The sequence below is a fragment of the Arachis ipaensis genome, chromosome B4 (genome assembly GCF_059453495.1).
Source record: "Arachis ipaensis isolate K30076 ecotype BB chromosome B4, ASM5945349v1, whole genome shotgun sequence".
NCBI classification, from domain to species: Eukaryota; Viridiplantae; Streptophyta; class Magnoliopsida; order Fabales; family Fabaceae; genus Arachis; species Arachis ipaensis.
The window spans coordinates 111,489,557-111,633,735 of NC_142439.1; the positions used below are offsets into that span (position 1 = coordinate 111,489,557).

At 37.4% G+C, this 144,179-nt stretch overlaps 6 protein-coding genes and 2 non-coding genes across 8 annotated transcripts; 4 read left to right on the forward strand and 4 right to left on the reverse strand.

Moving 5' to 3' along the window:
- Positions 1–7,776: 7,776 nt before the first annotated feature.
- Positions 7,777–8,262, forward strand: LOC107636754 (uncharacterized). The gene has a single exon (XM_016340243.1). The coding sequence runs from the start codon at positions 7,777–7,779 to the stop codon at positions 8,260–8,262; it is 486 nt and encodes a 161-aa protein (XP_016195729.1).
- Positions 8,263–51,047: 42,785 nt separating this feature from the next.
- On the reverse strand, positions 51,048–94,512 carry LOC107636756 (uncharacterized). Its single transcript, XM_088484779.1, has 7 exons — positions 94,350–94,512; positions 94,241–94,244; positions 93,314–94,117; positions 76,561–76,712; positions 74,149–75,720; positions 73,172–73,644; positions 51,048–51,335 (listed from the first exon to the last, which is right to left on the reverse strand). The coding sequence occupies exons 1-7, from the start codon at positions 94,510–94,512 to the stop codon at positions 51,048–51,050; spliced, it is 3,456 nt and encodes a 1,151-aa protein (XP_088340905.1).
- LOC148568783 (small nucleolar RNA R71) lies at positions 77,757–77,860 on the forward strand. The gene has a single exon (XR_015881547.1). It is a non-coding gene; the product is annotated as a small nucleolar RNA R71 (small nucleolar RNA).
- A 2,767-nt stretch (positions 94,513–97,279) lies between the features above and the next one.
- LOC107639546 (shikimate kinase, chloroplastic) lies at positions 97,280–103,470 on the forward strand. The gene is made up of 12 exons (XM_016343079.3): positions 97,280–97,456; positions 97,615–97,677; positions 97,809–98,115; positions 99,088–99,146; positions 99,318–99,372; positions 99,464–99,536; positions 100,109–100,193; positions 100,657–100,739; positions 102,244–102,373; positions 102,512–102,590; positions 102,871–102,935; positions 103,073–103,470. Exons 3-12 carry the CDS (start codon positions 97,893–97,895, stop codon positions 103,130–103,132), a joined length of 912 nt encoding a protein of 303 aa, XP_016198565.1. The 5' UTR covers positions 97,280–97,456; positions 97,615–97,677; positions 97,809–97,892; the 3' UTR covers positions 103,133–103,470.
- A 2,531-nt stretch (positions 103,471–106,001) lies between these two features.
- LOC107636757 (F-box protein At5g07610-like) lies at positions 106,002–107,960 on the reverse strand. The gene is made up of 2 exons (XM_016340247.1): positions 107,892–107,960; positions 106,002–107,072 (listed from the first exon to the last, which is right to left on the reverse strand). Exons 1-2 carry the CDS (start codon positions 107,958–107,960, stop codon positions 106,002–106,004), a joined length of 1,140 nt encoding a protein of 379 aa, XP_016195733.1.
- A 21,118-nt stretch (positions 107,961–129,078) lies between these two features.
- On the reverse strand, positions 129,079–129,185 carry LOC148568784 (small nucleolar RNA R71). Its single transcript, XR_015882494.1, has one exon. It is a non-coding gene; the product is annotated as a small nucleolar RNA R71 (small nucleolar RNA).
- Positions 129,186–138,780: 9,595 nt separating this feature from the next.
- On the reverse strand, positions 138,781–141,236 carry LOC107639547 (GDSL esterase/lipase WDL1). The gene is made up of 6 exons (XM_016343080.3): positions 141,017–141,236; positions 140,567–140,644; positions 140,067–140,207; positions 139,913–139,986; positions 139,495–139,644; positions 138,781–139,398 (listed from the first exon to the last, which is right to left on the reverse strand). The coding sequence occupies exons 1-6, from the start codon at positions 141,176–141,178 to the stop codon at positions 139,185–139,187; spliced, it is 819 nt and encodes a 272-aa protein (XP_016198566.1). The 5' UTR covers positions 141,179–141,236; the 3' UTR covers positions 138,781–139,184.
- A 1,125-nt stretch (positions 141,237–142,361) lies between these two features.
- LOC148568785 (uncharacterized) lies at positions 142,362–144,115 on the forward strand. Its single transcript, XM_088484781.1, has 3 exons — positions 142,362–143,064; positions 143,353–143,525; positions 143,771–144,115. The coding sequence occupies exons 1-3, from the start codon at positions 142,362–142,364 to the stop codon at positions 144,113–144,115; spliced, it is 1,221 nt and encodes a 406-aa protein (XP_088340907.1).
- Positions 144,116–144,179: the final 64 nt, after the last annotated feature.

The following is a 144,179-nucleotide window of genomic DNA, read 5'->3' on the forward strand; positions in this document are numbered from 1 at the left end:
CCAGCCATGAAAGAAGTAGTGCAGAAAGAGGTCACCAAACTACTAGAGGCTAGGATTATTTATCCTATTTCTGATAGCCCCTGGGTAAGCCCTGTCCAAGTCGTCCCAAAAAAGGGAGGCATGACAGTGATTCATAATGAAAAAATGAATTGGTTCCTACAAGAACAGTTACAGGGTGGCGCATGTGTATTGACTATAGAAGGCTCAATACAGCCACCAGAAAGGATCATTTTCCTTTACCATTCATAGACCAGATGCTAGAAAGACTAGCAGGTCATGATTATTACTGCTTTTTGGATGGCTACTCAGGCTATAACCAGATTGCAGTAGATCCCCAGGATCAAGAGAAAACAGCATTCACATGTCCATCCGGAGTGTTTGCTTATAGAAGGATGCCATTTGGGCTATGTAATGCGCCTGCAACCTTCCAGAGATGCATGCTCTCTATTTTCTCTGATATGGTGGAAAAATTTCTGGAAGTCTTCATGGATGACTTCTCAGTATATGGAGACTCATTCAGCTCCTGTCTTGATCACCTGAAACTTGTTCTGAAAAGATGCCAAGAGACCAACCTAGTTTTAAACTGGGAAAAGTGTCACTTCATGGTGACTGAAGGAATTGTTCTTGGGCATAAAATCTCAAACAAGGGAATAGAGGTGGATCAAGCAAAAATAGAGGTAATTGAAAAATTACCACCACCTGCCAATGTTAAGGCAATCAGAAGCTTTCTGGGGCATGCAGGATTCTATAGGAGGTTTATAAAGGATTTTTCAAAGATCGCAAAACCTCTAAGCAATCTGCTAGCTGCTGACACGCCATTTGTGTTTGACACAGAGTGCCTGCAGGCGTTTGAAACGCTGAAAGCTAAGCTGGTCGCAGCACCAGTCATTTCTGCACTAGACTGGACGTTACCATTTGAGCTAATGTGTGATGCCAGTGATCATGCCATTGGTGCAGTATTGGGACAGAGGCATGACAAGCTTCTGCATGTCATTTATTATGCCAGTCGCGTTCTAAATGATACCCAAAAAAATTACACAACCACAGAAAAAGAATTACTTGCAGTGGTTTACGCCATTGACAAGTTCAGATCATACTTAGTAGGATCAAAAGTGATTGTGTATACTGACCATACTGCTCTTAAATATCTACTCACAAAGCAGGATTCAAAACCCAGGCTCATCAGGTGGTTATTACTTCTGCAAGAGTTTGATATAGAAATAAGAGACAGAAAAGAGACAGAGAACTAAGTGGCTGATCATCTGTCCCGGATAGAGCCAGTGGAAGGGACGTCCCTCCCCTTTCTTGAGATCTCTGAAACGTTTCCTGATGAACATTTATTTGCCATTCAGGAAGCACCATGGTTTGCCGATATTACAAACTATAAAGCTGCAAGGTTCATACCCAAGGAGTACAACAGGATACAAAAGAAGAAATTAATTACTGATGCAAAGTACTACTTGTGGGATGAACCTTATCTCTTTAAGAGATGTGCAAACGGAATTATCCGTAGGTGTGTGCCTAGAGAAGAAGCACAGAGGATCCTGTGGCATTGCCACGGATCTCAATATGGAGGCCATTTCGGAGGTGAGCGAACAGCCACCAAGGTCCTCCAATGTGGCTTCTATTGGCCCACACTCTATAAAGATTCCCGAGAGTTTGTACGTAACTGTGACAGTTGCCAAAGAGCTGGTAATCTGCCTCATGGTTACGCCATGCCTTAACAAGGAATCTTGGAAATTGACTTGTTTGACGTATGGGGAATTGACTTCATAGGACCTTTCCCACCATCATACTCAAACACTTATATTCTGGTGGTAGTTGACTATGTATCAAAATGGGTTGAGGCTATTGCCACACCCACCAATGATACCAAAATAGTGCTGAAGTTCCTCCAGAAACATATCTTTAGTAGGTTTGGTGTCCCTAGAGTACTAATCAGTGATGGGGGCACTCACTTCTGCAATAAACAGCTTTACTCTGCCATGGTTCGGTATAGAATTCGCCACAAGGTGGCCACTCCATATCATCCACAAACCAATGGGCAAGCTGAAGTCTCTAACAGAGAATTAAAGAGAATCCTGGAACGGACAGTAAATACCCGTAGAAAAGATTGGGCACGGAGCTTGGATGATGCTCTGTGGGCTTACAGGACATCATTCAAGACCCCTATAGGGACATCTCCATACCAACTCGTGTATGGTAAGGCATGTCACCTGCCCGTGGAACTGGAACATAAGGCCTACTGGACAACCAGATTCCTAAACTTTGATGCCAAATTAGCAGGAGAAAAACGATTGCTCCAACTAAATGAGCTAGAGGAATTTAGATTCACAGCTTCCGAGAATGCCAAGCTTTATAAAGAAAAATCAAAAAAGTGGCATGACAGAAAGCTGCCATCTAGAATCTTTGAACCAGGACAGAAGGTTCTGTTATTTAACTCTAGACTCAGGCTATTCCCCGGGAAACTGAAATCCCGGTGGAGGGGACCATACGTGATTACAAGTGTATCACCATATGGTTATGTGGAGCTTCAAGATATTGATTCTGATAAGAAGTTCATTGTCAATGGACAGAGAATCAAGCATTATCTTGAAGGCAACATTGAGCAAGAATGCTCAAGGCTGAAGCTAGATTAAAAGCTCAGCAAGGTCCAGCTAAAGACAATAAAGAAGCGCTTGCTGGGAGGCAACCCAGCCATAGGGCAACAATCCTCTAAGCATTCTGCCCTATTTTTATTTTTATTTTTATTTTTATTTTTATTTTTATTTTTATTTGTTTATATAAAGTTCACTGACACTAAGGTGAGAAATCATCTACAGAAGACCTCGGCACACAAAACAGAGAAAAAGAGCTCACTGGCAAGAAAACGCCAGTAAAAGTGTATTTTGGGCGTTCAACGCCCAAAATGGGCATCCACTGGGCGTTGAACGCCAGTAATGGTAGCAATCTGGGCGTTCAATGCCAGAAATGGGCACCCACTGGGCGTTGAACGCCAGTAATGGCAGCAGCTGGGCGTTGAACGCCCAGGAGAGCAGCAATTGGGCGCTGAACGCCCAAAACAGGCAGTGTTTGGGCGTTCAAACGCCAGGATGGCAGGGAGGAGACAAAACTCATTTTTATTCAAAATTTTTCATTCCAACCTTAATTTTCTTACTTCAATTCATGATTTCTTACATGAACATGTTAAGAACCTTGATTTCTAAATTCCATAATTTCTAAAAACCCTACCACTAAAAATATCAAATGTATTTTAATCCATAAGCACCAGGCATCTTTGCAAATTCAATCCAACTCTTTTCAAATTTTTTTTTTACAAATCTATCTTTTTCAACTCATCAATATCTTTTTCAAAACCTCCACTTTATCTTTTTCAAAAATTAAATCTATCTTTCTCAAAAATCTTTCATATCATCTCAATTTTAAACTATATCTTCTCTTATCATATCTTCTATCTTATCTTTTCCAAATAAATATTTTTATCATATCTTTATCTTTTTTTTTGAAAACCCACCCTCCCCCCCCCCCTTATAAATTTGCATTCGGCCTCCCTCCTCTCCCATCAACAATTGCACCTAGCTCTCCTTCTATCCCTCTCCTTTCTTTTCTTTTGCTTGAGTACAAGCAAACCTCTAAGTTTGGTGTGTTTATCCGCAATCACTAAGATCATGGCCCCCAAAGGAAAACAACCCACTCCAAGAGGCAAGAAAGAAAGCGTTCCAAAACCACTTTGGAATCAAGGGAAGTTCTTGTCTAAAGAACATTCGGACCATTATAACAAAATAATGGGTCTAAGATCAGTGATCCCGGAAGTTAGATTCGATCTGAAAGAAGATGAATACCCGGAGATCCAGGAGCAAATTCGAATCAGGAGCTGGGAAGTCCTAGCTAATCCTGAAACGAACGTGGGAAGGAACATGGTCCAGGAGTTCTATGCTAATATGTGGCAAACTGACAAGCAGAAACTATCTGGGACTGCTCTCTATGACTATCGGACCGTGGTCAGAGGAAAGATTGTTCATACCCACCCTGATAGGATCAGGGAGATCTTAAAGCTACCTCAGCTGAAGGATGATCCAGACTCCTTCAACAGGAGGATGATGAGAGCAGACAAGGGCCTGGATAAGATTCTAGAGGACATATGTATCCCTGGAGCCAGGTGGACCACCAACACAAAGGGTGTCCCAAATCAACTCAAGAGAGAGGATCTCAAACCAGTCGCCAGAGGATGGCTAGACTTCATTGGGCATTCTCTGTTGCCTACTAGCAACCGTTCTGAAGTCACAGTTAAAAGAGCAGTGATGATCCATTGCATCATGATGGGAAAGGAAGTGGAGGTTCATCAGCTGATTTCAGCTGAACTCTACAAATTGCTAACAAAAATTCTAAAGAGGCCAGGTTGGCTTATCCAAGCGTGATTTCTCTGCTCTGCAAGGACGCTGGAGTAAGGATGGGAATAACTGAGTATATCTCAGTTGAGAAGCCAATCACCAAAGCATCAATAGAAAAACAACAAGCACAGGATGATCCCATCAAGAAGAAAGCACAGGAATTCCTCCCAGAGATCCCTCAATCTAAATACTGGGAGTATCTTGAGACGTCTGTTACCAAGATACGGGAAGCTATGGAGCAAATAATAAAAGAACAGAAGGAACACAGTCAAATGCTGACCTATATGTTTAAAGAACAAGAGGAGCAAGGGCGTGACTTAAGGGAATTGAAGCGCCAAAAGTCTTCTCTTGCAGGACCAAGCACCCCAAGGATCAGAGGAACCCCCGTTCCCCCAGAATAAAGGTTGTTAATTTCCAATTTCTGCCTTAACTCTGTGACAGTGTCCTTATAGAAGTTTACCTTAGGAGTCATATAGTAGTAATTAGTATTTATTTTGATTTTATCTCCAATTAAGCTATAGTTTATTTTTCTCATCATCAGCAAACATGAATAAAATAGTAGATCTTTTGAATAAGAGGCAATAAAATTTCGAATTTTTAATAAGAAAAATTCTAATTAGTAACATGTGGTGGCAATGCTTTCTGTCTTCTGAATGAATGCTTGAACAGTGCATATGTCTTTTGAATTTGTTGTTTAAGACTGTTAAATATGTTGGCTCTTGAAAGAATGATGAACATGAGACATGTTATTGATAATCTGAAAAAAATCATAAAAATGACTCTTGAAGCAAGAAAAAGCAGCAAAGAACAAATCTTGCAGAAAAAAAAATATATATATATATAATAAAATAGGCGAAAAAAAATAGAAAGAAAAAGAAAAAGCAAGCAGAAAAAGCCAAAAGCTCTTAAAACCAAGAGGCAAGAGCAAAAAGCCAATAACCCTTAAAACCAAAAGGCAAGGGCAAACAAAAAGGATCCCAAGGCTTTGAGCATCAGTGGATAGGAGGGCCTAAAGGAATAAAATCCTGGTCTAAGCGGCTAAACCAAGCTGTCCCTAACCATGTGCTTGTGGCGTGAAGGTGTCAAGTGAAAACTTGAGACTGAGCGGTTAAAGTCAAGGTCCAAGGCAAAAAGAAGAGTGTGCTTAAGAACTCTGGACACCTCTAATTGGGGACTTTAGCAAAGCTGAGTCACAATCTAAAAGGTTCACCCAATTATGTGTCTGTGGCATTTATGTATCCGGTGGTAATACTGGAAAACAAAGTGCTTAGGGCCACGGCCAAGACTCATAAAATAGCTGTGTTCAAGAATCATCACACTGAAATAGGAGAATCAATAACACTATCTGAATTCTAAGTTCCTATAGATGCCAATCACTCTGAGCTTCAATGGATAAAGTGAGATGCCAAAACTGTTCAGAAGCAAAAAGCTACTAGTCCCGCTCATCTAATTAGAATCTGAGCTTCACTCAAAAACTCTGAGATATTATTGCTTCTCAACCTATTAGTCTTCTATTTTATTTGTCTAGTTACTTGAGGACAAGCAACAGTTTAAGTTTGGTGTTGTGATGAGCGGATATTTTATACGCTTTTTGGGGTTAATTTCATATAGTTTTGAGTATGTTCTAGTTAGTTTTTAGTCTATTTTCATTAGTTTTTAGGAAAAATTCATATTTCTGGACTTTACTATGAGTTGTGTGTTTTTCTGTAATTTCAGGTATTTTTCTGGCTGAAATTGAAGGAGCTGAGCAAAAATCTGATTCAGGCTGAAAAAGGACTGCTGATGCTGTTGGATTCTGACCTCCCTGCACTCAAAGTGAATTTTCTGGAGCTACAGAACTCGAAATGGCATGCTTCCAATTGCTTTGGAAAGTAGACATCCAGGGCTTTCCAGAAATATATAATAGTTCATACTTTGCACAATGATAGATGACGTAAACTGGCGTTCAACGCCAGTTCTCTGCCTAATTCTGGCGTCCAGCGCCAGAAAAGGATCAAAAGCTGGAGTTGAACGCCCAAACTGGCACAAAAACTGGCGTTCAACTCCACAAATGGCCTCTGCACGTGAATTGCTTAACTCTCAGCCCCAGCACACACCAAGTGGGCCCCAGAAGTGGATCTCTGCATCATCCATCATAGTTTACTCATTTTTTGTAAACCTAGGGTACTAGTTTAGTATTTAAACAACTTTTAGAGACTTATTTTGTATCTCATGATATTTAGATCTGAACTTTGTACTCTTTGACGGCATGAATCTCTAAACTCCATTGTTGGGGGTGAGGAGCTCTGCTGTGCCTCGATGAATTAATGCAAGTATTTCTGTTTTCCATTCAAACACGCTTGTTCCTATCTAAGATGTTCATTCGCGCTTAACTGTGATGAAGGTGATGATCCGTGACACTCATCACCTTCCTCAAACCATGAACGTGTGCCTGACAACCACCTCCGTTCTATATCCGATTGGATGAGTATCTCTTAGATCTCTTAATTAGAATCTTCGTGGTATAAGCTAGAACTGATGGCGGCATTCATGAGAATCCAGAAAGTCTAAACCTTGTCTGTGGTATTCCGAGTAGGATTCAATGATCGAATGACTGTGACGAGCTTCAAACTCGCGAGTGCTAGGCGTTAGTGACAGACGCAAAAGGAAGAAGGATCCTATTCCAATATGATCGAGAACCGACAGGTGATTAGCCGCGCTGTGACAGAGCATGTGAGCATATTCTTCACTGAGAGGATGGGATGTAGCCATTGACGATGGTGAACCCCTACATACAGCTTGCCATAGGAGGACGTGCGTGCGTGAACAAGAAGACAGAGGAAAGCAGAGATTCAGAAGACAAATCATCTCCAAAACTCCAACATATTCTCCATTACTGCATAACAAGTAACCTTTAATTCATGCTCTCTTGTTTATTCGCAATTCAACTGATAAACATAATTGACTTCCTGACTAAGATTTACAAGATAACCATAGATTGCTTCAAACCAACAATCTCCGTGGGATTCGACCCTTACTCACGTGAGGTATTACTTGGACGACCCAGTGCACTTGCTGGTCAGTGGTACGAGTTGTGAAAAGTGTGATTCACAATTTGTGCACCAAGCCACCACCACATGTGATGCTAATGTGGTATTGCAATTTCTAAGGAGAAACATCTTCACTAGATTTGGGGTACCAAAGGGACTTATAAGCGATGGGGGAAGCCACTTCTGCAACAAACAATTGAACTCCCTCCTCCATAGATATGGAGTAACCCACAAGGTAGCCACACCCTATCACCCACAGACAAATGGACAAGTTGAACTTACAAACAGAGAGCTAAAGAGAATTTTGGAGAAAACTGTGGGAGCAACAAGAAAAGATTGGGCAAGAAAGATGGATGATGCACTCTGGGCATATCATAGGAAGATCTCCATTTCAGCTGGTATATGGAAAAGTATGCCATTTACCTGTAGAGCTAGAACACAAAGCTTTTTGGGCCACAAAACTTCTAAATCTTGATGCCCAAGTAGCAGGAGAGAAGAGACTGTTGCAACTCAATGAGTTAGAAGAATTCAGACTTGAAGCATATGAGAATGCCAGAATATACAAGGAAAAAGCAAAGAGGTGGCATAACAAGAAGATCTCTCCAAGGACATTTGAACCAGGCCAACAAGTGCTGCTCTTCAACTCTAGGCTAAAGATTTTTCCTGGAAAGCTTAAATCCAAATGGACTGGTCCATACACCATCGCAAGAGTTTCCCCTCATGGCTATGTGGAATTACTTGATGAAGCCTCAAAGGAGACATTCACAGTCAATGGTCACAGGGTAAAGCTCTATCTTGGTGGCCCCTGGAGCAAGGAAGAAAGTGTGCACTTGTTAACATAAGCAAGGGAGCTACAATGTCAAGCTAAGGACAATAAACAAGCGCTTCATGGGAGGCAACCCATGCACAGGAGTCTTTTATTTTCATGCTTTAGTGATCAATAATGAGAGGTTGCATCATATACATCTAAGAGAATAAAGATTGAACTAGCACATAGTGTATGCAAGGCACTAAGTTTGGTGTGGTCAATCTTGAAGCAATTGCAAAAGTTTTTTTTACAACACTTAGTCACAAACTAAGTTTGGTGTCCATACATACACGAAAATGCTAGACCATGGAGCAACAGTGTAGTTATCTCTTTTAGTTATATGAAAGCAACCATTAGATTTAAAATTTTTTTTTTCATTATGATCTCGTTGAATTTCCTTAGTATGAGTCCAAGCATTACAAGAAATTCTAAAGCCTTTGTATTCTTGCTGCAGGGAAGTGAAAGAAAAAAGTGATGGGAGAATCTTGAAGGGAGGATCACGGACACACACACAAGAAAGGAGAAGTCACATGTGCCTTGGGTTTTGTACATCCACATGTACCTTGGATTGTGTGCATTGAGGAAAACACCTTAGCATGCATTAGGCAAAGAAGATTCATGTTTCCCATGCCTTGACCGAACCATCAAGACCATTCTCCCATCATAAATATTACTTTAACCACTCCAACCACAATCATCAAACCTCACTTTGTCCTCACGTATATATATACCACTCTCCATCACCACATTTCATCAATTCACCTCAGCCGAAATCACACTCAACCCTTTAAGCATCCTTGCTTCACAGATTTTGGCCTTGATCCTAAGAATTGCTTAGCAAAATTCAGGATGCACTATTTCCCCTAGCCTACCCGAACCACCCCACTTCTTCATTCCCTCTCACAATCACTTTCAAGCTTACATTCCTTACCTTGTGGCCATATCCATCTAAACTCCCTTCATAAACATTTTCTTTATGCTTGAGGATAAGCATTCCTCTAAGTTTGGTGTTGGAAGATTTAACCCTTGCAATTGAATTTCAATGGCCTCATCATTAAGAGCTAGGAAGGGAAAGGACAAGCAACCCGTAGAAGAAGAAGAACAAAACACCTTTGATCGAAGAAGATTCAAATCCAAACGCAATGAGCGCGTCTTTAGTTGGATGATAGGCAAAGACGTTGTCCCGGAGTTACCTTTCAAGCTAAGAAAGGAGGAATACTCTGAGATACAAAAAATAATTAGAAAAAGGGGATGGGAGCTTCTCTGTAGTCAACCTCAAGAAGTGAGCATGGTTCTCATCCATGAGTTTTACACCAATCTGATAAGAGAATTTGACGATGAAGAGCCATACAAGAGCTATGTAAGAGGGGTGACTGTTGACTTTAGTCCAAACACCATCAACAGGGTACTAAAGATCAAGCCAAAACAGTTCAAACAAACTCGCTATAAGGAAAGAGTTTAGCGTGAAGCAAGATGTGAGGATGTGCTAAGTGACTTGTGCAAAGTAGGCACGGACCGGGTGTTGGATTCACATGGGCTACCACTCAAACTTAGAAGAGGTAATCTCACACCTCAAGCAAAGGGATGGCATGACATAGTGAGGAGATCACTAATTCCTACTTCAAACAACTCCGAGGTGACAGTGAACAGAGCGATAATGATCCACTGCATAATGAAAGGAGGGGAAATTAATGTGGGAGAAGTTATAGCAAATAACATCATTGACATAGCTGAAAAGGTCAAACAAGACAGTTGGCTAGGATATCCTAGTACTATTCTGCGCTTATGTGAAGAAGCTAGAGTGCCTCTCGAAGAATTTAAAGAGACTGACGTGGTGTCCATTGGAAAGCCTCTCACCAAGGAAAGATTGGAATTTGTCACCACGACCCAATTGGAAAGGCAACCTCTAGCAAGAAGAAAGAAAAGTAAAGAAGCAAGACAAGAGGAAAAGCGCCAAGAAATGGAAGAACCAAGTACCTTGAACATGAATCAACTCTAAGCCGCTTTGGAAGGAATCTCTGGGCAATATTCACAAATTCAAAGAAGCCAAGAGGAATAAGCTCAACAACAAAGAGACCTTTGGCAAGTAATGAATCAGCAAAGAGAAGATCAAGTTCAATGGATGGGTCAGCAAAGTGAATATCAAACACACATGATGGAACTACAACAAGAACAACATGCCAAGATGTATGAAGTCATCAACAACTCTACTGCTGAATATGAAAGATCCATGGAGAAGGTAATACAAGAACAAGTTCAACTAAGGAAAGAGCAAGCTCAGCAAAGGGAGCTTCTCCATAGGATGGATGCTAGACAAGACACATTTCACAGAGAATTCAATGAAAGCAGAATGTTCAAGGAGGCCAGACATAGAGACAGAATTGATTATGATATATGCACCCAAGAAAAACTCAGCTACCTTTGTGGAACACTCTCAGTGCTCAACCCACAAATCCAAAAATTTAATGAAGCGCACAAGATATTAGAAGAGCAGGAAATTGCAAGGGTGAAATTTAATGCTGAGAGGCTAAAGGAGAGGATGATAAGCTCAGGAATATGGAAAAGAGAAGAGGAGGACTCAACAACAAAACAACAAGGAGAAGTAAGAAAGAAGAAGAAAGAAGATCCAAAGGACAAAGGAAAGCAAGGAGAATCAAGCAAAGGAAAGGGACATAAAGACTAAAGATGGTGAAGTTCTTTTTTTAGTGCTTTATGAAATAAAGAAGATGTATGTCTGAAACATGGTATACCTTCTAGGTTGTTTTCTTTTATGCATTTTCATTTATGTTGCTTATTCCATGTATCACTCATATGCTTGGAATGTTTGCTTGTCTTAAGTACTTTTACTTGCCAATGGAATAAAAGATGTAGTTTGAACAAAAACAAAGAGGAATCTAGCTTAGGAAGAATAAGGTTGTCTGATAAAAAGTGTTAGTACATATATGCTTTCATTGTGAACGAATCAGGGCTCAAGAAATTAAAAGGAGTTAAGATGCTTGCTTACACAAAACTTGTTGGTTAAGGGTTATAAGACTCAAGAAGTTAGAAGCACAAAGATCCTTGACAATGGAGTAATACAAAAAATTTGAAGAGCAGAAAAAGAGAAATAAAGAAAACAAAGAACAAAGAATGAAAAGCTAGGCATCAATGACAAAATTTGGATAAGTGTCTGTGGTGATTGATGTTAGGAGATATACTTGGGCTAGTAAATCCGAGGGGTGCTTCATCACCCGGTAAGTTGAGTTAACTAACTTGGGATTATCGATTGAAAACTCACATTCAAGAGTAGCTCTATAACAGAACATTTAGCAACCCAAAGAGGTGCTGGACACCACTATCCAAATAAAATCCCAATGTTATATGCCTGTGATTGAATGTGTGATGCGCATAAACTTGTTATGCTACGATTTAGGAAATTGCACGATCGGCAAAATTCCTTCCGGCAAGTGCACCGGTTATCGTCAAGTAAAAACTCACAATAAAGTGAGGTCGAATCCCACAAGGATTGGTTGAGTGAGCAATTCGGATTAGAAGTATGTTCTAGTTGAGCGGAATCAAGATTTAGATGAGAATTGCGGAATGTAAAATTGCATGAATTAAAGAGCGAGAAGCTAAATTGCTGAAATTAAAAGGGATGGGGGTGATTGCATGAATTTAATTGCAGAATGTAAAGAGAAAGTGGTAAATCAGAAATGGGGAATTCATTGGGTGTTAGGAGATATTGAGATCTCCGAATCAAAACAACTTTTATCTCTTCCTCAACCAATGCATTCATTGAATTTTGCTTAGCAATCTTATATGATTGGATCCCAATCCCTTGGCTCACCAATTCTCTCTAAAAACAAACAAATTCCCAATCCCTTGGTTTAAATGTTCATAAGAAGAGATGATGCTCGATCACTGATTATACCACACAGTTTCATGAACCACAATTTGGTAGGATTACATGTCACAATATCCATCCAAACCCCAATTCAATTCACTGTGAGAAAGCTTCTCTAGCATGAATCCTCCATTCCTTTCCCAAGGTTCCGAAGGATTCCAATTATGGGTAGTTTCTTTCCCAAGACAACTACCCAATGGAATTAGATCGAGAAGCTTTCTAACAAAATTCAAGAGAAAAGATTGAAGAAGAAGATAAAACTATTATTGATTCATTGAATTACAATAGAGCTCCCTAACCCAATGAAAGGGGTTTAGTGAGTCATAGCTCTGAATTCAATTACAAAACTAAAGGAAAATGATCCAAAGTTCTCTGTGTGTAAAAACTTCCCCCTCAGGGGCTGGATTCCCCTTCAATCCCCCCCGTCTCAAATGCAGAAACTAAGGCCTTTAAATAGGCTCCCTAAATTACAAAATGAAAATGAAATTCAAAGCAAATTACAATCAAATGAAAATAAACTATTCTAGATGATTCTTGTGGCCTTGATTTGGTGTTGTTGATGGGCCTTGCTTGCTTGAAGGGTAGAGTGACATAATTGATCCAAAAAGGATAATGATCCATTAAACTACACTCAAACGTTGCACTCCCCTTTCTTGAGTCGTCACTTTGTTCTCTTGTCAACCTTGCCAATTTGATGCCAAATATAGACTATTATACCTCGTTGGAAAGCTATGGATGTCAGCTTTCTAACGCAACTGGAAGCACCTCAATTGGATCTCTATAGCTCAAGTTATACTCCATGGAAGGTGAAGAGGTCAGCTGGCCTGATTGCATGTTGGTACTATGCTCTTCTATGCACATTACGGGGCTGTTTTCTCCCTCAATTTTTAGTATCCACCATGCATGCCATATATGCTTGGAAAGCTCTAGATGTCTTCTTTCCAATGCATTTTGAATCACCTCATTTGGAGTTTTGTAGCTCAAGTTATTTATGTTTGAAGAAGGCATGGTCAAGCTGTTCCATATAACACGTTTAAGCTCCAGTTTAAGCTTAAACTGGAGCTTAAACGCTGGCACTCCCTGGAGGCACAAGCTCGAGCACGTTTAAGCTTCAGTTTAAGGTTAAACTGAAGCTTAAACGTGGAAATGAGAAAGCAACCCTGGAGGAGAAAAATAGTCGAACACGTTTAAGCTCCAGTTTAAGGTTAAACTGGAGCTTAAACGTGGAATGCTCCTGGTGCCTTTCTTACTTCTGGCGTTTAACCTCCAGTTTAAGGTTAAACTGGAGGTTAAACGTGGAAATGCTCCCCTGGTGAGATTCTCACTTCTGGCGTTTAACCTCCAGTTTAAGGTTAAACTGGAGGTTAAACTTCAATTCCAGCATTATATGGCTTGGTAGTTTAAGTTCCAGTTTAAGCTTAAACTGGAACTTAAACTCCACATGTGATATTCAAGCTTCCTTTATTGATTTTGTTGCTTCCTTGCCTAGCCTCTTCTTCCCTGAAATCATCCAAACAATTGCATCAAAGTCTTGCAAAATTTCATGAGAAATCTTCCATTCATAGCATTCAAGTAATATAACTAAAAACTCATGGAATTTGCATCAAAATCTTCATGTTGAATGATTTAAGACAAGCATGACTATTTGGCCCAAATGATTACTTAAGGCTCAAAAAAATGCATAAAACAACTAAAAATAAAAGAAAAAGGCTAGTGAAACTAGCCTAAGATGCCTTGGCATCACAACACCAAACTTAATCCTTGCTTGTCCCCAAGCAAGTTCTGAATTATTGAGAAGAAAGAATGAAACAAAAAGTAAATTCATTAGCCATATCAGTAAGTAATTGACATTGATTAATGGTGTGTTCATGCAGAAAGTTGTTGCAGCATCACTTTATTGTTTCTTAGGTAAGAATGTCACTTTTTATGTTTCCACTAAAACACTGCTATGGCCTCTTGTTATTCACATATCCTTGGCAAGTTTCTTTCCTTTGTTTTTCTTTTTCTTTGAGCTTATTTGCTCCTTGTTGCTCAGTGTCATGTGTTGCACAAGCCTTTGGCATTTTCTTTTTCTTATCAGTGCACTACACATATCCACTACAGGCATTTTAGTTCACATTTCTTCTTGAGACATTGGTACCCAGCACCTCTTTGTGTACTAAATGTTTTGTATTTAGGTTGCTCTTGATAATGGACTTTTGGTTGATAATCCCGGGTTAGTTAACCCAAGTTACCAAGTGTTGAAACACTCCTCAGAACCTATTCATCCAAGCATATCCTTAATACATAAACACCACAGGCATTTGTCTCAGAAGTTCAAACCATTGGTGCCTAGCTTATTTTCTCAATTTTTTTGCTTTTTGGTTGCCCTTTTTCAGTGGCTTTTTCTTCTTCTTCTTCTTTCTTTTTCATGGCCAAAGACATTTATTCATCAAGATCCATAGACATCATCCTAAATTCCACTAAAAGTGACAATTCTAACTTTATTTCTTAGTGAGCTGACTATTCAATCAAACATGCATACCACCACTTAATCTTATTTGATTTCTTACTAAATGGAATTGAGTTACTTTTGTTCAAACTTTTCTTTTATTTTTGGAAACAGAACAAGCATGGCAAGCATACATTTAAGCAAGTGAAGTTTATCCAGACACTTAGACTATCACTTATTTGGAAATTAAACAAACAGACAAACAAAAACTGCAATGACTCAAACTTAAAGCAGGGGTGCATGCAAACTTCCAATATCAGCAATTCAAAGTACAAGCAATTAAGTGACAATACAACCTTTTAGCATCTTCTTTGTTGTTCATCATCCTTCCTAGCCTTGGTGTTCTCTTTGATGATGATGTATATTCCTTCCATGAGATTGATTGTCTTCCTGCAAAGCTATTAGAAGTTGCTTGTTCCCCAAGCACTTTGAGAATTGGTTAGCATGCATGTATGTTTGTAGGCCTCTGAACTTAGATTGGTGTGTGAACACCAAACTTAGTTCCTTGCCATATGCAGCAATTGGGATCATATGCAGAAAACCTCATGTGCTTTTATTAAGAAAATAACTATGAACTAGAAAAAGAAACTATGAACTAGAAATTAAACTATTGTTTAAGTAGTTTCCCTGATTGGTTGGAGCTAGTGACTAGTCATGCTGAGGTAGAAATGTGCTTTTAATGAAGTTTTTTGGTGGAACACCAAACTTAGAATCTCACATTCACCCTTGAATTATTTTTGGTGTGCAACACCAAACTTAGCTCCTTGCAATACAGATAAATCTACTTAACTCTTTTATTGAAATAACTAGAAAAGAAAAACTACCTTTGGTTGGGTTGCCTCCCAACAAGCGCTTCTTTAACGTCATTAGCTTGACATGCTGTTCCTGACTTTCTTCCTCTTCTTCCAGTTTGTTAAGAGGAATGACTTCAAGTGGATAAAGGAGCTAGTTAGTGCCCCTTGTTGTGAATGCTTCTTTCCAGCAAGCTTTCCCTTGTGATTGGCTTGAGTGAACTTGCTTGTTGGCTCAGGAGTTGGATTGTTCTTCGACCTTCTCTTCTTCATGGATATGATTCTTTGTTTCTCGGTCACAATCCTCATTTTGGTGCTTGTTTCTACTGCCTTCACATCCTTGATCTCAGAACTTGGTTGTTGTTGGATAGTTGGAGTATCCTGTTCATCAAAAGCTTCCTGAATTTGTGGTTCAATGAACCCTTCCTCTTTGCAACTCTCTGTGTCATTGGAGTGTGATCTCCCTTGATTGACTTTCTCCCTTTCTTGTTCTTCTGATTCCTCCCTTGGGTTTGCGATGGTATCACTAGAAGAATTGTGGGTAGGGATTTGCTTTGATAGATATCCAATTTGTGCTTCTAGCTTTTGAATGGCAGCACCTTGATTTTGTAAGTTGGATATCACTTCTTCCTTAAAGCCTTTCAAATCGGCCACATCTCTGCCCATGGTTGCAATCATTCCTTCTATCCTGTTTAATTGATCTTGAAATTGTTGGCTCGGATTAGGTTGGTGGGGTTGATTATCTTGGCTGTGATATGGTGGCTGGGAGTATGTGTTTTGTGTGGGCTGATAGAGTCTTTGGTTGGAGTGTTGGTAGTGGTATGACTCTTGTGTGTAGTGGAATGAATTGTATGAATTTGAAAAGGAATTTTGTGCTGAGAAATGCTCAAGTGATGAAGAATTTGGATATGTAAAACTAGGAGGTGAGGTTGGATAATTCAGAGGTGATGGCGCTTGATGAATGGGGTGTGAATAAGTGAAATCTCTTTGGTTTTGATCTTCCCAGCCACAACTTGAGTAGTGATCAAATTCACCAAAACATGGACCATTTTGTGGCTCTGGAAAGTATCCCGTTTCCTGTTCCTGATACTCCCACCCACCATGAGCATAATAACATGAATCATTCTGTGGTGGTGGAGAGTTTCTCATGAATTTTGATTGACCAAAAGATGATGGATACTCCTTTCTTTTTTGCAATGTGCTCAGTCTCAAACAATACTCATCCAAAGATAGTGGAAATTCCATAGTGAGGCAATATCACAAACAGCTAGTGGTTAGTATCCTAACAAGTGAATAAGCAAAGAAAACAAATTAAAATTTGCAGAAATTAGCAGTAATAAACTGAAACAAAAACTATTAACAAAAGAAAAGAAAAATTGCTCAATCTAGTTAACCTCCAATTGGAGAATTGTCAATCGAAAACCAATCCCCGGCAACGGCGCCATAAACTTGATGCGCATAAACTTGTTATGCTACGATTTAGGAAATTGCACGATCGGCAAAATTCCTTCCGGCAAGTGCACCGGTTATCGTCAAGTAAAAACTCACAATAGAGTGAGGTCGAATCCCACAAGGATTGGTTGAGTGAGCAATTCGGATTAGAAGTATGTTCTAGTTGAGCGGAATCAAGATTTAGATGAGAATTGCGGAATGTAAAATTGCATGAATTAAAGAGCGAGAAGCTAAATTGCTGAAATTAAAAGGGATGGGGGTGATTGCATGAATTTAATTGCAGAATGTAAAGAGAAAGTGGTAAATCAGAAATGGGGAATTCATTGGGTGTTAGGAGATATTGAGATCTCCGAATCAAAACAACTTTTATCTCTTCCTCAACCAATGCATTCATTGAATTTTGCTTGGCAATCTTATATGATTGGATCCCAATCCCTTGGCTCACCAATTCTCTCTAAAAACAAACAAATTCCCAATCCCTTGGTTTAAATGTTCATAAGAAGAGATGATGCTCGATCACTGATTATACCACACAGTTTCATGAACCACAATTTGGTAGGATTACATGTCACAATATCCATCCAAACCCAAATTCAATTCACTGTGAGAAAGCTTCTCTAGCATGAATCCTCCATTCCTTTCCCAAGGTTCCGAAGGATTCCAATTATGGGTAGTTTCTTTCCCAAGACAACTACCCAATGGAATTAGATCGAGAAGCTTTCTAACAAAATTCAAGAGAAAAGATTGAAGAAGAAAATAAAACTATTATTGATTCATTGAATTACAATAGAGCTCCCTAACCCAATGAAAGGGGTTTAGTGAGTCATAGCTCTGAATTCAATTACAAAACTAAAGGAAAATGATCCAAAGTTCTCTGTGTGTAAAAACTTCCCCCTCAGGGGCTGGATTCCCCTTCAATCCCCCCCGTCTCAAATGCAGAAACTAAGGCCTTTAAATAGGCTCCCTAAATTACAAAATGAAAATGAAATTCAAAGCAAATTACAATCAAATGAAAATAAACTATTCTAGATGATTCTTGTGGCCTTGATTTGGTGTTGTTGATGGGCCTTGCTTGCTTGAAGGGTAGAGTGACATAATTGATCCAAAAAGGATAATGATCCATTAAACTACACTCAAACGTTGCACTCCCCTTTCTTGAGTCGTCACTTTGTTCTCTTGTCAACCTTGCCAATTTGATGCCAAATATAGACTATTATACTTCGTTGGAAAGCTATGGATGTCAGCTTTCTAACGCAACTGGAAGCACCTCAATTGAATCTCTATAGCTCAAGTTATACTCCATGGAAGATGAAGAGGTCAGCTGGCCTGATTGCATGTTGGTACTATGCTCTTCTATGCACATTACGGGGCTGTTTTCTCCCTCAATTTTTAGTATCCACCATGCATGCCATATATGCTTGGAAAGCTCTAGATGTCTTCTTTCCAATGCATTTTGAATCACCTCATTTGGAGTTTTGTAGCTCAAGTTATTTATGTTTGAAGAAGGCATGGTCAAGCTGTTCCATATAACACGTTTAAGCTCCAGTTTAAGCTTAAACTGGAGCTTAAACGCTGGCACTCCCTGGAGGCACAAGCTCGAGCACGTTTAAGCTTCAGTTTAAGGTTAAACTGAAGCTTAAACGTGGAAATGAGAAAGCAACCCTGGAGGAGAAAAATAGTCGAACACGTTTAAGCTCCAGTTTAAGGTTAAACTGGAGCTTAAACGTGGAATGCTCCTGGTGCCTTTCTTACTTCTGGCGTTTAACCTCCAGTTTAAGGTTAAACTGGAGGTTAAACGTGGAAATGCTCCCCTGGTGAGATTCTCACTTCTGGCGTTTAACCTCCAGTTTAAGGTTAAACTGGAGGTTAAACTTCAATTCCAGCATTATATGGCTTGGTAGTTTAAGTTCCAGTTTAAGCTTAAACTGGAACTTAAACTCCACATGTGATATTCAAGCTTCCTTTATTGATTTTGTTGCTTCCTTGCCTAGCCTCTTCTTCCCTGAAATCATCCAAACAATTGCATCAAAGTCTTGCAAAATTTCATGAGAAATCTTCCATTCATAGCATTCAAGTAATATAACTAAAAACTCATGGAATTTGCATCAAAATCTTCATGTTGAATGATTTAAGACAAGCATGACTATTTGGCCCAAATGATTACTTAAGGCTCAAGAAAATGCATAAAACAACTAAAAATAAAAGAAAAAGGCTAGTGAAACTAGCCTAAGATGCCTTGGCATCAATGTGTTAAGGAGAGAGGCTTGAGTTAGTAAATCTTTAAGAGTGTTTCAACACTTAACAACTTAAACCAACTGGTTTGGGATTGTTGATGGAAAGCTTATGCTAAAGAGCCGCCTTAAGACAAGATTTTTAGCTCAATTGAAATAAAGGAAACTTGAAAAAAAAGAGAAAAGAGAAGTAGAGAAAAGAATAGTTTAAGGATTATGTGCTAAGGTATAGAAAAAGAGTCTAGAAAAGTTAACCAACCTAGTATTGAAGCAAGAATTTTAACTAGAGAATTTGGATTAGCCTTGATCATTTGCACTAAACAAGTGACTACACAAATAAGGATGACACGTTCCATGAAAGAAACGTCTCTCTGTTAAGACATTCAATTCTTGCATCTTAAATTCTTTTGTCAATTTCTTCTATCTTTTGCTTGAGGACAAGCAATATTTTAAGTTTGGTATTGTGATGCATTCGCATATTTGCTATATTAGCTAGTTAGTTTAGTTAGTTCTAGCTTAGTTTCATTCATTATCATTAAAATAAATAAGCATTTGTGTGAGTTTTCTCTCCATGCATTCATGAACCAAGAACTAGGTGAAATTTAGCATAATCCATGCAATTGGCTTAAGGAGTTTACAAATGAATTAGTATGAATGAATCTCTTGAAATTTATTGCATAAGATGGCAGGACTTTGAGGAAGTTTCTTTGGTTAATGATAGGTGATGGAGTAGCAAGGTCAAGCCAGCAAGAATTAGAGCAAGAAGGCTTGAAGATACATCAAGCTTGGCAAGGAAGCAGAGGATCGCACGTTACCAACTTGGGCTACCACTGGCGTGTTTGATGATAACGCCAGCAGCCCTAGAGAGTGATCCTAAAGGAGTTTGCACGTTGCCAACTTGCACTACTACTTGAGTGCTTGGCAATAACGTCAAGAGGCAAGACTTGGCAAGAGGGGAGAGGGCTCGAGCACGTTCCCAACGCCACCAACAAGGCCGTGTTTGGAGACAACGCCAGCAGCAAGAAGGCTTGGATAGGAATGATGTGGAGCACGTTGCCAACGCCAAGTTCTGAGGGCGTGTTCCTTGGCAACGCACCAAGCAACCTTGGAGGGCAACTTCTAACCTCGAGCACGTTGCCAGCCAAGAGATGCAGGGGCGTGTTTGATGGCAATGTAGGCAAGCAACGCATCAAGAAAGCTTGCCCAGGAAAGGAAAAAGCACATTGCCAACGCCAGTCTATATGGGCGTGTTTGATGGAAATGCAGCAACAAGGTTTTGGGCCAACTAAGAGCTCGAGCACGTTGCCAACGCCAGCTTTCATTGGCGTGTTTCAAGGCAACGCTGGGCACTCACTCAAGGCAACCCTGGCTTCCACTCGAGCACGTTGCCAATGCCAGCCTCCATTGGCGTGTTTCAAGGAAACGCTGAGCTAGAAGACTTGGTCCAGGAAGGGGCATGTTGCCAACGCCAAGTTCTATGGGCATTTTCTAAGGCAACGTAGCAAGCAAAGTTCGACACCATAAGAAAGAATCGAGCACGTTGTTGACATTGGGTGAACAAAGGCGTGTTTGAGACTAACGCCGGCAAACAACACCAAGCTAGAAAGCCTGGCCATGCAATGTAGTTAGCGTTGCCAACGCTGGCAACATGGGCGTGCTTGGTAATAACGCCAAGAAGCAAAAATGAGCAAGGATTGGCTGGGAGGATGAAGGCTGCTACGTTGCCAACTCCAGGATACATTGGCGTGTCCAATGATAACGCCAGGCAACCATGGAGAGTAGTTCTAAGCCCTCGAGCACGTTACCAGCCTAGAGATACATGGGAGTGCTCTATGATAACGTGCAAGCAAAGCTGGCAAAGATCATTCACTCGAGCACGTTGCTAACGCCAAGTTCCATTGGCGTGTTCCAAGGCAACGTAGCAAGCAAAGTTGAAGACTAGAAGGCAGCCCTGGAGGGAAGCATCGAGCACGTTGCCAACGTGCTAACAAGGGGTGTGTTCATCAACAACGCCAGCTCCATGTCTCGGCCCTGGGAGGTTTGGCACGTTGCCAACTTGGAAGGAATGAAGGCGTGTCCAGCAACAACTCCAACGAACTTGGCAGCCTGACCTTACCCTCTTTAAGGAAACATAACTTGAGATAGGAAGATCCAATTGAGATGATCCTAAGTGCATTAGAAAGAAGACATTCTGAGCTTTCCAATGATGTATGATAGTCTATATTGAAGCAGAGGATTAAAGCTCAAATTCTGGGCAACATTAGGCATAAAAAGTGGAGCCAAGAAGAAGAAAAGCCAAGTTGTTAGCAAGAACTTGGGCTAACAACGCTCAGCACAAAGCTCCCAGCCCAGGAAACCCATGAGCACGTTGCCAACGTGCCTTTACACTGGCGTGTTTGCCAGTAACGCCAGGCCATTGGACCAGAAGCAATGAGAATGAGCTCTGCTCCCTCTGTTTAGCAACACTTCTTCCATTGAGCCAAGAATTCAACAAGGATAAAGCCCACATTGCTAGCCCAATTGAGGATCTCTAAAGGGGTTTAGGAGTAGTATAAATAGAGAGGAGCTTTGTACTTATGTGGGGAGACTTTTTTTACACACTTTTATTTTTTTACATTACACTTTTCTTGCACTTTTACTCTTTACTTTTTACTGCATTTTGAGAGGCATACCGGTGAACTATTTTTCTTTTCTTGGAGCTTTGAATTTCAGTTTTAAGGATTTCTTCTTCTTCTTCTTCATTCTTCCCTACACTTAGTTTAATTTTGATCTTTACAATTGTTGTTGAAATTGGAGCTATGATTCACTAAACCCCATTTTCATTAGGGGGAGGAGCTCTGTTTATTTGAATGAGTTGATAACTCTTCTTTTCCTTCTCAATTCAAGTGGTTCATCCAAGAGGAAACTCTTGTTCTTCAAAGATTCAATCACCATCGAGAGAGGGGTTGAATCTATATGAATTGTGTGGTGAACTTGAGAAAGGAGCCATATAATTCAGTTTAGAGTTCATCTTTTCATAATTTCCTTGATTAATACACTTTGGGTTGGTATGTGAGATGTAACCACCCTTGGTTGAGATCCTAGAAATTGTGTGGCTTGAAGGATTAGTTAATGAGCTTCATCTCTTCTCATGAACAATTAGATCACGAGAGTGGCAATTGGTTGTGTTGAGAGAAATTGAGTTACCAAGAGATTGGAACTCAATTACCTACAATCTGCCATGGATCTATACCCATGATTGAGAAGGAATTGATCAACATCAATTCATGAGAATTTGCATCTCTGATCCCTAATGATCTCTCCCATCATTAGTTCTCATTTCTTTTGTTCTTTAGTTATTTTGAATACCCATTACCCAATTCCCTTTTTCATTCAAGCAATTTAACATTCCTGCTATTTAGATTCAGTTTTAATTACTTACAATTTACTTCTCTGCTCTCTACAATTCAGCACTCTACTTTCTTGCAATTTACTATTTATGTCATTTAAGTTTCTTGCAATCTAAGTATCCGTTATTTACTTTCAGTCATTTAATTTGCCTTCATTACTTCAGTTCTTTAAATTTCTTGTCATTTAATTCCTTGCAATTTCTTTCAAATGTTCAAATCTCATGAATCAAAACAATGTCTGCTTAACCAGAATACCATTTAACTAAAGTTTCTTAATCCACCAATCTCCATGGGATCGACCTCACTCCGGTGAGTTTTACTACTTGATACGATCCGGTATACTTGCCGGTAATTACGTGAAATTTTAATTTTCGCGTATCATGATGATAAAAGCATCATCTGAAACTCTAGAATTCATTCTTAAAAATTCTGAAGAACATAGAATAATTTATTTTTTTGAAAATTTTTTTGAAAATAAAAAGCTTAAAAATAAAATAAAATTACCTAATCTGAGCAACAGGATGAACCGTCAGTTGTCCAAACTCGAACAGTCTCCGACAACGGCACCAAAAACTTGGTGCACGAAATTGTGATTTCAAAACATGGTATAGCGAAATAGTGACTTCAACACTTCTTCACAACTCCGATGCAACTAACCAGCAAGTACACTGGGTCGTCCAAGTAATACCTTACGTGAGTAAGGGTCGATCCCACGGAGATTGTCGGCTTGAAGCAAACTATGGTTATCTTGTAAATCTCAGTCAGGTGGATTAAATGGTTATGGAATTTTGATACTTAAATTATAAATAAAACACAAAATAAGATAGAAATACTTATGTAATTCATTGGTGGGAATTCTAGATAAGCGTATGGAGATGTTTTGTTGCTTCTGAACCTCTGCTTTCCTATTGCCTTCTTCCAACCATGCGTTACCTCCTTCCATGGCAAGCTGTATGATCCTCTCGGATGAAAACAAATCCATATGCGCTGTCACCGCACGGCTAATCATCTTTCAGTTCCCGCTAGCGTCAGAATAGGACCATTGTCCTTTTGCGCACTGTCACTTGTGCCCCACATTCGCAGGTTTGAAGCTCGTCACAATCATCCCTTCCCAGATCCTACTCGGAATACCACAGATAAGGTTTAGACTTTCTGGATCCCAGGAATGCTGCCAATGGTTCTAGCCTATACCACGAAGACTCTGATCTCACGGAATGGAATGCTCTGTTGTCAAGAGAGGCAACCATGCGTCGTGAAATAGGAGGCCAAGAGATACACACTCAAGCTATTGCAGATAGAACGAAAGTGGTTGTCAGGCACGCGTTCATAAGTGAGAATGATGATGAGTGTCACAGGTTATCACATTCATCAGGTTGAAGTGCGAGTGAATATCTTAGAGAAGAAGTAGGCGTGAATTGAATAGAAAAACAATAGTACTTGTATTAATTCATGAAGAACAGCAGAGCTCCACACCTTAATCTATGGGGTGTAGAAACTCCACTATAGAAAATACATAAGTGAAAGGTCTAGGCATGGCCGTGAGGCCAGCCCCCAAACGTGAACATACAAGTTCCAAAGATCAAAGAGGAAAATAGAATAGTAAAAGGTCCTATTTATAATGAACTAATGGCCTAGGGTTTACAGAAATAAGTAAATGATGCAGAAATCCACTTTCGGGGCCCACTTGGTGTGTGCTTGGGCTGAGCATTGAAGCTTTCACGTGCATAGGCTCTTCTTGGAGTTAAACGCCAGCTTTGGTGCCAGTTTGGGCGTTTAACTCCAATTCTGGTGCCAGTTTGGGCGTTTTACGCCAGAATTCTTTGGGCTGACTTTGAATGCCAGTTTGGGCCATCAAATCTCGGAAAAAGTATGAACTATTATATATTGCTGGAAAGCCCAAGATGTCTACTTTCCAAGGCAATTGAGCGAGCACCGATTGGGCCTCTGTAGCTCCAGAAAATCCATTTTGAGTGCAGGAAGGTTAGAATCCAACAGCATCTGCAGTCCTTTTTTAGCCTCTGAATCATATTTTTGCTCAGGTCCCTCAATTTCAGCTAGAAAATACCTGAAATTACATAAAAATACACAAACTCATAGTAAAGTCCAGAAATATAATTTTTGAATAAAAACTAATAAAAATATAATAAAAAGTAATAAAAACATACTAAAAACTATGTAAAAATAATGCCAAAAAGGGTATAAATTATCCGCTCATCAAAACCATGTCTCCAAAATACTCACATGCGGCCCTGCTTCTTGCGTCGGCCCAGAATGCATGTTTAATGCAATGATCGCCTTCGAGGTTGAGCTCAAAAAAGAAATTTTGGTTCTTCTCTTTCATTCTTAGTAGGTACTTCCCAAATTCTTTAGCATCGTCTTGTTCGAAAATATTCCGTACTTACCTTGTGATGTAATTCCTCACGTCTTTTTTTGGTGATTCAATCTTTGCTTACGGTTGTAGGGATTTAGTAGTATTTTGTGATGACCAATATTTACTCTTTTGTTCAAACAATTTGGTTTATGTTGTTTGACTATGTTTATCTGATGTAACAGGATCTGTGGTTTAGGATGAGTTATTTTAGTGTCAAAGTTTACCACCAAGGTAGGTTTGGACTTCAAGGAGGGCATTTGAAGTATTTGGGTGGAGAGACAAATGTGATAGACTACTGCAATGAGGATATGTGGGGCCTGATTGACGTTTATGACCTAGTGAGCAAACAAGGATATTTGAAGAAAGATATTGCAGCAATATGGTACAAATCATAGGATGAGAGTACAGAAGAAGGCTTAAGGATGTTGTGAAGGGACAAAGATGCAATGGATATGGCCAATATTGGGGTTAGGGATGATATAGTGTGTAACAACCCTGATTTTCGAGTACATGAGATCTTTTCTAAAAGTACGGATTTCTCCGGAAGATCAGTAAAGGGAACACCTCTGATGTATCATCAAGCATCTCAATCCTCATTGTCATTATATTATCTTTTACTCAGGACCTTAGTTGAGACAAGCCCGACATCGCAATCGCGAAGAACCTAGTTTTTGAACCGTATCGGTTAGGAGTTCTGATTCTAGTTTTTGTAAATAGTCTCAGTTTGACGAACCGGACTCGACTCATGAGAGAAGAGAGATAATAGTATAATAATATCATTATATTAGTATTAGAAGATTCTTGAATGATATTATAAGGTTACCTGGTCTGTTTTAGTTAAAAATAGAAAATCGGTTTAATCGGGTTCACAATTTACTGGCGCAGCTTAGCACCAGCACTCTCTGATGACTTTAGCAATGCTAAGGCCTCATTATACATGTTTTGTTCTCATAATAAATATTTTACTAGTGTCATTTATGCTAGTAGCTCAGAAAATAATTTTTAGAGATGTTTTTACAAGTGTTTCGATACATCTAGTTTCAGTAGTTATACACCTGAGATATTTTAATATTATTTTAACCCACCACCAAGCCAACCAATCACAACTTACCTTACACCCCCAAGACACTCCAAGGCTGGTCATTTACTCCCTTTGGCCGAAATTGAAAGAAGAGAAAAGAGAGAAAACTTCATGAACACTTAATCTTCAAAGCTTGATTTCTTCTGAACCAAAACTCAAATCAAAACTCCGATTTCACCAAAATGATCCTCTCTTCTTCCTCTACATAACCATGTAACTTATCAAGGCTGGAAATAAGGTGAGATGGCTGTCTCCTTCCCTCTTCAATTCGGTTTTCAAGGAAAAATGCTTAAACATGTGTTTTCTTGATGTTCTTCCTTAGGAATCGTGCTTAACTTGACTTGAGGGCCAAGAAACGTTAATTTCCAGCAAGTCTAAGGTGAGATATCCCTTCCTAACGTGCTAAGCAAGATTTGGTCAGTTGATGGTTTTTGGATTTAAAGTTGTTCTTGATGTGATTTAGGGGGAAAAAGTGCTTAAGGACCACCTGAAAGTATAACCGAATTAGGAGCAGCAAAACCAGGTAGGGTGTGACGAATTTAATCTTGATTGATTGTGTTTGAGATGTGTGACTATGATATGGTTTGGTTATGCTTGAAATTGATTGCTTTTATGAGTTATTCTTGGTGAAAGTTTGTTGAAAGTTTGATGAAATTTGATGATATTTAAGCTATGAATGTTGTTCTTGAGGGCTGCTGGAAAAATGAACCCTAGAGCTTAAATTGGGGTTCAATTTTTGTTTAAATCATCTGAAAAAGATGGGGTTTTAGTGGCTGCTAATTTATTATGAATTATGGTAAAAATCGGTTGCTGAAAAGACTGAAAAACGGGTAAAAACAGAGAAAGAATCTGAAAAATATACGAAGAACACTTTGAGTGTGGTGAAGAACATTGAAAAACACCTTTTAGATCTTAGAAAGGGCAATGAAGTAAATATTTTGGTGTTTGAGGGGTTATTTTGTAATTTCTGAAAGTTAGGGTGGTTAAAGTAGAAATATTAAAAGTTACGGGTGGTAAAAAGTGAATTTTAAAGGTTAAAAGTAAAAGTAAGTTAATTTTCGAAAATTTAATGATAAAATAATAAATAATAATAAAATATTAAATAATAATATTTAATTAAAAATAATATTTTAATAAAAATAATAAAATAATGCGAAAAATGCAATTTTCTGTAAAAGCTTTAGAAAGACAACTTTAAGTGCAGAATCTCATAATTACCTTCATAAAACACTTAAGGAGTGATAATAACATATTAGTGAGGCAAAGATAAAGGAAAGATAAGAAGTTAAAGAAGAGATAAAAATCAAAGAAAAAGTCTGTAAGGTTTTAATGACAGAAAAACAGACAGAAATTAGTGAACGAACTAGGGCAACATAGTTAGTCCTTGAGTTGCGACTAGGGTTAGGTATTATATGAAAAGTTAAACTGTTTTAGTATAGACTTAATGAACCTATACTTGGGACAGACTAACTATTCATACCGAAATTTACATAAGCTTTAAATACATACGTTAAACAGAGAAATCAGAGCAGAGTAGAGAAACATAGAGAACAGGGAAACCAGAGTAAAGTAAAGAGATAAAGAGAAAAAGAGTAATATAGATACAGAGGAAAGAGTAATCAGAAAAAAGTAAAGAGATACAGAGAGTTGTGATTCCTGTAAGTTCACTTACAGAGGTGTCATTTCTGTAGGCCGAAGTTCACCTACAGAAAGTTGTTGTGCTGTAATTAGACTTTTCTGTAAGCCGAAGTTCACTTACAGAGGTGTTATTTCTGTAGGCCGAATTTCACCTACAGAAAGTTGTTGTGTTGTGTTTAGACTATTCCTGTAAGCCGAAGTTCACTTACGGGAGTGCTATTTCTGTAGGCCGAAGTTCACCTACAGAGAATAAGCCATATCTAGGACTAGTTCATGGGTAATGTCGGGCTGCAGGGTGTAAACCGACACGTGAGCTCATGGCCTGCATAGGACAGACATGCATCATACTTGGTTGTGCATTTCCTCTATTATGATTGTTGAATGAATGTATGCTTTCTTTGTTGTATTCTATTCACTGTGTCTGTGTTTTGTTTTCTTGTATTCTTTTGTTTGTGTTTTGCTTTCTATTTTCTCTATTTTTTCTATTTATCTGTATCTTCTGTTCACTACTTCTCGGTATTCTGCTATATATCTGCTAAGCGACACAAATTAATGAACTTAACTAATAACCCCGGCCCTACTAAGAACTCCTCAGTTCTTACCCCTTCTCTCTCCCTTCCCCCTTCAGATGGAAGCATGAGTACCCTTCTGTAGTTCACTGACGACCGTTCGCAAAAAAAATTCTGCTCTAGGTAGTCTTCTGAGTCTAGGGTGAATCTTGTTTTCTGTTTATATGTATATACTGAGAGACCAGCCAACGTCTGCACCCCGTTCGTATGTGCACTTTAGCCTAAATCATGTGTACGAGACTCCTGTTGTGTGGCTACTTGATGGCGTACCAGTGGGACGTCATATGGCAATGTATGATTGTGCGGAAGAGTAGTAGACGCCCTTCCACCTTTTGATGACATTTGACCTGACTTGATTTTTGAAGACTTAGAACGTACTTTCCCTCGCTTTAGTAGTTTAGAGGGACTAGGTGAGTATAGAGTCTAGGCTAGCCTAGGTGCCAGCTTAGGGACCTCTTGAACAGGTCAAGACCTGGGATGTTGTATGTATGTATATGTATATAGTTATTATCTAGCTATATCTAGGGGTGTTCTAACTAAAAGTCTATACTCTAATAAAGGCTGGATCACTGAATGTTGTTAGCTGCTTGTGATGTATTTATTTGTGATTGTTTATAACTATTTTATCTGTTTTTATTTGTGAATTGATTATAAATGATTATGTTTATTAATCCAAACGTTTTCAGAAAAAAAAGTACCTCACTAACTAACTACACTTTTAACAACGAATCAGGCTCATATAATAAATAATAGATAATAATTAGGATGACAAATTGGTAGCACTCGGTTTCTGGTATGTCCTAGGCGTACTGAAAATTGGGTCGTTACATAGTGGAGTTGTATGTAGTTCACTAGTGATATCCATGAAGAGGTTGAGGATGTATACATGTTAGGGAGTACTAAAACTACCATGCAAGTGAAAAACTGGTGGATCTGATGGGCTAGGCCCAATTGTTACATATGACGCCCATGCTGTTGGACAAGTGGAGACAAATGCTGGCCCAAATGTGAAGGAAGAGATTGAAACTAAGAAAGATAGAACAAATAAATCAGATGAGGAAGAAGAGGGTAGTGATGGCAGTGAGGACGAGGACTATGAACCCAAGGGTAATGAATATGAGAGTTATGATTCATGGAGTTCTGATTCTAGAAATGGTTATGTTTCAGATGATAGTGCTACCGAAGTTGTGTTTGGTGATAATGATGATGACAAGGAAGGGGTAGAGGGGTTAGTAGATGTCCACATCAGCCGAGGGAATGGATTTGAGGTTGCACCAGCTCAAACCCAAATAGATGTTGTAAGACCCCAGATCTTTAGAAATTAAATAATAAATTACTTATGACTTATTTTATTTATTCAGGATATTGTTTTCAGAAACTTTTATATTAATTGGATATTTCTTATTTTTTATTTGAAAGCTTGAGTAATTAAAAAATAATGAGGATTTTAGATATATGGTTTAATTTAAATAATTAGACTTTGAACTCTATTTTGTGATTTTAAGAGAAATTAATTTGACTATCTCTAATTATTGAATTAGAATATTTATTTAAAAATAAATTTTAAGTTGATAATCAAATAGTATTTTTATAAATATTATTATTAGATTAAATTTGGTTTTAATTAATATTCTACTTAAACCCAAAATTTCCAATTTTATACATAAAACCTTAATTCCCAAATCAAAACCCTAATTTAAATATAACCCTAACATAGCCGCCTCACCCACCACCACCCCAACCCTCTTTTCCTCACACTCTCAACCGCACCCAACGCCACAAAATACACTGTGAATCAGAGAAATAAGAGGGAAGAAAGAAGAGGAAAAGAGAGAACGGAGAAGAAGAGAGAAGAGAGGAGGGGGTCACATCTCCACCGCACCCCGTCGCACCTAGGTCATTGACGTGGAGCCGTCGCCACCGTTCCACCGAGTCGCTATCATCATCACGCACAAGGAGAGAGGGAGAGCCCGTGCCCCGTCGCCGCCATCTACAGAGCCAGGAGTCGCGTCAGTACTGCCGAGAGAAGGGAGAAGACGCGAGCTGGAAGAGCTACGCTCAGCCGCCATCGTCATGCTAGTAATCGCCGCTGTGAAGCTCGTCACCGATGCTGTGCCACCAGAGGAAGCCACTACCATTGTGTGTACAGAGAAGAGGAGTGTCACAAAAATCAAAGGATGAAGACGATGTTCTGCCTCTGCTCCTGATTTCTGGAATCTGACAGAGCGCCGCTGCCGTCGATCGGAGATGCCAAAATTGCTGGAGCTGCCACTGTCGCGAGCTTCTGCCACCGTTTAGCTCGCCAGAAATCATCACCAAAGCTGCAGCTGCTCCGTTCCTTGGTTTTTCTCTGAATACAGTAAGCTATCTTGCTTCGAAAACCTCTTTTATCGCTTTTCTGTTAAATATTACTGAGGTTTCTACGGCATTTTTGCTATAAGGTTGAATTACAATGATTGCATGTCATGTTTAGAGTTGTTGTTGTTGCTGTAAATATGAAATGGAGCTGTGATTGTGGCTGCTTTTGCTGCAGGCCAAGAAAAAAAGGTGTTTTGTGCATTTTTATAACTTTCGAGTTCGATCATTTGAGGTAGGGGGTTTTATTTTGAAATTATCTGTTTTATGCCATGGAAGTCTAGTGGGTATTTACAAATAATTTATGATTGTTTGGAATGGCTGAATGATAAGTTTAAATTGTATTTGTGACTGAATTTGATGAATAACTGTTTGATTTCTTGTTGTTTAGGAATGTTGGAAATTCTGATTATTAGCTGGTTATAATGAATATTTGTTATGTTATGGTTGTGAATGGTGATAGATTTGGTATTGCTTGTTGAATGGGAAATATAAACTGAGTTTGAATTGAGGCTATAATTGATGCTGGAAACTTTGGTTATGTCAATGTCTTGGTTGGATTGTTGATTTGAGAAATAATTCTATGTTGAAAAAGACCTAGTTTGTACACTTACTCATACTAAACAAAGGATTCTGTATTCAAAATTTGAGTTATACAATTATACTACGGGGTGACTTGGATTTGAAACTGTTGAAAAGAGTTTGAGAAAAATATTAGTTTGATTCATTAGTAATTATTGGTTTGCTTCAAGAGCAAAGGATTTGATATTCGAAATGGTTGAGAGATTGTTTAGTTGTGACCCTGAAAGGGTGGCATAGCCTGAATTTTAGAGGAAATGCTGCCAAATTTTTATAAAACTCTAAGACTTTATTTAAAGTGTTATTTAAAAGTAAATCTGATTTAAGAATATTATTTGATTTCGATTTATTACGAGAAGAGTTTTGTTTTCAATTCGATTTATTAAGAAAAGTATAATGTTTTAAACTCAATCTTTTGAGAAGGGATTTTGCTTTAAATTATGTTTTGAGTTTGGTTTGATAAGAAAGAAAAGAAGAAGAACGAAAAGTAAAGGAAAGAGAGATAATTAAAGGAATCTCTGCCACAGAAGAGTAGAGAACAAAGATTAAAGGAATATATTAATTAAAGGAATGTCTGCCACAAGAGAGCAGATGCGACTCTGTTTGGGCCTTAGTGCCAAATGTATAGTGGGGACGCCCACACACTAAGAACTGTTTTCCAGATGTAAGCTCATTGATTTGAAAGTCACACTGTATGCGGCCTAGCCGTAAGACTCATAAGCACACTGTATGCATCTGGAAAGCCATATCTGGGACTCGTGCCCGGGTAATGTTGGGAGCGGGTAGGCAACTGACACATGAGCTCATGGCCTTCTTAGGACAGACATGTAACATAATGTTTGCGCATATGCATTTGATTGTGTTTGCTTGTATTACTTCTTTATGATTGTGCTGTTTGTCTTATTGCAACTTGCCTGTATGTTGAACTGAATCTCTTGCTTGTACTATTAGTTTGTGAATGTATCAATGTGATTAGGAATTGATGTTTTGATTGAGAATTAATTATGTGGCTGAGAAATGGTTAATGTAACTAGTCTTAGATTTAAAATTCATTTTGGGCTTAGAGATTTTGAAAGAGGTAATTAATTAGCTAAAGTAAAACCAAGAGTATTTTCAAAAGGTTTGATAAAACTATAGTTCCCTTGAGTATGTTAATTATTCGCATTTTATTCATTACTTTTACAGCATTCCAATTCCCTACTGAGAATGTGTGGTTTGTTCTCACCCCAAAATCTTTCACCTTTTCAGTGACACAGGTTCGAAGACTCAGTATGAGGCCGCGGACGAATAGTTGGAATTGTTTAAAGGTTAAGTTATTTCATAGAGTTCCCTCGCCTTTATTGATTAGAATTTTATTTTATCCAGAGGGATAGGTAATGTATTCGAGTTTTATATTGAATTTATTTGTATAGAATTTATTATTAGTAATAACTATGTGATTACTATTACTTGGTGATATTTGATATATGATTTCAATTAATAAAAACAAAATTTTCAGGCATTTTATTAAAAATTGAAACACGACATCAAACTAAAGGCTCAATATTAAATAGTTAATAAGGAAAACGAGTTAGTAACGCCTTACTTTTGGTACGATCATGATGTGCTAAAAGTTAGGGTGTTACAGATGCAGCAGAACAAATTAGGAGTGATAAAGGTAAGGAGAAAATTGTTGCAGGTTTAGGTAAAAGTGTTGATATTTTGAGCTCTTTGATGTTATAGAATCCAATTAGCTTAAGGGAAAGGCTTAATCTTGCCCCTTTGATCCTTGGGTATGGTAAGAATTCTCAACCCTAGTGAAATATTTGATTTGTTGTGTTTGGGTGTTGAGTTTGTATATGTGGGTGTTTATGATGTGTGTTAGGTAATATGTATGTAAGTGGTTTGGAGCTTGATTGAGTTTTTGGAAGCTTAAAAGTAGACTTTTGGTGCTGGAAAATCTATTTGGGAGGTGTTGAGCCTTGAAAGCTTGAGGAAAAAGTGAATTGGAGGTGTTCCGGGTTGAACGGGAAATCAGCCAAAGTATAGTTTCGGTTTCCTGTATCTAAAATGTAATGTAATGTGAAAACTTAGGCTAGAGACCCTAGGATAGGAATTGAATTTGAAATGTTGTTGATTGGTTATAATGGATTGTATGGATTATGTGGTTATTGGTTTTTGAAGGTGGAATTGATGTCTTTGTTGATGATGCGTGTGATTTGTGTATGATGATATTTGGGATGTATAAGGGTTGATTTGAAGTTGAAATTGTGCTTGATGTGGATAACTGGTTTTGTATGTTGAACATTGTGGAGTTGGAAGTCTTGGTTTTGGGGTTTGATAAAAATGGAAGGTTGGTAATTGAGAATGTATATTGTGAATTGTTGAACTTGGATTATTGAGTTAAGATTGATAAAAATAGAGAATTAATGTGTTGTGAATTGAATGAGGAAGTTGAAATGTGGTTGAGGCTGAATTAGTAAGGTTTTGGTTGAATTTAAAGGGGTTTGGAAAGTGTATGTTTGAAAATTGAGGCTTGGTTTTTTTGTGAAAATTGTGATTTTGGCCCAACTTTGGCAGAGCATAACTTGGTCTCCGAACCTTCAATTTGTATCAAACTTATTTAGAAATAAAATATGGTCTGAAATGTTTATGCCGTTCGAAGAACGGAGTAAAATTGTTTTAAAATGAGGAAGTTATGCTCGATCAAAGTTTAGTGTGAAAACTAAAAAATCTGGACTTAGCAGCTTTTTGGTGCTGCTGCATTGTATGCGTACGCATACATTACATACGCGGACGAAAAGGGCAAAAATGTATGCTCATGTATACGCGTGGCCCATGCGTACGCGTGACCTGGGGTTTCTGTGTACGCAAACTCCCTCATACGCGGCCAGTCATTTCTGCCTGGTGCGCATGCGTACACGAGAAGGGCAATGCGTATGCGACTTGGTCCAAATGCGCACTCACGCGTACGCATGACCCACACGTACACGTGACCCAGTTTTCAGCAAATATGATTTTTGTGTTTTTAAAATCAAATTTCAAACCTCTAAGCTTCTATTTTCACTCTGTTAGCTCTAGATCTTAGTAGTAAATCTAGTAATGAGATAAAGCTAGGGAAGAGGAGGTATCTTGGTGGTAAAGTAAGGTTGGTAAATGATGACTTATATATGGAAAATGTGAATACATGAAGTATATGTGATGCCATAGCAATGATGAATGGTTGTGAAATGATTATGAATGACTATGAATGAATGTGATGATTCAGACTTCGTTCATGATGTGAATGTGTAAGTTTCTCTTTGTTGTAAGGTGTGTCGGGCACTATATCCCATGAGTGTGACGGGCACTATATCCCAAGAGTGTGGGAGCACCTTACCCTGGAAAGTGTATCGGGCACTATATCTTTTGAGTGTGACGGGCACTATATCCCAAGAGCATGGCATGGCGGGCGCTATATCCCAAGAGTGTGGGAGCACTTAATCCCAGGAAATGCGACGGACATTATATCCCATGTGACAGACACTATATCCCAAGAGTGTGGAGGCATAGAGAGATGATATCCGGGTTAGCTGCCGGGTGTGTCAGATTCTGGTAAAGTAACCAACACGTGAGCTCACGGCCAGTTGAAAAGACATGCATCATACGCATCTATTTGTCTTATTTGAGTTTGAATTATTTGGGATTGTCTTTGTGAAATTACTATACTTAGTTGCTATATGATCTTCTTGCTGTAACTGCCTTATAATTGTGTTTAATTTGTCTGTTTTGTTTTTCTATGAGGTTCTATTGGAGTTTCGGAGGATTAGAGGAAAGGTGATGATTTAGGGGTTAAGTTAGAATTGAGATAAGTTAGAACTCTTTAGATACCTTGCCTTATTTTATGATCTTAAATGTTGGTTTTAAGTTTAAATCTATTGTCGGAAGTTCTAGGATTGCCTTCGACTTTCTCAGGACATTATATGTTAGATATGTGGGCACTGTTACCATGCTGAGAACCTTTGGTTCTCACCCATGCGGATTTTGTGATTTTCAGATACAGGTCAGGTGACACCTCGCTCAGGCATGCTGGAAGCTTCTAATTAGCGAAGTTCCTTATCTTTTGGGGCTCTATTTTGGTTATATGTATTCATTTAGATTCTTAATATCTACATTGCTTATGTATTTGATGTATTAGCTTCCTCTTAGAGGTTATTTTGGTGAAACAGGCTCTATTACTTTGTATTTTGGGTTCTTTTGGGTTTCCTATATATGTATATGCATAGATATACTTATGTGCTCGGGCCAGTTTATCTTGGCGAGCCAAGTCCTGAGTTTTGTTATCTGTATTTTGGAACTCTTAAGATATAATCTTGTTAGCCTGCTCTATCTTGTTTCGTTACCTTATCGCTTCGTAAGTATTGCGCTTTTTGTTTTTACCAAATTTTGCTTTACCCCTTTTTTCTTTAAAGGCTCCTAGAAAGAAAATGTTCTTGCTATATTATATAAATATATTTTCTTTTAGAGGTCGTAGCGCCTTGCCACCTCTATTTTACATCCTAAGTGTAAAGCTCTGTGTGGTATGGTGTTACACTGAGGGATAATAATAATTAAGTATTAAACTTGCAGGGAATGTGCAAAATGGATCACTATCACAGGAGACACACCTTTCTTATGGAGCATCCGAGGCCTCAGCTACAATAGATTGTACCCAAAATACCAATTATTTAATGACAAAAGATCAAAGTAGGATCTCCAACTAACTCCTTTAAATTGTATTTTACCCTTAACTTTCATCAATAAAAGGTTAGCATGGTGGCCATAAGATACCATTAATAAGCTAAATGAACAAATAATTATATTCATGTATACATAAAACATTGAAAATAATGCAGCAACCGATGTATTTGACAACATTAGGCTGGACTCTAACTTCGTGGAGCATTATTATGCTCATTTGGAAGAAGGTACCTTTCTATTTATTAGTACATTAGTTCATTATTTAAATAGGAAAGACTATCCATCTAAAAAAGAATATACTTATAAGAAGACCTAAGTTAGCCAGAGGGGGGCACTTGCCCCCACTAGGTTATGAAAAAACAAATGTTAATAATTATACATAAATGAATATATTTGACCTCATTCTTATATTATCTTTGTCACCACATTGAATTATAAATTACTATATTGATTATTATGTGATTTTGTTAAATTTAATATACAGTTATGTATATCGTATTAAATTTAATTTAGTATCACAATTTGAAATAAACAAAATAATAAGTAGTGATAATGTTCTTTTTAAAATTAGTTAATTAGCTAATGACTATAGTTGATCACTAAACTGATACTTAATTTTTAAAATATAAGTAAAATCTTTAATTTTTTCCCAAAATTCGTTGAGAGAAGAAAAAAATTATGTATATATTAAATAATAAAAAAAATTATAAGAATCAACTTTAAGTTAACCAATATTAATATTAATTAACTTTTTTTAAATTGTAAAATTTCTCATTTTTTAGAGAATTGAGAGTTTAAATTTAAGATAAATAAAATAATTAAAAAAATAACTATATTAGTTGAAAAAAGTTAACCTCTAAAGTAAATTTTAATTAATATTGTTTGTTTTAACTCTTTTTTTCCTGATGCCCATACATAATTTTAGTTTCAAATTATAAATATTTTTTGTGTATCTCAAAATATAAATATATCAATGTTCAACAAAATGTATTTTAATATATTTTTGTCCCCATTCAAAAAATTTGTCAACAGATCAAGACCATCAACACTTGGTGCACAATGTGGCAGCTTTTCACGAAGAAGGTTTGACAATAGATTTACTATTCATGCAGATGTAAATAGCATATAATTCACTTATATTGACACATGAAACTTAGATGTGGAATTTATCATCATGTAACATGCCATTTCAAATTTCAAATACACATATCAAGATGTCTTTTCAAGGGTTGTAATGGGGTTAGGGTCAAGGTAGGAATGTATTTGGTTAAGTGGACTAAAATCTGAATCCTTGATTAACCTAAACTTCTCACCTAACCTAAGACATTCCAAGTCATTACAATGCAAAATCTACTACCCATTGATTATTTTTGTCACAAATTCATGCACCTTAATGTCTTTTGAATACAAATCATATTGCTTCCTTTTTTTTTTCTTTTTTCTTTTTTTCTTTTTTTTTTTTTTTTGATATGCATAAAGGATGTAGTGCATATGATTAAAGTGTTAGATGCATGAACAAGTGCCTAACTATATTCACATTTTCACATAAGAATATAAAATACTCACTTTTCTAAACAGGTATTCCACAATTCAATTTCCCCACACTTAATTCATGTACACCTCACTAGTTTAAGCTAATCAAGGATTCAAATTAGGGACATTTATTATTTTCCGCTTAGAGTTAGTGATGTGCTAATATAAAGAATAAATGGGGTAAAATAGGCTCAACATGGGGTTACAAAGGGTAATGATAGGGTAAGGCCATACGGATACGTGAGCTATAGTGAAACAAGGCTCAATCACATAAGTGTATGCATACATCAAACCATGGAAATATAGAATCAAGCAAGATATAGATCACAATTTTGGAGAGAACAACACATACCAAAATAAGGTTGATAAAATGCAACCAATCAAGTAGGTTCAAAATCTCACTGATTTTGTATGTTCGAGCTCTAAAACCATGTTCCAAATTAAATATCTTCAAACAAGTTTAACAAAAAATTTTTAATTCAAATGAGTGAAATGCTATAAAATAGTGTCTTGAAAAAGAATTTATCACTTCAACCAAGTAGTACCTAAATGCAAGCAACTACTACTTATGCAAGTTATCCTATCTAACAAAAGAAAAGTAAAATATTGGTGTTGAGAGAGAGAAATTACCTTCGGAAGTTAGTTACTGACCTCCCTACACTTAAAGCTTGGCACGGTCTTCCATGCCATCAGTGATGAGCAAAGTGGGGTTGGAATCATCACCTCTACTGTCTGGCTCGTCATGGCTCTCCATGCTGTCATTTGAAGTGGATTCTGGGGTATCAGGCTCTTCCGGAGGAGGGTGAGTACTAACAACGAGCTCCTTCAAGTAGTTGTATCGGCGCTTGTTGCGGCGCTCTATTTGCTCAATCCACCGGCCTTGCCGGTCTAACCTTTCAAGGATCTCAAGTAGCAAATGATGGTTTGGTAGTGGTGGTGCGTGAGGTGTGGATGATGGTGGAGCGGATGATGAAGGGGCGTCGAAGGACGGGCCTGCATTCTGGCTCACAGATGGTGCCAGAGGTCTGATATATACTTCCCATTTGGAACGAATTCATCATCCCTAGGAATCATGGTCCTCGTATCCCCAGCCCGATGGGAGACTCCTGCTGCAGATACCAAGTTTGTAACCAATGCGGGAAAAGGTAGGTTGCCCACGATTTTCACCCGACCCATAGCCTGTCGAATGAGTCTTGGCAAGTTGAGAAGTTGCTCTGTGAGAAAGCACCAGACGAGAACGGTCATGTCAATAGTGAAAGTGGACTCATGAGTGCTCAGAAATATATAGTGGGACATGATCTGTGTCCACACGCAAGCCTCCAAGGTGAGTACTTAGGCGGAGATGCTCTTGGGATGAGTCCGGTGTTGCCCATAGATCCAATGCTATCAGGTTGGGCGATGACTCCAAGGACGTTGTTCCAGTCAAACTGGTATGTCTGGTGCTCAAGCTGGGCCTCTTGATAGGCATCCATCCCCTCCGGACTCGGTAAAAGATCAAGTACTCTCTGAATGGCACTTTCGGAGACAGGGACTTGCTTTTAGCGCACATAGACTGACTGCAGGGTAGGCGAGTGATAGTTGGCGTAGAATTCAACCACCTAAGAGAGATTGGATTCTCGCGGCTGCCTCCTTAAGAATCCCCACTGTCTCCTTTCAATGCAGGGCACCACAAAGTCAATAAAATGCACTGGAAGAATGAGGAGGTGCTCATTATGGTAGTTTCTCTCTGCAAAGAGGGGGAACATCCGCTCACAGTAACGGTTAGTGAATCGTGCAGAGTCCCGTGCAGGAAATGCCTTCTCCACTTCATCAACTCGGATGGTCCTCTTCACCCGCTTAGTAGGTGGCTTGACCCTTGTGGATGGTTGCGCCTTAGCCGGTGCTCTTTTAGTTCCTTTATTTTCTAGTGTCCTGTTAGAAGCGTTCTCTTTTCCTCTCTTGATGGTCATCCTGAAGAAGGAAGAAAGAGAACGAATGTCAAATTTAAATAGTTAAAAACCGGATGGAAGAAAGTCCAAGTGATAATGAATGCCAAAGAAAAAGATAGTGTCTTAAATACATGGTAGCTACAACTTGCAAGTAAGACATCAAGTAATATCATGAAGGCATATCATAACAACTAGATGCAAGAGGGATAAAAGCATGCAAGTAACAAGCATGAAAAGAATAGCTCAAGCATCAATATCAACAATAATAGTCACATGCAATAAAATGATGAGCACTTTTATGATGACAATTAATGAATAATAAACTCAATACACATAGATTGCAAGGGTTGTGAAAAAAAGGCATTAAGGTGCAAGAATAAAATAGAAAATAAATTAAAATACCATAAGAGCTTTTTCACAAACACACTTGGTGTGCAAATTAAAAATAGGAAGTAAGATAATCAATCCAAGTGTATAGGATACCCAAAGTAAGATGCCAATTGTCAAAGCATACCTTATAACACAAACAAGCTAAGATATAGCAAAATAATCACCCAAATAAAATTCCAACACCAACATAAAAATGCAAGATAAAAGAATGAAAAAGAAATTACAAATATCAAATCTAATATAGAATTAAAAATACATAAAATAGTCAAGTGCAAGAAATAAAAGAAGAAGGAACAAGTAGAAGAGAGGAAGAAAAGAAACCTTGAAAAGAAGATGAAAATAGGGGGATAAATGGGAGTAAGAATGGGAGAAGATGAGTAGGAAGAGAAGAAGAAAAGGAAAGGAAATTGTGACTGCTGGAGGTGGTGGTCTCCGGTGGTAGTCCGCCGGTGGTGGTGAGAGAAGGGAAGAAGAAAGAAGGAAGAAGTAGAAAGAAGGAAAGAAGAAGAATGAGGAAGAATTAGGATTAGGGGGAGAAAAGAATGCAACAGGAGGCGCGCTGATTTAAGTGACGCGGAGCTTATGACGCGCACGCGTCACCTACGTGTATGCATAGGTGAGCAGAAATTCAAGTGATGCGTAAGCTTCGGTCACGCATACGCGTGACTACTCGTTGTGCCAGACACACGATTCCATCATTATACCAGCACAACTCTCTGTTCAATGTACCAAATTACGCCGATTTCTCATACCACACACACGCGTAGCTGACGTACACGCGTGGAACCCCATAATTGCTAGTGACGCGTACGCGTGGACCACGTGTACACGTGGGGTGGTTTGTGCGCCAGGCACCCTACCCGCACAGTTCCAGCATAACTCTCTGTTCAAAATACTAGAGAGCAGACCTCCACATGACACGTGCGCGTCATTGACGCTTATGCATCAGGTGCACTTTTTTTTTCTTTCTGAATAAAAGGAAAACATGCTTAAGTAAAAATTAACAAAGACAAAGAAGGAAATAAATAGAAGAACATAAATAAAATAGAATTATCAAAAGGACGATCATACCATGGTGGGTTGCCTCCCACCTAGCACTTTTCTTTAACGTTCTTAAGTTGGACGGTCCATAGGCTCAGTCCTCTTCCCTTGCTGGATCCTTCAAGAGGAAGATCTCCAGCTCCTTGTTGTTCACACCATGATACAGCTACAAACGGTAGCCATTGACTTTGAAGAAAGTGGGGCTTCAAGGGTGACTTAGGTGGACAACTCCATACGGTTCCACTTTCTCCACCACGTAGGGTCCATCCCACCTTGACCTCAGCTTGCCTGGCATTAACCTCAACCTCGAGTTGTAGAAAAGGACTTGATCCCCAGCTCTAAACTCTCTTCTCTTGATGTTTGGTATGCAAAATCGTGATCGTTCATTCCTTGGTAACGGCGTCAAAAACTTAATACGCACGTTCATAGTTTTAGTTCTTTGTCACAACTTCGCACAACTAACCAGCAAGTGCACTGGGTCGTCCAAGTAATAAACCTTACGTGAGTAAGGGTCGATCCCACGGAGATTGTCGGCTTGAAGCAAGCTATGGTCACCTTGTAAATCTCAGTCAGGCGGATTCAAATGGTTATAGAGTTTTAATAATTAAAAGATAAGTAAAACGTGAAATAAAGATAGAGATACTTATGTAATTCATTGGTGAGAATTTCAGATAAGCATATGGAGATGCTCTGTTCTTTCTAATTCTCTGCTTTCCTATTGCCTTCATTCAACCCTTCTTACTCCTTTCTATGGCAAGCTGTATGTAGGGCATCACCGTTGTCAATGGCTACTTCCCGTTCTCTCAGTGAAAATGGTCCAAGATGCGCTGTCACCGCACAGCTAATCATCTATTGGTTCTCGATCATACTGGAATAGGATTCAGTAATCCTTTTGCGTCTGTCACTACGCCCAGCACTCGCGAGTTTGAAGCTCGTCACAGCCATCCCTTCCCAGATCCTACTCAGAATACCACAGACAAGGTTTAGACTTTCCAGATCTCAAGAATGGCCGCCAATAATTCTAGCCTATACCACGAAGACTCTGATCGTGAATCAGGAGGCTAAGAGATATGCATTCAAGCTTGTTTGCATGTAGAACGGAAGTGTTTGTCAGGCACGTGTTCATAAGTGAGAATGGTGATGAGCGTCATATAATCATCACATTCAACATGTTCTTATGTGCGAATGAATATCTTAGAGAAGAAATAGGCTTGAGTTGAATAGAAAAACAATAGTACTTTGCATTAATTCATGAGGAACAGCAGAGCTCCACACCTTAATCTATGGTGTGTAGAAACTCTACCGTTGAAAATACATAAGTGATAATGGTCCAGGTATGGCTGAATGGCCAGCCTCCCAAAGAGGGTTCAATCATCAAAACATGATCAAAAGATGTAAATACAATAGTAAAAAGTCCTATTTATACTAAACTAGTTACTAGGGTTTACAGAAATGAGTAAATGATGCAGAAATCCACTTCCGGGGCCCACTTGGTGTGTGCTTGGGCTGAGCATTGAAGCTTTCACGTGTAGAGGTCTTCCTTGGAGTTAAACGCCAGTTTGTAACCTGTTTCTAGCGTTTAACTCTGCTTTGCAACCTGTTTCTGGCGTTTAACTCCAGAATAGGGCAGGAAGCTGGCGTTGAACGCCAGTTTGCATCATCTAAACTTGGGCAAAGTATGGACTATTATATATTTCTGGAAAGCCCTGGATGTCTACTTTCCAACGCGATTGAGAGCGCGCTATTTGGACTTCTGTAGCTCCATAAAATCCACTTTGAGTGAAGGGAGGTCAGAATCCAACAGCATCTGCAGTCCTTCTTCAACCTCTGAATCTGATTTTTGCTCAAGTCCCTCAATTTCAGCCAGAAAATACCTGAAATCACAGAAAAACACACAAACTCATAGTAAAGTCCAGAAATGTGAATTTTATTTAAAAACTAATAAAAATATACTAAAAACTTACTAAATCATACTAAAAACTATGTAAAAACAATGCCAAAAAGCGTATAAATTATTTGCTCATCAATGTTCTTGTCATGTACCGCCTTCACCTTCTCCTTGTAGAGCCTTGAGTTCTCATACGCTTCTAGTCAAAGGCACTCCAATTCCTCCAATTCCTTCACAGTCCAGTAAGCTTTATGTTCCACCTCTACCGGAAGGTGGCAAGCCTTTCCGTTGACTAGGCGGAACGAACTCATGCCGATGGGTGTCTTGTAAGCAGTGCGATAAGCCCATAGCGCATCTCCAAGCCTAGAGCTCAAGTCCCTTCTATGAGGTTTGATAATCTTCTCCGGTATGCGCTTGATCTCTCTATTAGACACTTCGGCTTGCACATTGGTTTGAGGATGGTAAGCCGTCGCCACCATATGAATGATTTCATATTTCTTCAACAAAACTGTCATTCTTCTATTACAAAAATGAGAGCCTTGATCACTCACGATTGCTTATGGTGATCCAAAGCGACAAATAATATTATTCCTAACAAAAGAAACAACAACGTTAGCATCAGCAGTACAGGTAGGAATTGCTTCCACCCATTTAGAAACATAGTCAACAGCTAACAAAATGTATAAGAAACCATTCGAGTTTGGAAATGGACCCATGAAGTCAATACCCTAAACATAAAAAATTTCACAAAATAACATTAGTTGTCGAGGCATCTCATCCCTCTTGGACATATTTCCAAACCTTTGGCATTGGTGGCAAGAGTCACAGGAAATATTAGCATCCTTAAAAAGTGTGGGCCACCAAAATCTGCAGTCTAAAATTTTTCTTGCAGTCCTTTGAGAACCAAAGTGTCCACCACTCACAGAAGAGTGGCAGGCCTCTAAAATTGACTGGATTTCGGATTGTGGCACACACCGTCTTATTATTTGGTCAGCACTACATCTCCATAAATATGGGTCATCCCATATGTAATACTTGGACTCGCTTTTAAGCTTGTCCTTTTGATGCTTAGAAAAATTTGGAGGAAAGGTACGACTAACCAAATAATTAGCTATGGGTGCATACCAAGGACCCACCTCAGATATTGCTTGCAAGCTATCAAGTGGAAATGCATCATTGATAGGAGTGGAGTCACTTTTAATATGTTCTAGGTGACTCAAGTGGTCTGCCACCAAATTCTGGGAACCACTCTTATCTTTGATCTCTAAATCAAACTCTTGCAATAACAATATCCAACGAATTAACCTTGGTTTAGACTCTTTCTTAGCTAACAAGTATTTCAAAGCCGCATGGTCTAAATATACTACCACCTTAGTTCCAAGTAAATAAGCTCGGAATTTATCCAAAGCAAAAACAACAGCTAAAAGTTCTTTTTCAGTGGTAGTATAATTAGACTGGACACCATCTAAAGTTTTAAAAGCATAAGCAATAATGTATAGGTCCTTACCTTCGCGCTGAGCCAGCGCCGTTCCTACCGCATAGTTTGATGTGTCACACATGATCTCAAATGGCCTACTCTAGTCAGGCCCTCTCACAATAGGAGCTTGGGTCAAAGCAATCTTCAACTTGTCAAATGCTTCCATGCAGTCCTCACTTAAGTCAAACTTTACGTCCTTCTACAGCAGACGGGACAAAGGTAGTGCAACCTTACTGAAGTCTTTGATAAAACGCCGATAGAAACCTGCATGACTAAGAAAATAACGGACTTTCCTCACAGAGGAGGGGTAAGGTAAACCAGAAATAACATTAACCTTTGCAGGATCAACAGATATACCAGTATTAGAAACAACATGGCCTAGAACAATACCTTGCTTTACCATAAAATGACACTTTTCAAAATTAAGCACAAGGTTTGAACTAGCACATCTTTCTAATACTCTAGCTAGACTATCCAAACAAAGGTCAAAGCAATCACTATAAACACTAAAGTCATCCATAAAAACTTCCATACAATGCTCAAGAAGAACTGAGAATATACTCATCATGCACCTTTGAAACGTAGCCGGTGCATTACATAAACCAAAAGGCATTCTCTTATATGCATACATTCCAAAGGGGCATGTAAAAGTTGTTTTCTCCTGATCTTCTGGATCAATATGGATTTGAAAATAGCCAGTATATCCATCTAGAAAATAGTAGTGTGATTTACCTAACAGGCAATCAAGAATTTGATCGATGAAAGGTAATGGGTAGTGATCCTTGCGAGTGGCCAAATTCAAGCGCCTGTAGTCAATGCACACTCTCTAGGAATTCTGCACCCTTGTAGCCATGAGTTCCCCATTCTCATTCTTCACTGTTGTGATGCCAGACTTCTTCAGAACCACCTGTATTGGACTAACCCATTCACTATCTGAGATTGGATAGATGATATCAACTTCAAGCAGTCGGGTCACTTCCTTCTTCACAACTTCTAGAATTGTGGGGTTCAACCGCCTTTGAGGTTGATGAATAGGCCTCGCTCCCTCCTCTAGAAAAATGCGGTGCTCACAGACTTGAGGGCTTATACCTACTAAGTCCGCCAAACTCCACCCAATAGCTTTCTTGTTTCTTCTCAGCACACTAAGCATACGCTCCTCTTGTTGGGAAGTAAGTTCCTTTGCAATAATAACTGGGAGTTGTTGATTATCTTCAAGATAAGCATACTTTAGGTGAGCTGGAAAGGGCTTCAACTTCATTTTCAGCTCATGGCTTGGCACTTGATCATCCGAAACCATTGGAGGTGGCAAGGTGTCTTCAGTATACTCAGGGGGCTTCCCCATACTTGCACCTTGAACCATGTTCTTCTCATCTACTGCCTCTTGGTGAACTTCAGCCACAGTCTCATCAATAATGTCACACTGGAAGATAGAGTGGTCTTCAGGTGGGTGCTTCATAGCTTCATCAAGGTTGAAGCTCACTGCTCTTCCATCAATCACAAATGAATATGTACCCGAGAAGGCATCCAATTTAAACCGAGAAGTCTTCAAAAATAGCCTTCCAAACAAGATGGATGAAGGTCTTCTTGAGTCATTAGGAGGCATCTCTAGAATGTAGAAGTCAATAGGAAAAGTCAACCCTTTAATGCTTACCAAGACGTCTTCCGCAATGCCAATCACTGAGATTATGCTCTTATCTACTAAAATAAAATGGGCTGCCGACCTTTTCAACGGTGGAAGCTTCAAAGCATCATATACAGACAATAGCATAATACTAACACATGCACCTAAATCACACATGTAGTCAACAAACTGTACACCCCTTATAGTGCAAGTAACCATACAAGGACCGGGATCACCACATTTCTCCAGTATAGCACCCATAAGAGCAGAAATTGAGCTACCCAAAGGAATAGTTTCTAAATCATGTATCTTTTCCTTATTCATGCACAAATCCTTTAGAAACTTAGCATACTTAGGAACCTGTCGAATAGAATCAAAAAGGGGAATAGTTACCTCAACCTTTTTTAAGATCTCCACCATCTTGGGATCTAGCTCCACTTGCTTTTTAATCCTCCTAGCAAGGTGTGGAAAAGGAATGGGAATGATCTCTTTCACAACATTGTCTTCCTTAGATACTCCATTCCTTAGTTGAGCAACTTCTTCTTCAACCGCATCTTGTACCTTATCCTCTTCTTCAACATCTTTCACCTCAACAACATCTTCATCTTGAATGTCTTCTCTTGAGCTTGGCTCCTCGGGACTCCTCTCTTGTAATGTAGTGCCAGACCTCAAAGTGATGGCATTGATTCCACCCTTGGGGTTGGGTAAAGGTTGAGAGGGGAGTGCACTAGAGCTTGAAGGTTAATTGTTGGAGGTAGAGGGTGGGTCCATACAGGATATAAGAGCTTGTAGAATGGAGGTAAGACTGGTGAGGCTAGAGGTAAGTGAATTTTGAAGCTCTTTTTGTCCTTGAAGAATTGAACGGAGTGTTTCATCTTGGTTGGAGGAGGAAGGAGGGTAGGTAATTTGAGGCATTTATGGTTGATTGAGTTGAGGTGCTTGAGCTTGCCTTTGGTGAGGTGGTTGGTATCTTTGGCCTTGGTTTTGCTGTTGGTATGGAGGTTCTTGTTGATACCGGTTCTGTTGATAGTTGTTGTTCCACCTTTGATTTCCACCATTGTCTTTGCCTCCATGGTTGTAGTTGTCCCTCCATCCTTGGTTGGGGTTGTCTTGCCAACCTTGATTGTAGTTACCACCTTGATTATAATTACTGCCTTGTTGATAGTACCATTGATTCAGACGGTTGTAATAAGCATTGGTAGCCGCCAAGGTGTTGTCCTCTTGGAGTTGTGGACATTCATCAGTGTAGTGAGAATAGCAAGCGCATATTCAACACGCTCTTTGAGGGACCAACTGTTGACATTGTTGTTGTGGAGGAGGTAGAGGTTGTTGTTGATTGAGTTGGAGCTGCTTGAGTATATTGGTCATCTCTCCCAAAGTCTTCGTGAGAGCAACGGTCTCACTGCTAGAAGAAACTTTCGCTAGATCGGTGATCAGTTGCCATGCTTCTATCACCGTCTTGTAGTTCGTCGGAGAGCCATTGCTTGCAGCATCCAAGAGGGTCTTGTCTCGAGGCTTCATGCCTTGGCAGAAGTAGCTAATTAACACTAACTGGTCAATCATGTGATGAGGACACGAGTCCAGGAGATTCCTGAAGCGTTCCCAATACTCATAGAGAGTCTCTGATTCAGCTTGAATGATGCAGGAAATTTCCTTTCTCAATCTATCTGTAACCTCCGCTAAAAAGAACTTGTGCAGGAATTTCCTTCTGAGCAAATCCCAAACGGCAGTCTCATCTGCACCATGCCGCCTAGTAGTTGAATACGCTGTCTGAAAATCTCTGAGGTGCTTGATAGGCTTTTGAGTGGGTAAACCATGGAATTTAGAACATATAATAGGAATAAATAAAAGACATGATAATTATAATAAATTAATAAAATCAAAATTTGGCACTGACAATTAATTAAAAAGGACCACACAAGCAATAAAAATAAACATAAAAATAATTCAATGCATTGATTAAATTCAAGAGTTACAAGATCCAAACATGAATGCACAATAATCAAATAGAATAGAGTAATAGAGAAATTATAACAAAAAACTAGAAGGAAATTGACTTCAATTGAAGGTAGTGGCACCTCTCTCAAGATCTAATTCGAAGATGAACTAAGAATGCTAAGAACCTTAGGAAAAGTAGTAGTTTTTCTCTCTAGAATTTAAAAACTAAACAAAAACTAAAGTGAAAGTGAAAGTGTGTTCAGTCTCATCTCCACCCCTGCCTCTAGTCTATATTTTCGGGTTTGAAACTGGGTCCAAATCAAACCAGAAATTGCCCCCAGCGAGTTTTGTTAAGTGCAGCACGTGACGCTCTGTCACGCGTACACGTCGGCCACGCGTACGCGTCGCTGAACCTTGCACCTGGCCACGCGTACTCGTCGCTGAACGACGCTCCAGGTCACGCGCACGCGTCGACCATGCGTGCGCGTCGCTCCTCGCTTCCCAGCTCTTTAGTTTCTTGTGTTCCTTCCACTTTAACATGCTTCATCTTCATCCTTTGAGCCATTCATTCCCTGTAAACCTGAAAATACTTCACAAACACATCACGACATCGAATGCTAATAAAGGAGAATTAAAAATTAACAATTTTAAGGCTTAGGAAGCATGTTTTCAATCATAGCACAAAATTAGGAAGGAAATGAAAAACATGCAATTTACATGAATAAGTGTGAGAATAGTTGACAAAACCCACTCAATTCAGTCCAAAATATATCATAATATAGTGGTTTATCACATGCCTCAGCAAGTAATCCTAGAGATTAAGTTGTTTGACGTATGGGCCATAGATTTCATGGGACCCTTCCCGCCTTCATACTCAAACACATACATCCTTGTGGCAGTAGACTATGTGTCTAAATAGGTTGAAGCAATAGCAACACCTACTAATGACACCAGATTAGTAATGAAGTTCCTCCAAAAGAACATCTTCAGCAGATTTGGTGTCCCTAGGACACTAATGAGTGATGGAGGTACTCATTTCTGCAACAGACAGCTGGATTCTGTCTTAAGCCGTTACGGAGTTCGCCACAAAGTAGCAACATCGTATCATCCCCAAAAAATGGGCAAGCTGAAGTCTCAAATAGAGAACTAAAGCGAATTCTAAAGAGGACAGTAAGCACCTCTAGAAAGGATTGGGCTAGAAAGCTTGATGATGCTCTGTGGGTATACAGAACAGCTTTCAAAACCTCTAACATCACCATAGCAGCTGGTGTATGGGAAATCCTATCATTTGCCAGTGGAATTAGAACATAAAGCCTATTAGGCTACTAGATTCTTCAACCTTGATGCTAAAGTAGCAGGAGAGAAATGGCTGCTCCAACTAAATGAGTTGGATGAATTCCGCTTAGCTGCATTTGAAAATGCAAAGATCTATAAGGAAAAAACAAAAAGGTGGCATGACAAGAAAATATCTTCCAAAGTCTTTGAACCAGGACAAAAGGTCCTGCTCTTCAACTCAAGACTCAAATTCTTCTCTGGGAAACTCAAATCCCGTTGGAAGGGACCCTATGTGATTACTAGTGTATCATCTTACAAGAACATAAAACTTCAAGGTAAAGATCCTGACACAAGGTTCACTATCAATGGACAGAGGGTCAAACATTACCTTGGAGGAGATATTGAGCCAGGAGGCTCAACACTGTTACTAAGACAAGTACAGTAAGGTCCAGCTAAAGACATTAAATAAGCGCTTGTTGGGAGGCAACCCAATAATTAATTATATATTATTTTTTAATTTTCTAACCATTTTAATTTTAATTAGTTTTTCTATATAATTGGCTTTTAATTAGGTTGATTTCAACGTTAGTGGTCATGAACAGTGTTTAAACAGAGACAGAATGATGCAGAACAGCAAACAGAATACGGTGGAGAAGGGATCGGATCTCCCTGGCAATTGGGGTGGCAATTGGGCATTCAAACGCCAATGGAGGCAGCAAGCCTAGCGTCAAACGCTAGCCAGGGAGCTCTGGCTGGGCGTTTAATGCCCAAAGGGGAGCACAAGCCTGGCGTTAAACGCCAGCCAGGGAGCCCTAGCTGGGAGTTTAACGCCCAATGAGGAGCACAAGCCTTGTGGTGCGTGGCAGAAGTTAACCAATTAAGAGATTTTAAATAAGAGAACAACGTTGCACGTATAGCTCTTAACCAGCTAAGATCCGCCTCACCAATTTAAAAAGGTTTGTCACGAATTTTAGAAATAAAAATACTGGAGTATGAGTCCCAGGTCGTCTCCCAACGAGTTGCAGGAAAGAATGCTAATTTATTAATCAGAAAATTTCCAGAAAGTTTAAGTTGGATAATGAGTAATTAAAAGTAATTGTAAATTAAAGCAATTAACTAAGAATTATTATTAATATTAAAAGGTCTTGACTGGGGGAATAATTAATTGGAAGTTCTATCCTTGTTGGAATCTTCTCAAGTGTAGTGTAAAGGGGTTGTTATTTTCACTTGGTTAACCCTTACAGAATAAGGAAAAGTATAGTGCTCTTACCAAGGTTGCGAGAACTGGACCGGTCAATAAACCGGTGAGGTCACTGGTTTAATGATTCACTGGTTCGACCGGGGTTCAACCGGGGTTCAACCGGTTTAATTAAATATTAAATAAAATTATTAAAAAACTTAAAATAATCTTAAGTATATAAATTCAATAATTTCTAACTTAATAAAATTTAATATTTCACATAATAAATTATCCATTACTTAATATTAGAGGTTCACAAACAACTTCAAACATCAAAGCTTATAACTAAACAAAAAATAAAACGTAAAAAAGAAATCAACTTCATGCAGCTTGACAATCACAGAAATCAACTGAGAATATTCATGAACCACCAAACAGAAGCAAAAAGTAAAAATATTCTCAAAGCCACAGAAATTTTGAGATACCATTCAGTACATTATTACAAAGATTGTCAAGCTAATAGATAACAATCTAACAATTATTGGCTATTGATTACAAACACACACAGTAACAAGAAACAACTCTATAAATATTAATAAGCACACATAAACACACAGAGAAAAGAAGGATGACAAATTCCCCAGCTGCCTTCAACGCCCCGGCGTCAATTTGCTTGCAATGATCATCATTCAATCCCAAGTCACCAATAAACGCATCATAATAGAAAGCCAAAAACAGATTGAAGATTCATCAAACAGAAACCAAAATCATGTAATCCAGATAACCATGAAACAGCAACTCAAAATCATGTAATCCAAATAAACATCAAGCAGCAACCAAAATCATGTAATCCAGCATGAACAAATAGGAACAGAAACATGAACAGAAAAATCAAATTATAAACATGTTCTGAACTTCTGATGAACACAGCTAACAAACATGAACAGATGAACACAGACTTAACAAATCATGAACAGAAAAATCAAAAAATTATAAAATCAAGCACAGAGTAGGCGACGATTAAATAGGAGCCAAGGTGGAAGGCAGAGTATTACCGGCGGCGATGGTAGAGGTGGAGAGCTCGGCGACGACGGTGGAGGTGGAGAGCTCGGCGAAGACGGTGGAGGTGGCGAGCTCGGCGACGACGATGGAGGAGAGGAGCTCCGCGACGGCGATGGAGGAGAGGAGCTCCGCGACGGCAAAGAGGGGCTGTGGGATGCGGTGGCGATGGCGGTGGGATGCGGTGGCGATGGTGGTGGCTATTAGGGTTCGTGAGAGGGTGAGAGGGTGAGAGTTGAGACTGAGATACTGAGATAGTGAGATGAGGATTGGGAATTAGCCATTAGGGATCGTGGCTTCGTGCATAGCCCTTTTATTTTTTTTTCTTTTTTTTTTCCTTCAAAACGACACCGTTTTGAAGTTTAATATGCAAACTAATAAACCGTAAAAAAACCGGACGGTTCTCCCGGTTCACCGGTTAACTGCCGGTTCGACCGGTTTTTTCACCGGTTTTCTGCCAAACGGTTTCTAACCTTACCCGGACCGGTTAGGTGACCGGTTCCCGATTTTTCTGGTTGAACCGGCCGGTCCGGTTCGGTTTTCAGAACCATGGCTCTTACCTACAATTCCTAGTCCTCTCCCTTGGGGAAGTCTAGTGTTAGTAGGTACAGAATTAGCCTACAACGTCCAATGTAACTAAGCACTTGAGCATTCCAACTCAAGTGTCTCCTCTTAATTAACCCCCATGTCAAGGGGAATTTCTACTCTATTGACATGGATTTAATAATCATAAAAATATAAGAAGACATAATTAAATAAAATAAAATAGAGAATTAAAATTAATTAAAAATAAAAATAACTCTATATATTAATAAACTCAAAATGTAACATACTTATTTGAATAGAGTCAATGATCAACTGAAAAGAGTAAAGAATAAGGAAACAAACTAAAGTAGTATCTTCACGGAGGTAATGGCTCTTCAATATCCACAATCCAAAGCAAAAGCATAAACTATCAATGTAACACTAATCTAGATTCAGATCTAAAACTAAAGTAATCCTAATGTGATGAATCTGAATGTGTGTGGATGCCTCCTCTGAGTCTCTGCATATTTCCTCGCTTTATTCTGTGTTTCTGGGCCGAAAATTAGGTTAAAACGTGGCCCAAAATCGCCCACAGCGTATTCTGTTATTTTTGCAGATTGCGCAGGTCATGCGTACGCGTCGTCCACGCGTTCGCGTCGTTCAACGATTTTCCTTGTCACGCGTTCGCGTCGTCCACGCATTCGCGTCATTCGTGCAGACTTCAATCCACGCGTTTTCGTCAGACACGGGTTCGCGTCGCTGCGATTTCTTCTTTTCGTGCGTTCGCGTGGGCCATGTGCTCGCGTCATTGCTCGCTGGTCATCTCCTTGGTTTCTTGTGTTCCTTCTATTTTTGCAAGCTTCCTTTTCATTCTCTAAGCCATTCCTGCCCTATGAAGCCTGAAACACTTAACGCATAGATCATGGCATCGAATGGTATAAAGGAGAATTAAAATACATAATTAAAAGGTCTCTAGAAAGCAAGTTTTCAACCATGGAACAATTTTGGGAAGGAATTATAAATACATGCTAATCATATGAATAAGTGGGTAAAGAATTTATAAAACCACACAATTAAACACAATATAAATCATAAAATAATGGTTTATCAACCTCCCCACACTTAAATATTAGCATGTCCTCATGCTTAGTTTAAGGAGATAAAATGAATGAGTAGGAAAATGTAAGACTCATGCAATGCAATGCAACCTATATATATATATATATATATATATATATATATATATATATATATATATATATATGAATGCAACTATATGATTCTTATCTACTTGGTTAAAAATAAATAAGCTCTTCAAGACAAACGTAAATCAAATTCCACTAATTCAATTTATATCATAAAAACAGGTAACATTGTAAGAAGACAGCTCATGAAAGCAGGAAACATAGAATTAAGCACTGAACCCTCACTGATGGTGTATGTGCACTCTAGTCTCTCAAGTGTATAGGGTAATCACTCTACTCTTCTCTAATCAAGCTTTCTAAATTTTGTTCTTCACCTAACTAATCAACAATATTTAATGTACTAATGCAAACATCATGAGGTCTTTTCAAGGTTGTAATGGGGTTAAGGTAAGGGTAAGGGTATACATATGGCTAAGTGAGCTATAAATTGAATCTTTGACTAACCTAAGCTCTTACCTAGCATACTTACACTCCATATAATTCTAATTCATGCCTAGCTACCCATAATTTTTACTTTCACATTACATACTCATGCGTTAACTTTTTCTTTTAATTTTCTTATCACATATGCATTGGAGCTTTTGAACTTAACTTAATTTAGAATTGTGGTAGTTTTATCCCCTTATTTAATTAAATAAATATTTTTGGATTTTTTTATAAGGAAATAAACATAGCTTATTAATGCACATGGATTTTTAATTTTTCTAGTTTCACATGAGTAGGTACCCAAATTCCCATTATTTTATCATGATACATTCCCTTATTAACCCTTGTTCCCACAATTCTCCCATACTTAATTAACACACAATTTCTATCTTAAGCTAACCAAAGATTCAATTGGGATAATTAATTGTTTTTCCACTTAAGGCTAGTAATGTGGTAAAATATAGAACAAATGGGATAAAAAGGCTCAAAATGGCTAACAAAGGTAATTTAAAGGTAGCTTATTTGGGATAAGTGAGCTAAAATCAAATAATGGCCTCAATCATATGCATGCATATAAATACATTAAACATTGGACATATAGGATGAAATAAAATAAAGATTACAATCATAGAGAAGTGAACACACAAGAATAAAATATTTATGGTTAAATAATGTAACCATGTAATTAGGTTCAAAATATCACGGGTTGTGTGTTCTTAGCTTTTTAAACTATGTTCCAATTATAACTTCTAACAAATTTTATTACAAAAGTTTTAATTTAAATTAGTGAAATTTTTCAAAAATAGGGTCTTAAAAAGAAACTTATTATTTTTCAATCAAGTAGAACATGCATACAAATAACCTATTTCTTTGCAATCTATCCTATTATAGACAAAAGAAAAATTAACTAAATATCCTATTTTATTGGTGTTTAGGGAAGAGAATTTACCTCCAGAAGTCAGGTATTGACCGACCTCCCCACACTTAAAGCTTTGCACCGTCCTCGGTGGCATCTTTCAGGAACAGAGGGGGGCTGGTAGCAGTATCTCCACCATCGAAACCGTCATGGCTCCCTGTGCTGGTAAATGAGGTAGAGTCCGGGGTGTCTAGGTCTTCCCTAGGTGGTTGGTTACTGATAAACCCATATTTTATGATATATTTTGTGCTTAGTTTGAGTGATTTATTCAATCCTTCACCCACTTATTCATATTAATTGCATGGTTATACTTTCCCTTCCTTATTACGTGATGTATGTGAAAAACATGTTTCCTATGCTTTAAAATTAATTATTTTAATTACCTTTATTTCCATTCGATGCCGTGATTCGTGTGTTGAGTAGTTTCAGATCTTCTAAGGCAGGAGTGACTTAAAGGATGAAAAGGAAACATACAAAAATGGAAGGAAAACACAAAACGGAGTTTTTGGAGAGATTGGCATCCACACGATCGCATGGACGATGCGGCCGCCTACCAAGCGCGAAGAAGCAGCAACGCGGCCGCATGACTGACGCGACCGCGTGCCTTAAGCAGAATACATATGACGCGGTCGCATGACAGACGCGATCGCGTGACAAGAAAAACTCCAAATGACGCGACCGCGTGACCCACGCGGACGCGTGACAGAGGCCACGCACCAGAAATTGCAGAAAACGCTCCCAGCAAATTCTGAAGCTCTTTTTGGCCCAAATCCAAGTCCAGAAGGCATAGACCAGAGGTTATGAAGTGGGGGAATGCATCCATTCAAGAAGAGTCTCCACTTTAGTTAGTTTTCATGATTTAGATTTAGCTTAGAGAGAGGTTCTCTCCTATCTCTTCTCTCTTAGGATTAGGATTTAGGATTTCTCTTAGTTTTAGGAGTGACTCTCGATCCCAGGTTCAATGTTCCTTACTTTAAGCTTCCCTTTCACTTTTTATTCATTCCATTACTTTAGTTGGTTATTTGATATTGCAATTTAATTTATGAATTCTTCCATGTTACAGATTACTCTTTTGAATTAATGTTAATTGAGGTATTTCAGTTTAATATTGCTTTCTTTTATTTATGTTATTGTTATTCCCATCTGAAGACATTTTTATTCCAGTATATTTACTTTTCTCCTTTTGGTCTTGGTTAAGAAATCAGTAACTCAGGAGTTATCAAACTCAAACATGAATGATAATTGTCATCTTTGTTAATTAAACTGAACTTCAATAATCCTAATCTTTTCTTAGGAAATAAATAGGATCCGAAGATCAAACCAATTAATCCCTTGACCTTCCTTTATCTTAGTAAAGGTTAACAAAGTGGAATTAAGATTCAATTTTCATCATCATTGATAAGGATAGCTAGGATAGGACCTCCAATTTCTCATACCTTGCCAAAAGTTTATTTACAGTCATTTATTTATTTTACTCGCCATTTAAATTGCTTGTTCTTCATTTACTTTAATTGCTAATTAGACTATTCGCTCCTCATTCTCAAAACCCCAATTTACAATCTCCATAACCAATAATAAGAACATACTTCCCTGCAGTTCCTTGAGAAGACGACCCGAGGTTCGAATACTTCGGTTATCAATTTATTTAGGGGTTTGTTACTTGTGACAACCAAAACGTTTGTAAGAAAGGTTGATTGCTTGGTTTAGTAACTATACTTACAACGAGAGTTTACTATAACTTCTAAACCATCAATATTCAGTTCTTCAAAATGGCGCCGTTGCCGGGGAACTGCAATCGTGTGCCTTATTATTGGTTATTGTAAATATTTTTCTTTTACTTGTTTATTTGTCTTTATTTTTCCCCTCTTTATTTCTTTTTAGCTACTATGAATTCTCACCCCTTCCGCTTTGAGTTTGGTTCTAATGTTATTGAAAGGAATGGAAGTTATAACAGGAACATGCATCAAGGTCAGAGCAACCAAAGATGGATGGAGCCAAGAGGATCTGATCAACCCTTTAGGCAACAACACCCTCCAAGATATCATGGACAAAGACCATTCTACAATGCATACCAAGCAAATAGACATGGTGGACAACCTTGTAATTACCAACAATCCCCACCCTGTGCTTATAGGCCATCCTCTCAACGTAACTTCGAACCACCACACTCACAAGCTCCTTTTCATCATTCGCCACCACATGATCCGCATTTACCCCGATTCCAATCCAATCACTCCCAAACACCACCACTTCCCCCTGTACTATATCCAAATCTATCACCCCGAGAATCAGAGATTCGCCTCAAGGAAACAGTAAATTGACTTCAAACAACCCTTCATCAAATGGAGCAAGCAGTAAGTCAATTATCTTCTAGACGTTCGAACATTCAAGAACCTCCCACAGCCCCATGTGGACAATCTAACGAAGAGCATAGTATGAAGGAGATACTAGAAACTCCAGTGGACAAGACAGAGCATGGTTTCGTACTGGAACAAGTAGAGGAAGCTGTCATTATTGAAGAAGAAGAGTTGGTTGAAGACTTAGGAGACGCTGAACCTCCATGGGAATCCAAAGTTATGGAGCATTCTGTCAAGGACGTTACAATTGATGCTAAGGAGGATTGTGCGCAATCCCCAGAGCAAGTCTTTTATGAAGAACTAGACAGAATAACCCAAGAAGCAAATTTCCTTGATAATGATAGTCGCAAGTCAAGTTCTTCTAGTAATGAACTTGCATCCGCAAGCGAATTCTCTGAGATCGAAGAATCTTCCCCAAGTGAATACGAAGATGATACGGAGGTAGATTTCTCTCAACCTCCAGTCTATGACTTAAGTGATGAGGAAGACATAGATGGCTTTGATCAGGACATGGATACATTTGAAGAATCTTGCAAGGAAGTGAAGAATTTCACAGAAGAGCACAAGGGAGTAGAACTCACAGAACCACTGGAACCACCTATCCCAAGGTCATTACCACCCAATACAAGCTTCAAGTGGGTACAATCCTTAACCTTTAACTGTATTTTTCCACTTGAATATGGTTTGCTTGAAACAGATGGCCAGCTTAGAGCTCTCTGCGGCTTTAAGAGTAAGCGGAAAATGGCTCGTACTCAGAGCTGGTGCACAAGGTTCAATAAGGTTCCACGCTTCAACTCGAAGTGCACGGATTGGCACCATGATCAATCGGATGGATCTCGAAAAACGTTTGGTTATCCTGGTGAGAATCTAATTTCTAAACCGCCCAGATGGATAAGTATAGATCAAGACGAAGGCAGATTTAAAAGCAAAGTTTGGGATCCTGGAATCTATGCTGACATTCGTCACCCCGGGAGCCTGACAATCTGTTTGAAGCCGCTCAGAAGCTTCACATGCCTAGTTTGGGACCCCGGAGGCTATTGGCATTCCAAGCATTGGTGGAGATTTCTGGATGAATTTAAGCATAAGCCGCCAAAAAAGGAAGCTCATCCAATGTCCAACTTAAGGACTTTAACTAAGGTAGTGTTTGGTTGATGTCCATGTCTCAATGAGACATAGACACGGTGACACATGTCTGCTGTTTGGTTTGGTGAGACACAAATTTTTTATGGATACGGGAGGACACGGATGGACACGGAGACACTAAATTTGTGTACCTCCAATTTGATGAGACACTGAGACACAACTTGTGAGACACTAATTTTTTACTCTTTTACCCTTATTCAATTTTTAAATTTTCAAAATTTATTCTCTTATCTCTTCAAATATTTCTTTTTTTAATTCCTCTTTTAGATTTTACAAACCAAATTTGTTCTCCCATTTTTTTTTAAAAAAATTATACATTTAACTTTTTATTTATTTAAATGTTAATTAATCTTTGATAAATTTTAGGCTTTGGTTTTCTATTTTTTTTTCAAAAAAAAAACTGTATATTTAATATTTGAATGATAATTTGAGATGATATTAGAAGGAAAAAAATATGAAAAGAAATAAAAATTTAATTGTAATGACATATGTAGCGTTTGAAGTGATGGGTGTGTAGTGGTGTTGATAAAATTGTGGTTAAATAAAGGGTAATTCAGTCTTTTTTAAATATTTGTGTCTTGTTCATTATTTTTACCAAACACAATACATAGACACAAATATTTTATGTCTATGTCTTTAATGTCTGTGTCTTTGTGTCTATGTCTCATCCTATACATCAACCAAACGGAGCCTAAAAGTGCTAGGTGGGAGACAACCCACCATGGTATGATCGTCCCTTTTTCAATTTTTATTTAGTTTTATTTGTTTTCAAGTTTTGTTTTATTGAACCTGGAGTTTTGCATCTCATTTATATTAATCATTGTATTCTGCATACTGCATAATTGCATACTTGCATAAAAAAAAGGGTGTGCGACGCGACTGCATCACTTATGCGATCGCGTCAAGTTGCAAAAAACACTTCCCACGCGACCGCATCATTCACGCGGCCGCGTGATCTGGAGATCGGCATAAAAATCCCAACGTCCAGAAAGTTAATCGTGCGGCCATTGTGCGTTTTGAACAAACGACCCACGCGATCGCGTCACTTGCACAACCTCAATCCCACGCGACAGCGTGAGTGACGCGATCGCGTCACCTGGATTGCACAACACCCCAAAAGGAGACAGAGAGTTGCGCTGAAACGACGCTGGAATCGTGCGTTTAGTACAATTTCCAGCGATGCGATCACATGCCTCATGCGATCGCGTCATTCACTCTTTTCCCATTCCATGCGATCGCGCGCCACTTAGGCGATCGCGTCGACCCCCATTTCACCCCAGCCACGCGACCACGTGCCCCAGCGATCGCGTGGATTCAAATTTATACCCCCCAGTCATGCGAACCCTATCAGTCGCGGCCCCCAACCCCCTCAAACCCCTCTTCTTCCTCTCTTCTTCTCCAATCACACCACCACCACCCAGCCACCACCACCGAACCACCATCACGCCGCCGACCACCCAAATGCTGCCGCCACCCACCCCCTTCCTCCTTCCCCCTTCTTTCTTCTTCTTCCTTCTTCTTTCCCCTCCAACGCCACTGCCCCCCCCCCTCCGCGACCACCACCCACCGCCGCCGCCACCGTCACCGCCCAGCGCCACCCACACGCCCCCCTCCCTTCCCCTATTACCCCCTACCCCCATTACCCCTACCTTTCCCTTCCTTCCTCCGAATAGCAGCCACCGCCGCCGCGCTACCCTCTTCCGCCGCGCCGGACGCCACCGCCGTCATCCCCAGCCACCTCTCTGCCCCACTCTCTTTCTTACGCCTACCAGGTTCCGACGAACGGCACCCTTCTATCCTTCGTAGTTAATTCATATTTTTTTCTATTTTTTTTTGTCATTAGGCTAGTTAGATATGCATGTTGTAGTGGATTTTAGGTTGTTAGGTAGCCTAGGATGTGGTTAGTGGATTTAGGTTTGTTTAATTGCGCTGTTCGTGTTTCTTGTTTCATTATTTTCGCAATTCTACTGTTGCTGTGATGTTAGTTTTGTTTATATACTGTAATTTCTTGTTTCATGCTGCTCTTTACACTGAATTTTCATGTTTATATTCCTTATATGTAATTGCAGCTTTCATTTTGATTCATATGAAATATTCTGTTGTTGTTTATTTTCCGGGACAATCCAATTTTAGCCGGAATGCTGCCCAAATCTCTGTAAAATGTTTCCATTCATATTTTTGGCATTTTCAACTGTGCTTTTCCTAGATTTAACCAAAATAATTCATGAATGCCAAGGCAAGCTTTCTTATTCTTTTTGATTTCCTGGTTCATAATTTGCATTTTTGATGTTTGATTCCAATTTTTGCTATTTCTATATCTATCTGAATCATCATCAACCTGTTTTCCTTATTTGGATATGAGTTACTTATAGCTTCTAACTGTGAATACTTGTTACTTGGAATATTTTCATTATGCCACTTACTTTAACCCACTTTTTACTAACTCACTGATGTTAACTTCCTAAACTCTTTTTCAATTCTAACCAACCTAACCTTTCAAAACTTCTCTTCTAATTTTCTTTCACTTTCTTTTAACATTCTAACCATGGCATGATGTTAATTTTTCTATTTAACATGAATTCAATTACATTTTGGATTGTGAATTCTCTTTTTCGGACTTTTAACTCCTATACAATCCTTAATGCACATTTACTTAACTCATTTTCCTTATCCTTTTGCTCCTTTGCCACTTTGTGTTTCTTTTGATTATTTGCCTATTTATTTTCCTGTTTTCACTATATCCTGGTTTTCTATTTTTCAGGATGTCTGCCAGCCAGAGAAAAGGAAAAGGAAAGGCTACTACTGGCAAACGGAAAAGAGGAGAATCCTCCATGTCCATTATAGATATTATGCACGATGACTCCTTGCGGGAGAAAAATTTTACCCCGCAAGAGAAGGCCGACCAGCTAATCCCTGCCACTGATCCAATAAAGTTTGCAAACCGATACTATGAGCTGAAGTATTCGGTGTTTGCAAACTCCAGGAACCTATACCTGGAAAGAACTTTGAAGATCCCAGAAGAACTCCAGTAATACACCTCTGACCATATCAAACAAAGAGGCTGGTTCTTCCTGGAGAGAAACCTGACTGAGGTCAATGCATCTTGGGTTAGGGAATTCTACTGCAATTACTTCAAAACCTCCCTAGATGCAGTGAACCTTAGAGGAAAGTAGATTCTGGTCACTGAAGAGGCCATTGAAGATGTCTTGAAGCTTCTGCCTAAAACTGATCAGCTGGATGGCTATCAAAAAGCTGAGGAGGATATGCGCTTCATGCGATTTGATTGGGATGCAGTCAAGGCCAGGATAGCCCTTGACCCGACCGTTCCTTGCATTATGGGTCAGAACACCACCATGCGAAAGGGAATCAAGCGGATTTACTTGAATGATGAGGCTCGGCTATGGCATCAGATACTTAGCAACTTTATTATGCCGAGTACTCACGAGACTGAGATACCAGCCACTATGATCACCCTCCTATGGTGTGTGATGGAGGGTAAGGACCTGTACCTGCCACGCTTTATCCGGTACCATATGGCCAGGGTCCACGTCCGAGGCACTCTTCCCTTTCCCTATTTGATTACACAGCTAGGCCGTCGAGCTGACGTGCCTTGGGAGGATGCTGATGAAAAGCCACCTACTGCAGAATGCAAGAAGATTATCCCTCACAGTAGGAACTTTCTGGCTTTGGGCTACAGACCTCCATTCCTCACTGCTGCTACTGAGACAGCCACACCATCTGCCGGCCCCTCTTCTTCCACAGCTACCCCTGCTACCACCACTGCACCTCCACCTGCCCCAGAGCCCATCTATCATCTAGTGCACCGCCTGTTTCGACGGCTTGACCAGATGGAGCGTCGCAACAAGCAACGCTATGAGCACCTGAAGCTGATGATACGCTCTGGCGACATGCCCTCCGACCCTGACACACTATCCGAAGCATCTGAGGAGGAGGTGGATGATCACGAGGCAGAGACCCATCCCAGAGCGAGGCTGCGCAGGCAGGCACAGAGCAGGCCACATCATATCAGGAGGCTCCGTCTCAGATTCAGGCTGTAGACCCCGAGATCCCTATCCAGTCAGCACCTCCTCTGGAACAGGCAGCTCCTCAGACCACCACCACAGAGACTCCAGCTACCCACCCTTCCAGTGATGACACCCCTTCACACCCTGCTTGAGTGAGCATCGAGGACGATGCTACATTTTAAGTGTGGGGAGGTCGCCATCTCTGGCGTTCTTTTTTTTTTTGGTGAACCACTGCATACTCTTTTTATTTATTTTGCTACTTTTTTGTATTTTATTTTTATTTTTATTTTTATTTTCTCAGTACTCATATATATTGCTATTTTTATGTATTTTTACTCTATTTCTACATTTTGCACTTTAGTTCATATTTTAGCCATTTAGTTTTAGTTGCAATTCTAACTTATTAGTTATAGAAGTTGTGGATTAATTAGTATAGTTTACCCTTTTTAGCATAAGATAGCTTAGTTTAATTTGAAAATATAAAAAAGAAGTAAACTAGGAACTTGAACATAATAGAAACAATCCACACACCTTGTATATATAGCATTACATGTTAGTTAGTTAACAACATTTCATCAAGGAGAAACACTAGAACTTTAAAGCCACCTTAAGTTTTACATTGAGAATAATGGGAATTTTTAACTAAACGTGCATGACATACATAACTGATAAATGATTTTTGAGCTACAGAACACACAGCATGTGAGTTTTGAGCTTAATTGTATGGTTATATTCAAACCATAATATTTTACTCCTGTGTGTTCCGCCCTTCTTTTTTATTCTGATGTTCTTTACTTTGTTTTAATCTATATGTCCAATTATAGAATAGAAATACATACCAAGAGAGTGATTGAGGCCATTGTTTGATTTTTAGCTCACTTATCCCAAAATAGCTTACTTTTACATCACCATTGTTAGCCCCCTTGAGCCTTTAAATCCCCTTTTATTCTATAAACCACATTACTAGCCTTAAGCAGAAAAACAAAATAAAAATCCCAAGTTGAATCCTTGGTTAGCTTAAGATAGGAAGTATGTATGGTTTAAATGTGGAAAAACCTATTGGGAACATGGATGATAAAAACAAAAAGGTAGAAAAGTTGAAAAGAATAAAATAATTCAAAATAAAAAGTTTTGGGAAGCAATCTCATGTAAAATCAAAATAATTGAATTACCATGTGCATTAAAAAATAATTAATTAAAAAATTTTTAATTTTCAGTATTTAAATAAAGGGGACACAAAAGAATTTCCCAAATGTGAAATAAAGCAATGCACATGGGATAAAAATAATAAACATTGAAACATGAGCATGTAACATCAAAAGTGGGAAAATATGGGAAAATAGGTAAAGAAGCTTTGCTTTAGAAAGTATGTATGTTAGGTGAGATCTTAGACTAATTAAGGATTCACTTATTAGCTCACTTAGCCTTATACATATACCCTTACCTTTACCTTGGCCCCATTCCAACCTTAATTCAAGACCTCATGATTTTTGGTATGTCTATATTCTATAATTGTTGATTGGTTAGATGAAGAACAAAGTTATAGAAAGTAAGAGTAAAAAGAAGAATAGAGTGATTAACCCAATAAACACTGAGTGATTAGAGAGTAAACACAAAATCCAGTGAGGGTTCAATAGCTCATTAACATATATCTCTGCTAAAATTATTAATTGTCTTGCAAAGTTTATAAAATATTTTTCTCTCCCATTTCAATTGTAAAGGCACTTTATCACTATCTAAGGTTTGGCTATATATATATATATATGACTCCTTGAGAATGTGAATTAATTCAACTACATGCAAGCTTTATATACAAGTGAATAAAAACTAGAATTGCATGATGCATCATTCATTTAGGTAGTTGCATTTAGATTAGATTGTATTGCATGACATTTCACCACTTTAACCTTACCTTACTCTTTATCTTGGACTTAGCATGAGGACATGCTATTGTTTAAGTGTGGGGAGGTTGATAAACCCATATTTTATGATATATTTTGTGCTTAGTTTGAGTGATTTATTCAATCCTTCACCCACTTATTCATATTAATTGCATGGTTTTACTTTCCCTTCCTTATTACGTGATGTATGTGAAAAACATGTTTCCTATGCTTTAAAATTTATTATTTTAATTACCTTTATTTCCATTCGATGCCGTGATTCGTGTGTTGAGTAGTTTCAGTTCTTCTAAGGCAGGAGTGACTTTAAGGATGAAAAGGAAACATACAAAAATGGAAGGAAAACACAAAACGAAGTTTTTAGAGAGATTGGCATCCACGCGATCGCATGGACGACTGCCAAGCGCGAAGAAGCAGCGACGCGGCCGCATGACTGACGCGTCCGCGCGCCTTAAGCAGAATACATATGACGCGGTCGCATGACTGACGCGACCGTGTGACAAGAAAAATTCCAAATGACGCGACCGCGTGACAGAGGCCACGCACCAGAAATTGCAGAAAACGCTCCCAGCGAATTCTGAAGCCCTTTTTGGCCCAAATCCAAGTCTAGAAGGCATAGACTAGAGGTTATGAAGTGGGGGAATGCATTAATTCAAGGAGAGTCTCCACTTTAGTTAGTTTTCATGATTTAGATTTAGCTTAGAGAGAGGTTCTCTCCTCTCTCTTCTCTCTTAGGATTAGGATTTAGGATTTCTCTTAGTTTTAGGAGTGACTCTCGATCCCAGGTTCAATGTTCCTTACTTTAAGCTTCCCTTTCACTTTTTATTCATTCTATTACTTTAGTTGGTTATTTGATATTGCAATTTAATTTATGAATTCTTCCATGTTACAGATTACTCTTTTGAATTAATGTTAATTGAGGTATTTCAGTTTAATATTGCTTTCTTTTATTTATGTTATTGTTATTCCCATCTGAAGATATTTTTATTCCAGTAGATTTACTTTTCTCATTTTGGTCTTGGTTAAGAAATCAGTAACTCAGGAGTTATCAAACTCAAACATGAATGATAATTGTCATCTTTGTTAATTAAACTGAACTTCAATAATCCTAATCTTTTCTTAGGAAATAAATAGGATCCGAAGATCAAACCAATTAATCCCTTGACCTTCCTTTATCTTAGTAAAGGTTAACAAAGTGGAATTAAGATTCAATTTTCATCATCATTGATAAGGATAGCTAGGATAGGACCTCCAATTTCTCATACCTTGCCAAAAGTTTATTTACAGTCATTTATTTATTTTACTCGCCATTTAAATTGCTTGTTCTTCATTTACTTTAATTGCTAATTAGACTATTCGCTCCTCATTCTCAAAACCCCAATTTACAATCTCCATAACCAATAATAAGAACATACTTCCCTGCAGTTCCTTGAGAAGACGACCCGAGGTTCGAATACTTCGGTTATCAATTTATTTAGGGGTTTGTTACTTGTGACAACCAAAACGTTTGTAAGAAAGGTTGATTGCTTGGTTAGTAACTATACTTGCAACGAGAGTTTACTATAACTTCTAAACCATCAATCTTCAGTTCTTCAAAATGGCGCCGTTGCCGGGGAACTGCAATCATGTGCCTTATTATTGGTTATTGTAAATATTTTTCTTTTACTTGTTTATTTGTCTTTATTTTTCCCCTCTTTATTTCTTTTTAGCTACTATGAATTCTCACCCCTTCCGCTTTGAGTTTGGTTCTAATGTTATTAAAAAGAATGGAAGTTATAACAGGAACATGCATCAAGGTCAGAGCAACCAAAGATAGATGGAGCCAAGAGGATCTGATCAACCCTTTAGGCAACAACACCCTCCAAGATATCATGGACAAAGACCATTCTACAATGCATACCAAGCAAATAGACATGGTGGACAACCTTGTAATTACCAACAAGCCCCACCATGTGCTTATAGGCCATCCTCTCAACGTAACTTCGAACCACCACACTCACAAGCTCCTTTTCATCATTCGCCACCACATGATCCGCATTTACCCCAATTCCAATCCAATCACTCCCAAACACCACCACTTCCCCCTGTACTATATCCAAATCTATCACCCCGAGAATCAGAGGTTCGCCTCAAGGAAACAGTAAATTGACTTCAAACAACCCTTCATCAAATGGAGCAAGCAGTAAGTCAATTATCTTCTAGACGTTCGAACATTCAAGAACCTCCCACAGCCCCATGTGGACAATCTAACGAAGAGCATAGTATGAAGGAGATACTAGAAACTCCAGTGGACAAGACAGAGCATGGTTTCGTACTGGAACAAGTAGAGGAAGCTGTCATTATTGAAGAAGAAGAGTTGGTTGAAGACTTAGGAGACGCTGAACCTCCATAGGAATCCAAAGTTATGGAGCATTCTGTCAAGGACGTTACAATTGATGCTAAGGAGGATTGTGCGCAATCCCCAGACCAAGTCTTTCATGAAGAACTAGACAGAATAACCCAAGAAGAAAATTTCCTTGATGATGATAGTCGCAAGTCAAGTTCTTCTAGTAATGAACTTGCATCCGCAAGCAAATTCTCTGAGATCGAAGAATCTTCCCCAAGTGAATACGAAGATGATACGGAGGTAGATTTCTCTCAACCTCCAGTCTATGACTTAAGTGATAAGTAAGACATAGATGGCTTTGATCAGGACATGGATACATTTGAAGAATCTTGCAAGGAAGTGAAGAATTTCACAGAAGAGCACAAGGGAGTAGAACTCACAGAACCACTGGAACCACCTATCCCAAGGTCATTACCACCCAATACAAGCTTCAAGTGGGTACAATCCTTAACCTTTAACTGTATTTTTCCACTTGAATATGGTTTGCTTGAAACAGATGGCCAGCTTAGAGCTCTCTGCGGCTTTAAGAGTAAGCGGAAAATGGCTCGTACTCAGAGCTGGTGCACAAGGTTCAATAAGGTTCCACGCTTCAACTCGAAGTGCACGGATTGGCACCATGATCAATCGGATGGATCTCGGTAATCCTTTTGCGTCTGTCACTACACCCAGCACTCGCGAGTTTGAAGCTCATCACAGCCATCCCTTCCCGGATCCTACTCAGAATACCAAAGACAAGGTTTAGACTTTCCGGATCTCAAGAATGGCCGCCAATAGTTCTAACCTATACCACAAAGACTCTGATCTCACGATCAGGAGGCTAAGAGATATGCATTCAAGCTTGCTTTCATGTAGAACGGAAGTGTTTGTCAGGCACGCGTTCATAAGTGAGAATGATTATGAGCGTCACATAATCATCACATTCATCATGTTCTTGTGTGCGAATGAATATCTTAGAGAAGAAATAGGCTTGAATTGAATAGAAAAATAATAGTACTTTGCATTAATTCATGAGGAACAGCAGAGCTCCACACCTTAATCTATGGTGTGTAGAAACTCTACTGTTGAAAATGCATAAGTGATAATGGTCCAGGCATGGCCGAATGGCCAGCCTCCCAAAGAGGGTTCGATCATCAAAACATGATCAAAAGATAAAAGATCTAAAGATAGATGTAAATACAATAGTAAAAAGTTCTATTTATACTAAACTAGTTACTAGGGTTACAGAAATGAGTAAATGATGCAGAAATCCACTTCCGAGCCCACTTGATGTGTGCTTGGGCTGAGCATTGAAGCTTTCACATGTAGAGGTCTTCCTTGGCGTTAAACGCCAGTTTGTAACCTGTTTCTGGCGTTTAACTCCAGAATAGGGCAGAGAGCTGGCGTTGAACACCAGTTTACATCGTATAAACTCGGACAAAGTATAGACTATTATATATTGCTGGAAATCCCTGGATGTCTACTTTCCAACGAAATTGAGAGCGCGCAGTTTGGACTCCTGTAGCTCTAGAAAATCCACTTTGAGTGCAGGGAGGTCAGAATCCAACAGCATCTGCAGTCCTTCTTCAACCTCTGAATCTGATTTTTGCTCAAGTCCCTCAATTTCAGCCAGAAAATACCTGAAATCATAGAAAAACACACAAACTCATAGTAAAGTCCAGAAATGTGGTTTTTATTTAAAAACTAATAAAAATATATTAAATGCCACAGACACATAATTGGGTGAACCTTTTCAGATTGTGACTCAGCTTTGCTAAAGTCCCCAATTAGAGGTGTCCAGGGTTCTTAAGCACACTCTTTTTTTGCTTTAGACCTTGACTTTAACTGCTCAGTCTCAAGTTTTCACTTGACACCTTCACGCCACAAGCACATGGTTAGGGACAGCTTGGTTTAGCCGCTTAGACAAGGTTTTTATTCCTTTAGGCCCTCCTATCCACTGATGCTCAAAGCCTTGGATCCTTTTTATTACCCTTGCCTTTTGGTTTTAAGGGCTATTGGCTTTTTGCTCTTGCCTTTTGGTTTAAAGAGCTTTTGGCTTTTTCTGCTTGCTTTTTCTTTTTCTTTCTCTCTTTTTTTTTCGCCAGCTTTTCTTTTCTTTTTTTCTTTTTTTTTTCCGCAAGCTTTTGTATTCACTGCTTTTTCTTGCTTCAGGAATCAATTTTATGATTTTTTAGATTATCAATAACATTTCTCCTTTTTCATCATTCTTTCAAGAGCCAACATATTTAGCATTCATAAACCACAATATCAAAAGACATATGCACTGTTCAAGCATTCATCAGAAAACAAAAAGTATTGTCACCACATCAAAATAATTAAACTAGTTTCAAGGATGAATTCAAAACCATGTACTTCTTGTTCTTTTGTAATTAAAACACTTTTCATTTAAGAGAGGTGATGGATTCATAGGACATTCATCGCTTTAAGACATAGACATTTAAACACTAATGATCATATAGTAAAGACACAAACATAAATAAAACATAAGGCTCAAAAACCGAAAAACAAAAAAATAAGAACAAGGAGATTAAAGAACGGGTCCACCTTAGTGAGGGTGGCGTCTTCCTCTTCTTGAAGAACCAATGGTGCTCTTGAGCTCCTCTATGTCTCTTCCTTGTCTTTGTTGCTCCTCCCTCATAGCTCTTTGATCTTCTCTAATCTCATGGAGGATGATGGAGTGCTCTTGGTGCTCCATCCTTAGTTGTCCCATGTTGGAGCTTAATTCTCCTAGGGACTTGTTGATTTGCTCCCAATAGTTTTGTGGAGGGAAGTGCATCCCCTGAGGCATCTCAGAGATTTCATGGTGAGGAATTTCCTCATGCTCTTATTGAGGTCCATGATCTCTTGTTTGCTCCATCCTTTTCTTAGTGATGGGCTTATCCTCATCAATGAGGATGTCTCCCTCTATGTCAATTCCAGCCGAATTACAGAGGTGACAAATGAGGTGAGGAAAGGCTAACCTTGCCAAAGTGGAAGACTTATCAGCCACCTTATAGAGTTCTTGAGGTATAATCTCATGAACTTCCACTTCCTCTCTGATGCACATAAACTAGTTATGCTACGATTTAGGAAATTGCACGATCGGCAAAATTCCTTCCGGCAAGTGCACCGGTTATCGTCAAGTAAAAACTCACAATAGAGTGAGGTCGAATCCCACAAGGATTGGTTGAGTGAGCAATTCGGATTAGAAGTGTGTTCTAGTTGAGCGGAATCAAGATTGAGATGAGAATTGCGGAATGTAAAATTGGCGGGAAAAGTTAATGACAAGAAATTGAAATGGCGGAATCTTAAATTGCATGAATTAAAGAGCAGAAACTAAATTGCTGAAATTAAAAGGGAATGGGGGTGATTGCATGAATTGAGTTGCAGAATGTAAAGAGAAGATGGAAATCAGAAATGGGGGATTCATTGGGTTATAGGAGATATTGAGATCTCCGAATCAAAACATGTTTATCTCTTCCTCAAGCAATGCGTTCATTGAATTTTGCTTGGCAATCTTATATGATTGGATCCCAATCCCTTGGCTCACCAATTCTCTCTAAAAATGAACAAATTCCCAATCCCTTGGTTTAAATGTTCATAAGAAGAGATGATGCTCGATCACTGATTATACCACACAGTTTCATGAACCACAATTTGGTAGGATTACATGTCACAATATCCATCCAAACCCCAATCCAATTCACTGTGAGAAAGCTTCTCTAGCATGAATCCTCCATTCCTTTCCCAAGGTTCCGAAGGATTCCAATTATGGGTAGTTTCTTTCCCAAGACAACTACCCAATGGAATTAGATCGAGAAGCTTTCTAACAAAATTCAAGAGAAAAGATTGAAGAAGAAGATAAACTATTATTGATTCATTGAATTACAATAGAGCTCCATAACCCAATGAAAGGGGGTTTAGTGAGTCATAGCTCTGAATTCAATTACAAAGATATGAAAACTAGCTAAAAGTGAAAGTAAAAGTCCCTCCTCACTTCAATTCTATCCTATTTATACACTTTCTATATTGAGCTTCTGTTATGTTTCTTGGGCTTTGAGGCCTCTCCCTGCTTTCCTTTTGCTTTGGGTTTATGATCCATAATCTTGATGAGGCTGCTGATCCAAATTCTGTAACATTCATTGAGCCAACTTAGTGATAATCAAATAATAATACATGACTCAACAAATTGAAATTTCAGACTCATCAATCCTTCAGGCCCAATCCCATAAACCATGATATTCAATTGGGTTTCATACCGGAGTAAGTTTAAGTTAATGTTTGTGCTCAAAGACTAACTTAAACCACAATATTTTGGCCCAGAAACCTTTTCCAAGAGTGGCGTTTAAGTTGCAGTTTAAGCTTAAACTGCAGCTTAAACGCCAGACACTTCCAGTGAAGCCTTTTGTAGAAGCACGTTTAAGCTTCAGTTTAAGGTTAAACTGAAGCTTAAACGTGGAAATGGAAGAAGGCAGCCCTGGAGAGTCATGTAGTCGAACACGTTTAAGCTTCAGTTTGAGGTTAAACTGAAGCTTAAACGTGGAGATAGGAAGGGCAGCCCTGGAGGTCGAACACGTTTAAGCTCCAGTTTAAGGTTAAACTGGAGCTTAAACGTGGAAGAGGAGAAAGCCATCCTGGAGGTCGAACACGTTTAAGCTCCAGTTTAAGGTTAAACTGGAGCTTAAACGTGGAAGAGGAGAAAGGTAGCCCTGGAGGTGTCGAACACGTTTAAGCTCCAGTTTAAGGTTAAACTGGAGCTTAAACGTGGAAATGGAGAAAGCAACCCTGGAGGAGAAAACTTGGTCGAACACGTTTAAGCTCCAGTTTAAGGTCAAACTGGAGCTTAAACGTGGAAATGGCTCCCTGGTGCACTTCCCATTTCTGGCGTTTAACCTCCAGTTTAAGGTTAAACTGGAGGTTAAACGTGGAAATGCTTCCTGATTGGCATTCTCATTCTGGCGTTTAACCTCCAGTTTAAGGTTAAACTGGAGGTTAAACGTGGAATGCTTCTTTGGTGAGACTTTCATTCTGGCGTTTAACCTCCAGTTTAAGGTTAAACTGGAGGTTAAACTTCAGTTTCAGCATTTCTTAGCCTTCATGATTCTGGCGTTTAAGCTCCAGTTTAACCTTAAACTGGAACTTAAACTCCACATGTGATATTCAAGCTTCCTTTATTGACTTTGTTGCTTCCTTGCCTAGCCTCTTCTTCCCTGAAATCATCCAAACAATTGCATCAAAGTCTTGCAAAATTTCATGAGAATTCTCCCATTCATAGCATTCAAGTAATATAACTAAAACTCATGGAATTTGCATCAAAATCATATTGTTTGGATGGTTCATTGCTTTGTTATTCTTTTAACCATTCTTGGTTACTTTAAGCTCAAGAAAATGCATAAAACCACTAAAACTAACCGAAAAATACTAGTGAAACTAGCCTAAGATGCCTTGGCATCACAACACCAAACTTAATACTTGCTTGTCCCTAAGCAAGTTCTGAGTTATTTGAGAAGAAAGTATGAAACAAAAAGCAATTACATTGGCTATATTAGCAAGCATTTGAAGTTCATCAGAAGGGTTTTATGCAGAAAGTTGCAGCATCACTTTTTCATTCTTATCAGGTAAGATTATCACTTTTTCATTGCATCCATCAAACACTGCTATGGCCTCTTGTTATTCTTATGTCCTTGGCACTTTTCTCTTCTTTGTTCTTCTTTTCTTTTTCTTAGAGCTCCTTTGCTCCTTGTTTGCTTGGTGTCATGTGTTGCACAAGCCTTTGGCATTTTCTTTTTCTTATCAGTGCACTACACATATCCACTTCAGGCATTTTAGTTCACATTTCTTCTTGAGATATTGGTGCCCAGCACCTCTTTGTGTGACTAAATGTTTTGTATTTAGGTTGCTCTTGATAATGGACTTTTGGTTGATAATCCCGGGTTAGTTAACCCAAGTTACCAAGTGTTGAAACACTCCTCAGAACCTATTCATCCAAGCATATCCTTAAATACATAAACACCACAGGCATTTGTCTCAGAAGTTCAAACCATTGGTGCCTAGCTTATTTTATCAATTTTCTTGCTTTTTGGTTGCCCTTTTTCAGTGGCTTTTTCTTCTTCTTTTTCTTTCTTTTTCATGGCCAAAGACATTTATTCATTAAGATCCATAGACAGTTTTCAATTTCTACACAAAAAATGATAATTCTACACTCTAATTCCAGTGATCTGACTAAACAATCAAGCATGCATACCACCACTTAATTCTACTTGATTTGTCACTAATTGAGCCAAGTTACTTTTGTTCAAACTTTTCTTTTATTTTTGGAAACAGAACATGCATGGCAAGCATTTGTTTAAGAAGGTGAAGTTATATCCAAACATCTAGGCATTCACTTTATTCAAAGCAATAAACAAACAAATATACTAAAAACTTCACATTCCAGAAAGATTCAACATTTACAGTTTAAACCAGAACAAGCATGCTTTTCTTTGCCCTTTTTAAAGAATTATCAAGGAACAATACCACCTTGTGAAATTCCTTGTTTTCTCTTTGTTGCCAGGAAACAATTTGATTTCTCCTTCTTCTCCTAAATGTTGCTTCATGCTTTAAGATCCTTGTTTCCTTTCCTGCAAAGAGTGATGAAGTTGCTTGCTTCTCAAGCACTTGAGTGGTTAGCTCAACTATGTGTGGGTAAGTATCTGAGTCTTAAGTTGGTGTGTGAACACCAAACTTAGTCTCCCACGTACTTCTCTGTGCTTTGAATCCTTGAGTTCTCTTTGGAATGAAGTTGCTGCTAAGGGTTTTAAGCATTTCTGTGGCTGCTTAGAATGGTTGTTCCTTTCATATAATTCAAAGGTTGTTGTGTTCAGTTGATCTTTATGGTGGAACACCAAACTTAGAGTCACACATTCCCCTTTGAATTATTGATCCACGAATTCATTGTTTGGTGTGAAACACCAAACTTAATTCTTTGCAATGCACAGAAACTACTTCACCCTTTTTATTGAAACAAATAAAAGAAACAGCAAAAGGGTATTACCTCAGGTTGGGTTGCCTCCCAACAAGCGCTTCTTTAACGTCATTAGCTTGACGGTCAGCTTCCTCAGTTGAGGTGATATTTAACTTTGTCCTTCTCTTCCACATCTCCCAAGTAATGTTTGAGTCTTTGACCGTTCACAATGAAGGTTCGTTGTGACTTTTCTTCCATGATTTCTACTTGTCCATATTTGGAGACCTTGGTGACAAGGAATGGTCCAGACCACCTTGATTTTAGCTTCCCTGGAAATAGCTTCAGCCTAGAATTGTAGAGCAATACTTTTTGTCCTTCTTCAAATTTCCTTGGGGCTATGTTGCTGTCATGCTTCTTCTTTGCTCTTTCTTTGTAAATTTTGGCATTCTCATAAGCTTCAGCTCTGAACTCTTCCAACTCTTGAATTTGCAACATCCTTCTTTCTCCAGCAGCTTTGCTGTCCAAGTTCAAAAGTTTCAAGGCCCAGTATGCCTTGTGCTCCAACTCCAGTGGCAAATGGCAAGCTTTTCCGTATACTAGTTGGTAAGGAGACATTCCAATTGGTGTTTTGAAAGCTGTCCTATATGCCCAAAGAGCATCATCTAGCTTAATCGACCAGTCCTTCCTTGAAATTCCCACAGTCTTTTCCAGGATCCTTTTGAGTTCTCTGTTAGATATTTCGGCTTGCCCACTTGTTTGTGGATGGTATGGTGTGGCTACCTTGTGTTTGACTCCATATTTTAGAAGCAATGCCTCTAATGGTTTGTTGCAGAAGTGGCTTCCTCCATCACTGATGATTGCTCTTGGAACCCCAAAACGGCAAAAAATGTGTTTTCTGAGGAAGTTCATGACTACCTTATTATCATTGGTTGGAGTTGCTATTGCTTCAACCCATTTGGAGACATAGTCTACTGCCACAAGAATGTAATTATTTGAGTATGAGGAGGGAAAGGGTCCCATGAAATCTATCCCCCATACATCAAACAATTCAAGTTCCAGAATGAATTGTTGTGGCATTTCATTTCTTCTTGGCAGGTTCCCCGCTTTCTGGCATTCATGGCAGTGCTTCACTAGTTCCTTTGCATCTTTGAAGATAGTGGACCAATAAAAACCACACTGCAACACCTTAGCTGCTGTTCTTTCTCCTGCAAAATGTCATCCATAAGTGGAGCCATGGCAGTCCCATAAGACTTCCCTTCCTTCTTCCTCTGATATGCATCTTCTGAGTATGCCATCGGGACATTTTTTGAACAAGTATGGTTCGTCCCAGATGAAGTATTTGGCATCATTTACCAATTTCTTCCTTTGATGCTTGTTAAATTCCAACGGCCAACTCCCAGTGGCCTTGAAGTTTGCTATGTCTGCAAACCAGGGTGCTTTGTGAATTACCATGAGTTGTTCATCAGGAAAGCACTCATTTATATGTGTGCTTTGTACGCTTCCTTCTTCACATGGTATCCTTGATAAATGGTCTGCCACCTTGTTCTCTACACCCTTCTTGTCTTTGATTTCAATGTCAAATTCCTGCAACAAAAGAACCCATCTAATAAGTCTTGGTTTGGATTCTTGTTTAGCAAGTAAGTATTTTAAAGCTGAATGATCAGTGAAGACAATGACTTTAGATCCAATGAGATAGGATCTAAATTTGTCAAATGCAAATACTATTGCCAAGAGTTCTTTTTCAGTGGTTGTGTAATTCCTTTGGTTAGCATTCAAGACTTTACTGGCATAATAAATCACATGTACCAAATTGTCTTTCCTTTGTCCTAACACTGCCCCAATAGCAAGGTCTGATGCATCACACATCAGTTCAAAAGGTAAGTTCCAATCCGGTGGGGCAATGATAGGTGCAGAGGAAAGTTTTTGCTTCAAAAGTTCATAGGCTAGCATGCAATTTTTATCAAATACAAAGGGTGTATCAGAGACAAGCAAGTTACTCAAAGGTTTGGCTATTTTAGAAAAGTCTCTAATAAACCTTCTGTAAAACCCAGCGTGTCCCAAAAAACTCCTAACTGCCTTGACATTACTTGGTGGAGGTAATTTTTCAATGAGTTCCACCTTAGCTCTGTCCACCTCAATGCCTCTATTAGAGATTTTGTGGCCAAGGACTATTCCTTCTGTGACCATGAAATGACACTTTTCCCAGTTTAATACTAGGTTAGTCTCTTGGCACCTCTTAAGCACCAAGGCAAGGTGGTGTAGGCAGCTAGGAAAAGAATCTCCAAACACAGAAAAATCGTCCATGAAGATCTCAATAAATTTTTCAATCATGTCCGAAAAGATGGACAGCATGCATCTTTGGAAAGTGGCAGGTGCATTGCACAATCCAAAGGGCATGCGTCTATAAGCAAAAACTCCATATGGACAAACAAATGATGTTTTCTCTTGATCTCTAGGATCAACTACTATTTGGTTGTAGCCTGAATATCCATCCAAAAAGCAATAGTAAGCCTGTCCGGCAAGCCTTTCAAGCATCTGATCCATGAATGGCAGTGGGAAATGATCCTTTCTGGTGGCTTCATTGAGCTTCCTGTAGTCTATGCACATCCTCCACCCAGTGACGGTTCTTGTGGGTATGAGTTCGTTCTTCTCATTTGGCACCACAGTTATGCCACCTTTCTTGGGAACTACATGGATGGGACTAACCCATGGGCTATCAGAAATGGGGTATATTACCCCTGCCTGCCATAACTTCATGACTTCCTTTTGTACCACTTCTTTCATGACGGGATTCAATCTTCTCTGAGCTTGAATGGAGGGTCTAGCATCCTCTTCTAACAAGATTTTATGCATGCATATGGATGAACTTATCCCCTTCAAATCAGCTAGGGTCCATCCAATGGCATCTTGATGAGTCTGTAGCACCTTGATCAATTCTTCTTCCTGTTCTTGGCTCAGGGCAGAGCTAATGATAACAGGGTGACTCTCATCACTACCCAAGTATGCATACTTGAGATTAGGGGGCAATGCTTTGAGCTCAGGTTTTGGTGCTTCCTTCTCTTCTTTCACTCTCTCTGGCATGCTTGGCATGGTTGTTTCAGCAGCCTTGACGTCACTAACTTCAATATCCTTGGTGAACTCCTCCTCTGCCACTTCCTTTATTGTTTCCTCAAAAGTTTCTTGTACTGCAATGTCCACTACATCAACCCTCATGCATTCCCTTAGTGATTCTGATGGATAGCTCATTGCCTTGAATACGTTAAACACCAATTTCTCATCATGTAGTCTAAGAGTGAGTTCACCCTTTTGTACATCTATGATGGCTCCAGCAGTAGCTAGGAAGGGTCTTCCCAGAATTATTGAAGCTTTGGCTTCTTCCTCCATATCTAACACCACAAAATCAGCAGGAAATATAAAATCTCCCACTTTCACCAACAAATCCTCAACTATCCCATGAGGGAATTTAAAAGTTCGATCTGCCAATTGGAGGGCCATTCTTGTTGGTTTGGCTTCCTCAATCTTCATTCTTCTCATCATTGTTAGAGACATCAAATTGATGCTGGCCCCTAAGTCACACAAGGCCTTCTCCACCATGACTTCTCCTATGATGCAGGGGATTTGGAAACTGCCTGGGTCCTTCAATTTCTGAGGCAATTTGTGCTGAATGATGGCACTGCATTCTTCAGTTAACAACACAGTTTCCTCATTTCTCCAGCTTCTCTTCTTGGTCATTAATTCTTTTAAGAATTTTGCATAGAGTGGCATTTGCTCTATTGCCTCAGCAAACGGAATGTTGATTTGGAGCTTCTTGAAAATCTCCAAGAACCTGGAGAATTGACCATCCTTTTCACTTTTCATCAAACGTTGAGGATATGGTGCTTTAGGTGTATAAGGCTTCAGGACTTCTTTTTCTTTTTCTTTAGTTGCGGACGGTGTAAAAGATTGTCCTTGTTCCTTGTCTCTCACATGTTCCCTTGCTTCATCCTCTGTGGTTTCCTTTGAGATCTCCTTTAGATTCTTTCCACTTCTGAGGGTTATGGCCTTACATTCTTCCCTTGCAATAGCCTTGGCAGCATGAGAAACGCTTGTCCCAGGGGTTTGCTTAGACAAATATAAAATTTGATTTTCTAGCTTCTGGATGGCAGCTCCTTGGTTTTGCAGGTTAGAATTTACTTCTTCCTTAAAAGCTTTCAATTCGGTTATGTCTTGACTCATGGTTGCAAGCATTCCTTCTATCCGGTTTAATTGATCTTGAAATTGTTGGTTCGGATTAGGTTGGGTAGGTTGATTATTTTGGCCATGATATGATGGTTGGGAGTAAGTGTTTTGTGTGGCTTGATATGATCTTTGGTTGGAGTTTTGGTATGTGGAATTGTTATGTTGGTTGTGGTTGTAAGGTTTATGGTTTTGTGGTTGGGTTTGTTGGTTCCCCCACCCAAAGTTTGGGTGATTTTTCCATCCTGGGTTGTAAGTGTTGGAATGTGGATCATATGATTGCCTTTGTTGGTTTCCCACATAGTTGGCCTCTTCCCAATCACCTCCTTCAACGCTTACTTCCTCTTGATCTTGTGTGTGTATTGTAGCCACTTGCTTTGTTTCTAATTGCCTGGTAAGCTCTGCTAGTTGCTTGGCAAACACCTTGTTTTGGGCTAGAATTGTATCAACATGGTTCAGCTCCATGACTCCCTTAGTGTTGTGCCTCTCTGATGCATAGTAGTACTCATTCTCAGCCACTGTCTCAATCACTTCAATGGCTTCTTCCACAGTCTTTTTCCTGTTCAATGAACCTCCTGATGAATGGTCTACAGCCTTCCTTGATTCATAAGAGAGTCCATCATAGAAAATATGCAATTGCACCCAATCATGGAACATGTCTGGTGGGCATTTCCTTGTCAAATCCTTGAATCTCTCCCATGCCTCGTAGAGAGTTTCACCATCTTGTTGTCTAAAAGTCTGAACCTCAGATCGAAGCCTATTGACCTTTTGTGGGGGGTAGAAACGTGCCAGAAACTTGCTTTCCACCTCATCCCATGTTGTTAGACTCCCCCTTGGGAATGATTCCAGCCACTTAGCTGCTTTGTCCCTAAGTGAAAATGGGAACAAAAGCAGTTTATAGGCATCTTCCTGGACTCCATTGGACTTCACAGTGTCACAAATTCTCAGGAATTTTGTGAGATGTTGGTTGGGATCTTCATTAGCACTACCACCAAATGAACAATGATTCTCCACAAGTGATATTAGCTGTGGTTTGAGTTCAAAATTGTTGGCCTGAATGGGTGGTTTCTGAATGCTGCTACCACAATTCCCAGAGGTTGGGTTTATGTATGAACTAAGAACCCTCCTCTCAGGAATGGCATTGTTTCCATCAGCTCTCTCATGGTTGTGAACTTCTCTATCCATGTTGAGATCTAGAGCTTCCTCAAAATTGTCCTCAGATTCTCCTTCAGATTCTTCTTCTCCCAGTACTCTCTTCCCTCTTGCTTCCCTTCTAAGTCTATGAAGGGTCCTCTCTGGTTCGGTATATGGAGGAGTTGATGTCTCTCCTCTCCTACCTGTCATACAAGAACACAGCACAGGCAACAAACAAGTGAAATACTCTTGGTTAATGGAAGAGTATGGTTAGAGCAATTGAGGAATTAATTCAAACAGTTAGTGAGTCAGTGAGTTAGTTGCTTGAATTTAAAGGCATAAAGAAAGAAAGTATGTAACAGAGTGCAGAAATTAAATTTCAACAAGTAACTTGTACTGAATTAATCAAAACAAAAAAAACATGCTCAATCTAGTTAACTTCCAATTTGAGAATTGTCAATCGAAAACCAATCCCCGGCAACGGCGCCATAAACTTGATGCACATAAACTAGTTATGCTACGATTTAGGAAATTGCACGATCGGCAAAATTCCTTCCGGCAAGTGCACCGGTTATCGTCAAGTAAAAACTCACAATAGAGTGAGGTCGAATCCCACAAGGATTGGTTGAGTGAGCAATTCGGATTAGAAGTGTGTTCTAGTTGAGCGGAATCAAGATTGAGATGAGAATTGCGGAATGTAAAATTGGCGGGAAAAGTAAATGACAAGAAATTGAAATGGCGGAATCTTAAATTGCATGAATTAAAGAGCAGAAACTAAATTGCTGAAATTAAAAGGGAATGGGGGTGATTGCATGAATTGAGTTGCAGAATGTAAAGAGAAGATGGAAATCAGAAATGGGGGATTCATTGGGTTATAGGAGATATTGAGATCTCCGAATCAAAACATGTTTATCTCTTCCTCAAGCAATGCGTTCATTGAATTTTGCTTGGCAATCTTATATGATTGGATCCCAATCCCTTGGCTCACCAATTCTCTCTAAAAATGAACAAATTCCCAATCCCTTGGTTTAAATGTTCATAAGAAGAGATGATGCTCGATCACTGATTATACCACACAGTTTCATGAACCACAATTCGGTAGGATTACATGTCACAATATCCATCCAAACCCCAATCCAATTCACTGTGAGAAAGCTTCTCTAGCATGAATCCTCCATTCCTTTCCCAAGGTTCCGAAGGATTCCAATTATGGGTAGTTTCTTTCCCAAGACAACTACCCAATGGAATTAGATCGAGAAGCTTTCTAACAAAATTCAAGAGAAAAGATTGAAGAAGAAGATAAACTATTATTGATTCATTGAATTACAATAGAGCTCCCTAACCCAATGAAAGGGGGTTTAGTGAGTCATAGCTCTGAATTCAATTACAAAGATATGAAAACTAGCTAAAAGTGAAAGTAAAAGTCCCTCCTCACTTCAATTCTATCCTATTTATACACTTTCTATATTGAGCTTCTGTTATGTTTCTTGGGCTTTGAGGCCTCTCCCTGCTTTCCTTTTGCTTTGGGTTTATGATCCATAATCTTGATGAGGCTGCTGATCCAAATTCTGTAACATTCATTGAGCCAACTTAGTGATAATCAAATAATAATACATGACTCAACAAATTGAAATTTCAGACTCATCAATCCTTTAGGCCCAATCCCATAAACCATGATATTCAATTGGGTTTCATACCGGAGTAAGTTTAAGTTAATGTTTGTGCTCAAAGACTAACTTAAACCACAATATTTTTGGCCCAGAAACCTTTTCCAAGAGTGGCGTTTAAGTTGCAGTTTAAGCTTAAACTACAGCTTAAACGCCAGACACTTCCAGTGAAGCCTTTTGTAGAAGCACGTTTAAGCTTCAGTTTAAGGTTAAACTGAAGCTTAAACGTGGAAATGGAAGAAGGCAGCCCTGGAGAGTCATGTAGTCGAACACGTTTAAGCTTCAGTTTGAGGTTAAACTGAAGCTTAAACGTGGAGATAGGAAGGGCAGCCCTGGAGGTCGAACACGTTTAAGCTCCAGTTTAAGGTTAAACTGGAGCTTAAACGTGGAAGAGGAGAAAGCCATCCTGGAGGTCGAACACGTTTAAGCTCCAGTTTAAGGTTAAACTGGAGCTTAAACGTGGAAGAGGAGAAAGGTAGCCCTGGAGGTGTCGAACACATTTAAGCTCCAGTTTAAGGTTAAACTGGAGCTTAAACGTGGAAATAGAGAAAGCAACCCTGGAGGAGAAAACTTGGTCGAACACGTTTAAGCTCCAGTTTAAGGTCAAACTGGAGCTTAAACGTGGAAATGGCTCCCTGGTGCACTTCCCATTTCTGGCGTTTAACCTCCAGTTTAAGGTTAAACTGGAGGTTAAACGTGGAAATGCTTCCTGATTGGCATTCTCATTCTGGCGTTTAACCTCCAGTTTAAGGTTAAACTGGAGGTTAAACGTGGAATGCTTCTTTGGTGAGACTTTCATTCTGGCGTTTAACCTCCAGTTTAAGGTTAAACTGGAGGTTAAACTTCAGTTTCAGCATTTCTTAGCCTTCATGATTCTGGCGTTTAAGCTCCAGTTTAACCTTAAACTGGAACTTAAACTCCACATGTGATATTCAAGCTTCCTTTATTGACTTTGTTGCTTCCTTGCCTAGCCTCTTCTTCCCTGAAATCATCCAAACAATTGCATCAAAGTCTTGCAAAATTTCATGAGAATTCTCCCATTCATAGCATTCAAGTAATATAACTAAAACTCATGGAATTTGCATCAAAATCATATTGTTTGGATGGTTCATTGCTTTGTTATTCTTTTAACCATTCTTGGTTACTTTAAGCTCAAGAAAATGCATAAAACCACTAAAACTAACCGAAAAATACTAGTGAAACTAGCCTAAGATGCCTTGGTATCACTCCCCAATCATGATACTATAGATCATGATGGCCCGGTCTATAGTAACTTCAGCTAGTAGGAATGATTGAGTGTTGAATAAACTCCAACCATCCTCTAGCTACAGGCTTAAGGTCCAGTCTTCTCAATTAAACCGGCTTGCCTCTTGAGTCAACTTTCCATTGAGCTCCTTCCACACATATGTCCATGAGGACTTGGTCCAACCTTTGATCAAAGTTGACCCTTCTAGTGTAGGGGCGTGCATTTTCTTGCATCATTGGCAAGTTGAACGCCAACCTTACATTTTCCGGACTGAAATCTAAGTAATTCCCCCGAACCATTGTAAGCCAATTCTTTGGATTCGGGTTCACACTTTGATCATGGTTCCTAGTGATTTATGCGTTTGCATAGAACTCTTGAACCATTAAGATCCCGACTTGTTGAATGGGGTTGGTGAGAACTTTCCAACCTCTTCTTCAGATCTCATGTCGGATCTCCAGATACTCATTCTTTTTGAGCTTGAAAGGAACCTCAGGGATCACTTTTTTCTTGGCTACAACTTCATAGAAGTGGTCTTGATGGACCTTTGAGATGAATCTCCCCATCTCCTATGACTCAGAGGTGGAAGCAATTGCCTTCCCTTTCCTCTTTCTTGAGGTTTCTCTGGCCTTAGGTGCCATTAATGGTTATGGAAAAATAAAAAGCTATGCTTTTACCACACCAAACTTAAAATATTTGCTCGTCCCCGAGCAAAAGAAGAAAAATGGAGGAGAGGGAGAGAGGTGTGTATTCGGCCAAGGGGAAGAAGAAAGGGTTGTGTTGTGTGAAAATGAAGAAGGAAAGAGGGGTTTATATAGGAGTGGGGGAAGGTTTAGGGTTTGGCCATTAGGGTTGGGATTGGGAGGGAAAAAAGTTTGAATTTTGGAGGTAGGTGGGGTTTTTAGGGAAGAGAGGAGGGATGTGAGTGGTGAAGAGGTGATGAGGAAGAGTGATTGAGGTGATTGGTGAAGGGTATTTGGGGAAGAGAGTTATGAAAAGGTGTGAAGAGGAGAGAAGAAAAGGTGGGGATCCTGTGGGGTCCACAGATCCAGTGGGTCAAGGACTTAACATCCCTACTCCAATTAGGCGTGTAAAATGCCCTTAGTATGCATGTCTGGCGTTAAACGCCAGCTTGCTACTTGTTTCTGGCGTTTAACGCCAGCTTGATGCTTCTTTCTGGCGTTAAACGCCAGTTTGATGCTTCTTACTGGCGTTTAAATGCCAGTAAGTTCTTCCTCCAGGGTGAGCTGGTTTTAATGCTGTTTTTCATTCTATTTTTGATTTAGTAGTTTTTGCTACTCCACATGATCATCAACCTAAAAAAAATATAAAATAACAATAGAAAATAAATAGATATAGTTTAAAAAAAACATTGGGTTGCCTCCCAACAAGCGCTTCTTTAAAGTCAATAGCTTGACAGTGAGCTCTCATGGAGCCTCACAGATGTTCAGAGCATTGTTGAGACCTCCCAACACCAAACTTAAAGTTTGACTGTGGGGGCTTTGGTTGACTTTGCAGTGAGAGAAGCTTTTCATTCTTACTCTCCATGGTTACAAAAAGAGATCCTTGAGTTTTAAACACAAGGTTGTCCTCATTTAGTTGCAGGACCAACTCTCCTCTGTCCACATCAATCACAGCTTTTGTTGTGGCTAGGAAGGGTCTTCCAAGGATGATGGATTCATCCTCATCCTTCCCAGTGTCTAGGACTATGAAATCAGCAGGGATATAAAGGCCTTCAACCTTTACTAGCACGTCCTCTACTAGTCCATAAGCCTGTTTTCTTGAGTTGTCTGCCATCTCTAATGAGATTCTGGCAGCTTGCACCTCAAAGATCCCAAGTTTCTCCATTACAGAGAGTGGCATTAAGTTTATTCCTGACCCTAGGTCACACAGAGCCTTCTCAAAGGTCATGGTGCCTATGTTACAGGAAATTAGGAATTTACCAGGATCCTGTTTCTTTTGAGGTAATTTATGGCTATCCAATGCATTCAGTTCATTGGTGAGCAAGGGTGTTCATCTTCCCAAGTCTCATTACCAAATAATTTGGCATTCAGCTTCATAATTGCACCAAGGTATTTAGCAACTTGCTCTTTAGTAATGTCTTCATCCTCTTCAGAGGATGAATACTCATCAGAGCTCATGAAGGGCAAAAGAAGGTTCAATGGAATCTCTATGGTCTCTAGATGAGCCTCAGATTCCTTTGGTTCCTCAAAGAGAAACTCCTTATTGGTTACTGAGCATCCCAGGAGGTCTTCCTCACTAGGATTCACGTCCTTCTCCTCCTTTCTGGGTTCGACCACACCAAGTAAGGTTATGGCCTTGCACTCTCTTTTTGGATTCTCTTCTGTATTGCTTGAGAGAGTACTAGGAGGAGTTTCAGTGACCCTTTTACTCAGCTGGCCCACTTGTGCCTCCAGATTTCTAATGGAGGATCTTGTTTCATTCATGAAACTTAGAGTGGCCTTAGACAGATCAGAGACTATATTTGCTAAGCTAGATGGACTCTGCTCAGAATTCTCTATCTGTTGCTGAGTGGATGATGGAAAAGACTTGCTATTGCTAAACCTGTTTCTTCCACCATTATTAAAGCCTTGTTGAGGCTTTTGTTGATCCTTCCATGAGAAATTTGGGTGATTTTTCCATGAGAGATTATAGGTGTTTCCATAGGGTTCACCCATGTAATTCACCTCTGCTATTGCAGGGTTCTCAGGATCATAAGCTTCTTCTTCAGAAGATGCCTCTTTAGTACTGTTGGATGCAGCTTGCAAACCATTCAGACTCTGAGAAATCATATTGACTTACCGAGTCAATATTTTGTTTTGAGCCAATATGGCATTCAAAGCATCAATTTCAAGAACTCCCTTCCTCTGAGTCGTCCCATTGCTCACAGGATTCCTTTCAGAAGTGTACATGAACTGGTTATTTGCAACCATGTTAATGAGTTCCTGAGCTTCTGCAGGCGTTTTCTTTAGGTGAATGGATCCACCTGCAGAATGGTCCAATGACATCTTAGATAATTCAGACAGACCATCATAGAATATATCCAGGATGGTCCATTCTGAAAGCATGTCAGAAGGACACTTTTTCGTCAGTTGCTTACATCTCTTTCAAGCTTCATAGAGGGATTCACCTTCTTTCTATTTGAAAGTTTGAACATCCACTCTAAGCTTGCTAAGCTTTTGAGAAGGAAAGAACTCGGCTAAGAAAGCCGTGACCAGCTTATCCCAAGAGTTCAGGCTATCTTTAGGTTGAGAGTCCAACCATATTCTAGCTCTGTCTCTTACAGCAAACGGGAAAAGCATAAGCCTGTAGACCTCGAAGTCAACTCCATTGGTCTTAACAGTATCACAAATCTGCAAGAATTCAGTTAAGAACTAAAAAGGATCTTCTGATAGAAGTCCATGAAACTTGCAGTTCTGTTGCATCAGAGAAACTAATTGAGGTTTTAGCTCAAAATTGTTTGCTCCAATGGCAGGGATTGAGATGCTTCTTCCATGTAAATTGGAATTGGGTGCAGTAAAGTCACCAAGCATCTTCCTTGCATTGTTATTATTTTCGGCCATGTCTCCTTCTTTTTAAAAAATTTCTGTCAGATTTTCTCCAGAGAGTTGTGCGTTAGCTTCCCTTAGCTTCCTCTTCAGAGTTCTTTCAGATTCAGGATCAGCTTCAACAAGAATATTTTTATCCTTGTTCCTGCTCATATGAAAAAGAAGAGAACAGAAAATAATAGGGATCCTCTTTGCCACAGTAGAGAGGTTCCTTTATGTGAGTAGAAGAAGAAAAGAATAGAAGAAGAGAAATTCGAACACCAAGAGGAAAGGAGGGTTCGAATTTGAGATGAAGAGAAGTGTTAGTAAATAAATAAATAATTAGAAGGAGATGAGAGAGGGAAGAATTTTCGAAAATAATTGAAAAGAAAAGAAAAATATTTTTGTTTTTAATTTAAAATTAAAATTAAAATTCAAAAATTAAAAAAAAAAAAGAAAAATGAAATTAAATTAAAAGTTAAAACAATTAGTTAATTAAAAAGGAATTTTGAAAAAGAGGAAGGTGATTTTTGAAAATTAGAGAGAGAATTAGTTAGGTAGTTTTAAAAAAGATATGATTGAAATAGTAAACTTTTAAAATCAAACAAAAAGTCAAGTAGTTAATTAAAAAAGATTTGAAAATCAATTTTTGAAAAGATAAAAAGTAGAAAAGAAGTTAGAAAAGATTTTGAAATTGATTTTGAAAAAGATGTGATTGAAACTTATTTTGAAAAAGATTTGAAAAAGAAATTTAAAAAGATTTGATTTTGAAAATTAAAGTTGATTACTTGACTAACAAGAAACAAAAAGATATGATTTAAAAATTTAAAGATTGAACCTTTCTTACTAGGCAAGTAACAAACTTTAAAATTTTTGAATCAATCACATTAATTGTTAGCATTAATTTCGAAAATATGAAATAGAAATAAGAAAAAGATTTTGAAAATAAATTTTGAAAATTTCAAAATTATGAAAGAAAAAATGAAAAAGATTTTATTTTTGAAAAAGATTTGAAAAAGATAGAATTTTTAAATTGAAAATTTGATTTGACTCATAAAAAACAACTAAATTTTAAAAAGTTTTGAAAAAGTCAACTCAAATTTTTGAAGATTTATGAGTGAATAAGGGAAAGATATTTTTTATTTTTGAATTTTTAAGAAGAGAGAGAAAAATAACAACAAGACTCAAAACATGAAAATTATGAATCAAAACACACAATGCATGCAAGAACACTTTGAATGTCAAGATGAACACCAAGAACTTATTTTTGAAAATTTTTAAAAAAAGAAAAACATGCAAGACACCAAACTTAGAAATTTTCAAACTTTAGACACTAACAAATTGAAAATGCATATGAAAAACAAGAAAATATGAAGATCAAACAAGAAGACTTGTCAAGAACAACTTGAAGATCATGAAGAACAAGAAAGAGACTCAATGCATGTGTTGTTCGAAAATTTAGAGAAAAATTAAAAGCATGCAATTGACACCAAACTTAAAAATTGACACAAGACTCAAACAAGAAACACAAAATTATTTTTGGTTTTATGATTTTATTAAATTTTTTTTTGGATTTTTCGAAAATATTTTGGAAAAAGAAAATAAGGATTTCAAAATTTTTAATGAGAATTCCAGAAATCATGCAATGTTAGTCTAAAGCTCCGGTCCAGGAATTAGACATGACTTACTAGCCAGCCAAGCTTTCAGTGAAAGCTCTGGTCCAAAACACTAGACATGGCCAATGGCCAGCCAAACTTCAGCAAATCATTACATACAACAGCTAAATTGCTGAGGAAGATAAAGAAGCTCTTCTCTTAAGGATAAGTGAAACCTCGGTCCAAAAGATTAGACATGGCTTAACAGCCAGCCAGGATTCAACATATCTCTTGAAACTCTAGAATTCCTTCTTAAAAATTCTGAAGCCATAGAATAATTTATTTTTTGAAAATTTTTTTTTCGAAAATAAGAATAATAAAAATAAAAAGATTAAAATTAAAATAAAATTACCTAATCTGAGCAACAAGATGAACCGTCAGTTGTCCAAACTCGAACAATCCCTGGCAACGGCGCCAAAAACTTAGCGCACGAAATTGTGATCACAAAGGCGCCAACAACTTGGTACGCACAATCGTACTCTCAATTCCTTGTCACAACTTCGCACGACTAACCAGCAAGTGCACTGGGTTGTCCAAGTAATAAACCTTACGTGAGTAAGGGTCGATCCCACGGAGATTGTCGGCTTGAAGCAAGCTATGGTCACCTTGTAAATCTCAGTCAGGCAGATTCAATAGGTTATGGAGATTTGATAATTAAAATATAATTAAAACATAAAATAAAGATAGAGATACTTATGTAATTCATTGGTGAGAATTTCAGATAAGCGTATGGAGTTGCTTTGTTCCTTCTGAATCTCCGCTTTCCTACTGCTTTCATCCAATCCTTCCTACTCCTTTCCATGGCAAGCGTTATGTAGGGCATCACCGTTGTCAATGGCTACATCCCGTTCTCTCAGTGAAAATGGTCCAAAATGCGCTGTCACCGCACGGCTAATCATCTGTCGGTTCTCGATCATACTGGAATAGGATTCAGTAATCCTTTTGCGTTTATCACTACGCCCATCACTCGCGAGTTTGAAGCTCGTCACAGCCATCCCTTCCCAAATCCCACTCGGAATATCACAGACAAGGTTTAGACTTTTCGGATCTCAAGAATGGCTGCAAATAGTTCTAGCCTATACCACGAAGACTCTGATCTCATGATCAGGAGGCTAAGAGATATGCATTCAAGCTTGCTTTCATGTAAAACGAAAGTATTTGTCAGGCACGCATTCATAAGTGAGAATGATGATGAGCATCACATAATCATCACATTCATCATGTTCTTGTGTGCAAATGAATATCTTAGAGAAGAAATAGGCTTGAATTGAATAGAAAAATAATAGTACTTTGCATTAATTCATGAGGAACAGCAGAGCTCCACACCTTAATCTATGGTGTGTAGAAACTCTACCGTTGAAAATACATAAGTGATAATGGTCCAGGCATGGCCGAATGGCCAGCCTCCCAAAGAGGGTTCGATCATCAAAACATGATCAAAAGATAAAAGATCTAAAGATAGATGTAAATACAATAGTAAAAAGTTCTATTTATACTAAACTAGATACTAGGGTTACAGAAATGAGTAAATGATGTAGAAATACACTTCCAGGCCCACTTAATGTGTGCTTGGGCTGAGCATTGAAGCTTTCACGTGTAGAGGTCTTCCTTGGAGTTAAACGCCAGTTTGTAACCTATTTCTGGCGTTTAACTCCAGAATAGGGCAGAGAGCTGGCGTTGAACGCCAGTTTGCATCATCTAAACTCGGGCAAAGTATAGACTATTATATATTTCTGGAAAGCCCTGGATGTCTACTTTCCAACGCAATTAAGAGCGTGCCATTTGAACTTCTGTAGCTCCAGAAAATCCATTTTGAGTGCAGGGAGGTCAGAATCCAACAGCATTTGCAGTCCTTCTTCAACCTCTGAATCTGATTTTTGCTCAAGTCCCTCAATTTCAGCCAGAAAATACCTGAAATTATAGAAAAACACACAAACTCATAGTAAAGTCCAGAAATATGATTTTTATTTAAAAACTAATAAAAATATATTAAAAACTGATCAAATGATACTAAAAACTATGTAAAAACAATGCCAAAAAGCGTATAAATTATCCGCTCATCAATTGTCGGCTTGAAGCAAGCTATGGTCATCTTGCAAATCTCAGTCAGGCAGATTCAAATAGTTATGGTGAATTGATAGTTAAAATATAAATAAAATATAAAGTAGGATAGAGATACTTATGCAATTCATTGGTGAGAGTTTCAGATAAGCGTATGGAGATGTTTTTGTTCCTTCTGAACCTCTGCTTTCCTACTGCTTTCATCCAATCACTCATACTCCTTTCCATGGCAAGCTGTATGTTGGGCATCACCGTTGTCAATGGCTACACCCATCCTCTCAGTGAAAATGGTCCAAATGTGTTGTCATCGCATGGCTAATCATCTGTCGGTTCTCAATCAAGTTGGAATAGGATCTAGTGATCCTTTTGCGTCTGTCACTACGCCCAACACTCGCGAGTTTGAAGTTCATCACAGCCATCCCTTCCCAGATCCTACTCGAAATACCACAGACAAGGTTTAGACTTTCCGGATCTCAAGAATGGCCGCCAATAATTTTAGCCTATACCACGAAGACTCTGATCGTAAATCAGGAGGCTAAGAGATATGCATTCAAGCTTGCTTTCATGTAGAACAGACGTGTTTGTCAGGCACGCGTTCATAAGTGAGAATGGTGATGAGCGTCACATAATCATCACATTCATCATGTTCTTGTGTGCGAATAAATATCTTAGAGAAGTAATAGGCTTGAGTTGAATAGAAAAATAATAGTACTTTGCATTAATTCATGAGGAACTGCAGAGCTTCACACCTTAATCTATGGTGTGTAGAAACTCTACCGTTGAAAATATATAAGAACAAGGTCTAGGCATGGCCGAATGGCCAGCCTCCCCAAATTGCATATGAATTCAAAAATAGGGAAAAAGACTGATCCCTGATCAAGGATGATCAAAAGATGTAAATACAATAGCAAAAAGTCCTATTTATACTAAACTAATTACTAGGGTTTATAGAGATAAGTAAATGATGCAGAAATCCACGTTCGGGCCCACTTGGTGTGTGCTTGGGCTGAGCATTGAGCTTTCATGTGTAGAGACTCTTTTTGGAGTTAAACGCCAGGTTATAGCCTGTTTCTGGCATTTAACTCTGATTTGCAACCTGTTTCTGGCGTTTAACTCTAGAATAGGGCAGGAAGTTGGCGTTTGACGCCAATTTGTGTCATCTAAACTCCGTCAAAGTATAGACTATTATATATTGCTGACAAGCCCTGGATGTCTACTTTCCAATGCAATTGAGAGCGCGCCATTTGGGTTTCTGTAGCTCCAGAAAATCTATTTCGAGTGCAGGGAGGTCAGAATCCAACAGCATCTGCAGTCATTCTTCAGCCTCTGAATCATATTTTTGCTCAAGTTCCTCAATTTCAGCCAGAAATTACCTGAAATCACAGAAAAACACACAAACTCATAGTAAAGTCCAGAAATGTGATTTTTATTTAAAAAATAATAAAATTATATTAAAAACTAACTAAATCATACTAAAAACTATGTAAAAACAATGCCAAAAAGCGTATAAATTATCCGCTCATCAAAGGCCCAAAACTGGCGTCCAACGCCAGCCTCCTGCCCCCTTTCTAGCATCCAGCGCCTAAGGAGAAGAGACCAGCGTCCAAATGCCCAAAGAGGACCCCTAGCCAACGTTCAACGCCCTAGAGGCCTCATAGCACGTGGATCTCATCAAAGCTCAGCCCAAACACTCACAAAGTAGGACCCAAAAGTAGATTTTAGCACTAAAAAGACTGTTTTACCCTTACTAGTCATTAGTTTAGTATTTAAGGAAGAAGATCAAACTTGTTTAGGATCTCTTCTAGCACAATTCGAATTATATGCTTGTATTTCCTATCAGTATGAGTTTCTAAACCTCCTAGGTTGAGGGGAGGAGCCCTGCTGAGTTCTATGAATTAATAAAAGTATTACTGTTTCTCTTCAATTAGTGTTTAATCAATTCTAAGATGTATATTCATTCTTCAACATGGTGAATGGGATGGTCCGTGACACCCAGCTCTGTTCATCATACTAGGACCACGTGCCTGACAACCAACCATGTCTACTTGGGTTCTAGTGAATACTTCAGTGGAAAGCATTGAACTGCCAGCTTGATTATACATCTCTCAGACGGCTAATCCATAACTTTGTTGAGGATTTCTCGAGACACCAGTTCAGCCGATTTACAGGGAGATTAGGGTCTCTGTGGTAGAGGCTAGAACCCAAAGGCGCAGCATTCTCTGATCCAGAAGATTCGACCTTATCTGTGGCATTTTGAGTAGGATCATTAAGGAGAGTGGACTGCAGGAGCTTCACCCTCATTCAGAATGGATCCACACTAACCCTAGGGTTCAGATCTGGAGTAGTATTGGCGGCTGCTCAAACCAGCATCAATCACATACAGCCTTCCATTGAAGAAATTATTCATAATTGAAGAAGACAGTAAGATCATAATTAATTAAAAAAGACAAAGCAACTCCAATCCTTAACCATCTTCCTATTACTGATTCCTTTCAATTTCACAAAGTATTTTATACACTATTCTTTATTCCTCTTATGCATTTAACCAAATTCAAACCAACAACCTCTTGATTCACCTGACTAAGACCAGCAAGATACCTATAGCTAGCTTCAAACCACAATCCTCGTGGGATCGACCCTGACTCGCTTAGGTATTACTTAGACGACCCATTGCACTTGCTGGTAAAGTTGTACGAAGTGTGGGGATTCGTGCACCAAGAACACATGGCATGGACTACACTGATAAAAGGACAAACAAGGCCTACCGGTTTGATATTGAGCAGTATGCCCACCACCGCCAGTTTCTTGACAAAAGAAAACTTGCATCACATCCATTTATAAGTTGTAATTTCTAAAAATTCTTCAATAATTCTCTCGTTTCCTATTGTTTCGATTGAAATATTCTATCATTTTTCCAAACTTCAGCTATTTGTGCCAATTTGCAACGGAGGGCATTGATGGTTGTGGATTGCCGATGTCAACAAAAAGAAATTCTATGTGCTTGACCCTATCAATAAGCCAAAAAAATATATACCTGATTCAAGAGTGAAACTGAACAAATTTGTTGTAAGTTATTTTCTTGTAAATTATTCAAATTATTTAGTACATGAATGAGTTCGATTCACTATTGTTGCTTTTTTTCTTCATTTTTTGTATCCCTTTTGGGGATTAATAATTTCTCAGATGAGGATTTACGTTGGGGCAGAACCCTTAATGGAGGATGGACTAGGAGAAGAAGAAGAGTATATCCCACTGAATTGTCAACGTACAGAGTAAGAATCTTTCTCTTCTATAGTGCTATTTTTAATGTGTTTTATTTTGTATACTATTAATCGTATTATACTCAATTCTTTCCTAGCTATGATTGTGGAATATACGTCAATGAATGGCTCGAAACAATTGATCCACAAAAGATCAAAAGCGGGAAGAGATATAAATATAAAGCTTGGATATAAGTAAGTACTTTCTAAATTAATAAACTTCTTTCTTTTCTTATTTCATTCAGTTCAATGGATAGTGTAACTAGGGCTTTAAAATTGGTTGTTACTCTGTTCAGTAGCTCTTTTCCATGGAAAAATACTATTCTTGTTGACTGAAATTTGATCACCATTTATTCACCACATAAACAATGTTCGGTTCGGTGCCTTTCTTTTACTTTGTTCAGGGTTTAGGGTTACTGTGATTGCATTTTTACATTATAACTAAGGCTTTGAAATTGGTTGTTACTCTTTTCAGTACTTCTTTTGCATGGAGAAATACTATTCTTGTTGATTCAAAGTTATTCACCATTTATTCGCCACATGAACATTGTTCAGTTCGGTGACCTTTGTGATTTTAATTTACTTGATATTTAATGTGTTCAGGGTTTAGGGTTATTGTGATTGCATTTTTACAGTATAACTAGGCTTTGAATGATATTGTTCTTATTTCAGTTGGGTTCATTTCTTATGTAACTAATTCCTTTCAATTGAAATGTAGGAAGAGATCGATGACTTCAGGTGCCAATATGGTCCGAATCTTCTGTTGCACGAAATGAACAAAATCAGAGACCAAGTGATTTGGAAATCTGAACCAATAAGACTCCCCAAGCCATCTGCTATCCTCTCTAGCCCTTATTGTAAATTCACATCTGGAAATTTAGATAGTAAATAGCATATACTATGATTGACTGGTTGTAATTAACAATATTTTTTTTAACTTGTTAAAAAAGCAAACAATGCTTCTTTCAAATGTATATATGTCAATATTAATGTAAATGTTAATGTATATATCTATTCTTAATATCAATGTATATATAAAATGTTAATATTTATATTTGATTCAAGATGGATTACTCATCTGAGATGTTAATTTATATATCTATTGGAACTGTCTGGCTGTTGTTTTATTTCAGGTTCTCAGTGATTGCAATCAGTGTATTTACCAATACATTAGGAACACCAAAAAACACAGTAAACTGAAATTAATACACTGGTCGAACTGAAAGTTGCAAACACACTATATAGAAATTCTGAGAGCTAATTATAAAAAATGTTTCTATCAGTATTCAGTTTCAGAAACACCTGAACTCTCTGACATAGCAAAATAAATTGACTATTCAATAAAGAAAAATTTGACTTTTGAAAATTTCACAAAAAAAGTGACTATTCATTAAAGACTAACAACAGTCAGAAATTAACCCTCCTATAACCTTGGTGAAATGAAATTTGCTCATGGGTGAACAAAACTTTATATTAATAAAAACTAAAACTCGTATAATCTCCTCTTGGATAATTCATATCTGGTGCATTGTAAAGAGTGGAGCTCGACTGAATCGATGATCCGGCGTCCAAAAGGTTCAACTACAAAAAATATAATTAATTGTATATTAGCAAAATGCACAATTGAATTTTTACCTAATCGAAAGCAAGTCAATTTTACCTCACTTGGAGCTGTCTTTTTCTTTTTCTTCATAGCATTTGAGATCTTTTTTTTCCAGGCTTGATCCAAGTCTGTTCTTGGGCCGGCCTCTTGTTTTGACATGTGGCGGACTTTGAAGATCATTCACATCGCTCAACGTTGCTTCTTCGTGGGATAACAAACTTTTTCCTTTGCTTCTGTCTTGATATTCTTGCATATCGGCCATGACCTTGTCAAACACTCGGTGCAAAATTCTGGTCAACTCCTCGGACTCAAATGCAAATTCGCATATATTGTGCGACCGAAATACCAACTCGTCGAATCTCTTACTTCTTGGCTCCAGTAGAGGCTCATCTTGGCTGCTCTTGATGTGTATGTACCTCCTCTTTATGTTCTTGCTCCAGCGTTCCAGTATGTATTTCGGTGCCACTTTATCCACTCGCTCAAAGCTTAGTACGCTCAGGGAATGACGGCACAATATGCCCTTTGACTCGAATAGCAAACACTGGCACTTTACCTCCTGTGATACTGCGTCATAGGTGACGAAAAACTTGTTGAATGTGAAGTTGGAAACCTGCTCTATGACTTCGTATGTTGTGAAACTTAGGGTGGAATGCATTGATCTTGTGATACAGTTCACTTTACCTCTGAATTGAGCTTGAACTTTCCTACACTTCTCATGGATATACACATGTTGAAACTGGGCCTCTATTGCTGATTTTGTTGCACATGGTATCACAGTGTAAAAATCTGCAACATCGAATTCTCTCTCTGTTTGCTCTCTGCTTGCTAGACAATTGTCGTATTGCTTCACGAATTGTCTCAAGGAGCTGTTGCGTGTAATGAACTTGTTGAAAAATGAATGCAGGCTCTCGCTCCTTTGTGTGCTTCTCATCCCAGTCCAGAAGTGGTGATCCAAGTAAATTAGAATCCATATATGCTGATCCTCGTACAGCTCTGCATAATAAACCGAACCAATAAAGTCTGGTGAATCGAACCCATTGCATGTTTTGAAAAAAAAGGTATGGGCATGAAAATAATTCGAATTGAAACCTTGGTTACCTGACAGCCACTTGTTGCCTTCGAGGCCACACTTTGTGATGAAATCGTTCCAGTTTCTATCAAATGCGTCTTTTGTGTACGAGTTCCAAACAACATGGCTCATCTCCTGATTAATTTTGTCGTGCCGCTTGTAGCCGTTTAGTTTGTTTGGGATCTTCTTCATGATGTGTCAGATGCACCACCGGTAAATTGTTGTTGGCATGCACAACTCAATTGCCCTTTGAATCGATGCGCATTGGTCGGTTAGATTGCTTTTTGGTGCCTTCCCTCCCATGAAACGGAGCCAACACTCGAATAGCCATTTGAAATGTCCTCATTTGTCATTAGCGCACATCCGAGAAGTGTCGACTGACCGTGGTGATTCACGCCCACAAAAGAACCTAAAACCATATTGTACCTGCATAAATGGACGCACCTAGACCGTGGTGAACCGAAATTGGTACATTCACCGAACATAAAACTATATGTGACTGAACGGAATACCTATTTGTGTTGTAGGTAGTGTCGAATGAAACCATATCTCCGAAATACTCACATGCGGCCCTGCTTCTTGCGTCGGCCCAGAATGCATGTTTAATGCAATGATCGCCTTCAAGGTTGAGCTCAAAAAAGAAATTTTGGTTCTTCTCTTTCATTCTTAGTAGGTACTTCCCAAATCCTTTGGCATCGTCTTGTTCGGAAATATTCCGTACTTCCCTTGTGATGTAATTCCTCACGTCTTTTTCTATAAAACTTAGTTCACGGTGGCTGCCAGCTGCTGCAACAAATGATTGGTAAGTTTTGCTCGGTCTAATTCCGGCTTCCTCGTTAGTTTCAATGGTGCGACGCACGAACATGTTAAACTCCCTGTGTTGTTTAAGCATCTCTGCCCGGTCTGAACAGCAAGGATGTGAGTGATTCAGAACAACTTTAGAAATTGTCCAAAGACCAACATCCTTCAATATGTGTACGTAAATCTTGGTCGGACAATTCAACCCAGCCGAAGGGTTTGTCTTCAAAGTTGGAGATATCTTGGATTTCCACCTCCCCTCTCTAGTGAATATGATTAGTTGATTCTTAATCTTGTCTCCGTCCCGAGTGGTGTTCCTTATTTTCGTAGAAAATCCGGCAAGTTTCGAATAATGTTTGTAGAACTTTCCAGTTTCTTCTAGTGTCTTGAAAATCATCCCCACCTTTGGGACAAATTTTTCATCTACAAAACAGCTAGTCTGCATGGTGAACCGAAAACGTAGTTATGGTGAAACAATTATATAGTACTTAGTGAATAAAACAGAATCTATTCCTCTAATTTTTTTTACAGACTCCTTTCTGCATACCAAACCGAACACATGCTCATGGTAAAACAACTCTATAGTACTTACCAAACCAAACAGTTACTCACAATGAAAAATTGTATAATACTTAGTGAACGAAACATAACATGCTCATGGTGAAACAACTCTATAATACTTACCAAACCGAACAATTACTCACAGTGAAAAAATTCTATAGTACTTAGTGAACGAAACATAATCCATTATACAAAACCAAATTTGAAACAACTCTGTCCGCAATTTAGATATTATCAATTCAATTTAATTCAATTCAGTGTCAAAAACACCTACGTATTCAATTCAAATAAATTAAAAATCGTATTCCATTCAATTCGATTCAAAATTGAACAATCCAAACCTCATTCAACTGATTTGAAGTTGAATCATTCATTGTTTCAATTTAGAAGTGTAGATCGAAGAAGAAAACAAAGAAGAAGAAGAACGACGGAGCTTATTACGTTGAATTCAATGCAGATCAATAATGAAGAATGCGAGCAGAGAAGAAAAACGTGAACAGAGGAGAACGACGAATTTTATTAGGTTGAAGAAGAAGAAGAAGAAAAACGCGAGAAGAGAATAAGGTTTACGTTGAGAAAGGTTTATCACGCAGCAAAAGGTTTACGTTATATACGTTACATGAGGCGCGTGATAACAAACGCGTAAAGAGGTTAGGGAGGCGCGTCGAATTTACTTGGATAACTTGGATGAAAAAATTACATAGATGTAGAACTTTTCTGGTTAGTAAAGTGATACTTTAATCACCTTTAAATTTGTAATATTTATTATTTGTGAGCCCTACTATTTTAATCCAAAGATGGTTAATGATATATTTTTTTTTCTAAAATGATAATAAAACTTTAGAAGAGCCGGATCATAAAATTCAATATAAGAGTCTAATGTAATTAATAAAGGATAATTAAAAATCCTAATTTATTCTTTTAATTTTAAATATATTTTTTATATATTTAAAAATTATATAATTTTAATTATTTAAAAATAAAAGAATTATTTAAAAAATAGATTAGGATTATACTTCACTCACATGATGATTATGGAATCTTGGCAGAAAAGTGTCTTTAGTTTGTTTTTGTTTTTTTTATATGTTATTTACAATTTAACTTACCAACCATCCATGTTGATAAAAGTGCCAAAGTGACTTCACTTCTACTCGTGCGGTATCCACCACCAGTCTCACCAACCCTCGAATTCGTGGTTGGTAAGCACGTGTTAATGCCACGTGACTATATATTTGAAATGTGTTTCTGCTTAATCTATTCCCGTTTTATCTCTTAGAATTGTAGCAAATAAAGAAATTAATTTTGACTATGCAAAATATTTGATATTATTACTTAATTTGACTTTTTCAAATAACTATTATAAAAAAAACAATCATCATAGATGTATATTAAAATAAATTATCAGTATATAATATATTTTAAAATATAAAATAAATATTAAAAATAAATTAAATTAATAACTAATTTTAATTGTTGAATTTAATATGTAAATAACATGAACATAGAAAAATTTTAAAATTTTTAGATGAATTGCTTCATCTTAAATTAATGAATTCACTTACAAGCCAACCTAAAATATTGCGGTATGAATACATTATACATACATAGAAGCTATACGGAGATGGCAAAGAGCAAACCAACCCACCACGTTCAGAGTTGTCAAAAGACCATCCTACTGTTGACTCCTGCGGGGATGAATAGTCAAAAAGCCTTCACTGGTGTAAAAAATACAAACTCATAAGCGCGCTCTCCCTCTCTCTTATTTCCCTCGGAAATAGTTTAGTACGAAAATTATTATCGGAATCCTATTTGTTTATATTAAAAATTTGATTATTAATAAAATTACGCAGAAATTACACGAGTTTCACGGGTGCTTATTTTTGTAAAATACTTTCACTCTAATCTTCTTTTTTTTTTCCCTTGAGATTCACACAGCTTTCTCAATTTTAACTTTCTCTGGTTTAGCTGATCCCTTCCAGTTAGATTCTGCTACAACAGGTCAGATTCGGAATTTCATCTTCTCCATTTTCTTCCCCCTTTTTTTTTTTTCAATGCTTCCTTCACTTATGTGTGAATTTAACTCTTCTCGTTCTGTTCCCCCCCCCCCCCCATTTTCTCCAAAACTGAAGATCGAAAATTAAGAGGGGATAAAGGACAGACTTATCGTTGCAATTGGCGTAAGTTTTCAATACAAGTTTTGAGGGGAAGCTATTATGGATGCGAAAGCTGCGCAAACGTTGCAACTTTCAGCTATGCTTCAACCAGAGACGATGCGGTCAAAACCCAGTGGCGCCTCTTCTCTGAGAATATCACGTGAACCGCACAAAAAGTTTCTCCGGGTTTCGGTTTCGGTTAAGTTGCAGCCTGTAAGAACTTCCATGATTCGGCGTAGGGTAACACCTTTGGAGGTTACTCGTTCGTACGAAAATATCGCAGGTTTGTTGAGAAAAAAAAAAGACTGTTGGTTTTGAAACGTGCGAGTTTGTATTTGTTATTATTTTTTGGAAAAGTCTAGGGGTCAACAGTTTTGTTGATTTTTGGCCAGCATGTAGCCAGCAGAAAAAGGTGAGTCATTGGATGAAATCTCACACCAATCTCACACCGTTAGATCATCATTGATGGCTATTTGATGGTTACCAATCACAAAAGTTGCTGGCCCTAGCATTGCTCATTATTTAATATCCTGGTTTGAAAAAAAATAAAAATAAAAGGGCTTGGAACATGTAACGCGCTTGCTATTCTAGCTTTGCATTTATATTTTCCAATTACTTTTATTGTTATTGAAAGGAGTGCTGATTTTGTGCTATCCGTCTTTTAAAAAAAAAATGAATGATTTAACTAGTTACAATAAGAAGATACAGCGTACAGTGAACCTTACTTGTAAATTGCCAATGAATTTGGATTAAAGATTTGTTCTGGCTGTGCGGAAAATTGCAAATCTAATCCCCAACGTGCCTTCCCTGTAATTAATTGTTAGTATAATTAATTCTTTGTTTTGCCTGAATTATATTCCTGTAAACATTGATCAAATAAGGAAGGATTTGAAGTTTAATTTGCCTGGCATGAAATTGATTTGAATAACTTGTGCTCAGATATTTGTGACTAAAATGTAGTTGGATATCTATGTTAAAAAACATGGCGTGATCAATATGAAAGGATAATAGACATTTCAGCTGGACCGTTCATAATAATTTCTATCAAGGTGAACTGAATATAACTGCAATGCCCAACTATTGTCTTTGTATTTATCATTCTGCAGCTTCAAATAAATTTATTCTATTGAATAGTTGGAATAATCCACTTCCGCGTCTTTTGAGGAAAAATTATGGTCTTTGAGAAGATGTAGTATGTAATTTTGCCTGGATTGCATATAAGATTGTAACTGACTAAATTTAAATGCTCGTGTAGCTTCGACATTGGAATCTGGAACCTGTCATGCTCCTCTTGATGAAGAATTGATTTTGAAGGTAATGATATGAAGTTCTTGTTATTTTTAACTAGTCTATATCCATTTCGTTAGTGATGTTATGCCCTCCATCATAGTAAGCAAGAATCAAGAAATAGTAAACTTTGCTTAATTGCTTTTTGCCTTAGCTTGCTATACATGCCATTATCTTACTTGAATTAATAAATTGCAGAGTAGATCACAAGAGATCGATCCATATTTAAATGGACGCTGTATATATCTTGTTGGTTAGTTTCATGGCTAAAGTCATCATCCAATAATATAATTTCCAAGTATGATTATTGCGGCTTTCAAAATTACCTTTAATTTGACATGCAGGAATGATGGGCTCTGGGAAGACAACTGTGGGGAAGATTATGGCACAAGTGCTTGGCTATTCTTTCTGTGATAGGTTAGTATGGGAATTTATCATTTTTTTCTCTCTCCTTCTGAGGAAGAACTTGAGTCGTTGATAGGACACTGAGACTTGTGTTTAGGTTTTGATGAATTGGGAGTATGAATAGAGGGAAAAGGGCAGACAGAAGGACTATATTACTTGATTCACTGATTTGAGTTTTTGGAGAGTAGGCCTCCCGAATATTCTCATTCTCTTGTAATTCTTGAATGAATTACTTCTTTATTATCTTTGGACCAGTTATATTAGTCTTAAAGCAAGTAAATGATCATAATAGTGCATCATTTGGATAGCCCGAATAGGCTAGAAGAATATACAAAGAATGGCATGTTGTTTGTAGCTATCTACAATTTCTGTGTGCAAAAACCAAGATGAACTTCAACTGGTGTTTATATTTAATTGATACAGAGAAATCTAGTTAGATACAACAAATGTATTATATGACTGTATTCTGTAGATGGAAAGGGGTCATTCTAGTTATGCGCATTGGTTGCACATACTGTATATTTCACAAGCACTTTAGACATTGTGTTGATTTTCTGCATTTGTTGCACTCGTGGGTGCTTTAGTGATGCATTGGTGGAGGAGGAGGTTGGGAATTCTGTAGCTGATATATTCAAGCACTATGGAGAAGCTTTCTTTCGCGACAAAGAGGTCAGTTGAAGAGGACTATTCTTCTAGCTTATGTATCTTCTTTGTTTAAGTTGTTTTGAACTTTTATGTGTTTTTGTTTCCAATCTCATCCAGCTCCTCATTTTCGTCTATATGTTGACATAAACTGTCCCAAGAAGCTGTTGAATCAATATGTTTTGAAGTACCAACTAATGACGGTACTAACGAGAGTATAGAATTCAATAATCAATTATGAAAACATAAAAAAAAAAAAAAACAAATGGCATAAACAACTGCTTAGCCCATCCCCTGCTGTAGGGTAAGAGTCTGATATTTGGCTCTTGAAAGTGATGTTAATAGAAGTAGATACATTTGGTTATGAAATGTGCTAACAAGCAACATCATTTCCAATTACTTTTCTGTGTTCTACTATCAATGGATCTGATTGATGGTTTTGTTATTGCATTCACCATTCATTTTTCCTTGCTTATTTTTACTGTTTCAGACTGAGGTATTGCATAAACTGTCCCTGATGCGTAGAATTGTTATTTCTACTGGTGGAGGTGTTGTTATTAGGCCCATCAATTGGTATAATTATAATTATTAACGGAGTAAATAGCCAAAATCGTCCCTGAAAGATACCCCGATCTCCATTTTGTCCTCGAAAGATAAAGTTATCAAAATTGTCCCTGAAAGATATACGATTAGTCACGTTAGTCCTTCTGTCAGTTGGATGATGACGTGGAGGGCTAATGCTACGTGTCACAAGATGATTGGTTGACGTGTCAGATCAGTGACACCTGGCATGCTACGTGTCAGGTCAGTGACACGTGGCACTTGAGATGTAAAAAAGTTATTTATAATCAAAATAGTCCTTGAAAGTTCAGACGTAAGTCACTTTCATCCCTAAATTTTAAAAAATTAATCAAATTAGTTCTTATATAAATTTTTTTATTTTTTCTTGATAATATTAAATTTAAAATATTTTTTGATACTACTAATTTTAATAGAAATGTAATTGATAATCAAAAAATTAGTAATTGTATCTTTTCTTGTTAAAAATTTTTTCAATAAAAATATCTCTCTCCTTTAGTTCTTGTCAAAATCTCTCTTATTCTTTTCTATTCTAAAACTTTTTTTTTACATTATTATATTTTGCTGGAATATATATATATATATATATATATATATATACTCAAAATTGAAATGTAGATAGGTATTTGTTAACCTAAACAAGGTTATATGCTCAAAATCAAAATTTATGTATGTTAACCTAAATGAAAGTAATACCGTAATGAAAAAAAAAATGTATAAATTTTTATTAACTTTGTTTAGGTTAACATACATAAATTTTGATTTTGAGCATATAACTTTGTTTAGGTTAACAAATACATACATTTTAATTTTGAGTGTATATATATATATATATATTTTCCAGCAAAATGTAATGTAAGAAAAATGTTTTATAATAGAAAAGAATAAGAGAGATTTTGACAAGAATTAAAGGAGAGAGATAATTTTATTGAAAAAAATTTTAAGAAGAAAAGATACAATTACCAATTTTTTGATTGTCAATTACATTTCTATTAAGATTAGTAGTATCAAAAAATATTTTAAATTTAATATTATCAAGAAAAAATAAAAAAAATTATATAAGGACTAATTTGATTAAATTTTAAAATTTTAGGGATGAAAATGACTTACGTCTGAACTTTCAAGGATTATTTTGATTATAAATAACTTTTTTACACCTCAAGTGCCACGTGGCATGCCAGGTGTCACTGATCTGACACGTCAACCAATCATCTTGTGACACGTGGCATTAGCCCTCCACGTCATCATATGCCACGTGGCACTTAACGTGACACGTCATCCAACTAACGGAAGGACTAACGTGACCAATCGTGTATCTTTCGAGGACGATTTTGATTAACTTTATCTTTCGATGACCAAAATGGAGATCGGGGTATCTTTTAGGAAGATTTTGGCTATTTACTCATTATTAACGTGTGAACAAGAAAATTGAAGTTTGGTCTTCAATTTTTTATGATTAACGTCCCATTCTCTCTTTCCTTTATATATGGATTGCCAGGAAACATATGCACAAGGGCGTCAGTGTTTGGTTGGATGTGCCGCTGGAAGCCTTGGCACAAAGAATCGCTGCTATAGGAACTAATTCTCGCCCCCTTCTACATTATGAAGCAGGAGATGCATACACCCGGGTAATCTTTTTTTTTTCCTCCTGCATACAATTTTAGTCACCCAGTCCTAGCAACTTCAACTCTTTAGCAATTTGCATCAAAGTTTACTTTTTTTCCCCCTCCTGGTAAGTATTCTGACCTTTTGATGTTCTTCTGCAGGCTCTCCTGAAGTTATCTGCTCTTTTTGAAGAAAGAGGTGATTCATATGCCAATGCCAATGCCAGGGTCTCATTAGAAAGTACGCATAGATATTTTTCGGTTTTAAAATAAAAATTGTGAATTTTTTTTCAGAAACTTTGGTATAAAACAGGACTTTATGTATTTCTTTTCCCCCCGCGACTTATTGAACTTGAATTGTTTGGACCTGGAGATCCCTAAGATACTTGCCAAGCGTCACTTTTAAAAAAGATAAAAAAGGAAGTAGAGAAAGATCTTTAGTGAACTTAATTATTATTTCTACCTTCTTCTTGATGCTTTCCTGATATATATGGTTTCTGACCTTGTTCTTTATCATGCAGAGATAGCAGCAAAACTGGGCCAAAGAGATGTGTCCAAACTGTCACCAACTGCTATTGCAATTGAGGTCTTTATACTCAATGCCCTCCCTACTAGTGTCATTTCAGGATTTTTATTTTATGGGTCAAATGAAATGCTCCTAGGTTGAGTTGAATAAAAATGACATCAGTGCCAATCTAGATAACACGTCTCTGTATCTTGCAGGCATTGGAACAAATTGAAGTCTTTTTGAAGGAAGAAGACAACAATTACGCAGAACACTAATAGAAACACAGACACAAGCATTGTTGACGTGTTTATATTTTTTTCTTGAGTTGTGATATGCAATCAAGGCCATGATAATATCGTGCCATGTCAATATGTTTCGGGTTAAAAAAAAGTGATGAGGCCTGGCATATGTTTCTGCATAATTTGTGTTAGCATTTAGAATAAGCTGAGAAGCTACCAGCATTGTTCATGTTTTGTTTATTGTTGATGTATATATATATATATATATACTTGTAGTCGAGTTTGATTGATCTGGTTATGTATTTTACTTACTCCAAGAAGATTTTTATGTTGTGAAGTGGCCCGATTTATTTATTCTTAGATAACTTATTGCTTATTCAACAACCTAAGCGGAAAAAAAGATCTCATGTAATATAGGGAAAAAAATCTATAAAAAAGGAATAAATAGAAAAATATGTGGCAATCGGATGGATGTTGGCCCCAAAATAACTATGTTCTCGCAGGAAAAGTGAAAAAGAAAAGAAAACTGGTTGTAGCACAAGTTAACTCCTCCCGTTATTTGTTCATGATCTCATTGTTGCTCGTTTACAGCTACTATTTTTCTACAAACATTGTATTAGGGCATGTAATTCTAATTTGAACAATGATTTACAAAAATGCTTTTATATTAGATATGAAAGTTGTTGATCCAGTGAGAATTCTAAACTCATTCTCTTATAAAATAGATTCCAACTCGGACTTTGTTAGGTAGACAATGACTTTTGTGAACAATGTGAACAATGAGTGCTAAAATTGGTTCAATAAAGTAAAAACACACTACACTTCTAAATTACCCACCTAAATCTTAATATTAGATAACTATCTGCACACCTAGTAAATTGAACATCCGATATATCTATTGTTCACATTGTTTAGTATTTTCATTGCCTACTTATACTTTTCCTTTTAACTCTTTGTTCATCTCTTTTTTCTTGAACTCGTCCTCATTGACTTATGGCTTAATCCATTCAGTCTCATTTTCTTGAACAATGTATATAATATCAAATGATCAAGTAGCATGCATGCGAAAATCATGAGCAAAAAAAATTTTAAAAATCTTAGATACAGAAATCAGGCTTTCCCATTTTAGTTCCTTCCACAATTTTAAAAAACACTACAAATTACCATGTTAATGTATATCATTTAGTCTTACTTGTGTGTGAATTTAACTCTTCTCGTTCTGTTTCTCCCCATTTTCTCCAAAACTGTAGTTCGAAAATTAAGAGGGGATAAAGGACAGACATGTCGTTGCAATTGGCGTAAATTTTCAATACAAGTTTTGAGGGGAAGCTATAATGGATGCGAAAGCTGCGCAAACGTTGCAATTTTCAGCTATGCTTCAACCAGAGACGATGCGGTCAAAACCCAGTGGCGCCTCTTCTCTGAGCATATCACGTGAACCGCACAAAAAGTTTCTCCGGGTTTCAGTTTCGGTTAAGTTGCAGCCTGTAAGAACTTCTATGATTCGGCGTAGGGTAGCACCTTTGGAGGTTACTCGTTCATACGAAAATATCCCAGGTTTGTTCAGGAAAAACAAGAAAAAAACATAAAAAGACACTTTTCTGCCAAGATTCGATAATCATCATCTGAATTATGACCGTTGAATTGAGTGAAGTATTTACTGAAAATCCTAATCTATTTTTTAAATAATTCCTTTGTTTTTAAATAATTAAAATTATACATTATTTTTTAAAAAATATAAAAAAATATTTAAAAATTAAAAGAATAACTTAGGATTATTAACTATTTTTTATTAATTACATTAGACTCTTATATTGAATTTTAAGTACCCTGCATTAATCTCTTAATATTTTGAGTGGAGTATTAAATTAATTTTTTAATATATAAAATAAAAAGATAAAATACTATTTTAGTCATTATCGTTTGGGTCAAATTTTAATTTGGCTCTTAAGGTTTCAAACGTTCAATTTCTATTTCAAAAAGTTTTAAACAAGTTCAATATGGTCTTATGGTTAAATTTGACAATAATAGTTTAAGCAAATGGGTGACACGGACGTTAATAAGTTACTAGTTAAGTCATATATTTTTGAGAATTGGACTATTCCAAAAACTGTCAAATGACTTTTTGAGAGTTGGACTCAAGTGTTTGGTCGTAACTCTAAATATAAGAAGTGACTTTTAGGCTTCTTTGCGATTATTTGGAACATTTGGTTGGAACGGACTATTCCAGAACTCAAAGATACGTAGGTCGTTTTTGAATTACAGGGAATGGTGCGATGTTGATCCATTTAGTTGTTGATGGTAATGTCAATACCATATCTATTGCGTTCTTTGTCTTAGATTTTTAGTTGTATTTTGTAGCGTTACCTGCTCTACTTCATTATGTTGAGCTTTTTTTGTTAAAAAAAAAATATACGCTTCAAAATCAAAGAAAAAATTTGTATATTAGTAATTATTGGTGAATCAATTTCACTTATATATTGAAATTAAATACTATTGCCTCTTTAATATGCAAGTTATTGGTATCAAATTTAATGGTAAGATAACATTGAATCTACTTAAATTTTTTTTTTAAATTAAAATAGAACTTATAAAAATTTTTTGGACTGAAATAAAATATTTAAAGCTTTAGAGACGAAATTATATTTCAACATAAATATTAGAGATTAAAATAATATTTTACTCTAAAATAAAATTATCGGCAGCCCACATTTTAAATAATTAAAATGAATAAATGATTAACCCAATAACTTAAAAGAAAGTGCAGCAGAACCCACTATCAGAATCAATCCCAAAAAACTAAAATAAACTAAAGGGCAATAATAAATAAGGGCTCAACGGTGAAGGCTCTGAAAGTTTGAGAAGGTAGTTGCTAACTGCCATGAATCATGTAACGGAACCAAGCTCATGAAGGGAATGGAAACACATTAGTGACGGAGAGAAGGGGATAGAGGGGTGACTTTTGGTATGGAGAAGCTGGTGGAGATTGTAGGTTGAGATCTTCATAGGAGTAAACGTAAATCACCTTGCCATTCTTAAAGTCATACCCAATTACATGCCCTTGAAATTTGAGTAGCAACATCGAATCTTTGAAGCAAAGAACAGCCACTTGATTAAACATTACCCGTCCATTTGAATTGGGTTTGTATTTTTCTAGAACAATCACGATATTTAGCTGGCACTTAAGTTCCCAGGTCTCATCGTGAAGGCACCACACCCTAAGGTATAACGGTTTTGATATTTGGGCATAATGCAATATTCCTTCAGATTCTCCAATAACTTGATGATTAAGTGCTGAAGGATAATTACAAGGCAGCGAAATCAAACTTGTCAATTCCTCCTCAACATGAAAACTCAGCAGCTTTTGACGATTCATAATCCAATACAATACTCCTTTTATGTATATGCTTCTACTCGCGATGGAAATTCTTCGAGAAGAGTCGTAAGTTCCATTTGACACTCTAGATGCTCCTGTTTCTGATGAATAAACTTCAAACTTAATATTCCGAGACCGGTGACCGGAGACAATTCTTACCAACTTAAACTTGGGAAAGGAAATGGAGGTGAAACAACTTTGGTAAGAATCAGAAGCAATTGCAGTGGCTATTTCCATGGAACTGAAAGGGAATCCCGCCAACTGTCCATTCACTGGGTTCCAAACAAACAGAGTTGATTTTGCAGAATTGCTACGACACAAGATAAGTCCGTTGCATGTGTCCATGATCAACATATCTTTAGGAAGTATGCTGAATAATAAAGTGGTGTTCATGTTCTCTCTACTACCTTCCAATTGAATGAAGCTATTGGTGGTGTTAGATACCCACTTCCGTTGAACAATGAAACCGTTCAGTTTGAAGAAGAAAGGGCGGTAAACTAGGGTTAGCCAATCTTTGCAGACACATCTGCAACGAGCCAAGGACTTCAGAGAAAGCCGAGAGAAAATGTCCTCTAGAACATTATTATTCCACTCCGTTTCCTGTTTTAAAATAAATAAATAAAGGAATGCATATCGAAAAAGAAAGAATAATTGTTATTTGAGCACAGCTAGAGAGACAATGAGATATGTATACAATGTATACAATGGGCTGTTTATTAGGCCCAATTAATATTAATAGAAAGAATTAATCAATTAATAACCCTAATCATATTTTAGCTGTTTATTTTAACATACCACCTAATTTCTTTTATTCACAGTTTTTCCCCAAATCAATCAACCCCTTTGTTTTGCCGTTTTCCCTCCCCCACACCCAAACCCTTGCTATTTCTGAACATTGCAGTAACGTGACAAAACCCAAACCCTCTCGATCCTTGATCACACACAATCCCTGTTGCAACAAAGGAAGGTCACCCATCAACCCATCAATCCTCACAATTGGTATCAATAACGGCGCCGTCTAAGTCCTGATCATCCCGCCGTCTCTTCAACGGAGCAGCTGGGCGCGACGCCGGCCATCGGGAACGCCCTCAAGGAGCCGTCACCCACGAAACGTGCAGCAGCCGACTTCTTCTCGCGTGGGCGCTTTCATCTCCTACCATCGGAAGAAACCCCCACATGCTCGTCAACGTACAGATCACCGGAACCTCAAAGAACATGTGTATGAAACATGACGCATTCTAGCTGACCATTGTTGAAAATGGGTTGATATTTGTTGGATGGTTACTTTAACAGTATGTTGGATGGTCACTTTAATAGTATTTTGGATGTTCACTTTAAGTTTGCAAGTAGCAATTTATAAACATCTAACTCTTATATAAATAAGCATCCATGGTGAACAATTCATCGAACCATTCTCACCTTATTAGGCTGCTGACCGTCGGCAACAAAATGTTCGGGAGCTTCTTCCGGTGGTTTCAATGGAACCATTCTCACCTTATGATGCAGTGTCGCTGGAAGGAGCCACACGCTGGGAGAAGGGCGTTCACCAATGAGGACCTCAACGTCTCCGGGAGCGACTTCCGGTGAACACGAGCCAGTGAGAAAAAGAGATAGTAACGTCGGTGAGAGGGGTTGCGTTGTTGGTTGTGTCGGCGACGCCGTTCATAGAGAATAGGTCATGGTTTGTGTTTTGGTTTTACTGAATCCTAATTTTTTGAACCATTCAAACTAACAAATCTTCATAATTAATGATTATAATTTAGTGTTAATTTCAATTAAACCCCCGGTATCCAAAATTTAATTTTAATTTCAATTAAATCCCATTGTATGCATTGTATAATACTAGCATTGGTTACTCATACTTTTCCTTGTTATTTTTCATCCTAACCATTTGTTTGTTTGGAGGACAAACCAACTCTCCACCATTTAAAAATTCTTAATTGGTCGTTGGTGGAAACTCAGGTGCAGTCGACTTCACGTGAAATTGATAGTTAAGAGCCGTTAGATAAAAATTTACTCAAATCAGTCAAATTATCTAACGATTCTAAGTTATCCACTTCACGTAAAGTTGACTGCACCTGAGTTTTTACCTTGGTCGCTAATTATCCGAGTAATTAGTCTAAGCAATTACTTTATAAGGTTGTTACTTTAAACTAATTACTTGGATGGTTGGAACCAATTAGAGATTTTAAATTATAGAGAGATACTTTATAGTTCGAACAAATAGTCAAAAATTAAAAAGATATTTTTTCATAAAAATAATGACTCAAAAAATTAGTAAAATTTTAAACTCCACGAAGATTTGAAGGAAGTAGGACCACTCACCTTAACCAAAAGTTCAGAGATTGAACAACTTAACGATGATTTAGTGTTGGGATAGTGAACATTCGAAGCTAATGATCTAAATAAAGAAGGCACGGTAAGTTTCAATACAAGGAAAATCATATTTAAACTATATCTATTTTATTTTTTGTTTCGGAAAAGCTCTGCATAGGCTTGTATGCTTTACAAGTTTATTAAGTAATAAAACAAAAATACGCGCTGCTCCATATACGTTGTATACACGCGCTATATAAGATCCCGCGTATATCTAACTACCAAATTTAAAAGATTTGTTTCCTTCTTCGTTTTCGTTATTTTGAGATTTGGTTGTTCTTCTTCTCGCGCGTCTTCCCTCCTTCTTCTCCATCGTTCTTTTCCTCTCCTTTTCTCACTGGTATGTTCTTCGTTTACGTTACTTTCCTCTCTCTGTGCAACTCGAGCTTCGTTTTCTATTTTGATTTGTTGTTTTCTGAAAGCAAAGTTTGAACTCATTTTGAAGATAATGGATCATTCAACCTCAGATTGTCAGCTGAATCCAGGCGAAGTGGATTATGAATTTGAATCTAATGAAGTTCCTGAGGTTTGATTTACATAGGATTAGTATGAATTTTCTTTCAGTAATTTGTATAGCATTGTGTAGTTGAAAAATTGCTGAACATTGACTATGAAACTAACACGTTAACATGAATCTGTCGATTCAATGTATTAGTTGTGATTAATTATCTGGAATTTGTAGCAGACGCTCGGGTGTAGATCAGGTCTTTTTTGGGTGTATTTTTGCTAGAAGTGTGGGTGTATTTACACTTTACTGGTTTTTTGTTATTTTAATTGAGTTGTTGTTGTTCAGGTGTATTATATCAGACATGATTGGGTGTGTTTTTAGTTGTTGACATGGTGTATTCTGCAGCCTGTGTATTTACAGTTTATGGCTTTAAAGGTCATTCTGTAGTTGAGTTGTTGCGATTCGGGTATATCATATTAGACATGATTGGGTGTATTTGAATCTTAACTATGGGTGTATTCACAGTTTCTGACATGGTGTATTGTGCAGCCTCTCTCGGTTGTTGATGACGAGCTTGTTCCGAAGGTTGGAATGACCTTTACCACCCTTGAAGATGCTGGAAAATTTTACAGGAACTACGCCAAGGCTGCAGGTTTCTCTACAAGAGTTCGGTGCACAAATAGGAAGGGAAACGAGATTAAGAATCAACTGATTACATGTAGCAGAGAGGGAAAATGGAAATCTAAAATATCTCCGACCGAGAAGACCAATCCGACAGCCGGTTTAAACTGTCCTGCAAGAATTTATATACACACATTGAAGGATGTCGGTGCTTGGATCATTTCAAAGGTTGTGCTGGATCATTCACACCCTTGCTGTCCAAGTAAAGCAAAGATGCTCAAACAGCACAGGGAACTAAGCATGTCCATTCGTCATACGATAGAGAATAACGAGGAGGCCGGTATCAGACCAAGCAAAACCTACCAATCATTTGTTGCGGCTGTCGGGGGTCACTGCGAGTTAAATTTTATCGAAAAGGACGTGAGGAATTACATTACCAGGGAAGTGCGGAATGTTTCCGAACAAGAAGATGCAAAGGAATTCGGGAAATATTTCTTAAGAATGAAAGAGAAGAATCCGAATTTCTTTTTTGAGCTCGAACTCGAGGAGGATCAATCGATTAAGCTGGCTTTTTGGGCCGATGCAAGAAGCAGAGCTGCCTTTGAGTATTTCGGAGACGTCATTTCATTCGACACCACCTACAATACAAACAGGTAACAAACTGCCCCTGTTTATGATGCTAAATTAATTTATTTTTACGAATCCGCAGCAGAGGTGTATATTGGCTGTTTCATTGGGTGTATACGAAGCATTTGTTGGGGTGTACCTAATGATTTTGCATTCTGGACTATGGTAATTTGTTTCAGGTATAATTTGGTCTGTGGTTCTTTTGTCGGGGTGAATCACCACGGTCAGTCAACACTTCTCGGATGCTCTTTGATGAAGAACGAAGAAATTGAATCATTCAAATGGTTATTTCAATGCTGGCTTCGTTACATGGGAGGAAACGCTCCGAAAGGGTTTCTAACCGATCAGTGCGCATCAATGAAAAGGGCTTTAGAGGCCTGTATGCCAACAACAGTTCACCGTTGGTGTATTTGGCACATCATGAAGAAGATTCCAAGCAAATTAAACGAGTACAAGGGACATGCCGATATTGAACAAGAAATGAGCCAAGTTGTTTGGAACTCTCATAGCAAAGACTCATTCGATAGGAATTGGAATGATTTTCTGCTGAATTTTGGTCTTGTGGACAACAAGTGGCTTTCAGGTAATGTCTTTTTAAAATCTGCAGTAGAGGTGTAAATTGCATGTTCCCTCGGGTGTATTTATAGTGTGTGTTTGGGTGTATTATGCAGATCTGTACGAAGACCGTCACATATGGGTTCCTATCTATCTGGATCACCACTTCTGGGCAGGGATGAGAAGCACACAAAGGAGCGAGAGCATGCATTCATTTTTTAACAAGTATATCACCCGAAACAGCTCGCTTATTCAGTTCGTCAAACAATACGATAATTGCCTCGGAAGCAGGGAGCAAGCAGAGAGAGAATCAGATGCTGCAGATTTTCATACGGTCATACCGTGTGCAACCAAATCCTCCATTGAAGCTCAGTTTCAAGATGCGTACACTCATGCAAAGTTTAGGGAAGTCCAAGCGCAATTCAGAGGAAAGGCGAATTGCATCACCAGATTAAAGAATTCCGCTCTAGGCTATTCAGTATACGAAGTCGGAGAACAAGTTTCCAGCTCAATATTCAACAAGTTCGTTGTTACTTACGACTCAGTTGCAGCCGAGGTAAAATGCCAATGCTTATTATTCGAGTCGAGAGGGATACTGTGCCGTCACGCACTAAGCGTGTTAAGCTTCGAACAAGTAAGCCAAGTTCCACCTAGATATATACTGGAACGATGGAGCAAGAAGGTAAAGAGGTGACACACACACATCAAGAGCAGCCACGACGAGCCACTGATGGAGCCAAGAAGCAAGAGGTTCGACCAATTGGTTTTTCGTTCGCAAAATATTTGCGAATTTGCATCCGAATTGGAGGAGCTGACTGCAATTTTGTACCGTGCGTACGATAACGTCATGGCCGAGATGGAATCATTAAAAGCCAAAAGGAAGGGGACATCTTCTTTATCCCACGAAGACGCCAACTTGGAATCCGTTAACGAGCTTCAAAGCCCGCCAAGGATTCGAACAAGAGGACGTCCAAAAAATAGGCTAGGTTCAAAGTTGGATAAACAAATCGCAAATGCCACAAAGAAGAAGAAGACGAAAGTTTTAAGCGAGGTAAAAGTAATGTTCTTTAAATTTGTGGCGATTGAGTTTATTTTTCTCGTTAATAGTTTAGCTAATATGTGAGTGTTATATTCAGATAAACCTGTTTGATGCTGCATCAGCGGTGCATTCAAATTCCAGCCAATATCAAGGACACGTTATAAATTATCAGTTCAGGGTACCAGCAGCAGGGGATAACTCTTTGGGTGTATAGTTTTAAAGAATATGGGTGTAAAAGCACTGTTCTTTTGGGTGTATTTTTGTTCATTGACAATTTACATATAGATACATATATAGATACATATAGAACAAAAGCTGTAAAATTTCGCAGGTTATGGGTGTATATTTGATTTGATGTTTTTCTTCATATTTTAGTACTTGTAATTCATACATTTTGAATACAGCACAGACAGTTTGGGTGTATATTTTATGCAATCTTGGGTGTAACAGTTTATAATTTACGTTTATATATGTCTTGATTTTTTCCTTCATATTTTACCACCTATAATACAGCTTTTGAATACAACACAGACAGTTTAACAGCACAGATAGTTTAACTATGGAAAAAAATATACATGGAATAGAAGTTGTTGATAAATGGCAAATATTTACAGCATTTGTTTAATTTACAAATATTTACGCAGTTTCTATATCAGCAGAATTTATCTGACAAAACGGACTCAATAATACAGAGGATGGCTTCGAAAGCCTTATAACATTACTCTCTCTAATTGCCCAATCTCTCTCTTTATTCATCTCACTGAATAGTATCCGCGAAGCATACTCCACTCTATAGTGGTCCACCTCCTCCTACAATTAAAAAGTATATTCTGTTTAAACAGCAATATTAATTCAGTAAAGTAATACAGAGTTATATAGTTCTAAAGACAGTTACCTGTGGCCAATTATCCCATTCATACTCCCCCTTTTTAATGTTTTCCGGCTCAATTAACTCCATCCACTTCATAACGTAGATAGCGCAGTCATAGCTGAAAACGAAGAAAATAAATTACAAATCTCATTTACGAAAGTTTAATGTTCAGAGTCACAAATTTATACCTTGATTTTTGGCCTGATATTTTAACATATGATGATTTAATTTCCTTCTCCTTCTCGCCTTTCTTCAGAGGTTCCCCACCGGCATATGTTATCAATCTTGAAAATACATATCTCTTAAATACCAAAACAAATCAGTAATACACCCGAATGAATGCACAAGATACACCCAACTGAATGGACAATATACACCCAACACAACTAACGAAATAGACCTAAATATTAAAGTAAAGAAGACAGAGGCAACTTATAGTGAATTTATTAACCTTCTTTCTCTCTTCGCCGGGAGCTTTTTTGTGTAGCGGGTCAAGTATATGACATCTCCGCTTCGTTGTATCTATCAGCCATAACCACCAATGCCCCGAGTAGCAAACAGGTACAAAAATCTGAAGGATTGCCACATTTCAACAGTGTGTTATTTTATTTGGCATATAAGTAAAGAAGCGTACTAACAAATTTAGCAAATGAAACTTACATATGGATGCGAAGTTAATTTTTTTGCATCTATGAAGGGAATAAAACTCGGGTAGTCTTCCACCCTGAATTCCTTATTCGTTTTCAGTGATATGAATTCCCCGTTTGGGTGATCCGAAAGTGCCATGTTCTGCAAGAATTACGAAACAAGAAATAAAATACTGAAAATACACTCAAGTGAATACTTTAAATACACCCAAATGACTACACAACTTACACCCAATTGAACGTAAAAAATACACCTAAATCAATACAGAAAATACACCCAAAGTTCGTAGAAGTAACACTTACCACAATATCGGGGGGGGGGGGGGGAGACAGTATATTTGTTCTTGAAACCTCTTTTCATTTTTCTGGTTGAGGATGAGGCAGATGGCAGATACAATCTAGAAATATATGCCGAAATCAATTTTACATTAATAAACATTGCAGTTGACTTTGGTGTAAAAACATTAATGTTATTCTAATATTACCCCAGATTCTATATCACTTTTTGCCTGGAGGGATGCAAGGTGCATTCTAATCAAAAGGTATTCATCTTGGGCAATTAGAGTGCACATGTGCTCATACTTGCTAGTATTGCCATCTGCGTCTTCCTTCAGTCACGTCCCCAGATGTAGCACTTTTGTTTCATATTATCCGTAATCTGATTTATTCCCCCAGGAGTTTCAAACTTCGCAGAACTTCCCCCCCCCCCCAGTCTCCCTTTGAATTTGTGGACTTTTGTTTTTTCCTTTCGCCGCACTACTTGCTATTTTTTGGACCAAATCGTCTAATTGTTCTATCAAATTTGTAGCTTCTGGAGATTTTGCCCTTTCTGTCTCCTGCGTTGACGCTCCCTCCTGGCTTGAATCAGTCAATCCAAGGCTGAATGATGGCACCCCTGGATCTGTTTTAGGAATATAGGATGCTGTCCGTGCCATCATCAACAGGGCAGCAGCGTCTTCTGCGGCTAGATGAATGCGTCATCATGTATAATAATAAGAATAAGAATAAGAATATACAGATGATAAGCAAAGATTGATTTTAGTCTGATGAACTTACATTTTAGTTGGAGCTGGGGGAAGCATGGGTGTGGTCTCTTGAAGTTGTTTGGGGGGGTTCAGGAGTGCTGTTCAGTTACAAAAAATAAATCATGGCGTAAAAAAAACTAATCAGGAACAATATACACCCAAACTGTTAGCAAATATACACCCAAACTCTAAACAAATATACACCCAATACTATTTCTTACGTTTCTGTAGTCCCTTCAATCTGTAGCATAGGGGTTGGTTCAAAATCTGTCTCAGTGGTTGTTTGGGATGCCAGCACAAAAACCTGAATTGGGACTCTAAACAAGAAGAAAAATGAAAGGTTAACAACGCCTTTGAAAATAATAAGGTTATAAGGTTGAAATATTCTTGGAAAACTCACATTGCAAGCGCATCCGACGGTGTCTGTTCCCTCACAACCATCATATTCGAATCAGCCAGACTCAACCTAAAATACACCGAAAGAAAATCAAAAAATACACCCGAACAATTCAAAAAGAGGACAGGCTTTGTTTTTTGAGAACTTACATACTTGCAGTTTTTGCTTTTTTTTCTTGAATAAAATAATAAAGGGTTTTTTTTTTCTAAAAAAATATATATATAGAATTAGAAGTAGAAGTTAATAGAAGAACAAAAGTAACGGTTATCTGAAAGAGAAATTACATGCTCTCTGACGGCTGGTTTACACTACTCTGTTCTGTGCGTCCTTGAGAGGAAGGATCATCACTTTCCAAGTTCACAGCCGGTATTCTAAAACAGATTTCATGTTATTCAGACAAAATAAGATACAGGTATAAAATACACTCAAATGAATGTACAAGATACAACCAACCGAATGGACAATATACACCCAACACAACAAACGAAATATCCCAACTTAATAAACAACATACACCCAACTTGATCAACACAATACACCCAAATGGTTCCACAAAATACACCCAAATCATGATAACAAGATTTTATTAAATAAAGCTTCTTACGTTTCAGAGGACACATAGCGACCTTCTGTCGATCGCAGGTCAGCTTGGTTCTCCCTGCGAAACAAGAAACAATTATTAGCAAACAAAACACAACAAAATCTGAAATAGACACCCCAGCAAGACATACCCCTCTGCAGCAGATTTATCAACGTTTTCCCTTAGCCATTCATCTAGTTCATCACTTGATATTTCATATCTCTCACTACATTCATAAAAGAAGATGTTAACAAAAATAATTACGATGATAGACGGTAATATAGCTTACGAGGTACTGTACCCATCAAAGTATTGATCTTCTTCAGGAGGTGAATCCTCCACAACAACTTTTTTCTTTTTTGGTTGTGTTCTGGGTGGAAAAAAAAGAGTACCAATCAGAAATAAAAAATTAATTTTATCATAGAATATTATCCAAAGAAGTGCTTACTTTTTTGGTGTTGTTTTTGTCTTTTTCTTTTTCTTTTCCTTCTCCACCGGTGATGATTCTTCGCTCCTATAAGTTAATAAGAGACACTTCAGTTAATACACGAAATCTTTATAATGAAGCCAAAAGAAAGGAGTAATAATTTCAGGACATTACTCATCACTTGATTCAGATTCAGATTCTGAATCAGAATCGGACTCCTCTTGACTCTTCTTTCTTTTTCTGGAGTCCATTCTGGAAGGCAAACAATCATTATTTAGAACATACTAAAAATACAACCAAATGAATGCACAAGATTTACCCAACTGAATATACAATATACACCCAACGCAGCAAACGAAACACACCCAGCTTAATAAACTACATACACCCAATGTGATCAACAAAATACACCCAATTCGAAAAAGAAATTACACCCAAGTATGGTACTTACTTTTTCCCCTTTTTGCTGGGGTGTTTTCTTCCTGAATCCTCTGAGTCTTCTTGAGTCTCAGACTCAGAGGTAGAAGTGTCACTGTCAGTAGTTGTTTCTGTCTCCGAAGACGATGTTGAACTCGCCTTCCTTTTTTTGTTTTTTTTTTATTTCTTTTTTTTCTTTTTTTTCTTTTTTTTTTCATTTTTTCTCTTGTCTCCGCCATCTTCACAATCCCCTGAAACATTAGATATTTTAGCTAGCAGCATTCAGGTAAATAAAATACAACCAACATATTATGTTTACTTACCAAAATTTCCTCTCTTTCTGCAGTCATTCTTTCCACCAACTGCTCCTTAGTCCAGTTGGCAATCCAGGGCTTTGGTGGTCTTTCAGCCCTCTTCTTGCCTTTGTTTTTTGAAAGATGAAAGTAAATTATCATCAAGGCGAAGAGGTAGCCATCAATTGCCTTCTTCTTTTTCTCCTTGTAGTCTGTGATGCCCTTGACCATGAAGGTCAAAACATGCCCCCCCCCCCCAGTTTCTCTCCGATATGCCGTCCATCTTAAAAATTGGGGCCAAGTGCACAGGCGATATTTTGTTTATCGTCATTGGCAAAAGGAACGCCATCTTTATATAGAGGATGAATATCCTCTTGAACATCAGGCGTTCCTCTTCGTTGCCAACGCCGATTTTCATCATTTCATCGGTAAGACTTTTGAGGGTCTTACCCTGGAATCTTCTAAAAATTATTTTGTCATCATCAGAAAGTTTCTTATACTCAACTTTCTCAGGAAATAGATCTCCTACAAAAAGGAAAACAACAAAGTATCCAAGTCGGTTCAAATACACCCAAGCATCAACTTAATATACACCTATAATTTTAAGCTAGTTACCTGTTGCATTGATGCCAAGCGCATCACCTATTGTTTTTGGTGTTATTTTGAAAGAACCATATCCTGTTTTCAGTCTGTTCTCCCCAAGTTTGAAGTTGTTTGCCAGCTCCCTTAACAGTTGGTGATCCACCCTTAGTGCTGGGATGTGCATCAACCCACCGAATCCGAGATCCCTCACAATCGCCTTCTTCTCCTCACTCATGTTTCTGAATTTATCACTTAGGAGATGTGTGGCACACTTAAGGTCTTTTGTTTGGTTTCTTGCTGCCATTTTCTTTGAAACGAAAAATACACCCAAAGATATCAGTAAGATACACCCATATATATGAGTCAGATACACCCATTAATAACAGTAAGATACACCCATTGATAACAGTAAGATACACCCATATATATGAGTCAGATACATCCATTAATAACAGTAAGATACACCCATTGATAACAGTGTGATACACCCATAGATATGATTCAGATACATCCATATATATATCAGTCAGATATCACTCAAACATGCTTCAATATCAAGCAACATTACAATGTCAAGCAGTATACACCCCCCAATCTACAGAATATACCCCCAAAAATCAGTTACCAGAAGATCTAGAACAACAAGAATAACAGGAGAACTTAGAACAACAACGTAGAAGAACAGTGTAACAAAGAAGCAAGAATAACAGTAAACCCTAGAACAACGACGTAGAAGAAAAGTAAAACCTAGTTCGTAATGAACTTACCTTGAGTATTGTTGCTTTGTTTTCTCTTCAGATTCTTGATGGAGAGTTTGATGGTGTTTTGATGGAGGTTTCGAAGGTTAGCGACGATTTGTATATTCTGAACTTCGATTTTCGCTCAAAAATGGAAGCGTTGCCTTGTTTTCGAATCGCTTTGAGAAGTGGAAGAAGTGGAAGAGTCTGCCATTACTCGTAGGATACGTAACCGTTTGAGTGTTGAGCGCGTGAATGTGACGCTCCATGTAATCCCTCTTCATGTGCGTGAGTTGTATTTGGGCTGGGCCAACTTGTAAACTTGTAAACTTGTATGTGTAGCAGGCCCGTTTTTGTTTATTGCTAAATCCTATCTTATTCTAATTTCAATAACTAACTAATCCTATCCAATTTTACTTAGGTTATGGAATTGGGAAAACCCTACTAGAACGAGGGAGACATGTGCATAGTAGGTTAAGTTCTCTGGAAAGGAGCCAACAAGAGCCATCTATGCAAAACTAGGAAAGAGGCTTTGGTATTCTCCTTTAACCTTTTCAAAAGACTTTTCATACTAAACCGTCCAACTGTCATAATCATAATTGTTACTCTCAAGACACCACATGTCCACATGTGAATTGAATCTACTATTCCATGATATACTCTTCAACTAAGACATTTGGTTTATGGCAGACCAATCACTATTTATTGAGTAAAAGAACAAGGAAGAAAAATAGGTAAAAGCTATACCACCATAAGAATCACAAATCTGATGACAATTCTAATTAGGATAACACCATTAACTCAAACAGATCTAATATCTGCAATTCATTAATCATAATATCAATAATTATAACAATTTAATATCAATATATGGTATCTTACAGGATATTTATTTCAGATATTGATTCTAGTTGTCTGCCCACTTCTGTTTGTAGAATTTCTGCTCCTTGGTTTGCATTCTCAAGAAGAGGTAAATCCAACTGAGTGATGCTTTCAGTTGGATTCTGATCTGTCACATTGTTTCCAGAGTTGATTATACCTTTCTGCTCTGGCCCTGGTAAGTGAAGTCTTGCACTGCATATTTTTGCATTGTCATATTGGTAAGAGATCACTTTCATCTGTTACCTATGTAGCTATTTCCAAAGTTATATGTTCTTATGCTAATGGAATGCAATTTTAGTGCTTTCAGTATAATGCAGTATTGAATACCATAGTATGCTAATATTAACTTCTAATATTGTCTTTGAAGTACCAATTTGTTATCAATCTATATAGCCAACAATGGAAACTGTTGTGTCTTTGTACCAGCAAGAAAAAATTGAAATACCTTATATTTCTATTGTTCATATGTATGAGAATGAAGTTTTGTATAATCTTGTGTAATCGTTTTTTCTGCAAATAATTTTAATAGAGTAAAGTATCGTTTTTGTTCCCAACGTTTGGGGTAAGTTCTATTTGTGTCCCTAACGTTTAAATCGTCCTATTTGTATCTTTAACGTTTATAAAAGTGGTTCAATGTTATCCTACTAATCAATTATACTAACAAATCAGATTATATTTTTCAATTATTCTCACTTGGATGTATTCATTCTTAATTAGGTCTCACTTGGATGTGTTCGATTTTAATATTATACCCACTATTTATGTTTAGATTCAATTATGTCCCTAGAAAAGTGAATTATGTAAATGTTGTAGGAATTAATTTCAACATTTGATAAACTATTTCTCGGAGTAGATTATCGATTCTATCCCAGACATCTGTATTCTAATTTCAAGAAGAGATTTTTAAAACTCAAACTAAAGCGTTCATGATGTGTAATTAACGACATGATAACATTGAATCACTTTTACAAACGTTAGGGATACAAATAGGACGATTTAAACGTTAGGGACACAAATAGAATTTACCCCAAACGTTGACGACAAAAACAATACTTTACTCATTTTAATATATTGTGAACAAACCTTGCAAAAGACATTAAATTAGCAAGTGAATCACAAACACATAGTAGGCAAAATACAATCAGAACTAAATTAAAAACTAAAGTAAAGTCATGGGCAGATTACAAAGTAGTAGAGGACAAAGTAAAGGTAGAAGCAAGAAAGCGTAGAATCTTTGATACAAGGCCAAACTGACGCTAAATGTAGTTGATTTTACAACCTAATAAAAGAAAACTCATTCGGAGACAATGCAAGAAAAATTACAAGTAAACAAAAAAGACAATTAAAAATCCACTAATATGAATATGAGAAATTTGACTTATATTCTCATGATGTGATAATCATAAATCTTAAGACTCTTGATTTAGTAGTTATAAACAGTTTATAAATTAATTATAAAAACGAAAACCAACATGTGATATCAATTGTGAAATTTGTGATTATTCGTAAATTAACTTGCACAAATTTACTTAAGTAAAATAAATGTTGTCTAAATTAGCAAAATATGTTAATTTAGCAAGTGACAATGTCAGAAACACATGGCAAGCAAACATAACTAGTAGTAAATAAAAAACGTAAACAAAGCAAGACATGGATAGATTACAAACACATGAATGAGTATTTTGACTCATTCTCCTATTATGTGATAATAATAAATTTAGAAATCCTATATTTAGTCCTTATAAATAATTTATAAATTGATTAAAGGAGCGAAAACTAACATGTGCTATCAAGTTATGAAATTTATTATTATTCATGAATTAACTTGCATAAATTTGTATAAAAAAATAAATGTTACCCAAATTAACTAAAAGCGTTAAATTAGCCAACAACAATATCGCAAATATAGGGCTGACAATTGATAGGATAAAATAGGATTTGAACTCTATTCTAACTTTATCTACGGGTTGAAATTTTTTTAAAATTTTATTCTATCTTACTCACGAGTTGAGAATTTTTTAACCCTAACCCTATCCGCACTCTAAAGTTCTAAACCCTACCCTATTCGATCATACCCGCAGAAAATAAAAAAAAATTTCAAACAAATATAAAATTCAACCATTCCGAATTTCATATATATTAATAAAATAAAAAATAAAAAACTAAGTTCAAATTAAAATTAAAAACAATAAAATTTTAAAAAAAAATCTAACATAAAATTACAAATAATACGATCATCAACTAATTTAGTGGTTATTTCAAATTTTTATAAGAGGAAGATTGTGAGTTCAACATTCACTTTCTTCACTACATACATAACTTTTACATATATATTATATAATGGTGGAAACTCAAGTGCAGTCGACTTCACGTGAAGTTGATACTTGAGAGTCGTTAGATGATTTGACTGATTTGACTAAATTTTCATATTAGAAGTGCGGGTAGGGTAGGGTAGAGTATATCCTGAACCCGTACCCGCAGGCAAACTCGCACCGTATCTTATCTTACCTACAGCCGGATTGAATATCCGCAGGTAAGGTATATATTGCCAGCCCTATGCAAACACAATAAAAACTAGAAGTAAGGTGGAGCAGAGCCACCAGTGGACTGCCAATTTGAGACTAAATCTAGTTAATTTTACTGTCCAAAAAAAAAAAATCATCAAGAGACAAAAAAAAATTATATATATATATATATATATATATGACATAAAAGCTACCATGTGAGATTTGTGAATTAATTTATCTGAATTTGTATAAATAAAATATATGTTGACCAAACTAGCAAAACGTTAAAAGTGCAAGTGACAATATCATAAACACATGCATATGGTAGGCAAACAAAACTATCTAGAACTGTATAAAAAACAAAAGTAGAGGACGACATGAATAGATTACAAAGTTACAGAGACAGAATAAGATAGAGTCAAAATGAAGACAAAACTAACACAGAACAGAGCCGCTAGTGAAAGGCCAAATTAAAATTAAATGTAGTGATTTTTCAGAGAAATAAAAGAAAAATGATCAAGAGACAATACAAATCATATATATTCCAAAATCTGCTTACATGAATATGAGTATTTTACTATTTTGACCCGTACTCTTATAATCTGATAATCATAAATTTTAAGATTCTCTTTTTATTGTTATAAATAGTTTAAAAATTGATTAAAGAAATAAAAACTAACATGTGATATCAAATTATGAAATTCATGATCATTCGTAAATTAACTTGCAAAATTTTCATAAATAAAATAAACGTTGCCCAAATGAACAAAATACGTTAAATTACCAAGTGACAATATCACAAACATTTGGTAGACAAAATGCAAACAGACCTAAATAAAATAAAAAACAGAACAAAGCAGGTACAAATTACAAAGTGACGGAGGTGGAGCAACACAGGGACAAAGTAAAGATAGAAGTAAGATGGAGTAGAACTAAAAGGACAAATCGATGTTAAATATAGTTGATTTTGTAGTCTAATAAAAGAAAAATAATCAAGAGACAAGAAAAATTATAAGGAGAAAACAACCTCTCTCTTTCTACATACACACATACATACATATATATCCAAATCTATCAACATTTATGTGATAATTTTGACTCATACTCCTATTATGTAACAATTATAGATTTTAAAATTTTTTATTATTTGTTAAAATAGTTTATAAATTGATAAAAAAAAAATAAAAACTAACATATGGTATCAAATTGTGTAATTTTTTATTAATAATAAATTAAATTACACGAATTTGTATAAATAAAAGAAATACTGCCCAAATGAACAAAAATATTAAATTTATGAGTAACAATATCACAAATATTTGGTAGACAAAATATAATAATAAAAAAAAAAAAGTAGAGCAAGACATGAATAGATTACAAAGTCGCAGAGATAGAGCAAGATAGTGACAAACTGAAGGTAGAAGCAAAGCCACCGATGAACAAGAAAACGAAGGCTAAATCTAGTTGGTTTTGTAGCTCAATAAAAGAAAATCAATCAAGCGACGAAAAAAAATCATAAGGAAAAAGTAAAAACAACTTCTCTCTTCCTCTTTATATATACTAGTGTATATTGCCGTGCACTATATAGGATAATACATAAAAGTATATAAAGTTATTTATTAAAAAAAATTAAACAAAAACTATATATAATAATTATCACTATAAATATTTTATAAAGTTATAATAATTAAAATCAAAGTTTAATAATTTTTAATATTAAAAATATTAAAAATAATTAGTATTTGTCTTAATTAATTTAGATTAGTTAATTGGTTATTTCACTCGTCCATTTAAGTAGGTATTAAGGATTTGAATCTCACATTATATAAGTAGTAACTCATTGGCTAACAGCAGACTTTTAATCAATGGAGTTTCAATTTGTGCTGAATTAGTCCTCAACCTACTGAGTTGAAAAATACCGTGAAAAAAAATTTAGTATATATCTTTAAAGTAGGACAATTTCTCATTGATAACAATATTTATGGATATTTGTTTTTGTTGAAATTTACCTGCAACAATTTTATTTGTTGGTATTCATTATTGAAGTCAAAACAATATGGTCAACGTTGTTACTAGTTAAAATTTCACATTTTATAACATAATTTTCAAGTTTTCAAATTTATAGACTCATGCCGTTACAAAAGCTACTAAATTAATTAATATTCCTTGGTAATATTACCAAAATACCATCGTTGAGTATCAATTTGTGTAAAAAGAAACCATAATAACTTTTGTTATTCAATATATAATTTATTCTATTAAAAACAAATTATTAAATATATTTTTTCTCAATTTCTTACACTATTTTATTTGACAATATTTGTCATTAAAAAATAAATGACTATATTATTCTATAATATGATATGCAAAATAATTTTTATTTAAAATTAATTCTGATTAGTAAAATAAAATTTTAAATAATTTTTTATTTTCTTACATATTTAAATTTGAATTTAGAATTGAATAACTCACTCTTTTTTAATTTCAATAACAAAACAAAGTTAATTAGGTATAAAATATTCACCATTTAATCATTTCAATCATTTAAATTTTAATTACCATAAATTGAATTAAAAATTAATTATAACTTAATAATCGATAATATATATATATATATTAGTATGTAAATAATAATATCTATTATATAATTTATTTATTTTTATAAATTTTATAGTATGTAAAAATAGTGATCTTATTTTTATTCATTTAAAAAATTGTTCATAATTATTTTATTATATAATTAACTTAATTAATAACTTTTATTATTATTTTTCTACTAAAAAAATTAGTTTATACTATTTATATATTTTTTTAATACTAATAAGTAAGTAGATATTTGTACTATTATATTTATTGTTTTAGATGATGGCTTAAATTTTTTATTTCATATGTTAAATAATATAAATTTTATTTTAAATATTAAATTCATTAATTTACCTATATTAAGAGGGAAAAAATTATGCAATAAATCATACGTTATAAAGACTAGTTGATTTACACAAATTATTTTTATAAAAAATAAAAAATTTATTCATTATACATAACAATCCTGTGTATATATATATATATATAAGAGGATCTATTTTAATTATTTGAATGATTATTGTTATTCACTTTTTATTGCATTAGTGAATAATATTTAAACTAAAAGAGGGAAAACAAAATTAAAAAATTTTATTAATTTGAATTGAAAAATATCTTGTAAGTATATCTACATTTTATATATACTAAATGTAATAAAATTTAATAGTATAATATTTGTTATAGCAATGCTCAAAACATTAGTCCAAAACATACTTGGACCCAATAAGACTCTCAAACAAGCAAGATCATCCTAGACCTATTGTTAAGGTCCCAAATACGACTTAGGTTTATTACTTTATAGCCCAATGCATATGAAGTCCATGTGTTGTGGTGTGCCATCTGAAATCGGCTCAAATGAATTTTCGTTGCTAGTTAGATATGGTAATGAATACTTATGCGGGTGCGGCGGCGAGCCCTTTCTTCGTCCCTCACTCCCGTTTAAAAAATTACTTCCTATCCTGTCTTCATCTTCGTTTCAAGTCTCTATGTAATTATTCTCTTAAGGAACGTAGATGTCCACAGGTAATTATGAATACTCTTTGAAAATTTTGGAAAAAAATTAACGAAAAAAGACATAATATAATAATCATAAACGCTTAGAGTCACGGCCAAAACTCAAAAGAAGCTGTGTTCAAGAATCAAGAAGAAATAAACTAGGAAATTCAATAATATCATCCGGATTCTAAGTTCCTAAGGATGCTAATACTTCTGAGTTTCAAAGGAAAGTGAGATGCCAAAACTATTCAGAAGTGAATAGCCACTAGTCCCGCTCATCTAATTGAAACTGAGATTCATTGAAAACTCTGAGATTTATTGTATCTTTCTTTTCTTTTTAATCCTACTTGTTTTTTGTTGCTTGGGGACAAGCAACAGTTTAAGTTTGGTATTCTGATGAGCGGATATTTTATACGCTTTTTGGCATCATTTTCATATAGTTTTTGTTATGTTTTGTTTAAGTTTTATTATATTTTCATAGGTTTTACTACAAAATTCATATTTTTTGGATTTTACTTTAAGTTTGTGTGTTTTATGATGATTTCAGATATTTTCTGGCTAAAATTGAAGAGTTTTGGCAAAGTCCGATTCAGAGGCAAGGAAAGCATAGCATATGCTGTCAGATTCTGACCTCTGTGCACTCAAACGAGAATTTCTGGAGATACAGAGGTCCAAATGACGCGTTCTCAACGCGAGCAGGGAATATTAAGGGGTTGCGTATACGACCACATGCATGTGACGTGACCAACCCTTTCGGGTTTGGTATCTCGCGTACCCGAGCAAGAGTATGCATACGCGAGCAAGGTAAAACGAGCTCCCGCATACGCGAGCAAGGTGCATGCGTACACGGCGCCCCTGTTTCCAGCAAAGTTAATTTTGTGTTTTTAAAACTTAATTTTGAACCTCTAAACATCTATTTTTATTCTTTTAGCCTCTAGATCTTAGTGGTATGCCTAGTAATGAGATGAAGCTAGGAAAAGGTGGTAACTTGATGGTGAAGTAAGATTGAAAAAGGATGAATTATGTATGAAAAGTGTGAAGATATGAAGTATATGTGATGTCATGGCTATAATGAATGCTTATCCAATGATTATGAATGCTTATGTGGTTTATGCACTCAATTTTATCTGAGATACGAGTTTTCCTGGGTAAAGAGCAGCGGCTTGCCACCATGTGCTCCAGGTTGAGACTCAATACTTTGTTGACCCTACGTCGTAAGGGTGACCGGGCACGTATAAATGTTTGGGAAGGATACCCCCAATGAGAAAATTTTATATATGAGAAAAAGCTATGCATAGACTCTTGGGGATGCGCGACGGGGGACAGTCCAGGGTTTAGCAGCTGGACTTGTCGGGTTGGCTTGATGACCGACAGATGAGACTCATCAGCCATTGGTCAGGCATGCATCATATGCATATGTTTGAATTACTTGTTTATGCTCTAATTGGGAATGCCTATGTGACTTTCACAGATTTAATTGTATACATGCTATCTGATGCGTGAGCATCTTTCCTATCTTTTCCGAGTGAAATTGCATCTAAATTGTTGAATTTAATAAAGAATTAATTATATTTTAGCCACTATGGATGCTATTTTGAGTTTTGTGCAATACTATTTATTTTAGGTAGCATTCGGATGGATTTGATGAAGTTTCTGCAGAGAAAGAGAAGAAGCCAAGGAGATGACCAGCGAATACCGACGCGGACGCATGGCTCACGCGACCGCGCGGAATGGAGGAAATCGCAATGACGCGATCGTGTGCCTGACGCGAATGCGTGGACTGGAATATGCACAAATGACGCGAACGCGAATACCGACAAATACCGACGCGGACGCATGGCTCACGCGACCGCGCGGACGACGCGGACGCATCACATGAGCGATCTGCAGAATTGACAGAAAACGCTTGGGGCAATTTCTGGGCTGTTTTAACTCAGTTTTCAGCCCAGAAAATACAGATTAGAAGTTGCAGAATGGACGAAACAAGTGGTCCCCACCCATCCATTGAAGACTTGATTATTTAAATTAATTCGAATTTAAATTCAAATATTATTTTAGGAAAAGATATTATTTTAATTTTAATTGTAGAAATTTGATTTTTAAATTATTAGGATTAGTTATAAAAGGGATCCCAATAGGGTGGTTCCAGACAACATTCCACAACATTATTCCATACAAATTTACATTCCATATTCCATGAGCAACTAATCCTCCATTGTTAAGGTTAGGAGCTCTGTCTATTGTATGGATTGATAATATTATTTTTCTATTTTAAGTCATGTTTTGATTTATATTTTAATAATTGTTTTCGTTCTTTATTTTATGAATTTGGGTGGAACGGAAGTATGACCCATGTTCTATTTGAATTCTTATATAACTTGGAAAAGCTCTTTACTTGAACAATAGCTTGAAAACATATTATCCTGAATTTCTAATTGTTTGTATTTAACGGGATACGTGACATATAATCCCTTTATTTTTGGATAATTAGGATTCTTGTGGCATATAAACTAGAATTTGATCATCACCCTCTAATTGGAATTAATTGACCAAGGAATTGGTTGTTGATGAATTTTAGGAGAGACTAGGAAGGTCTAAAGAATTAGGGTCTAGTCACAAATAGTTTGCCATGAATTAAATCTTGCATAATTAAAATAGTTAATAAGAAAAGTCAATCCAGAAAATAGATAACTCTGAAGCCTTAACTACCTTCTCCATATATTATTCCCAACTTAATTACTTGCCCTTCTTTAATATTTTTGCTATTGTTTAATGTCTTTGAACTCCCAACACTATTTTCTATCTGTCTAACTAATCCTATCAAATGCTATTGTTGCTTAATCCATCAATCCTCGTGGGATCGACCCTTACTCACGTAAGGTATTACTTGATACGATCCGGTGCACTTATCGGTAAGTTAAGAGTTTATAAATACTGCACCAAATTTTTGGCGCCGTTGCCAGGGATTAATTGTGATTAACAACTATTCGTTGTTTGATTGCTTAGATCAAATAATTTTTTTATTATATTTTTTATTTTATTATTAATTTTTATTTTGCATTTTTTTACGTTAATTTTTTTCTTTTCTTTTACGTTAATTTTTTTTTCTTTACGTTATTTACTTTCTTTTCCTTCTAGTTTATATCCCCCTCCCCTGTTTCGTTTTTCGTTCTTTTTTTATTTTTATTATATAAAAAAAATTTAATAAATAATTAATACTAATAATTTTTCTTAATTTCTGAAATTAAGTTTGGTGTCCCTTAGTTAGTCTTATTTTAATTTTTCTTATTTAATTAATAATTTCAAAAAATTTTAGTAATAATTTTTCTAGTAATTTTTGAATTTTAGTGTTTGTTTGTTTTATTCAATATTTTTATCTCTTTATTCAGGTTACCTCACAGGGACTTCTCTGCACTCTGACGTAGAGAGTCCCATTTTTTTTCTTGTTTTCTGCTTGTGTATGCGCAGGAATAGAGACAAAGAACATCTTTTAGACTTTGATCCTGAACCTGAAAGAACTTTCAGGCGACGTTTACAACAAGCAAGACTTTGCAAGGCTGCAGAATCCACTATGGCAAATAATAATGCTAATGCCAATGTGGTAAATCTGAATGGGGATGATCAACAGAGGAGAGTGCTTGGCTCTTATTCTGCCCCTACTGCGGATCTTTATGGAAAAAGTATTGTGGTGCCTCCTATAAATGCAAACAACTTTGAGTTGAAGCCACAATTGATCACCTTGGTGCAACAGAATTGCCAGTATCATGGACTTCCTCATGAAGATCCAAATCAGTTCATATCTGATTTTCTGCAGATATGTGATACTGTGAAGACAAATGGAATGAATCCAGAGGTGTACAGACTCATGCTTTTTTCGTTTGCTCTGAGGGATAAAGCAAAGCTATGGCTAGATTCCCAACCAAAGGAGAGTCTGAATACTTGGGAAAAGGTCGTTACTGAATTTCTCACTAAATTTTCCCACCAAAGAAGCTGACTAAGCTTAGGTTGGAGGTTCAGACTTTCAGACAGAAGGAGGGTGAAACTCTTTATGAAGCTTGGGAGAGATACAAGCTACTGACTAGGCAATGCCCTCCAAACATGTTCTCCAAATGGACCCAACTGGATATCTTTTATGAAGGATTGGGTGAGATGTCCAAGATGAGCTTAGATACTTCTGCAGGCGGTTCATTGCACAAGAAGAAGACACCAGAGGAGACTATTGAGCTGATTGAATTAGTTGCAAGCAACCAATATCTCTACTCATCTAACAGGAATCCTGTGAACTCTGAGACCTCTCAAAAGAGAGGTGTGTTGGAAGTAGAAGCTGTTAATGCTCTTCTTGCTCAGAACAAGCTTATGTCTCAGCAGATAAATCTACTTACTCAACAGATGGGTGGCATGCAAGTCTCAGCTATCAACACTCAAAATTCACCCCAAGATACCTCCTATGACATGACAGGTAACTTTATGCAAAATGATAATTATGATTATGCTCAACCCTCTTCTGAACAGGTGAATTACATGGGGAGTGGCCCTAGGAATCCCAACAATGATCCATATTCTAAGACATACAACCAGGGATGGAGAAATCACCTAAACTTTGGGTGGAGGGACCAACCTCAGAGATCTCAGAACTTCAACAATAGTTCTCAGGGCAGTCTCCAACAGAACAATGATTTGGAAGCAATATTGACAGGTTTTAGACAGGAAACCAGAGCATCCATCAAAAACCTGGAGATTCAAATGGGTCAATTAGCCACAAAGGTTGATGAAATTGATCAGAGGACCACTAATAGCCTTCCTGGTGACACAATTCCAAATCCAAGAGAGGAATGCAAGGCTATCACCGTAATAAGTGAACAAGTGGCGAGTACGGAAGCATAAGTTATACAGGAAACCAGAGCCTCTATTAGAAACTTAGAGGTACTAGTGGGCCAACTGAGCAAGCAATTACTTGAGAGGTCTGCAAGTACATTTCAAGGTGATACAGTGGTGAACCCAGGAGAAGATTGCAAGGGTATTCAATTGAGAAGTGGTAAAGTAGCTGGCTCTGAGACCAAGGTCAATGAAGATATGGTTGAAAAAGAAACTCCAGATGAGAAGAAGGAAGAAGTAGAGCACGCCCCTCCAAAGCGTGCAGACAACCCATTCCCAGACTCTCTTGACACTTATCCTACACTGCCAAAGGCTCCTGAGTACAAGCCTAAGATGCCGTATCCTCAGAGACTTCAAAAGGAGACCAAGGACAAGCAATTTTCAAAGTTCTTGGAAATCTTCAGAAAGTTACAAATCAATATTCCTTTTACTGAGGTTTTGGAGCAAATGCCTATCTATGTCAAGTTCATGAAGGAGCTGTTGTCAAAGAAAAAGCGTTTAAAGGGAGATGAGACAGTAGTCCTGACTAAGGAATGTAGTGCTGTCATTCAGAATAACTTGCTAAGGAAGATGCCAGATCCAGGGAGCTTTCAAATTCCATGCACCATTGGGAGCACAACCTTTGAGAAAGCCCTATGTGATCTAGGGGCAAGCATAAATCTAATGCCCTTATCTGTGATGAAGAAGATGCAAATCCAAGAGGCACAACCCACAAAGATAGCATTACAGATGGCAGACAAATCTATGAAGCCTGCATACGGATTAGTGGAAAATATCTTGGTTAAAGTGGGTAAGTTCTTCCTCCCAGCAGACTTTGTGATTCTTGACACAGGGGAGGATGAGAATGCCTCTATAATTCTAGGAAGACCATTCCTAGCCACTGGAAGAGCTCTGATTGATGTAGAAGTGGGTGAATTAGTGCTTAGAGTGCATAATGAGCAACTGGTCTTTCATGTCTTCAAAGATGTACATTCAACAGGTGAAGAAGAGAGGTGCATGCAGGCTGAGCTTATTAATCCAAACCTTCAAGAACCCCCTGATGATGCACATCAGAATTTGCAACTCAAACCTCCTGTGGTGACAACCGATAAAATTCCACCTAACATCAAACCTAAGTTTGGTGTTGGAACTGCATCATCCACCAAGGAGGAGGTCCCCAAAAAGAAAAAAAATACCCAAAGGATGGAGAAACAAAAAGTCCCCACTGAAGGTTTCTCTCCAGGAATGAAGGTGGTGTTGACTAGCAATCCAGCATGGGTTTATACAGTAATCAGAATCCTCTCTCTGGAGCATATTGAGCTACGTTATGGAGACACAGGAAAGAAGTTCAAAGTAAGGGGTGAAGAGCTGAGCCCCTATGATCCTCCTCCTTAGAGGAGCTGACTGTCAAGCTAGTGACGATAAAGAAGCTCTTGTCGGGAGGCAACCCGATAATTTCGTATCCTTAGCTATTTTTCGTAGTAGTAGTTTTCTTAGTTATTTTATTTTATTTTATTTTTATTGAGTTCTTACTAATTTTCTGATCATGCAGCTATGTTCTTCCAGGAACCGAACACCTCAAGCTATATTTCAAAAAAAAAAAATTACACGACGCGACCGCCCCATTGACGCGTCCGCGCCGCAAGTGATTGGAGAACATAATAACACGAACAGAGAGTCACGCAAGAGCGTGGCTGGAGGCGTGCCCGTGGCACAAATCGCCCCACGCGACCTCGTCGCTGACGCATCCGCGTCAGGTGGGAACATTGACCTCCCACGCGACCGCGTCACTCACGCGGCCGCATGCCCTGGAATTCGACGTGAAAATGGTGCACGACCGAAAGTTGTGCTAGAGTGGTGCTGGATTGGCGCTGAACGAACAATTCTTCCCACGTGGACGCATGGCTCACGCGTCCGCATCATATCCTTCTAATGGCCACTCACGCGATCGCCTGCCCCACGCGATCGCATCACCCAAGATTTGGCAAAAAAATAAAATTTCACACAGAGAGTTGTGCGAACGCGAGGCTGCCCTTGCGCCCGTAGCATAAAACGGGTCACGCGACCGCGTGATCGATGCGACCGCGTCAATCAGTATAAGCGCAATTCGCGCGACCGCGTGCTCCACGCGGCCGCGTCGCTTGCGCCGCACAGCTTTCCTGATTTGCCAACTATCTTATCTTTCTTTTCTCCCAATCCTAATTCTCTCTTGTTCTTTTACCTGTATATTCTTCTTTCCTCTCACTATTTATTTTTATTTTTAGTTCTTCTTTGCTTGAGGACAAGAAAACCTTTAAGTTTGGTGTTGACGCTTCGCTTATAGGTTTTCTGTCTATTCTTATGGCACCAAAAGGGAGGCGAATCATCTTCACGGAGGAGCACAACCTGAAAAATAAAATGTCCGCTAGGATAACTAAGGTGGTTGAGTTCCTTTCATTCTATATTCCTTCCCGCTTTTACTATGTTATGTTCTGGTTTTCTGCTATTTTGCTTTGTCTGCTGCATGATCCTTTATTAGTTAGAATCTTAGGACTAGTTTAGTTCTCCTTATTTCTTTAATTCTAAAAAGATGTCTCATGTATTACTCACTGAGCTTAAATTTAAATAAAAAAATATACAGGAGTGATATATTGCATGAGAAAGTGGGTCTATATTGAAGAATAGTCTTATTTACTTAAAAGTGGTGGTATTTCCTGTGATTCTGAATGCATGACATAAATAGTGCATAATTTTGATAGTGAAGTTTAGGAATGTTAAAATTGTTGGCTCTTGAAAGAATAATAATAATAAAAAAGAGAATTGTTATTGATAATCTGAAAAATCATAAAATTGATTCTTGAAGCAAGAAAAAGCAGTGAAAAACACAAAGCTTTCGGAAAAAAATATAAAAAAAATACAAAGAGAGAAAAAGAAAAAGCAAGCAGAAAAAGCCAAAAACCTTTTAAACTAAAAGGCAAAGGGTAAAAAGGATCCAAGAATTTGAGCATTAATGGATAGGAGGGCCCAAAGGAATAAAATCCTGGCCTAAGCGGCTAAATCAACCTGTCCCTAACCATGTGCTTATGGCGTGAAGGTGTCAAGTGAAAAGCTTGAAACTGAGCGGTTAAAGTCGTGATCCAAAGCAAAAAGAGTGTGCTTAAGAACTCTGGGCACCTCTAACTGGGGACTCTAGCAAAGCTGAGTCACAATCTGAAAAGGTTCACCCAGTTATGTGTTTGTAGCATTGATGTATCTGGTGGTAATACTGGAAAACAAAATGCTTAGGGTCACAGCCAAGACTCATAAAGTAACTGTGTTCAAGAATCAACATACTGAACTAGGAGAATCAATAACACTATCTGAATTCAGAGTTTCTATGGATGCCAATCATTCTGAACTTCAAAGGATAAAGTGAGATGCCAAAATTGTTCAGGATTGCAGTTGTAAACCCCACAATAAGAGAAGACATGGGCTTAATCGAACTCTCATTCTCATGCAAATTCACATCCTAAACTTATATTAGTTTTGGTTGCTTGAGGACAAGCAACAGTTTAAGTTTGGTGTTGTGATGCGTGAGCATCTTTTCTATCTTTTCCTAGTGAAATTGCATCTAAATTGTTGAATTTAATAAAGAATTAATTATATTTTAGCCACTATGGATGCTGTTTTGAGTTTTGTGCAATACTGTTTATTTTAGATAGCATTCGGATGGATTTGATGAAGTTTCTGCAGAGAAAGAGAAGAAGCCAAGGAGATGACCAGCGAATACCGACGCGGACGCATGGCTCACGCGACCGCGCGGAATGGAGGAAATCGCAATGACGTGATCGCGTGCCTGATGCGAATGCTGGAATCTGCACAAATGACGTGAACGCGTAGACGACGCGGACGCGTCACATGAGCGATCTGTAGAATTGACAGAAAATGCTGGGGACAATTTCTGGGCTGTTTTAACTCAGTTTTCAGCCCAGAAAATACAGATTAGAAGCTGCAGAATGGACGAAATAAGTGGTTCCCACCCATCCATTGAAGACTTGATTATTTAAATTAATTCGAATTTAAATTCAAATATTATTTTAGGAAAAGATATTATTTTAATTTTAATTGTAGAAATTTGATTTTTAAATTATTAGGATTAGTTATAAAAGGGATCCCAATAGGGTGGTTCCAGACAACATTCCACAACATTATTCCATACAAATTTACATTCCATATTCCATGAGCAACTAATCCTCCATTGTTAAGGTTAGGAGCTCTGTCTATTGTATGGATTGATAATATTATTTTTCTATTTTAATTCATGTTTTGATTTATATTTCAATAATTGTTTTCATTCTTTATTTTATGAATTTGGGTAGAACGGAAGTATGACCCATGTTCTATTTGAATTCTTGTATAACTTGGAAAAGCTCTTTACTTGAACAATAGCTTGAAAACATATTATCCTGAATTTCTAATTGTTTGTATTTAACGGGATACGTGACATATAATCTCTTTATTTTTGGATAATTAGGATTCTTATGGCATATAAACTAGAATTTGATCATCACCCTCTAATTGGAATTAATTGACCAAGGAATTGGCTGTTGATGAATTTTAGTGGAGACTAGGAAGGTCTAAGAAATTAAGGTCTAGTCACAAATAGTTTGCCATGAATTAAATCTTGCATAATTAAAATAGTTAATAAGAAAAGTTAATCCAGAAAATAGATAACTCTGAAGCTTTAACTACCTTCTCCATATATTATTTCCAACTTAATTACTTGCCCTTCTTTAATATTTTTGCTATTGTTTAATATCTTTGAACTCCCAACACTATTTTCTGTCTGTCTAACTAATCCTATCAAACGCTATTGTTGCTTAATCCATCAATTCTCGTGGGATCGACCCTTACTCACGTAAGGTATTACTTGGTACGACCCGGTGCACTTGCCGGTAAGTTAGTGGGTTATAAATACTGCACCACTATCTACATTACTTGTATCCTAATTGTGTTTATTTTTGTCTGCTTGCTTGTCTGTGCGATTCCACGGGTGTTGGAGGTTTTGGAGGGAAGTGGATGATGAAGAGTTAGGTTTAAGGTTTGGTTAAGTTAGAAACCCTTAGAGAATTACCCTGATTTATGGTTTTTGGCTTAGTTCCTTAAGTTTTATAATTTGAATGTCGTAGTTCTAGGATTGTCTCTGACTTTTTCGGGACCTTATATCTTATGTATGCGGCACCATTACCATGCTAAGATCTCCCGGTTCTCATTCCATACAGATATTTGTGTTTTTCAAATGCAGGTTGAGAGGCACCTCGTTAGGTGTATGGAGTTTCTGCAGAGAAGTGGATCTTTTGGGACATTATATTGTATATTGTTTATATATATATATATATATATGATCATATGTATAGAACTCTCTTAATGACTTGTTTTACTTTTGTACCTCATAGAGGTGTGTCGAGAACTAGGTTTCTTTTGTGTATTTTGGGTTATGAGTTTTATATATATGTATCTAAATATCCTTCGGCTAGCCTTAGTTTCGTAAGTTGAGTTACCTTAACTTTCTTCGTACGCGAGTTAATCTTACTTCCTGAGCGTTGCAGTTTTAATTTTGTGATTTTACTGGGTGTGTGTGTATACCTTAACTTTCTTCGTACGCGAGTTAATCTTACTTCCTGAGCGTTGCACTTTTAATTTTGCGATTTTGCTTTACCTGTGTGTGTGTGTTCCTTAACTTTCTTCGTACGCGAGTTAATCTTACTTACTGAGCGTTGCACTTTTAATTTTGCGATTTTGCTTTACCTATCCTTCAAGGCTCATCGTATATTACATCTTTTCAATTATTATATGTATACATATTTTATTAATAGAGGTCATTGACGTTAGGATTTTTGCTAGTAAAGAATTTTACAAAAATAGTCGCGTTGTAGATATGGATTCTAAATCAACAGAAATCCCTTCGTACAAACGTTTTGGTTGTCACAAGTAACAAACCCCTAAATAAATTGATAACCGAAGTATTCAAATCTCGGGTCGTCTTCTCAAGGAACTGCAGGAAAGTATGTTCTTATTATTGGTTATGGAGATTGTAAATTGGGGTTTTGAGAATGAGGAGCGAATGGTTTAATTAGCAAATAAAGTAAATGAAGAACAAGCAATTTAAATGGCAAGTAAAATAAATAAATGGCTGTAAATAAACTTTTGGCAAGGTATGAGAAATTGGAGGTCCTATTCTAGTTATCCTTATCAATGATGATGAGAATTGAATCTTAATTCCACTTTGTTAACCTTTACTAAGGTAAAGGAAGGTCAAGGGATTAATTGGTTTGATCTTCGGATCCTATTTATTTCCTAAGAAAAGATTGAGATTATTGAAGTTCAATTTAATTAACAAAGATAACAATTATCAATCATGTTTGAGTTTGATAACTCCTGAGTTACTGATTTCTTAACCAAGACCAAAAGGAGAAAAGTAAATCTACTGGAATAAAAAATGTCTTCAGATTGGGAATAACAATAATGTAAATAAAAGAAAGCAATATTAAACTGAAATACCTCAAGTAACATTAATTCAAAAGAGTAATCTGTAACATGGAAGAATTCATAAATTAAATTGCAAAAGTAAATAAAAGGGAATATTGAACCTGATAAAGAGATAATCCTGAAAGCGAATAAAATCCTAAATCTAAATCCTAATCCTAAAGAGGAAAGAGAGAGGAGAGAACCTCTCTCAAAACTAAATCTAAATCATGAAAACTAACTAAAGTGGAGACTCTCCTTGAATGGATGCATTCTCCCACTTCATAACCTCTGGTCTATGCCTTCTGGACTTGGATTTGGGCCAAAAAGGGCTTCAGAATTCGCTGGGAGTGTTTTCTGCAATTTCTGGTGTGTAGCCTCTGTCACGCGTCCGCATGGGTCATGTGGTCGTGTCATTCGGAGTTTTCCCTGTCACGCGGCCGCGTCAGTCATACGACCGCGTCATATGTGTTTCGCTCGAGGCGCGCGATAGCGTCAGTCACGCGTTCGCGTCGCGCTCTCTTCGCACTGGCATGCGGCCGCGTCGTCCATGCGATCGCGTGGCTGCCAGTTTCTTCACAAACTCCGTTTTATGCTTTCCTTCAATTTTTGTATGTTTCCTTTCCATCCTTTGAGTCATTCCTGCCTTAGAAGATCTGAAACTACTCAACTCACGGCATCGAATGAAAATAAAGGTAATTAAAATAATTAATTTTAAGGCATTGGAAACATATTTTTCACATACATCACATAATAAGGAAGGGAGAGTAAAACCATGCAATTAATATGAATAAGTGGGTGAAAGATTGAATAAATCACCAAACTAAGCACAAAATATATCACAAAATATGGGTTTATCAGTCATAATACCACACCACCTCTGTTTTACCACTTAAGCGTAAAACTCTGTGTGGTAGGGTGTTACATAAGGTGGCGTGATAGAGGAATTTCTTATTGGTATAGGATTATACCAAGGATCATCTTTAAGTCCATACTTTTCACGTTAGTCTTGAAAATACTCACAGAGCATATCCAAGAGCCTGTGTGATAGTGCATGCTTTTTGCCGATGATATTGTCTTTATGGGAGAGTTAAGCAAAGACCTAAATAAGAAGTTGGATTTATGGAGAGAAGTTCTAGAAGTGCATGGTCTGCGGATAAGCCGTAGCAAGATGGAATATATGGAATGTAAGTTCGATCGCCAAAGGGAAATCCTAATACAAAGGTGAAGATTAGAGAAAACATCTTACAAAAAGTTAAAAGTTTTAAGTATCTTAGGTGCATCATACAGGATAATGGAGATATTGAACAAGATGTAAATCATAGGATCCAAGCAGGTTAGTCAAAATGGCGGAGTGCATCTGATTTTATATGTGAAAAAAAAGTGTCTTTAAAACTTAAAGGTAAATTCTATCGCGCTGCTATCAGACCGACTATGCTTTATGATACAGAGTGTTGGGCGGCCAAAAAGGAGCACGAACTTAAGTTAAGTGTGGCAGAGATGAAGATGTTGAGATGGATGAGTGGTCATACATAATTGGATAGAATAAGAAACTAAAATATAAGAGAGAGAGAGAGAGAGAGAGTTGGAATGTGGAAAAGATGGTAGAATCGCGTCTCACGTGGTTTGGAAATGTGAGAAGGATACCGACAAAGCACATAGTTAGAAGGGTGGATGAGATGGAAGATGGAGACCTAGGAAGACCATCCATAAGGTGGTCAAACAAGATCTACATGTAAACGGTCTCTCTATAGACATAATACATGATAGAACTCAATGACATCGTTTGATCCATGTAGTCGACCCCACCTAATGAGACAAGGTTTCGTTGTTGTATCATCAACTTTTTAGTTATAAATAGTTTCTAAATAATTATAGAAACAGAAATTAACCTGTGTTATCAAATTCTGAAATTTGGGATTATTGATAAATTAACTTGCACAAATTTACAAAAATAAAATAAATTTTGTCCAAAAGAGCAAAATACGTTAAATTAGCAAGTGACAATCACATATTTGGTAGGCTAAACGCAATTAGAACTAAACAAAAAGCAAAAGCAACTTAAGACATGGGCAGATTATAAAGTGGTGGAGGTGGAGCAAGACAGGAGCAAAATGAAGGCAAAAACAAAGTGGACCAATACCGTTGGTGGAAGGAGAAGGAGGACAAACCAACAAGGCTAATTTCGCAGCCCAATGAAAGAAAATCCTTCAAGAGACAACAAAATTCATAAATTGATATATGAAAGTGTGTTTCGATGAAACTTGACAGTTGGAATTAGGTTTATATTATCATCCACAACATTATTTTTTATGTCAGTTAATTAAAATCATAAAGATTCATATTTGATATTTGTCGATATTTACCCACAGAAAGGCCAAGTCACTATATTATATATTGACTATGTAAATTAATGTTTAAGACTTTTGTTTATTTTATCAAAAATAGATATTTATTATGAATAAAATTACAAGTAACAGCAGAAGTGATATTAACTGGAGGACAAAATGCCCAAGGAAGAAACAGTAACATAGACACTAATCTAGGAAATGCTCTGCCAATAGCATCAGCTTTGAAACATAAAGACATACAATGGGGAAGAGTATAAAAATGTAACATCCAAACTAATCCATGACCATGCAAAACCAGTCGATCTGCACAACCATACGCCTCTCGAATTCGTCATGAAGTTCCCAGCCATCAAGCCCAGAACCTGCCTTCATAATCTCTTAAGATGCCTCCACAAATCAGCAGCATCCACAAGTCTAATCCCAATCCAAATTTTCAGGGAAGGGCTCCCTTGAGACATTTTTAGTTGTCTTTCCATCTGCAGCAACCGGATCATACGGCGAATCTTCTCCAAACTCAATTGGCATTGACTTCCAATGCAGACTTGGTTCCCACTCTGCTTCTTTGAGGACCTTCAGTATCTCTCTTGCAACTATCTCGCTTCCCTCAGCCGTCAGATGAATCCCATCGCTAAGGACAAATAACCAAACCAGCAAATCAAATAAAGGAAATGCAGAATTTGAACCCATTCTTTTCCAATTCTGGGAGGTATGAGAGCATACTTACTTGAAGCATACGTCTCGCCAGTCTTTCCTTTTCTGGATGGCAGACCAGATGTCAATGGCCTTGAGATTCATCTCACGACACAGCTCCAAACAGGCTTCTGAATATATTCGACACGATTCATTTGTCCTCAGTGGCCGACCCAGTAGATCACTGTGTTTCCAGTCCAACAACTTATTCATCAGATTTAAGATTAAAATAAAAACCCTGGAATTAAAATCAGGAAATAGAAAAGCAACCAGCCATACTTCAGAATTTTCACAAGTTGTCACAAGTAGATGAAATGCAGCATAGCTTTAAGTAAGGTTATATGCATCACTATCTAATCTTATCCTCTATATAAATATAGATATTGCCATTATGTGTATCTCTGCCTTTTCAATTCTGCAAAACTATATTGCAATTCAACTGCAGTCAGGACCTGTTTCCAAGAATTTGTGCTTCATTGACAGGAGGAGCACCAAGAAATATAATGCGAGTCTTCTTCGAAAGGCTCTGGCAATCATTGACATTCATGTCAAACTTTGGACAGATATATACACTAGCTGCACAGGAAAAAATTCCCATTTGTTTACCTTTAGATGGATAGCTATTTTGGTCATATTTTGAATGTATTCTTGGAGAGGTACATGTTGTCCGAGGCCACTTGGATGCACAAGAACTGAATCGTTGCCACCAAAGTACACAATTACAAGTGATGGTTGCTCATGGGCATTCTGAGTCGAAGAAGATAGCAAAAACAAAAGGGTGATTCTTTATTTGCAAGTCAGAGCATAAATCAATTAATCACTACATATAACTATTAAGGAGATCATTATTGTATAATGATTAACGAGAAAGTCTAGGGGACCAGCACTTTTATTAAAATCTGACCAGCACTTAACCAGCAAAAGAAAAGTGAGTAATCTCACACTATTAAAAATACTAATGATGGCTAATTGATAGCTACAAATCACAAAAACCTGGTGGCCCCCTAGCACTCCTCTCGTATAATATTGCAAAAATCAAACTTAAAATCCATGCTAGCTTCATAGACTCATTCAAGATCCTTGTTTAACAATCCGATGCTTAGTACCTTGGGGAAAATGTCATCCAAAACCTGGAGAGCACGCCTCGAATTCCAACCAGCATATCCTCGCAAAATTATGTCTGCCTGTGCCATGCGAATGTCTCGTGAATTAATCCATCAAAATGCATTATTAGTCCCACAAAGCCACATATGAATGTTATTCAATTTCCATTGTTCAACAAGCATGGTGGCTATGTCTATTAGCCTACACCAATAAAAACACTACAAAAGTAATAATTTCTTGTGTAGATTGAGATCTAAAGGTGTCACCTAGAGTTTTATTTTATTCTTCATTACCTTTGTTTAACTGTTAGGATATCTACCATATTCTCAAGTCTCTATACCGAACGCTTCTATTAATTCAAATCGAAAATATAACTTGTTGATTTTTAATTTCTATAATTTTTTGTAAATAGCACTGGAATCATGAATTGGAAAAGAGAGAGAAAAGTGTACCTTGCGAGCATACAAGTGAGAAAGAATGGCCGCCCAACCTTGGTCATAGAAGCTGTGTTGAACGATGGAAGAACCAAACAACACGAATTGAGGCCTCTTTGGTCCCACCATCTTCCTCTTTGGTCCTTGTTCTCTCCCTCTCTCTCTCTCGCTTATATACATGCACAGTGGCAGTTATTGACTGTGACAAAATGGTCATTTTGGCTGAAATTCTGTGGACATGGGATGTGTTTTATGCTTTGCTTTGCTTATAGTCGGGCATTTTCCAATGCTTCTCGATTGTCCTTGCAATATTTTAGAAGTTCACTTCAATTTTTTTTCACATAAAAAACAAAGTACTTTTAGAAAAAAGATCATCGTTAATTTTATTGTTTAACTCGATGTTAGACAAAATATATTTTTTATAAAAAAATTATAGAAAAAATAATTAGTTATGTGGTGATGTCTTTATACATAATATTTATATCTATTTTAAATTAAATTGGATCATTTGATTATTGGTTATCTATTTGATTTTTGAAATTTATAAGAGGTGTGACAACGGTTACGGACCAATCTAAATTTTCCGCAACAGGTGTACAAATGGTAATTAGGTTAACCTATAAATAAAGCTTTAGGAACACATTGTAAGGAGTTCAGTTCTTCTTGAAAAATACTTAGAAACCCAAAACGCTTTCAACCCCTTGACATCACAGAGTAAAATTAAAAATCTTAAGTAATTTCTCTGAACTCAAAACACTTGTAATTTATTTTTTTTTCAGTTTTTATTAATAAAATTCCTCTACTTTTACGTCTTCTTCTCTTTTACGTTCATGTTTCTTCCTTCATCTTCTTTTTAATTTCCTTTTTGTTTCAATTTCTGCAATTTACTTCGCTACCGGTACCTTGCATTTATATGTTTATTTGTTACTTTTATTCTTTTTAATTTTATTTGATGTTACAATTGCGACATTGAGATGCCCAGGTTTTCTTTTAAACATAAACAAAATTTGAGAAAAACAAATTGGTATGTCTTGTGGGACATTGTCAATAGATTGTAATTGTCAAAGGAAAACCAGGAGTTTTAAATTTGCATGTGGTTGCGCAGTGGTAAGTTCGTGCGCCCAAAGGCAAAGAAATTAGCGTCAGTTGACATCTCAAATACTTCTGCAACATCTTCTTCTACTTCCAATGATGAGACTAGAGGAAATGAATCCGGAAATTCTCCTGTGATTTCAAACGCAGAGCCTACATTGCTGTCAGTGAGGCATGATGGCGTTGACCATGCCCATACAGGGTTAAATGCAACTCACATAAATACCGTGGAGTGGCCGCCATATGGCTTGCCACCGGGGTATGTCCCCCCATGGTGACACAAGGATTGCCTGTGCCTCTCTACTCAACTTTTCAAAATCCTCTTTATCAAAATCCATATGGCATGTCAAATGTACCTGTTTTTGGGGTGTCAGGTTCACACATATCACAACAAAATTTTTCACATGCTATTAATACAGGAAATAACAGTGCATCTAATTCTACTACATCCACTGTTATTTGGGTAGAAAATTTCAGACCTGTGTTTTCTGACATGTCAAGAGCAATGCCCGTTAATCAACCTAGTCAAACCGTGGGATCTTTAGCAAATATTAGGCAACAGATGGATGAAAGCCACCATGATCTAGTAAACATGTTAACTCATCAAATGGTGACAGTTTTAAATCCTCTTTTAGAAAACACAAACACGAGAATTAAACAATTAAATAGGCAAGTTAATAGGATTGCTACTGTGGTAAATTTAGAAGAAAATGACAACCAAGGTTTAAGATTTGATAATGTCAATCAGAACGGTAGAGCAATTCCTAATTATGATGTTCATATGCCTAGACATGGTCAAAATGCTGATGATATATTAGAAAGACTTAGGCAAAACAACTTAGAGGGGCATTATAATCTAGCTAGAAATATCGAACAAGTGTTAAATTGTTTGGGATTTAATGTTGGTTGCTTAAATAGACCATATTTTGTGTCTGCTTTTCCCAAATGTGTTCAACAAGCAGAGCTTTCAAGAGGTTGAAAAATTTTAAAATTCCTTACAAAATTTTCTGGAGAAGAAAATGAGTCTACAGTAGAGCATATTGCACGATATACTGTTGAAATTGGGGAAGCAGCTTCTAATGAATATCTCAAGATGAGATATTTTCCTTCTTCTTTAACAAAAAATGTATTTACATGGTTCTCAAACTTGAGACCAAATTCTGTTCATTCTTGGGCGCAGTTAGAAAGAAATTTTCATGATCAATTTTTTCGAGGTGAATTAAAAGTTAGTCTTACAGATTTATTCTCTGTCAAACGTGCAGAAGGAAAATCCATTGACACTTATTTGGCACGGTTTAGAAACATGAGAAATAAATATTTTACTCCGATTCCAGAATCTGAAGTTGTCAAAATGGCTACTAATGGGCTAGAATTTGGAGTTAGGAAGAAATTTGTTAATCAACATACTTTAGATCTTTTCCAATTAGCTGAGAGAGTAAGACAGATAGAGAAAATTGAGAAAGAAAAAGAAAATTTTAAAAAGGATTAAAAAAAGGTTGCATATGTTGATTGTTTTTCCAATAGTAGTGATTCAGATGAGAAAGAGATTTATATTGCCGAATTACGTGGGGTCCTCCTTATGTATGCAAATCTTTGAAGACTGTTAAAAGAAAAGGAAAAGAAAAAGTTTCTTCTTATTCTAAAGTTGAAAATAAGACTTATTCTTTTGATATTTTTAAGGCAGATCAAATATTTGAGGTTTTATTAAAAGATAAGCAGCTTACTTTACCAAAAGGGAAAAAGATGCCTTCAACTGATGAAATAAAGAATAAGAAATTTTGTAAGTTTCATCAGGTATTTTCACACACCACTAATAATTGCGTCCGTTTCAGGGATTTGATACAAAAAGCAATTGAAGAAGGAAGGTTGAAGTTTGAGGATAAAACTACTATGAAGATAGACACTAAACCATTTGCTGCTGATTCAAATTATATTGAGCCATTCAATCTATCAGTCAACATGGTAGAAATTGACGCCACACTGGTTAGTGCTCAAGATGAAAATAAAGACCTGAGAATTTTTTAGCGAGACAAGAAGCCAGTTTATCCTCGTCCTGGTGAGGATCTTTTAGATTTTTTGTTAAAAATTA

Coding starts and splice junctions, on each gene's coding strand:
- LOC107636754 (XM_016340243.1), top strand. CDS start 7,777: ATGCACTCTGGGCATATCATAGGAAGATCTCCATTTCAGCTGGTATAT.
- LOC107636756 (XM_088484779.1), bottom strand. CDS start 94,512: ATGAAGAAGATCCCAAACAAACTAAACGGCTACAAGCGGCACGACAAA. Junction 76,713..93,313: donor AAAGAAAAAGACAGCTCCAA/GTGAGGTAAAAT, acceptor TCAATTCTCCAG/GTTCTTGGAGATTTTCAAGA. Junction 51,336..73,171: donor GACCATTCCTTGTCACCAAG/GTCTCCAAATAT, acceptor TCACTATCTCAG/TATCTCAGTCTCAACTCTCA.
- LOC107639546 (XM_016343079.3), top strand. CDS start 97,893: ATGGATGCGAAAGCTGCGCAAACGTTGCAACTTTCAGCTATGCTTCAA. Junction 98,116..99,087: donor TTCGTACGAAAATATCGCAG/GTTTGTTGAGAA, acceptor ATGCTCGTGTAG/CTTCGACATTGGAATCTGGA. Junction 100,740..102,243: donor GTTATTAGGCCCATCAATTG/GTATAATTATAA, acceptor ATGGATTGCCAG/GAAACATATGCACAAGGGCG.
- LOC107636757 (XM_016340247.1), bottom strand. CDS start 107,960: ATGGTTCCATTGAAACCACCGGAAGAAGCTCCCGAACATTTTGTTGCC. Junction 107,073..107,891: donor ACGGTCAGCAGCCTAATAAG/GTGAGAATGGTT, acceptor ATTTTAAAACAG/GAAACGGAGTGGAATAATAA.
- LOC107639547 (XM_016343080.3), bottom strand. CDS start 141,178: ATGTATATAAGCGAGAGAGAGAGAGGGAGAGAACAAGGACCAAAGAGG. Junction 140,645..141,016: donor CTCACTTGTATGCTCGCAAG/GTACACTTTTCT, acceptor CGCATGGCACAG/GCAGACATAATTTTGCGAGG. Junction 139,987..140,066: donor AAATAGCTATCCATCTAAAG/GTAAACAAATGG, acceptor AATGATTGCCAG/AGCCTTTCGAAGAAGACTCG.
- LOC148568785 (XM_088484781.1), top strand. CDS start 142,362: ATGGTGACACAAGGATTGCCTGTGCCTCTCTACTCAACTTTTCAAAAT. Junction 143,065..143,352: donor ACAAGCAGAGCTTTCAAGAG/GTTGAAAAATTT, acceptor TCAAACGTGCAG/AAGGAAAATCCATTGACACT. Junction 143,526..143,770: donor TTTTCCAATTAGCTGAGAGA/GTAAGACAGATA, acceptor GATATTTTTAAG/GCAGATCAAATATTTGAGGT.